Source organism: Stegastes partitus, unplaced genomic scaffold (genome assembly GCF_000690725.1).
Source record: "Stegastes partitus isolate 25-593 unplaced genomic scaffold, Stegastes_partitus-1.0.2 Scaffold41, whole genome shotgun sequence".
Taxonomy (NCBI): Eukaryota; Metazoa; Chordata; class Actinopteri; family Pomacentridae; genus Stegastes; species Stegastes partitus.
This window is the reverse complement of record NW_007577772.1, coordinates 964,305-1,067,108: the sequence shown is the minus strand read 5'-3', so window position 1 is coordinate 1,067,108 and position 102,804 is coordinate 964,305. Positions and strand designations below refer to the sequence as shown.

Below are 102,804 nucleotides of genomic sequence, written 5' to 3'. Positions count from 1 at the left end.
CTCTCTCTCTCTCTCTCTCTCTCTCCGGCCCTCCTCCCTCTGCTGAGCACAGAGGATAATCAGATTTCACATTTACACTCAACAAAATCATCCCCAGCGTAATCACTGCCTGTCACTGATGTTGCATTATGCTAATGCACGCTCTCAGTTCAGGAGCATTAGGGCCAGTTAAAAATATCCCCCACTGCCTGATACGAGCGAAAGGCAGCAGATAAAAAGTTTTTAAAGCGGCCTGCAGGTTGAGTGATGCGCCCGAGAGGCTGTTGACAGCTGCTCCGGCTCAGTGCAGAGGGCTGCAGCTCATGATCCGGCTGTTTGAAGCTCTTACTGTCTGTAGCATCGTAGAAAAAACGCTCAAATGTCTCTCAGGTGATCTCAGAGGAAAGATGAAGTTAAAAAAGCAGCACAGCATCATCTTAGCAGCTTGAGCCTGCAAATGTGTGATCATCTAACATGATTATTGACTCAGGTCTCCTCTCTGAACAACATAAAAACACTTTACTGTGAACCAGAAGAGACTTTAAAGGAGGAAATAAATCAATAAAATCAAAAGAAACATCAGTAACTTACTTAAAAATTACACTAATCGAAGACTCGCTGCATAATGTCTGCTCAAAGCTCAGGTTTAAGGCGACAGATGATGGTTAAAATAGTCTGCTGCAGTAAAACTCTGCCCAGCAAAGGAACAATACTCATGCTTTCATAAAGGAGAGCTTTTCTGGGCGCTAAAAACAACTTTGCAAAGATGCAGATGCAGTGCTTCCTATTGTATTAAATGACACGTCGTGCGTTAAAGCGAAGCCTCTCAGGTACACTGGTTAGTCAGCAGGAAAAAGGCCCTGAAACAAGCGAAAAAGTGACATTTGATCCATCTCAGGCTGCCGCTGGCCTCTTTAGAGACACTGCTCTCCTGTGGCCGCTGCATGCATTTCACTGCAGCAGGAGGAGAGGCTGGACAGTAAAAGCACATTTGGACTCGGGCTGTTTTTGTAAACTGAGATGAGACGACGACGACGTTACATCACAGAGAGACAATGAGACCAAAACTGTACAAAACCCTCCATATCAACTTACTCAGCCCACTCAGAGATCTATTTGGAGGAAGTTAAAGAAGGTTGAAATCAGTGTTCCATCAGGATTTGACCTTTAAGACATGAATGTAAACGGAACGCAATGTGCACACATATTAAGCTGAACCTCATTTATAAAACAGGTGAATAATATATATTGATCTTTAGAATGACTTAAGAAAAGAAAACTACATCCATCCATTATCTATACACCGCTTAATCCTCACTAGGGTCATGGGGGGCTGGAGTCTATCCCAGCTGACTCAGGGTGAAGGCAGGGGACACCCTGGACAGGTCACCAGTCTATCACAGGGCTACACTTAGAGACAGACAACCACGCTGGTTCGCATCCCAGTGAGGACACCCGGGATCTTTCTGCGTGGAGTTTCCATGTTCTCTCCATGCAGCGTGGGTTCTCTCCAGGTTCTCCTGTTTCCTCCCACACAGTCCAAAAACATGTTGAGGTTAATTGGTGATTCTAAATTGTCCTCAGGTGTGAATGTGAGTGTGCTTGGTTGTCTGTCTCTAAGTGTAGCTCTGTGATAGACTGGTGACCTGTCCAGGGTGTCCCCTGCCTTCACCCTGAGTCAGCTGGGATAGACTCCAGCCCCCCACGACCCTAGTGAGGATTAAGGTATATAGATGATGGATGGATGGATGTTTTTGGACTTTGTGGGAGGAAGCCGGAGAACCCAGAGAGAACTCACACTGCACAGAGAGAACATGCAAACTCCACAGAACACAGGAAGATCCTGGGACCCGGTCCTAACCGGGACGCAAACTGGCGATACTTCTAGCTGTGAGGCAACAGTGCTAACCACTGCTCCACCTTGCAGCCCAGAAAACTACATGTAAGAAACTATTTAGAAAACTTTATTGTGATGTGGAAATGATTATTTTTCATCTTTTTAGCAAAGTCTGGAGGTGATTTGTGTTTGTGTTTGGGATGCATCCAACCCTGTGGTGAACTTTGAGAATGATCAGTTCAAGGTGTGAGGAACGAGGTGCCGGATGTTGTGCTGTTTTGTTTTCCTGAATTTTAGATTGTAATATTAAAAACAATACAGGAATCTACAGCAGATGACTTTACTGATTTGTAGGGGAGTAAATCTGGAGCCTTTCTCATCTGGTGTTTCACAGGCAAACACATTCAAACAGTGTTTTGTTTACAGATCTGACTCTGAGCTTTGTGATGCTGATTTAAACGATCCAATTAGTCGTGTTGCCTCTGGACTCTGCAGAGAACCTGCTTTTTATTCAACGTCATATACTTCCATACAACTGATGTTGCTTTTCTTTTTCGCTGTGCACATGTGGAACCTGCACAAACTCTCATAAATAAAGTAAAAGTTCCAAGACGTAAACTATCCAAGAACCCATAAATGTGAGTAACTTAGGTTCTGCTCTCTTGTAGATTAGATCATGGGAAATGAGAACTGTGAGTTTTCTTCTAGAGTCAAGCAGCAAAAACAGTTGCAGCATGATGCGTTTGAGTTCACTGGTGCACAACATTCTGGACAAAATTTCCATCTAGAAAGTCTTAACGACGGGTTTTCTTATTCACCTGGTCTTTCAACACCACTCTGACTGCTTCTTTCTGTCCCACATTGTTGACTGCAGCCTCTCCTGACTTCATCCTCCAAAAGGTTTTCTTTTCTCTTTTGTTCTAAAGTTATTCCACACTGAAGCTTGGGTTGCATTGGCATCATATAAAGGAGAAATCACAGAGCAGGTGTCGTCAATCGAAGCCGATTTGAGATTTATAGATCACAGGTGTGTGGAAGCTACAAACAGGAGCCAGGTAGTGAGCACATAGCTGGAAATCACCTGAGCTCAAGAATAAATCGGAGTTCTTATAAACGACCTGCAAACACCCTCGTCAAGATCAACGTCCACACAAGCCAGTGAGCAGTTCTCGGGACAGATTGTCTCATAAAAAGATTTATTTTTTCCAGCCCAAATTTACAAAGGCAAGTTACAGAGTATTGTATAAAAAAGAACCATGGTAATGTACACTTTACACAAACTCCTGAAGGGAGAGGGAGAAACGAGGAGAGGAGGGAGAAGAGTTCTGAATTTCTCACACAGAAAGAAAAGAAAAAGAAAGAAAGAAACAAAGAAAAAAAAAATAAAATGAAGACATTGTAAACATCCTTTGCGAGCGCCGGTGCTGGCGCTCTGGGAGGGGGAAGGGGGGTGGTGGGGTGGGGGGAGTTTGCGTGACGGTCGGTGGGTCGGGAAAAGGACAAACGAGCAAGTGTCTCTGCGTTTTCACAGAAGAATGTTCAACTAGGCACCAATTGAGACAACTGCTGGCCAATAAATATACTCTTCACCATGAAACAAATACAGTCCTGCAAAATACAAGAGCCAAGCACTTTCCAATATGTTGATAGCAAACATTACTTTTCTGGCTTTTCATACACTTTAGTATATATGATTTTTCACTGGGCTTTGCTTTACTACTGAGATAACATTACTACTCTCAGAGAGAGAACAAATGCACTTGTCACAACCATTGTCTGATAAAACTATATGTACTGTATGCAGTCTGCTGGTACTAAAACCCACTGACTTTAATGACAACATCACAGCTGCCTAGATTACCCTTACAGATTAAGTACAAGTCAAACACCACCACATTCAGTTTATTCATGTCAGCCATTCTTCTTTAAAATGCGCTTAAAAAGTTAAAATATATACCATCTTGCAAACTTCCGCGGGACGAGAAACTGGCAACTGGCTTCCTTGGAATGTCCAAGAACCTCGAAATGAAGAGCTGCAGTTTCGTATTTAGACTTCAGAGGGACATGAGATTAACTGGTGGTGTTTTTTCTTTTCTTTTCTTTTTTTTTTTTTTTAGGGATCGGAGTATCTTAATGAGAGAGAGAGAGACAGAAAGAAAAAAAAAAAGAGACGACTAAAACAATGGGAACATTAAAAGTAAAAAATAGAAATCAATAAAATTAAATTTAATGACAGCATGGTCAATATTCTACTCTCATTATAATGGTTTCAGAGGAACATTAAGACTGGTCACAACCCACGACAGCGTGACATTAAACCTCCTGCAGCAGCACATCCAGCCCAGAGCAGAGAATGTGCTTGTTGTTTCCCCCCCTCTCACACCCAGAAACAGGAACCAAATCAGTGGATAGAGTTTCACCTTTACAACCCCTGAGGTATAAGGGAACTGTAATTTAAAGCCAGGAGGGAGCTCTGGTACGGCGTGTTGACGGTGGCTTTGTGTGTCGATTCAAAAAAAATTCACAGAGAGGGAGGCCGAGAGCGGCGGCGTGGCTTCCAGCTTCGATCAACGTTTCACTTCGCTCGATGTTGCTCCGTTTCTACTGGCTCCGTTCCATTGCGACTGTCAGCATCTGATTGGGAAATCTGTTTTTTTTTTTTGGAGGCGGGGTCGTCTCATGCACTTATACCTAACGTGCCGGTAAGCGGACCTCACTGCACAGGCGAACAAACAAACACTGGCGTCCGAGGTCTCATTGGCCCATTTGTAGGGCCTGATCTAAAGCTAGCCGCTGGTTTGGAAAAAAAACAACTGTCTGAGGTGAACGTGTGTTATGGTGAAGCCACGTTAGCAAGCAAAGCACCAAGAGAAACCTATGCACATCAGCCTAAAGTAAAAAGAAAAAACAACAACAGATGGATTTTTGTTTTGGCTTAACCTGACTAACTGCACACTGCATGTTGGGATGAATGGAACAAAGCTGGTGGTGAAGGAAACAAATCTGCAGCAAGACAAGCGAAACATGTGAGGTGGCGAAGAAGAAGAAGAAGTAGAAGAAGAAGAAGCACACGAGACTCTGCAGCAACAGATCTGAGCACATTATGGTAAAATGCTGTGAAGGCTGAAAGCTATTTAACAGGTTTTTTCTCTTTTTTTTTTTTTCTTCTTTTTTTTTTTTGTTTAAACAGTTGCGTGCTGGGATAAATATAAACATTTATGCACATAAAAAGTAGGATAAAAGTCTATATTACAGCAGAAAAATTACATGAGTGAAATTTCACATTGTTTACAGGAAACAATCAAACTTGACAAGCTGAGAAGAAGCACAATCTTACAGTAAAAAAACACCCGCACAGAGTGGCCCGATGCGGCGATGACAATGCCCCGCGAACTCGCCGCTTGCTAACGTGGCTTCACCGCGTTTGAGTGAGTGTAAAAAGACAGACGTGACCCCTTTCATAGCGAGGAAGGAAAAAAAAAACAGGACCAATACCAGCATCAGACACATTCAAAGATGAACACAATGATATGGAGTAGAGCTAAAGTATTATCGAGAAAAAAAAGAAAACATGAATAGTGTTTATTCTCCGTTGAGGTGTACGCGGTCCCTTCGCAAAAAAAAAAAAAACATGACGACATCATCCCTGAAACGAGAACTGAGGGTTCAAAGAGGATGGGAATAAATGACGATGGAAAATTTGAAAAAAAAAAACAAAACTTCAGTCTCAGGCTCATAAGTCTCTGAAGAAAGCAGCTGTTGCCATATTCCCTCTCCCCCCCTCCCCCCGACGACATATAGCCAAACGTTTGTCAAGTTAAGGATATACTGTTGTTTCATGGCGTACGAGAAGCCAAACGAGTTAAAATCATCTCCGTGTGATTCACTTTGTCGTGTGTCCGTCTTTTAATTTAGTTTGACTCCTCTTTACCCATCAGCCGCCCATCTTCCCGACATCCCCTGCCAATCTCTTTCTTTTCTGCGTGTGACAAAAAAAAAAACTAAAAACAATGCAGTCAGAGAGAAAAAAAAAAAAAAACAAACAACAAGAAAAGCTGTTCTGGCAGTCCAATAGTCTCTTTTTGCATTGTATTTGTTGACAGTGCAAAGACTAGATAATCAGCGGGTCGGTGTTTCCTCTGCGTGACGGGGCAGAGCGATGGCTTTGAACCTGGGTTATTCTCAGTCCTGTTACAGTCCAAGGTTTGGAGGATTCTTTTACGAGGGGAGGGGAAAAAAAAAAACAAAAAAAAAACAACAACAAAAAAAACAACAACACTCTGCCTAGCCTTGGGGCAGAAGAAACTAAAAAATATAGGTAGAAACACCATTCAACTGATGTCTAAAAGGTATCACCCGGGAGATCTTGTTCTCATGTGAGCCGGTCACATGAATCTTTGCAGGGTTGAGGTGTGACGGTCGGGTTTCCCTGCGAAAGACACAAAACAAAGACGTGTTTAATAACGGATCACTTATTCGACTGCATTGAATACAGAAAGAAAACACTTGGAAGTCCTGTCATTGTCAGTGGAGCAAAGGAGGACTGAACTTTATGCATCATGAAGGAGGTTCTTGTGCCAGATCTAAGAGTACAAAGTTGATGCCAAACACCCCACTTGTGGATCTACACCTGTACAAGCCACAAAATCCCCCCAAAAGAGCCTAGAATAAGTCCGCTCAAATAAATTAAACATTTATAAAGGAAAAATATATAGAACAGATACACTTTCTTAAATTTCAAATCAGATAAAACAGCTTTAAATGATCAAAAGTATGACAAAACAAATACAAAAAAACCCCATCACACTGGACTGAGTTGGATAATAGACCCAAAAATGTTAGGAGCAACAAAACTAGTAATTAGTAGGCTAAAGCAGCCTAGATGAAAGAATAAACAAGAATAAACAGCCTTTCATAGGCTTTCATTTGAGTTAAGTCCAACAGGTTGACACTGTGTTGATGATGACAGTCACCGATGGAATGTCGAAAAGTACAACATCCACATATTTACACAGCAAGTGACAACATATTTGGGACGTGGCTATAGAGCTAAATAGTTTGCTGTAAGAATAATTGAAGATTGTTTGCTTTGTCTTATATCAGCTCATTCCCACACACACACTGATAAAGTGTTTCACTGTATAAAGTGTGACCAACACTTCAAAATGCCATGTCTACACGCCCTGAGTATTACAGAAAGAAGCTCGAAAATGTGACTCAGAAAAAATAACGACATGAGAATGAATGCAGAGCCTGATAAAAAAAGCAGTATGATCAGGGAAGTATCAAGTATGATATATTACTAAAAATAAAAATACAAATGCTAAAATAAGACTAGAAGAGTAAACTGAAGTAATATTATTGCATTTCTTTGTGTTGTAACATTTAAGACGACTCATTAATGTCACTAATTTTGGAACCAAATGCATTTTATAGACACGACTCGGTGATAAAACAATAGATATGATAGACTCTTAATCAGAGGCAAGAATCAAATGTTTGAAAGAATTTTTTACCTCAGTGCATCATATGTATCTGTTTACTGTGTATTTCCTTTATCCTTATTTATTTTTGATCAATATCTACATGTATTTATTTGTCTACTTTTAGTATTATCGCACCAATAAAATGATTACTTATGTACCTTAACAAATAGGCTAAAGTGTTTAAATAATTAAATTAAAAATAGGCCTTTTTAAAAAGTAGGTCATTAAACATTATCAATAATTATCTGACTTTTCAGCTCTATTTGTAGATTAAGACATATGAACTCTAGTTAGTCCTGCACTAAATCCTGCCTTCATAACGTTCAGTTTGAGTCTGAACCGTTTCACAGAGGAGTTTGCGCTGCACTGAGTGTAATGAGGTACGATTCAGCAGCCCCACAAACAACATCCGCCGCAACGATCACACAGTTGAATCAGCACCTCTTTAAAGCTGTTAAACACAAATGCAGGATCCACTGCGGGACTGATGAAGGCAGTGTCTGCTCTCACACTGACAACAAAGTGCAGACTTGTTCCTCAAACGGCCTGTAGTTGAGCAGAGCCGCCACCAGATGTCAGTGCAGGCTGCGGTACTTTTGCGTCTTGGCGGGCTCGTTCAACATCTCTATTATCAACACTGTGATCCACTTGTCCTCAGAGGACCTACTTAAGATGGATGAGCTGAGGGGCTAAAAGCTGCACTGCATATTGTACTAGATTGCAGCAGAGAAGTGAGGCCTTTGTTTGGACACGATTTGGTTTCTTCGCAGGTTTTGCAGCCTCCGTGTCGGCAACATAAATGTTGTAAGTAAAGAGCGGGGCGTCGTGTTCTTTTTATTTCACCTCCAATAAATCCAGAACAAAGAAACATGCAGTTATGTTTTTTTTTCTACAGGACACTCTGCGCTCGTATCTCAGTGACTAAATATTTTTAAGCAGAGACATTGAATTATTTATGTGAAGCGCAATGTCAGCCACCTGCATTTGGCTGGTTTGCAAACACTGCTCTCAGTTTGTCAATGTGTCTCAGTAGGCTTGTGTTTTGTTTCCCTGTCAGTCTTTTGCATGTGTCTGCTGGTGGGTGAAGGGAGGGGCTGCTGTTTGTTGGCAGGCAGCAGTAGGGAAGAGGTAAACTGAGCCGGGAAATATATGGCAATCTGTAATGTTTCCTTGTTTAGTTCTTCATTTAGAATACCTGTTGGCCATTAGCGCCCATCATGTTTTTTATATTCTGTTTTGTGATCTATAGTCCAGCGGTGTGACTGACCTGTGGCGTAGGACAGGTCGTATTGCCCTGAGAGCAGGGGGTATCCCAGGTGGTGGTGGGAGGGCATGATGCGCTGGGACGGCGAGGAGCGCGGTCGGTCCACGTCTCGCTCTCGTTCCCGTTCGCGCTCCCGTTCCCGATCTCTGTCTCCGGCGGCCCCTCGGTCCTGCTCCCTCTCCCTGTCGTGGGGCGGCTTGTCGCCTACGGTCGGGGATTTGCTCTTGTACTGGCTGGCGTGCTGATGCAGGATATCCAGAGCTTTGGAGTCCGTCGCTGTTTTGGTGACAGTGGGGCTAGCGCGAGATTTGTCGCTGCCTTCCTCACCTCCGGCTATTTTACTCCCATATGGAGAAAACGGATAACCTCCGGGTAGATAAGAACCTAAGAGCGATGAGGAAACATTTAGGTTTACGTGGAATACAAACGTGACAACCGATGATCAAATATTATTAATTAATCAAACTTAAGACTAAACATCATTGATTTTTGATCACCAACCGGTACATTCTACTCATATTTAAACAGTAGCACCATCATATTTTCTGTACCATTTTAATTGTAAAAATGAAAACACGCTGTAGGAAACTGGCTTACGAACAGCATGTTGTGTGTATGTTAACAATGAGCCGTTTACCACTGCAGGCACATGTGGGCTGTTCTAGGGTGGAATAAACCTTTGTGTGTTCCAGCCCCAAGAATCGGCCCAGTACACGCTCTTTAAGGGCTGTTTTTTGGGGACAACAAGTGGCCCTGAGCTGACTGGGGCTCAAAGTTGATTGGTTAAAATTGGAGAGAACGTAGAGTGCCATTTTTCCGTGAAGTAGTAGTCTAAAATCGCCATCAACTACGTAAAACTCACCATTTGAGCTAACCTAACAACCCTCCATTCTTCTATTTTGTACGCGTTCATAGACCTGCAGTTACGACGATAAACTCCTATTGGTTGTTGATTTGACACACTCAAAGGCAACATCAGGGCCAAAGTTACACGACAGTGGAAACAGAAAACCGTTACTGTAAACATTCATGTGTTCCTGCAGTGGAGAACCACCTTGTAGTACAGCTACTGTGTCCTAAATGTGAATTAGTAGCCACGTTGTTGTAAAAACATTTGTTTACTACTAACTCACTACCCATGTGGACTATATTCCCTTGGTTACATTCATCAGACCTTCCACACATTTGTGGATTAACACAAATTCAGCCACTCCTCAACTCTTCAATTCAGTAAACGCTTTCACTATTACTAGAAAATATAAACAATGGAAAGATGCCTTCAATTTTCCCCAGTAAATGCAATTTTCTGCACATAATCCGACTCTAAACCCTGTTAGGAGCTGAGGTTCCAACAAAATCAATCCTTGATTGACTTGAACTATCCAACTTCCTTGCAAATTACTTCCATGCTGTGATTTGCCCCCAAAACACAGCTCCACCAAAGGACTGCAGTTATTTCATGGAGCTTTTAAACATCACAACACTTCTTAGCAAAACAACACAAAATGTGGTGCAAATTATATCTATTAAGACTATATAATCCGAAGCTGCAGCAATAAATCTTTAGAGCCATTGTGTATGCATGCAAAAACCAAGACAATCCATTCTTTAGGTAATGTGAACTATGTTATTCTTTACATTGCTTGCAACTTAAAATGTAGTTTAGGTCAGCAAACTTATGCACAGCAATACATTAATGATCATGTCAGTTAAGCATGTGTTTAGCTAAAAAAAAAAGAAAGAAATACTGATAACTTGGACTAATGATTAAACGCAACACCAAAATGAAACTGGGTGACTCTACCTTGTCATCAATTAAAAAATGTCATACTGTGCATTATATTTGCTTATATTTGGAGTAAATGTAATGTCGTACCTGGGTAATTCTGCATCATGACTGAAGGCATTCCCCTGTATCCAGGGTGGCTGGGGTCATAGCCTTGTCCATAGGGGTAACCATGCATGTAGGGCATGTAGCCTTGGTGCTGTGCTAGTGGTGATGAGAACTGCATGTGGGGATTAGAACGAGAGTCTTTGCTCAGAGCCCGATGGTCTTCAGAAGTGATTCTGGGATCACTGCCCTCTTTGACGTCCTCCTTGGGCCCAATTTGACTGTCCTTGGGCCGGGGCCTTTCATCCTTTAATTTACGATCTCGTTCCCGCTCTCTGTCCCTTTCATCTTTCCATCGAGGTTGTTGTTGCTGGTGTTCATCTTCTGCTTGGGGCTTCTGGCTCTCGGGGTACTGCTGAGGGTGGAAAAGAAGGCTCAAGTCAGTAGAAATCAGCATTTAAATAATGCAATAAATCATAACTTAAACATTTTTGAACAACAGATAAATTAGCACTGTTAAAGTAGATGGGTATTTACCTGTCTGTACCACATGGCTTGCTCCATCCCTGCCTGGCCTCTGGACTCCAGTGCTTGCTTGGAGTCCTCCTTTCCATGGTGACCCCCTTCAGTCAGCTTCATCTTTAGCCCCTCAGCTTGCTGGGACTTTGGATCCTCCACCTTAATGCTTCCCATGGATTTGGAGGAGGGTTCAGAGGGCGAGTCCCTGGATTTGCTTGGGGGCTGCGGCGCCTTTCCAAGGTCTGACTGACTCGGGGCTTTGGAGAGGCTTGGTGGCATTGGGCTCTTTTGTTTCCACTCCTCCTTCATGGAGGCTTCTCGCTCTTTCATGGCTACGTCTGACTTCTTTTCAGCAGCACGATGCTGTTCGGCCATCTGCCGCTGCCGCTCCTCGTACTGTTGCCGGTAGGTTGCGTTGGTGTTCATCAAGTGGTTATGGTAGGTTTGATCAGGATGGTATGCATATGGAGGGACATAGGCATACTGGTTGTAGTAAAGAGGCTGCATGTACATGTTTGATCTCTGTTGGATGACAGAGGGTTGCTGCTGTTGTTGCTGCTGCTGCTGCTGTTGCTGCTGTTGTTGCTGCTGCTGTTGCTGCTGCTGCTGCTGCTGCTGCTGCTGCTGTTGCTGTTGCTGTTGCTGCTGCTGGCCAGGAGCACTGCTGTCAGGTTTGCGGTCTTCATGAACCTCAACCTTGACTTTTTCCTCACTGTGGTCCTGCTCATCATCCCTTTTGATCTTAACCTGACCTTCAGCCACTGGCGTGCCTGGATTGGGCCCACCGGGACTGGGGTTGACATAATTGGGCGAGTAATATGTCTCATAACCGGCATAGTACGGGGAATCTTTGTTGGGTGTCTGGTTTGGAAAGAGCGCTTTTTTGACACTTTCCCTGATGGCTTGGTCCTCTGTCCTGACTTTGACACCTTCTAGTTTTCCTTCACCATCCTCACCAGCATCTGAAATATCTGAGTAAGCTGGGCTATTGGTTTTGACTGAAGAGTTGTCAGCTCCATTCTGGTTCACTACGTGAAGTGGTGTGAGGGGCTGTGGCATCCCGCTACCATCTATCCGACTGGCTACACCGATGGATGGACTTGGGGCGTTGTCAGAGAAGCTGTAAATCTTGTCAGCCTCAGCCTTGATACTGGCCAAGCGACTCTGATGAGGATCTGAGGAACCATTGAGAAGCCCTTCCCCCTTATTCCCTTGATCACAAGGTTCAGCATATGGAAGCTTTCCTTCTTCCAGTTTCCCTCCTTTCCCTGGAGGCTTGGGACTGTCAGCTTCCTTTCCACCATCCTTTTTCTTTTTGTCCTTCTTCTTCTTGTCTTTGGAGCTACTTGGGGCAGGATCTCCAATGGCAGGGGGTTTCGGCTGTGTGCCTTTCATTTGAGGACTCTTGGGGATTCCTTGTATTATTGGGGTAAGCCCTGGGGAAGAATTTGGGTTTCCAGGTGGAAAAGAGTACATCTGCTGGGATGCTGGAGGGCCAGGACCCATGGGTCGTGGTGACTTCAAGTTTTTCTGGGCCATTTTATCAGCTTTTGTGCCAGCGCTACCCTTTTTAGACTTATCTGATCCTCGTTTGTCATCTATACCATCATTACTGGCTTCATCAGTGAGGCAAGGCCCATCCTCACAACCATCCATCGGTGTACCCCCTGTTTCTGCATCCGTTTCGGCCATTTTCTTTTTACTCTGCTTCGAACCAAACTTGCCAGAAGACGGGGAAGGACTCTGAGCGTCAAAGTTTCTGCCTTTTGGAGTAACTGACCGTGCAGGAGACAAGCATCCTTTCTGAGAGATAGAGGCTCCATTACAGTTCCCTGGATCAGGGTGGAGAGTAGAGTCTTCTCCATATTCACTGTCTCCATCCAGTTCCAACTTTATGTCGTCATCATTGTGGGCACGGGCTTGGTGGTACTTGAGACCATTGATGTGCTTGTACTTCTTGTTGCAGTTGGGGTGTGGGCAGTCAATTAGAACTGGAGAGGGGCAGCTGCGATCAAGGGGAGGTGGAAGTGGCTCAGTCTTAATAGAAGGGATAGGGAGACCTGTTGGTCCCACCCCTCCGCTGTTGGAGTTTGTCCGCATACGTTTGTTGCCTTTGGTGTCCTCTGAGCTGGAATTGGGTTCCATGTCCGAGGCTGGTTTGGTCTTGCGTTTTCCAGCTGAGGAGGGACTGGCCTTGATGTCCTCTGTGTTACTGTTCGGTGGGGTGCGGCGCTCCGATGGCGTCTGGCTGCCCCTCCGGCCTTTGCTGTTAGATGCGGCACGTGTCTTGTTGTTGGTGGTGCCCTTGTTGTCTGATGAGTTGCTGTTCTCGTTGATAGGGGTGTTGCTGTTCGGCCGCATTCGCTTACCTCGGCCGCGACCGTTCCTCATCTCCAGATCGCTTGTAGGGGATTCACAAAACCTGCAGCAGTGTTGAAAATCAGATATGAGGGTTACTCATGTCACAGTATTGATACAAGTGCAATACAGTGCTTTAGTTGCGATTTTGAAATAGTTTAATTGAAATTCATTTCTGTGTAAACTCAATACCAGTATTCCAACAAATCCCTCTTTGGACTTTTTCATTCTTATTATCTTACTGCACTTAATCACCGTGAATATAATCGGCACTTCTGACAGTGATCAACAGTCTGCCATGAAAAATGACAAATCTCATCAGTGGTGCAGTCAGCTGTTTTTGTGAAATGGGGATCACCTGTGTGGAATCAAGATGTGACAAGTGACCTTACAATAAATACACTTGTATCTGGAAGGCAAACCCCTGTTGCCCTCATTAGTCATTACTTAGAAGCCACAGAGGCCCAAAGCCTTTGATTGTCAAGATAAAAGGGGAAAAAAAGGTCAGTTTTTGGCATCTGTAATACTCTCTAGATTGCAGCAAAGCCTTTGGAAAAATGTTTTTTTTTTTTTGCAAGATTTTGGCTTCTTCTGTACTTAGCCATACGCTTTCTTAAGTTTGTCTGAGGGGGAGTTGTTTACATTTTTTACTGTGAATCTCGCATACACTGTTGTTTACCGTGATGGTATGCCAAATAACATGCTACAATTCCACACTGTCTCAAAGGAGATTCAAAGAAATAAATCATAACAGTAATACCAAGGGTGACAATACTGTACATTGTTCACTATGGTGTTGTAAACAATGGCAATTATATCAAAATAGATGCACCATTGTTCTTGCCATGTCTTTTTGCAACATACCAATTTGATACTTGGTGCACTATAAGGGAATAAGCACTTTAAACAAAGCCGCACGACTGTCCAAATGAAAGACAAGCAAACATGATTTGAAAAGACAGCCATGAACCTTCTACCTGCTCTGTAATCAAAACACGCAGTCATTCAAATACTTAAAATAGCGGTTTGGCCTTATCTCTCCATAACAGTAATGTAATTATCTTTCTGCACAGCAGTGAAGGTTAGCAGTCTGTGACAAAGTCAGACACAGGGGCTGGTATGACTCACAGCTTCCTCTACAAGTCTCTCCAAACAATTTCAGCCCCAGCAGGGGATGTGAATACATCCGTAGTCTGACAGTGGTACAGGAATTTAGACTCATTACAAGCCCAAGTTTATATTCAGTCCGTTGAAAGCTTTCTGAATTATTCATGGTGTGTCCCTAATGTAGTCGTGCTGCAAACTGTAAGACTATCTTGGTGCAAATGCAACCCAGCAAACCTCATGTACTTAGCATTATTGTGATATACTGTGATACATTAGTGCGATACAGCATCTCCTTGTTTTCCATTAGCACTACTTTAATCTTGATTTTTTTTTCTATTGCACTTAACCATGCATTTCAAATATAGATTCATATTTACATTTAGATGCAGTGCAGGTGCTCTAAATCAAAGCAAGCGCTTGGCAATGTATTTTACACATCCTGTGTGTTTTGCATAACAAAGGCAAGTATCCAGAAATTACAAAAACACCTTTTGCCGCCCACATAACACTGATCTAAGAAATTGCAGCCTTTGAGATAGAGAATGTTTTACAGTGTTGAGGAAAAGCTATTAGTCCAATAATTGGATTCTGCAATCTGGCTTGTTAGAGTAGCTTTCTATTTCCACTACTGCCTCCTGGGACATCAGCCGTTTGCCAATGAATCCTGTTTCTCCAGGCACAACATAAAGACTAACATGTACTCTGTAGATCCAGTGGCACACTGGCAATTTGGTGCATTAGGCTGTATATCCTTGAGCAGATGCTGCTACAGCAGATTCATATCACACAGAATATGAAAAGGTTAAGAGACCAAGTACCAAGAGCTTGGGTAGAGTGAACGCATCAGTGATTCATGGCAATTGTGAACTCTCTTCTACCTTGACATTTACAACTACCATGCACGACAGTAAATTTAATAGTACACAAATCCTTGCTATTTTTTTCTCCGTTTTGTGCTGACTAATGCTTAGATATTTATGATTATACTTATCTCCTTTTTTTGAGACCAAGCAATCTGTAACCCCATCCCTATATAACTGCATCTAAATGATCACAAGAATAATGTGCAAAACTTGCTTTCTCCACATGAAATAAAGCGAACAGGCTGCTTACCTGGGGGGAGCCCAGTCATGCCGTGTACAGTCCAACAGGGTGCCCACATATGTCTTGTTTCTCCAAGTAACATTGACCACCAGCATGCCTGTAAGACAAGAAATTGAAGATTCACACATTTAGATTGTGTTAACTGTGACAATAAGTCATGTACCAAACACAACGGAGAACATTTCACTGTCAGATTCATGTGTAACTGTCTGCACTATGCGAGCAGTGAGTGCATTGTGGCTGCTCCATCAATGTGTTAATCTTTGCTAAAGGGTGTCATATGCGAGATAGTTACACAAGTCAAAGATCCTTTTTTAATCTCCTTCACTCAGTAAAGCCGTAGGGGCAAGACTGACTGATATCTTCTAAATGACTTGGAACAGACTCAGCTGCAGTCAGTATTGTAAAACCTGTACAAGATACTGGCACAAGGTCTCACGAAGAATGATCACGCTGAGGTTACCGGGGAATACTCACTCAACACTCTTTCCATTTAAATAAGGCATCTCGCAGCACAAGAGATCTCCCTGATGGAGAATTACTTGGAGGCAAATACTTTTCGCAACCCTCTATCTCACTTTTCAGCACAGAAATTTACTACCTTGGGGAAGAGTATGGATTTACTACTACAGCTTCTTAAAAACAACCAACAAGCTCCTGGGTTCAACCAATTCAACGTGAAGGGGTTCAGTTTGACAGACTGTAAATGAGTGTGCAAGAGAAGCTTCTTGACTTCTCTGGTATTGCTGCAATCTGTCACACTTAGAAGCTTCTGTGTTGCCATTTGGCTGGTGTGAATTTGGTAGCACTTGGTGTGAGCTACACAATCCGACCTGTGCCGAGTGTGATACCTGATCTCACATTTTAACATCTAAAATTAGTTCCAGAAGATCACACGACTCTCTATGTATATTTCTCCACTACGAAACGAAATACTCTTCATTTCAACAGCTTGTATATCATCAGAATGTCACAATCCATTATGCAGGTTTGTGCAAAGTTATTTAACCAGCACTTTAGATGTTTAACTGCAGGAAATACAGCACGGAGATGCTGCTTCTGAAGGCATGGTGGAGGCAGATGATGGATCATTTTAGATTTTGGTCATAAATACCAACGTAAATCACCGACTAAACAGCGTCAGAGGTTTAGGAGCAACGGCTGTGCACAAAAACATTCTGAAATCATTGCCCACACCATCCCCCTCACTCCCCGGTGGTGACCTCAGCTTGCCACTTCAGCACTGCAGAGAAACTGGAGGCTGCAGTGAGCTAACTTATCTAATGGCACAGGAATGCTGGCTGGCAGCTTCCATCCCTCCAAGCATTTTATTAGCTTAGGAAACCTCTCTTGCTCACCCCATTTTCCCTCTCTCCTTCACCCTCACCCTCATTTCCTCTTTTCAATGGTATAACCATCCTTGGCTTACAATCTTTCCCCCCCTCCCACACACACAAGTCACAGTTCAGAACTCATTTTTCTCTTGCTGCCACTGGCGTGAAGCAGCCAGTGTACAGGGCGTTTATATATGTTTACAGGAACCTGCTGACACTTGGCCACGAGTCTCTTCCTTCAATCTATGACCTGAAAACATGAGAGCTCGGTCAAGGCTGGATCCAAGTGCAAATGTCGTTTGTGTGCGCGCTGGGTTGTGGAGAGGTCCTCGAGTTCAGATTTCTGTCACATTAAAAGAACCCAGACCTTTTCTAAAACGCCTTCAACAGCCCGCCCCCCTAAGCTCTCCAAACACTCCAACACAAAATGGCTCTGGCAGCTGGTCGTGGCAGGATGTAAATCAAGGCAGGGCAAATGAATGACTAGCCTTTCATGATGTGCAGGATATAGCCTTCCCTGCATTCTCTGGAGAGGGCTTTGGAAATTACACCATGGGTTGTCAAAAGTCTTTAATGATTTTAAATTAGCATACGGTCTTTAGCTGAGACAATGGATAAGCATGAGTGGGATTTTAGTGTTACTGATGGCGGTACTGTTAAAAAATGTATTTAAGTAAAACAGTTTGGGAAATACATTTATGTGCTTTTTTGCCCCAGAGTTTAGTGAGTATCTGGATACAGCTGTGATGTTTTTTTATTTTCAGCAAGAAAGCAGAAAATATAGTTCAAGATTTTACTATTGTGTGCAGAAGTGCAGGTTATGAGGTAAAGCACATACTAAAATCGCTCATATTATAAATTTAAATTGAACAAAGTGAACATAGCATTTTATTCCAAGAGAAAATGCAGCTTTTTATGTATAAATATACTGGAAATGCAGACATCTAAGTTGTTACTGCAACCCAAGCAGACGCTGATAAACCTTTGGGTCATTCTGAATATATAGCTGGCACATCATAAGAGTTTTGGATTTCCTGTAATTCCGCCCACAGATGGACTAAAGCTCAATCAAACTGTATGAGGAGCATCTCAATACCCATCTTCAAGCTCCTGCAAAGACTTTTCAACATCACAGTCTTGTTCTGAAGAAATTCCACGGCGTATTCGAGCGTTTGATAAGGATCAGTGTCCTGCTGGAAGACAAATCTTTGCCACAATCTGACATGGTGAGTGCTTTGCATTGGGTTTTCCTCAGGAATTCCCCTGTATTTCCTTCAGCTACACCTCTCAGGTGTCTGATCGTGAAAAGCCCACAGTGTAGGGTTGCATACGCTTAACTCCATGAAAACAAAGTGGATGACACAGACGTTGAGAAGAGGTGCAGCAATCGATCTTATTGAGCATTTACACTCTAAATAGGTTGCGGATTGATTGGCCAGAAATACTTTATATGCTGTCAGTAGCAAAAGCTGCATAAACACTGCAATCATTAAGCAGCCTATAAAATGTAACTACTGTATTCAGATAAAACATCAGACAGGGTAGCTGTAGGAAATGTCACGCGGCCGTAGCAAATATGTGTTTAAAATAACCACTACTGATGGGTACATACATCCAGTATAACAAGCAAATATGCAACAGAAAACCCTGTAATAGTTTCATACTCATTATAGGTCAACAGCTCAGAATCACTGACAGGCCTGTTTTGTAGCCTCTATGCTCACTGTCATGTGTTTTTTTTTTTTAAATTTCCCCCCGCATGGTTTCCTTCTGGCCATGTTCCCATGCTGAAGCCAAGGAACTCTGTAATCCTGTCAGAGTGGTCCTTGGCTTCTGGGTCACCTCAGATCTCTGCTTCTGACTCCGAATGCTAATAACGTAGCTCCTTGAGGGTTATGTGGGACACCTCAAGGACATTCAAAGAAAATTTGGACCCGTCTTGACAGAAATGGGAATGTTGCTAAAAAAAAAAAAAAGTATAAAAAACAAGGAAAGAAAATGTTACAGCACTTCAAATTTAATTAAGTTGTTTTGAAAAAGCGAGTTAAACTGATGCTGTCTAAAGACTCAGTGTGTATGTGGTGTATAGCTTACACAAAGTGAAAATGACAGGCCAAGTTATTATATCATCCTCCTCATCATGGGCATAAGTGAAAAGAGTTTTCAGTGCTGACACTTAAGAAGTTACATCAGCGCTTGGGAATTCAATTTCTAGGTCACACTCTGTAACTGTGAAAAGTCCAAGGTAACTTCATCCTAAACTAACTGCGATCACGACCAACAGTTAACAATCACTTTACACCGTTGCCATACTGTCATTCTAAGTAAACTCTTCCCTCAAATCATAGCTATTATTTTTTATAGATAGTGTTTTCCCAGCACAGCCAAGCACATCTCTTCTACCCTACTGCATACACAAGTAGGCACAGGTTCTTGTTAAAAATGTACCTTGCGTAGATGACAGTTTCTCTTCATTAAGCAACCATTATTGTGTTGATACCAGCTTAATAAACCATGAGTAGATATGCTGATTGCACACTAATTTGGCTACTAGGGAGGGAGAAAAATAAAAGGAGTGGCAGTTAAAAATGATGACATGCTCTGAGAAGATGAATAACTATGTGAAGCTCTGGTTTGCTGAAAATTTACTCCTTAAATATTTCTGCGCAGAATCCAGTTCTGAAGTGTCGCATTTGATATAATTTGCATCACAGTGTTTTGACTGGACCGCTTAATGAAGTCTTGATAGAAGGGATATTCATTCACAGAATTTCTTGGCAATAGAAAGAAATATGCTCAAGGGTATGCAATGAGATTAAGTTTTAAATGCTGGAAACTGAAAGCCATTTGCATTTATCTGTACGCTTTCATCCTGGGAATAATTTTCAAGCTGTCGGGACAAAGATGTCAATGTCAAGTCTGTCTAAACATGGAAAGTCCTTGACAAAACAACCCAAACAAATTTCCCTGTGGCAGAAAGCAAATTACACAAGAAACTAGGATGACTTTCCATCGCATGACCATTTGTTTACACACGGGGAGTCACATATGAGTGTTTGTGTGGGCCGTGATCCCTCTCTTTACTCACTGGATTTGTTTCAGGGGAAGAAACAGAGTGGAGTTCAAAGATCAAAAAATAAAACTTGCTCTTTGGAGCTGCAGTTCACTTGGGATTTGTTTGCTAGGGGAGGGTCGCTGTGGGGTGAAGGGAAAGGGTCGGAGTGATTTGGAGCGAAACCCGGTTCCCTGCTCCCTCCCCCATCCCCCCGCTTTGTGTCAGCCTTAATAGGGTCACTCAGGACAGCTGAGTGAAGCCCGCATTAATGAGAGGAATTGGCCTGTAATTTTACCACTCATTTCCTTTCAATGCTGTTGAACAACAAATGGCAGGCCTACTTCGGCGCCGAACTCCGCTGCATACTTGTATAAGATTACTTGAACAAGAGGGTAATGAAAGGGGAGAAAAAATTAAGTCAGGAGTAGCTCGTCTGCTGCATGAGTGACGGCCATGTCCTGCCCTAAAACTCCCCTCCTCCCTACTTAACACATTTCATTAGGTTGCAGTGGGGCCAAAATATGAGGTCCTCTGCTGCTGGTGAAATCTGCGAGGGCCATGGGTTCACCGGTTGACCTCTGCTCTGCTCCAACTCAACAGGAATTCAGTGGGGTTAATGGCATTTTCACTGACTGACCTTGTCAAAACGCCTTTGTTATCTTTGAAAATTGGAGATCACTTTTGCGTAATGATTGGCTGTGACATTACATAACTGCTTGTGCAAAATATAAAATCACAGCTTTAAAAGTGCAAAAATGGAATAAAACAAGACTAGCCTTGGAAAAAACTTACTTACAATTACCAACACTTGCAGTTTTCACCTTTTGTACACAGTCAGATACAAATGTAATTATTGACAGACTCTCTGTGTATCCTGTTTAAAAAACAGACATTTCTTCTCCAGTTCCAATTTTCTCTGCAATAAAAGCACCACTCATCAAGGTTGCATGTAGACAAGAAAGTGAGAACAATGAGAAAAATAGTGTCAGTATTCATTAGGGAGAGAAGATAAAAGATAGCCGGGTGCTGCCAGGAGCAATAACTGTAACCTTGACAAATGAAGCGTTTGAGCATTCAAGTGTCTGAGCATGTTTCCAACAGTCCATTTTAACGGTGTTTCTGCACTTGTGGTGCATAAAACGAAGTCGAGCTTGTCCAGCTATGTCAGTGTCAGAATAGAAAGTCCTAAGACTGACCTTTATCTGAAATGCTTTGCAGACAGCAATTTAGGACGAACTGTGTGACTCACTCGCAGAGCTGGAGATGGAGGTTATACAGTGGAATGTAGTACTTGCAGTATTTTAAGTGTTATGTTAACACAACCCCCAAGGGAGCCTTTGCTCCAGTTTGAGAATCCCTGTGCTAGGATTTTGTTTTATCTTGTAAGGTAGTAAAATGAATATTTTAGGGGTTTGGACTGTTGGTTCGACAAAACAGGCAATCAGATGTCTGTATGTGTCCAACCCCTGGTTGTAGTTCGTTATTTGTCTCTAAAACATTTGGTTGCCACATTTAGTAAACACTAGATCTCAACTGTTAGTGGATTTTTGGGGCCAACGCAATACCAGTTTTTATGGAGAAAAAAAAACAAACTGTATTGTCCAGTATTTTTTTTATCTATCAGTTAGATTGAAAAGGAAAAATTGTCAGGTCACTGTTTATTACCTTCCCAGGCCTGTATTTCACAAACTAATTGGCAACACACACCATTTGACTCTGTATCACCATGTGCTCAGCGATGCATTCTCTGCTGCATGTGCTGCCAACAGTGAGTAAACAATGGAGTGAAATGGAATGAAGTTTTCATAACAGTGCACACTGGTTGACATGTAGGCCAATACTAATATCTGTGACTGGCTAACATCAGCTGACCAATATTAGCCAGGCTCTAGAAAATACAAGTAAAAAATGGCTGTCTTGATTGAGTCACACAGTCAACACACATCCATGCTTATCAGGAGGTCACATGCCCTGATGCGATCACACCATCTTGGATAGTGGATGATAAAGTAACAGAAAGTTACCCATCATGTTAGTTAGCTTATAACTAGCAAATCTGTGTTATGGGTAAAACATTTCAAGATGCTAGCTTATCAGTACGACATATCATTTACATTCTACACCAACAACTGATTAACCAACCACTTTTTAATGTGTTGGTTGCAATCAGATTTGTTCAGGTGAAATACTGACAGTCTCAGGCAGCCTCTGTTCCGAAATCATATTGTTATAAACAGACAATAAAAAGACAAATTCCAACACATTATAACCGGTTGTCACGACTGTTATGAAAGTAACATGACCAGCTGTTCCAAGTACAGTGTGGGAGTACAGATCTCACTTTCCTTCAGCTGTGACAGTCCTGACAGCAGCACGCTATACTATAAAACTTGTTAGATAGCTGCTCAAATGCAATGTGTCAATGTGCACAACACATTCACACCTTCATTGTAAACACAAGACAAAAAAATGAAGTTGGAGCACATTCTTGCTGCTGGAACACAGAAAGGTCGATAGCAGAACCAGTTTAACTGATATTCTTACATCCACCCCTTCAGATCTGCGAGCCAGCAAATTCTGTAGATTAAACCGTAGTAAAAAATAATCTTTAGCTGCAGCCCTGTAAAAAAAAAACACGACTGCATAAAAGTAGAATAAAAAATTACTGCTCTCAGTCCAACAGCGGAAAAGTTACAGATGACTAGCAGATGAGACAAGCGTGTGGTTGATGATTTTATTTGGGATTTTGGAGCATTTCAAGTGAGCCCTATCTGAAAAGTTCAGGCTGCAGTCTGGTTCATAAGAGGTAAAAGTGTAAAGTCACTCTCACTGACAAGAATAACAGCCTGTGAGAAGGTCAATTCTCTCATACCACTGAGAGGCAAAGGAAGGGAGCATTAGTATGCTTCCCACATCGGCCGACATTATCAGCCGCATGCAGCAGTTTCTCCCTCCACAGCAAAAGGAAAAAAAAATCTGTACATGTTTACTCTTACAGTGGGAGTAGATCACAAAACAGCAGTCAGCCATGTTTGCGAAAGCCAAAAAAGAAATATTTGACATCTCAACCAACTTAACGTGTACTTATTACTGTAAATAATTTGTACTGAGGCAGGGAACAGTTTCCTTAAATGTCATCTGGGTAAATCTACCATCTTTCGGTTAAAGCAACGCCTCTGGTGTTTTTCCTTAAAGGAGATGGTGCTGAGATTAAGAGACAGGTCTGCCAAAGGCGCATTACTCAAGCTCTCCCTGACGTGTATATAGCAAACATGATATCTTATGACAACCACTGGCAAAGCCTACAATTCCTCCAGGCATATGATTTACGTTTCAAGGCCATTTAAGTGCTTGAAAAAATGCAGTTGTCAGCCAATAAGAATGGGAACCAATGTGTCTCTTAAGAGATTTGGGTTGACTCAGGCGCCATCTTGCTAACAATACACAGGGAGTCGAGCTGTGACAAACAAGACAAGCCTTCTCCTTTAGAAAGCCGTCAGTATCTAAAGTTCTCCGAGTGTTATTTGAACCAGATATTTGGGAAAGCTGGTGAGTGCTCACTTTTTCCCTTGGAAGTCAGCCACTTTCACTTGCATAGTGAACGCTGATGAGGGTAAAGACTGGCTTAGCGAGTTACAAAGTGGCTGAGGAACTGGCAAATCTACTGTGTGCGGGCTGGAGAAAGGAAAGCGAAGCATCCCTTTTGTTCTTTTCTTTTGAATACGACCGTTAACAGAAGTTGTGTCTTCTGTGATTGATTTTTCACTCCATCTCCTTCTTGCTCATTGGCCTGGCAGACAGCTACAGGCCTCCTGACAATGCTCACTCTCATTTCAAGGACAGTTTCTATAGCAAGTTCACAGGGAGCAGCCACCGCTCGCCTTTGTAAAAACATTTCAACGAGGCCACTGACAGGTGGTCTTCAAAGGAGCAAGGAAGCATAGCTGGCAAGTGAGCTACACAGCCAAGTACCCCTTTCATACAATATTCCTCTTCTCAACTCCCTGACAGGGTTGGAGAAATAGAGGTGGAAAAAAAAAAAAAGACATCTCTCGAATGTTTATACAGGAATATCCGTTTCACTCTGACCTCTCTTCTATGCAGATGCCAAACAGCTTTTAACTCCTGTGCTAAAGCCAACGTTCGCAAGGCTCCAATGATGTGTGCTGCATAAATAATCCATGAGACAAACATTTATCACAAACAGCCTGTATTATTTATCTATTAGGGAGCTTAAGAAGCTGTGGGACCTGCTCGGGGAATAGCCTGCTGTGCACTGGAGGGTCGGTGTGTGTGAACGCCACACTGGCACTGGCATGGAGCTGCAGTGTTTGGCCAAAGGGGCCCCCTCTGTGTTCCCTCTGCCCTGGAGCAGGAGCCAAGGCGTTCTGGGCTGCGTTTCAAGAGCAATAAACTTCTCCAGCATTTTAGAGATGGCATTTGGAGGTATCAGCATGCTAAGCCTGGGAGGGGTTGGCCCATCGCTCTGCCGACACGACCCTGGGAGCTGCCACTGCCTCGTCTGTGCTGAGGGGATTTGTGTCAGTGCCGGGCCTTAAAATACCACGACTCCCCCCTCTTCTTCCTCCTGTCTACGCTTCACTCACCCCCAGACTGACAGCAAGACACAGACTCACTTTCTCTCATCATTTTTTTCCCCTCCTACACAAGACTAAACGCATTAAATTGTATGTGTTTTTATAAGTTGTATGGGTTGTTTTGTTCATTCAGGGACCCATTATATGCTCAGACCTCTATCTAAATCTGGTCATTATCCAGATTCGGCTGAAAGTGCTGCAACATCTGAGCTCAAATTACACAGGATGAAAAATTTATTCGGCCTCATCAGCCAAGATTCTTGTCAGCTCTGACCGAAGGTGCAGCTTCTGTGATCGCGTTTTGTTAGGTGTTGCTTGCTTCCTCCTCATCTGTTTCTTTCTCTGGCACTCGGCGAGTCGGGTGAGGCGCAGACAATTACTGGGAGCCTGTTGTTCATTTACTCCCACAAGGCCGAAAGGCGGAGGTGATGAAGCAGCTGTTGGTTGGCATGCTAAATGAAATGCACACACACACACTGTGCATGCCTAAACAGCTCTGTATGAGACTTGTCATGCAGAGAAGTGGAGGACTGCTCAACTTCACTGCTAATCAGGAAGCCTCTGCTACGTCTTTGGGGCCCCTGTTTGTTCCTCTTCCCTGGTACTCTGCCTGGATTTGCTTGATTTCCTCATTTGGTTCTCATTTGTTGAGTTGCCACACAGCGCGACAAGTCTACATTCACGGGTCTCTTAGGGAAACACAGCTGAATGGCAGTGCAGTTTGATGTAAGCAGCATCTGTGTCTTTTTCAGTTTAAAACTAGCCAGTGGGTTGTTCGTGGGCTTGTACCATTAAAATGATGCAGAAAGAATCCTTGTGTTTAAAGCAGTGTGGAAAATGTAATACAATAGAGGGTATTGAGAAATGCCTCATTGCTGAGACTCACCCTTATATCTCCACTACACTGTTGGTTTACTGTTTATATGTCACCTAAAAGTGACACTTAAATACTCAGTAAAGATTTAAAACAGTGCAGAGTTCAGCCTCAGCACTCTCTCTAAAGCACAAAACCATATCTGATTTGCCTGCAGTGAACGGGCTGCCGCTTGAATAAATTCACAACAGACTGAAAGTCATAACACAGAGAAACTTGCAGTAATCAAACCAATCGCTTCATCTTTTATATGACATTTATCTGATTTTCTACCCTGACTCAGTCTACCTGACACAAGCTACTTTTGTGAGAAAAAAAAAACCCTGACTTCAAAGAGAGTGAAGTGGGTTGGAGGATGGAAACCATACTGGTCTCTCCAGCTCTGATGGTCATAACAACCTGTGTGCTACACCTGCAGAGTGTCTCCCTCCTCCTCCCCTCTACCATCTCTCTCCACCATACCACTTTTAAAACCACTCAAAAGCTCCCACCAACCTCCTCCCCACTGAGCCAGATAGAGTAGAATCAGAAGAAAACACAGCTCCATCAGGCCAAACCACTACCTCTTTCAGCCAAAATAGCAGCTTTGAGAGGGTGAGTGCAGGCAAAGGACAGACTTGGTTGGGGAAAGGGAAGGGGGCAGGGCGAGAGGGAGGCTCAATCACTCTGTGGGAGGCAGAGAATGAGGGAGCACAAACATAGTACTGGTGCTGGCTCTGAGCCATGTTTGTGTCACTAACAGAAGTAGCCTTGTCTACCCCCCCCCACCCCTCCGCCCTCCTGCCTCAACCCCTTGCCTTGCACTCGCTCTCTCCCAGTTTGCTTGGAAACAGAGTCAAGGGGTGACTGGCTGGATGCTTGGTAACAGAAAAGAGCTGCAACAGAGAGGAGAACAGGGGTGAATCAGACACAGCCCAGGGCTGGAGCAAAAATCAAAAAAGGGGGAAAAAAGCCACTCAATAGCAGTGACTGTGCTTTGGGAATGTTGATGAGCCGGGGACCTTTTTTCTGTTTGGTTCCTCCAAGTGAACCAACAAGCAGCACTGTGGATGTGTGGGCGATTTGTACTCAGCATGCCCGCAGAGCCGCTGAGCGCGAGCTGCTTTGAAGATTAGGTGTTTGCATTATTTCACATGCACAACAGCAAAAAAAAAAAAAGGGAGGGGGGGCAGTTTTCAGACCCAGCAGAACCTGATACTGCTAGTGATACATCTTTAAATTAAATAAGCTGAATGCGGTTTCGATCAAAGGGAGGAAAACTGAGAGCTTCTAAGATTTCACTCGGACTGCGCTGCAGGAGAGCAGCCAACTCTATTCCCAACTGGCAGGCTTGCAAAAAAAAGTACTTTGTGTTATGAGGCATGATGTTGTTGAGCAGATATCTCTGTGCAACAAACTCCCGTCTGCGCACTACCAAGCGAAAAAAACAAAACAAATCAAGGCCACCTAAGAACTGCCTGCCAACTACTATTCTTCTTGGCAATATTATGCAGCATGTGTGCTGTTAAAGCACGCATTAGTACCACCACCACTTCCTCAGGCAGTCTGGGCATATCCAATTACATTTGAGCAGGCAAAATATGTATGGTAATGACAGCAGAATGATCTTTTTTTTTAACAACAGAAGCTTCACTAAAGCCCAGAGAAAGCGATACCTCCTTGATGTCTTAATGCAACCATACAACCACGCTGGCTATGTGAATAAAATAAAATAAAAAACACAAACTACCCCATATGTTTTTAGCTTGTTTTCTTTTATGCCGCAATCCAGGATGCATTTATTGCGTGTTCAACCACTTCACTTACCATCTTCAGTTTCCTGCCACACAATGCCTTCCAGATTGACACTGGTTCCGGGCTCGCAAGGCCCCAAGCACTCGGGTTCGGTAGCCAGGGCCACATCGGACGTGTTCACCGCCACCGAGCGCGTGCGCACCATTATCTGCTCGCACGGCGAGGCAATCTCACTGTTGCCTACTGCGGCCAGGAGGTGGAGGGGAGGAGGAGCTGGCGTGGAGACAGGAGACTCCATCTGTGAAGAAAGAAGTGGAGGGTTGAGAAAGAAACACACGAGACATTTCTGAACCACTGTATAAACACATACGGAGCAGATGTTGAGATTCAGCCGACGGATGCCACAATGAGAGGAAGTGAACAAAGTGCTGAACGCCTGGAAGACGTTCTGGTATTTCAGTGGGCTTTGGAAGCACTCTTCATCAGAGGAAAGGGGTGATGCGGCAGCGGTTCGTGCTGCAATGTACTACAGTGTCTTTCCTTAGCCTTAGAGGTGATTAGCAGGCAGGGAAGGCAGAGAAGGGAATGTGAACTGCTTTGACTGCCTCTGTGGAAGGACAGAATTAGTTATGCAGGGTCGGCCAAACAATCCCTCCCCCAGCTCTCCTCCCGCGCACACAGCAGAGCGAGATTCATGACACCGAATCATCTCGCGGACTGATCACTCATTAATTCCCTCAATTAAAGAGCTAGTTGTGGTAAGGGAGCGGGCTGCTGAGGGTCAGTAATTGATTCCACCTGTTCTGACACGCTGTGACAGCAACGAAGAGACAGTGGGCCTACGTGGAAAACGAAAATGAAGAGGACAGCAAAGGAGGGGAGCAGCGCCAGAGAGAACCGGAGGCAGAAAAATGTGTAGGTGGAAAAAAGACAGAGAGAGGAAGACTGACGGTGATTTAAGGGCCACAGTGACACCAGGCTTAGTGCTCTTTATTCAAGGCAGTCGACATTAAAGCGCTCCAAATCATTAGCACTGAACTGCATGAGGAATGCCATGCTGCAGCCAACACTGCACATTTATTAATTGGGCATAAACCACTCAGTGCTCTGGAATATGCTGCCAATGCTGGATCCAATTAGACTTAGGAGACAAAACAACAATTGACACATTGGATTATAAGCCTGTACACCCTTTAAATAATTGTTCTAATCTACTTATTGCTCCAAAGTGAGCATAATGGAGAGAACTAACACAACTTAGTACTGCATATATTGAGGTTGTTGCTTAAGATTGATCCATCCGGGAATCGAAAAGTTGCCGTTTTGATTGGTTGGTTAGTGGTCCTCTTGAGTCCAACATTTTAAAAAACAATTTACAATAGAATAAACAAAACTAAAATCTGTTACTTGCAGTCGCCTCACAGTAATAACCTATGAGCTCTGAAAGATAAATGCTGCCGTGTTCTCTTTCAATCAAACATAATGTAGACCATGAATAAACAAAGGCATTTCAGCAAAGTTGGTTGTTGGAGTTTGTTTACTGGAAACTTACATTAGTCCCACATATTAGTAATGGGTCGACCCCTAATCCAGAATGAATTGGGCCTTTTTGCCTTTATTGGATAGGACAGTCGAGAGACAGACAGGAAAGCGGGGGAGAGGAATGGGGGTTGGGAATTGTAGCGAAGGGCTATGAGCAGGATTTGAACTGCCGGCTGCTGCGTCGGGAACTATAGCCCCTGTACATGGGTCGCCAGCTCAACCACTTGAGCTATAGTGGCACCAAGAGCGAAATAATTAAACTGTTGGTACAACTTAACTTAATCCTACCTAATTAATAAATCCTAACAACTCTGTCGACTGCTTGAATGAATGACAACAGCTAATCCTGAGAAATATCTCGGCATCTTCTGAATAGACACATTTGTTGTTTCCACATGCTGAATTTTACGTTTGGTTCTTTAGCTTTTGAGTATCTACAAAACTAATAACTCCTACCATACAGCTATATTTTGGTGCTAATTTGGAAATGTTGAAATGCTATATTGCTAATCTAAGGTGAACATTATAGCTGCAAACCACCAGCATCTTATCACTGACATGGTTAGCATTTAGCTTAAAAGTTAGCATGGCTGTAAATGCGTACTTCTAGGTATTTTTGCCATGATTAGTTCTAGCCAGTAGAACTGACAGGCACTGGAAGTGTTAACTGTAAATATGACCAGAATTCTCTAAATTTAGTGGATTTCCTCCCCCAGAGTGACACAGAGGTATTGCTTCAGTGCGGTTTATTTGTCTGTCAGCAAGATTATGTAAAAACTATCAAGTACAGTTTCATGAAACTAGCAGAAAGGTGGAGCATGGCCAAAGGAAAAACCCATTAATCCGGATCTGTTTATTTAAAGTTATGAGATAAGGCATTGGCCTTGGCGGAGGATTGCACTCTTCTAATGCCCCTCTAGTTCAACCTTTTTTTTTTGTATTTTATATGATCTTAACCTACCACCTAAAAACATAATCTGCCATAAAAAATACTAGCATTTTGTGTTTTATTTTTCCATGCTGTCGAATTTCCATTAAGATGTACTTTGAGACTATTTGCCATGAATTATTCTGTGAGGCACATCAATCAGAAAATAAAAAAATCCAAATCCATGATGAACAAAAGTGCTTTGAAAACCAAACATTAGTCTTTGATGAAATTTAATATTAGCTCAAGACTTGACATCGCACAAGCGTTATATTTCATGGTTTACTGAAATCAGCGTGGATAGTCCATTTCTCCCCATGCTAAGAGGAAGAGCAAATTAATGTGTGCAGAGAGCGACAGAGAGTCGCGGCTAACGACATCGTAATCACTGTGTGTCAGTTTCTGATGCATGATGTGGCCACGCTGCAGGTCGGCTGAGTGAATGAGACAGGACAGGTAATCACCCGAGCTGTCACCACACACTGTTCCTGGGCCTTATGGAGACACAGAGGGCTGCAGACAAGAGCGCACAATAAACCCTCCTTCAGAGTGACAGCTAACGGTGAAAGGTGCAAACAGGTTCATGCAGAGGCTCCTCTAAATTGACTCAACTCCTCAAACTCCAAGTGTTTGTGTCGACATTTTAGGAGCTGACATTTGTGACCAAAGTTAGCTGACATAATGATGACCTGGGGGTAAAAAAAAAAAAACTCCTTTCCAGGAGTAAATTGTTGCACGTATTTTTAGATTCACATTATCAGTCGTTTTTTGGTGGCTAGCTGCCAGTGGCCAGCTTGAATTACCACTGGTGCTACCAGCTAGCCATCCATTTATTTCCTTTAGTTATTCATATTGTTTTTACATGGATCCATACTGACCCTTTATATTAGAGAGCTAATGGAGCCCAGGACACTGTTGTAACCACTGTTGTCTTCCTAATCAATGAATCGGCAGGACATTTTGTCAATTAACGAATGTTAGAAAGTTATCCAAAGCTGCAACCAGACGTTTTTTTTGGTGTATTTGCTTTAAAAAAAAAAAAGAAAAGAAAAAAAGAAAGACTAAAACAATTAATTGATTATAAAAAATAGCTACTGATTAATCTTTAATTCATAATTTTCTACAATTAGATTTTTCAACTAATTGCTTCAGCTCAAGACCAGGAAGTACTGAAAACCCAAATGCCAGTGACTCTTGCACAAAATGCTTTTATGTGATAATCAGGTCATGAGTTATGTACGGCCTGTTCTGACTGCAACACTTCAAAACCGTTCATACTGAAGAAGTTCTGAGAAACACACTTTGATTACTTTTTACACCAAGACATGGAAAGCTCAGCTACAAACATAGTCTATACATATACGCCCCTCACCATTTAGAACAAACTAATGTACAATGCCTTTAACTGGGTTTTATTTGACTCTACAAATATGAATTCTTAGCACACACAACATTTGAATTTACTGAGAAAAATGTACTTAGATCCACATATATTCGGTTACATCTGGAATTTTTTCCCGGTGCTTGAATTTCATGCCATTTCTTTACATAAACAAAGATATTTCCACCATAAATGGATCCACAAAAGGGAGAAACGGGTGCATAAAAATTCACCAGAACGTAGGAAATGAGGACTTTGACACTTGTAGATTCCCCAATATTTAATTGAAACTGATACTCGTGCCACCACCTGCTGGACTGGAGTATGTAGAACAAGATTCAGTAGTTTGTCGGCCATATTGGACGTATGTTTGTTCTCTGATATTGGCTATTTACTGTCTTCAGAGCCCTCAAGGGCCATTTAAGCTCTGTGACACTTCCAAATAGGACAAATCCTAGGTTTTAATGTTAATAGTTGCACGCATCCAATGGGAACAGTACTGGTTAATTTGTCCACAATTATAGGTGGCGGTTGACGCGTGCAGTGGGAACAGGCTTTAATAAACCCCAATTTCAAATGACAGGAGGTTAATGATGGGAGCTAATAATGAATTAAGGAAAATAACAGGTTAAGTGTCAGTGCAGAGTGAAGTTTAAAGATTCCCCTGGTTTCCTGCTCCAGCCTTCCTATCAGCATCCTTTTTAACTCTCTAATTAGCCACATTAGGAGCACTGAATGTTGGCGATTCCCAGAACAATTCCAGTCAATATTCCTGAGCTTAATAATTTCCACTAATGAACTGATGAATTTCACAGTCATCTCTAATATTTTCCGATTAAGTGGAAGCTTGTCTGAATGAGCTTTGACTTTATTATTTCCAGTCAATTTCCAAACAGGGGAAGGAGGAATTATTTCATTTCAGCTGTCAGAGTTCTAAGTGAAAGGCCAGCCTAAAGCCACGACACAATAAAGGAACCATTCACCAAGTAAAATAATTAAAATAGAATCACAACGGATATGGGACCAGTTTACAATGCGCATGAACAATGCCGCTCTATTTCCAAGTTCTGTCAATGGATGAGAGAACAAAAGGACTTTCACTGCGGGGCTGCAGAATGTAAACCCACACAGTGAAATGCCTGACGTCTTGTCCGGGGTTTTCGAAAAACCACATGCAACTGAACTACACAACTTGTCAGATTACAAGGCTCTGCCCGACGCTCAGCCGAAGCCAAATTCCATGATTTCTCCCCTCCTTGCAAGACTTTACAGAAGGATTTTGAAATCTTCCCCCAAAACCACAATGCCTGAGTGTCACGCAAACCTTTTCTTAACTGAAACCCCATGCCAGCTCCTTGAGAAAGCCACACTGGCAAGAATAGTGTTTAACTCGCGGACAAAAATCCTATGAATCTTGGATTGGCGTTGTGCATACCTTAAGAGTGCTGACTGAGGGGGAACTGCGCCTGGATTTCCAGTGATCGCACAATAACACGGCCGTGGCAGATGGATGCATGCTGCACTTTTTACTGGACACATTAACTTCAGCTTTAACTTGTTTATTAGAGTTGGGATTAAGAAACTGAGCGCTGAGCTTGGGCGAGGATCACGAAGAGGATTACAGCGCAGTGTCATACCGAGACACCTGTCTTGGCTGTAGTCATGTGGGCAGCGAGGAGCCATACGGAGTCGACCAAGTCATGTTTTAAATCTTTTTTTATAGTCCACACTTCGCAAGCAATGCAAGTACAACAGCCCTAACCTTGACTGTGGGATCATGAGTGCCTATTAGTGAGTTTGCTACAAGCGCTGGGGAGATGTATTTTTTATTTTCTTACCAGACACAGTGACACACAATTCAAGATGGGGGGAGACTGGGAACTTTCTACTGTAATCACATCACAGCGAATGTGTATTTTTGTTCATTTTGTCAGACAAACTAGTGATTAATGATCTGCAGTGCTGGTCAGGGTGGTATTTATGTGATCAGATTTCATACCACGTCCGACTTCTGACAACAGAAACTGAAAAATATTGAAATGAGAACAACTATACTGGGAATTCTGTGAATTCACTCAGATGTGACGACAGATAATGGAGGGCTGAGCAAAGGTCTGGAGGAGGACGTCCACTTTTCTTTCCCCCCTTACTTTCAGTGTCTCCCTTTCTCCAGTTACAAACAAGAAAAACTAGTTTTGCAATAGATACATAAAGGTAAAGTCAGTGACAAAAAAAAAGATAAATATAGATGTAAGTATATTAGAGCAGTGGAAAATGCCAGGGTCACATGTGGCTCCCGAACATGGCGGACACAGCCACAGGAATGAATGGCAGTGGATCGTGACGGCAGACTGAGCCAGAACGTGATGCAGCTGGATGATATTGGTTACACTGGTGAGCGGAGCAATGCTTTGGTGAGCAGGCACAGGCAGAATGGAGATACAGGGTTATTTTTCTCAGATTGCAGCGCGCACCTGTCAGGACTGACAGATGGAAAAGTGAACCCGAACACGTTGCTTTGAATTAAGGAGTCATTTGTGCTGATTAACAGTGATCACCATCAGCGTCCCATAATACTAGCAGGGGAGTAAACAACTGGCGAACCTCTGTTCAGTTGTCAACAGTCGATCTGATCACCGATTGCGAGCCTTGTAGGTGGAGAAACGTCGTAAAGAAATAGCCATTGAGTGAAAATGGTTGACAAACATCTTGTATATCCATAAAACAAACATAAAAAGGTCTTATAAAGAGATAATAATAAAAAAGAAACTCCCTATCCATTAAAATGGTTATGCCTAACCTGTTAAAAACATCTATGCTCTGGATTTAACATCATGTAATTCCGTGATGTGCAACACAGATCATGTTTCTAAAATAGCTATGGGTGTAAAAATCGGTCTTAACAGTGGACCCAGAACTAACATCACTTTCACACAGAAACCTCACATTTATCACAGGATTATTATAAATGTTCTGGTCATGGTTTACTCATTCATACGAGGCTGCTGTTGCAGGTCACAGAGAATCATGTCCGCAACACTGCTTCAATACGCATCACTGCTAAACCATAGAATTACATTTTTTCTGGAGCTTTTTTCTGCATTAGTGTGTGCAATAAAATACGTACTACAGGCAGTTTTTCCCTTCTCACATGCTCTGCTGATTTTGTGCACCCGCGCTCATGCCTTCTTTATCTTGCTCTATTTTTAAGACCAGTTTGGCGGTTGGTCACAATGTTGTTTGAATGGATGTCAGGTCAGATAACGCATTCCGGTTGATTTAAACTGACTACAGATGTGGGTTATCATCTCTGACTCGGAAATGCAAAATGTCCAACGTGCTCAATTTCAAAATAAAGCATTATGAGTCATTTATAAAAAAAACAAAAACAAAACAGCATGTACTACACAAAAGAATAGCGTTAGCATCTCATATTAGAGGAAACTAACTTTGAAGGGGGGTGATTAGGATTGAACCAACAAGACTGTGAAATGTAAATAATTCACAACAGCAACAGTGTACATATGTCACCTAAAGCTAACACATGTAAGCTAGCTTCAGGGCAACGGAGCATGTGGGTAACTAAACCTGTCTGTTTGCATGCTTCTGCTAATTAATGAAGCAACAATGGGTTGAAAGTCACCTGTGGCACTTGACTGCTTTTTTTTTTTATTTAGCATTGACAGCCAGCATATGAACATTTAACACATATTTAATTTTTTTTAAGGCATAACTTGTCTTTTTTTTTTTTTTACATGATCGATATGAATTATTATGCTACTGTGCAGGCTGTCAAACACCTCGACAAAATCCCCAAAAAGCATTTTGTAATAAAATCATTAGAAACTAAATCCAACTCTAATCAAATGGTGACGTATGTAGAGTTCCCAGCTACCCTGTGTGAAGACTAACAGATCTAAAGTGTTTGTTTAACCACTTAAAGGTACAGATCTTCAAGTCCGATAAAGCATGAGAAATTTAACACCGCTTTCAACATCAAAAGACACAAAACATCTGTCTTTAAAAGAGAAAATGTAATTCTTTCTGACAAGAGGCCATTATTAAGTAAAAAGGAATCTTTGCTGAAGTGCCATTAGTTGGCTAAGTTCAGTGATCCTGCTTCAATTATGTAATTCTTTTTGACTCCAGGGGCGAAACCTGTGAACATCTTTTGTGAGTTACTGAGGTCGAAGGCCAGTGAAGATTACACTTCTTGCTGGCTCTGGTCGGCGCTTCTTTCAACACCACTGACACACGGTTAAGAAACATTAGAAAAAGGGAAGCAGCCCTTTTATTTGGCTGTCATACAAACAATGCGGGGCTCGTAATCTGTACTGCGAATCTGCATAATGAATTTAAGAACAGCAGCATTTAAATTCTAACCAGTTCAGACAACTGCAATGCAGACTCTGATTATCAGCGTACAATCGCCGGGCAGCTTTTAAAGTGAGCCGTATTATTGAAAGCATTGAAGTAACATGGTTGTTAGCATTAAGGCTACAATTGAAAACAAATGCACAAGCCTCATCTAATTTGATTACTAAAACGTTCAAATCAGCCAGGGGACACAAAAAGAGAGACATAAAATGACTGGATTCCCTTTCAAGTCATGAAAGCCTACCCGATTGTTTTCAAACACTGCACACTGGCCTAATTCCTTTTCTAAAACCACACTCTCAGTCTCTTTGAAGCTCGGAGTAATCACAGAAACTGAGAGAGAAAACACAAACAGGAACACCTGACATCTATTGTAGACCACCAGCTGGCAAAAGGCACTCAGTTTCTAGGCAACTCTTCTCAGTTTTAGCTGCTAATTGTGCTTTCAGGAAAGCATAACCACACATAAATAATACGGAGAGGAAACTAAGCCGTGATGAAGTCGGTCACCCATGACCTACAATCTCTTTGGAGCTATAATGACTGAGCCAGGATCTCAATCTAAACAGTTATTGTCTGACAAAGAAGCCATTTGCCATATGACTCCTTAACATTATGACCCTACACCATGCATATAAACGACACATTTTTCATATGGCAGACTTGAGTTTGAATAAAGTTACAAGTCATGTAAAACGCATTTCTATTTCCGCCTTAAAGCCTGAAGAAAACAACCTATGTCAAACATGTAATTTATAAATGTCTCCAGGAAAACCAGACTTGAGGTCTGATCTTAGCGATGAAGCCCACATTTTGACACTTAACATTGCAGCTCGTTCTTTAAGATGCAGCACAACCTCCAGGTTTGGAAATAGAAGAGTGAAAGATGAGACATAAACATGAGGAATGTCTGCAGAAGCAACAGCTTCATATGCAGCACTGAATAAACATTCACCTCACAGCTCTTAGCAACAGCTGTGAATTACAGCTCGACTGTTAGAAAGGCACGTAATGCTTTCACATTTGTGTACATTTCTGTAGTAATCAAATTTAATATCTTTTCAGAGTGACACATTATAGCTGTGTACTGCAAATCAGAGCCACTATTTTGCAGAGGCCTTTGATTATACAGAAGCAAAAAGGTACAGCGAGTTTTGTCAAAGAGAAACCCTCTTACAAGAGCATGAGAGGCTTTACCTGTGGAGACATCTGCACTCGCTGATGAAAGGACAACATACATTAGTCAGGAGACTGCTCCTACCGCTACCAGCTACATGATGGGAAGTAAAAGTGATATAAAAAGACAGAAGGCACAAGGGACCGCAGGGTAGAGGACTGAGCCAAGATAAGTGGAGCTTACCAATTTGCTCACTTATGAAGCAGTGGCCTAATTTGCCCAGTAAAGCAAAGTCACACAGAGGAAAAACTCCTCACTTTTTAATACTATGATAAAACGGCAAAAAGTAAAACTGGACCCATATCCACCGAAAGTGTGGGTTTGATTACAGCCTCTCTGTGAGTCTGAATGCTCGTATTCCTTTTGCTGTTGGCAAAAAACGTTGCGTCACCAATTTCCAACAATTAACTCGGTGAGTAAAATGTAAAAACTGAGAAAATAAAACCCAAGTACTAAAATAAAAACTGAATTAGATTTTAGTACGTTCTTCATGTATTATACATCTATTGTATTATACGGTTTTTAGAGTGTTAAAGAGCGCGCTCAAAGCCAGCTGCCCTTCACACAAGTCAGCATGTTCACACTTACAATGCTAATGTGGCTGCAAAGTGTTTCACGTTCCACATGTCAGAGTGTGGTCAAACTAACATATAATACTTGGCACGAGATAAAAAATACAGCTGAGGCTGATGGGAATGTCATTAGAGTATTTTACAGGTACTTGGTGATACACCACAGCGCTGACTAAATGAAGACTTCAACGTGATGATGGCTCCATACAGTGATCACAGTTTGTCCTGACAACATATAAAACTTCATCCTTTCAATAGCTGTTGAGAAAACACACCTCTTCTACATGGAACAGAGAATAACTGCTACAATGAACCCTATAAATCCTTGTAGTGATTGCGCATATGGGGAATTTACGCTACTCTTTAATGTTACGTGTTATTTTTATTCTTTGTGTAGCCACACTATCATAAAACTAACCAAATTATTAAACATCTGCATGTCTCAACAAGCAGATTTAAAGATGCAAGCAAGCTAGCATCTCCTCCTGCTCTGACTAAACGTTTCCACTTTTCATTATTACCTCAGGCTACGCTCTGAACACCAACTTCAGCCAACGAGCAGATGGAGAAACTATAGTATCGCTATAGTAGATGGCAATCCCGGAAACGAGTAAAGAATGGGAAACTACTTACTAAAAAAAGTTGGCATCATTTGTCCCTGCTTAGCTCAGATATTTGGCAGACAGGCAGGCAGGCTGGATGCCTGGTTGGTCGACCGGCTAACATACAGCAGGTGGTGTGGTACACTTTCCTCTTGTCTTGGTTCAGCTTGACCTTGTCAATCTAATTCCTTCCTCTCTTCTCTGGCTCAGCATGCTGCTTTGAGCCCGGGCCTGGTATTGTTTGTTAGATGACAGGGTGGGGGTTGGGCTGGAAGTGCACTGGGGCGGGCTGTTGGGTATCATGAGGACTGAAAGCTTTCCATATAGAGGCAGGGAAATCTGAACATCCCCTCATGTTTACTGCAGACAAAATGTGTTGAATGCCCATCTGAGGGACTGCCTGAGCATAATTCATCTGTGCTGCATTATAGTACAAAGTAAAAAGCAGGAACCAAACTATTCTCTCTGCTTGGTTGGTTTATAAGATCGTTTGTGGTTTCACAGTGTGTGGTTTGTGGCTGGATGTTCTTAGCAACACATAACAATGCAACTTATCAATGGTCTAAGGACAGAGGGGGGTTGTAGCTGCACAGAGTGCAAAGCTCCTTAAGGCAAATTTGCTATTTGTGATAATGGGCTGCAGCCTAAAAATATATAAAGAACTTGGCTTGACATAGCTGCAGTACAACACTGAATACTAGCAGGAGGGCTGCAACTAACAATTATTTTTATTACTGATTGATCTCCCTGTTATTTATTTTGTCAATATAATGTCAAAAAAAAAATCTCTAAACAGAGCTAACCTCACTTGATTAATTGACTACTGTTGCAGCTCGACGGGCGAGACAATTTTTATTCTAACACTGTGAATATGTTGAAAGATTAAAATTTCATCAGCTGTAACCTATTCTAACTAAATCCAGTCTACCTGCTTACTCTGGGTTCTACTGGTGATCCTCTTCCCTTTTCCCTTTCTCCCATTTCTCATCCTCCCACTCTGACCATAGGTCAGTTGACAACAACAGTATCTATTACAACAATAAGCCACATTCTTGTCAAGGTCACCTACTTGCGTCCGACAGGGAGAGAAGCTGTGCTGGGAGCAGAAATCCAGATAAGCTAAGCTGAGCCTGCGAGGATTTCTCTCTCGCCAGCCCTCTCCATAGTCATAAATCTTATCTCACAGCAAAGGGAAACCTGACAACAAACTGAGAGGCTGTCATCAACAGCTCAGCCACCTAGATTCCCACCCAAATACCAATGATTCAGACTTCTTACAAGTCTGAGGCTATGACCAAACACAAGCTAGGGGGGGAAGAAAAAGAAACTAGAAACCTGTGTAGTGCACTTCATGTTCACAATTCAGTGTAACGTTGACAGCCGTGACCGAAACTGCAGCTTCACGTCCCCACCTTCCTGCATTCGGAAACCCCAGAGCAGCTTGCTTTAAGTTGAGGGGAAATAAAAAAGCACCTAGACGTACTATCCATAAACCTTATCAGCTAAGTAACAAAAGGCATTTTACTAGTCTCACATATTATACAAGAAAAACAAGTTGTTATTCAGGCTGTGAGATTTCCCCAGAGCCCCTAACCTCAAACTATTTATAGATGTTCTGCTAGTCTGTTTCCCTTGTGTTGACACTCTGCTGTGGGTGGTGCCTTCTCCAAACATTAGAAAGACAATCCTAAGCCACACATCAATAAACACACTTTTCTGCAAAAGAAAAAGCGCGAGTTATGCCAAATTACCTTCTATTGTTTCGTGCTCCTTGAACAGCCAACAGTGAATATTATACTTAACACAACACCGACTTGTTACATTCAGTGTGGGTGCCGACTGGTGGGAACGTACAGTGCTGGATGATATATTCACTTGAATTTGGCAATATGTTGAAGTGTAAATAACGGAACATTAACAAAATGGTAAATATAGCCACACAACAGTCGGTAGATTAGCTCCCGGATTCCATTCTGGGCTTGTCGGCTTGCAGGAAATACAGTGGAGTTCTGAGCTGCTCACATAGAAAAGCAGATGATAAAGGTGCAGAGGTTAAGGCCGTCGCTGTAGGAGTAGAAATGTGTGTCTGTACATGTGGAGGAGTGTACTGCACTCTGTTCTGCAAATAGTGCTTGAGCTGCATTCACTGCTCGAGCCCTCATGCTGCTACTTTAACTAGGGCTTGCTACTCTGATTGACCTCTACTGCTGGCTGTCTCATTGAACCGTGTCTATCTTAATGGACGGTGATGTGCACTATTACTGAGTGCCAGTAGTTCCTGCACTACAGCCTCAAAACCCTATAGACTTTTACACCTTTATACACCTTGGGGCAACGGCCGTTGTAGCTCTCACCGCATGGCATTTCAACACTCTCACTGGTGAGAAGGGAAAAACAGTTGAAGAGGCAGCTCGCTAGGAGAGTGTAGCAGGATAAATTACCGCACAGTTTATTTTCTGATCCACACAGCACCTCTATGCCTTGTTTTGATAATTATAGTTTGGGACTGACTTGGGTGTAATCCAGGGAGTTAAGTGAGAAACCTTTTCTGCAGCGAAACGCATGCCAAAACAGGCTGACCTGGAAATAAAATCTACTTTAGCAAGTATTAAATCAATCTAAAAGCAGTTTGGGAGGGTTTAAAGGCTACTCAGTAGACACACTTTGACGCAACAACAAAAGCAAATTGAACCCTCAAATGTTTCTAAGGCACTTAAACGTGTGCCGACGTGTCAGCACAATACACTAAAGACATCACGGTGTAGCCTCAGCGAGTGAATCTCTAAACAAATTATATCTCTGTGCCCTTCAGATCATTAAAAGCACTAATAAAGTCAGGCAGTGGTGATGCCGAGGGAGCAGGAGTAAAGTGAAACCCACTATATCACACCAAATCTCCCCTCTCAGCCAGCCGCTTAGCAGAGGTCTGCTGCTCTCAGCCATCAGAGTTTGATGACCTTGTTAGTTTGAGTGCCTAATCTGCTAATGCCCTGATAAAAATAAACAGTCAGTGCAGTCATTGTAGTCCCCCCCCCCCCCCGCCTCCCTCTTCCCTGTCTGCAGCTGCTGTCCATAAACACAGATGATACCTCCATCTTTATTTATCCTAAGGACTTACTGTCAAACTGACAGTCTTAAGAGCCGGTGGGGGTGGGTGGGCAGGGGGGTCGGCATTATGTCGTGTTAGTTAAAGATAAATGCCTTTTAACATGGTGTGACTTATATATTCCATGTAAGTAGCTTCGTGTTTTGCAGTGTAATTGGAAATGAGTTAGCATATCGTAAAAATCACAAAACTCCACCTTATTTACAATCACAGTTCGCCACAGGACACCAGGCAGAAAGATATTTTCCGTGCAGTATTTGGCTTTTATAAGATTTTTAAGTACCTTTTTAAGTACTTTGCCTCTTTGGCGCTTAATAATTCATGCCAACACTAGATCTGAGATGAGATTGAGATGAATAATTAAACTCACAGTATATATTAGGAATTCTTCAAAAACCTCCGTCGACAAGTCGCTGATGGTTTTTCCATGCTTACTCTGGACTTCTATGAAGAACAACCATGCTGTGCAGCTACAAACCGCACAACTAATACATTGTACTGTGTGTGAACTTAGTCTACAAAATCAAATGAATACACTGAGGTAACCGATGTGGCATTTGTCTTCGCTAGATTGGAACAAAGCCTGTGAATTCTTGCATCGTATTTTTGTCGGTGTATTAAACGTCCCATTATTCAGCGATAACCAAATCCCCAGGACCTCTCGAGCAATATCCTTAGCTATATTATTAACAATAAAAATACCATAATAATTGTGACATATGACTAAAGCGAATAGATTTAACAGCAAAATGTCTCACTCTTCAAGGGATACATAAACCTAATGGATATGATTAAACATAATTTAGTTTTCCAGATGGACAGAGAGGCCCCACTTACGAAACATAATTGAATGTGCGAGCTCAGCTCATCGCCAAGGACTAAACAACTCCCCAGCCTCCACTACAAACAGGAGCTCATTTCCATATTAACTTCACCTTTATTGATCCACTCACACGTCCTCTCCTATTGCCACTACACCAACACACTAAAGCTCTTTTGGGACATTTGGAAAGAGTACAATGTACGAGAAGAAATGCACTAAGGACTATTTAACTACGACAGAGAAGAGCAGTGCGTACTTTGGTAAATGCCCATTCTTTGGGTGGAGAGTAGAAAGTCATCTGAGCGGCAATAATTCAGGAAGATTGCCACCATGTATATCCTGTTAGAGAGGAATGACATCCATTCTTAGCATGCCAGGCCATCAATCTCTAATCACATCTGTGCACCAATTAAGCACTACAAGACTAATGCAGTAACCCAGCTGAACGTCCTTCCACTGGTTTTATTAAAGTAATTTCTCAGATCTACAGGTGCAGATATGGTCCAAAAATAGCTTATGCCTGAGCAAATTTTACACTTAAACCAGCTGTAATTAATATTTTTGATAATGATGTATCAAATTACACTGAAAGTGTGATTGTAAAAAGGGCTACACATCCAGCGGTGATGAATCTACAGACAATTATCACCTAAATCTGCAGCTCTGCTAACTTCACAGCAAGTTTAAACTAAAATATAAATCCCCCGGCCCACATGTTTACAGTTTAGGTTCATTCTCACTTTTCTCGTAGCTTTGTTTTCACCCACAGCAGGCAGTTGTTTTCGGCTCTAAAAAACCTACTGTACAGTACCTGCTCGGCGGCAAACAGCAGGCAGACACAGTTACAGACCAGCTGGTGAACACAGTGGAGCATTTAGCACTTAAAGAGCCAGTTATTTCCCTCAGGAGTCGGTAGAGACCAAAACCAGAGCTAAAAGAAAGAGAATGCTGGAATTGTACTCACTTAGGTGAACGCAAAATCTTGAAATGAATAATAATGTTTCTCTGTAAGTGCTGAGTACATAAACTAGCAGCTGGGTGCTAACCTTAGAAGACTATGATCCGCCAATGTTGTGCTCGTAACTTCTTTCAGCTGCCCAGAGGAAGTCAGTTTTCGAAATAAATGTTATCAGACGCTATAACCTTGGTTTCCTTTCATGTTTTATAGCTGAAGCGTGCTATCCTGTTTGGAACAAAGACAACTTTCACAGACATTACAGTTGAGTCTCTCCAGAACAATGGGTAATAGGGCAGTGCAGAAACTATTATTGTCACCACAAAAGTCTGTAAAGTTGTGTTTTTTCAGGGCTAGTCATGAGGTACAACTCATCACTGTAGCAATGTAGAAAACAACACTAGCTTTGTGTTTAGCATGGGTGTATTTTAACCCAAACCATGATCTTCTTTTAACCGTTAACCAACTATTTCTGTAGTGTACGCAAAAGCAAACAGCCACATAAAAAGACAGAAGGAGCAACAGAAAACATGAACTAAAAAACAGCAACTGAAACGTGTATATTTTAACCCAAACCATAATCTTCTCCTCAATGTTGCAAATTGGCCTTGGTGCTTAAACTTAACCAAGTATTGAAATACATTCCAACTCCACACTTGAACAAGAGCTTCTGATTTCCAAACATACTGCCTTTTCTATTGGCCTTTCACAACTGCACAGTCGAAGCTTGACAAAGGGAGATGTTTTGAGGAAATGCAATATGACTGTATCTTACCACTGCTCAGAGGTTAATAACACCACGAAGCTGTGAGTCCCATGTGACAATCACGTTAACATCCAATTCAGCAAGGGTGTAAACAGAATAATTATGCCTTCATACTGCAAATGAATCCACCATGACTGTGTGCCTACATACTTGATGAACCAACACAAGGAGTGCCAGTGAGTATGTGGCATTGGATTGCTGCAATAAAGTTGAGTCATATTCAACCTTTTACATTTTTGCTGTGTTAACCTTCTGGTAATATTGAATCTAATAACCCTTTAAGCACACAGGGCAGGTACCAGACATAGTTTGCATGTTCTCCTTTTGTTTGAATGGGTTTCTTCCAGGTGTTTCTGGTTTCCTCCCAGTCCAAAGACATTCTTTTTTTTGTGTGCATTGGGGATGATAAAATGCTTTTTGGTATGAATGAGAGGCCTGACCCCAGGAAGAATAACAGTTCCTAAAGGTGTCAGCCAATGGTGATTCTCATAAAAAGTAATATCCACCTGGATTCTTAAATGTTTTCCTTTGCACACTTATGGTTATTTAATGATTTCCAGCAGTACTACCCACATCATAGCCTTACCATAGCTGCAATAAATAATAAAAAAAAAAGCTGACAGGACTGCTGACCAAATGGGTCCTGAACAAGGATGGGACAAAAACACAGCGAGATAGGATGAACAACGTTTTGACAGGGGACTGTTTCTCTGCCTACAGCAGATAATGCAACGCTTCTGTATTCAAGGACACTGATGCAGTCTCTAGTGAGCGTATCAGCATTCATAAGAGGACTCTGCTGTGGCAGGGGTGACTTTGATGCATGTGCTACTCTTGTTTAAGGAAAGGAAACAGCATGAGAAAATCAAACCCTCATACACTGGAGACTATAAAAGTCATTGGCACACGGCCAATTTTTGAAGAGAGGCATAAGCAGAGGACAACCTACATTTATCACTTATGGCATTTAAGGTTTTTAATATAGTAAATCATGCACATACAAATAATTTATAAGACACAGGGTTCAAAAGTCTGGAATGTGTGTCTGCGGTATTGAGAAGACTTGATTTCCTGGAGAAAGAGGTGGAATAAAAAGGGGCAAAGTTGTACAAAATGGCTCAGGTAAAGGGTGTCAAATTCAATATTTTTTAACATTTAGTCCATAAAATGTTTTACAGTCCCCCAACCAATTTACACTGGATGGGGGTCTGCTATTGAGCCAGGCTCTGTCTGTTACGACTCTCGTTTGGCTTTCAGCATTTCCCAAACTGAACGCGCACTTTGAAGTTAATGTTTGGCTGAGTCATCTGCAGTGGGGAGCTGGTTTAATTGGTTGTTCTGCTGACAATAACCTCATCATAACTCTTTATATATTGTTATTTTAATGCTCTCACCCCTTCATAGGCCAAGCCTGGCCCTGGTCAAAGAGCTTCTGCCAGCTACATAAATTTAAAATGTCATGTAAACAGTGACCGAGTCCGTGATGCCAAAGTCAAATAGTTCCATGTCATCAAGTTTGGAAGGACTTGGCAGCAAAGCAACACTTCAGTTAGGGCAGGGGAACAGCACAATCCAACAGTGTTGGTACATTTAATGCATATATCGTATATTTATTTATGCCTTTCTCGTGGGGAGCAGTAGATTGGGGTGAGGATTTAAGGGATTCAGTGGTGATGAAGCGTTAAGTTGTTGGACTGAGGCCCGGGTCAGTGAGCCACAAGATGCTTTACCTCATTCTGAAACGTTCACTTTCCCCAACGTGTTCTACATGAACAGCTTCAGTGTAATACCCTCCTGAGATTCACGCTTTGCCAAATAAGTAAATCCAAGGCAAATACGGCTGAACAAAAGGAATATGCCTTGAACGGAGCGTTTTGACAATATTTTTCCACTCAAATTTAATGAAGAATGTATTATGTCCTGCTGTTAAACCCTGGTGACATCCTAATTTGTGGTTAAATATGGGTAAAAATGGAAAATAATTCCTCTACTCTTTCAAGGTGTCAATAAAAAAGTCACTTTACATGATTTAGTGGTAACAATAATTTCTTTGTTAAAAACTGGAAATTTGCATAATTTGAATATCAGAGCATCCACTAGATTGGGCTGAACAATTATGTGAAATCGCAATATGGCCAAGTGCATTATTCAAATGGAGCAATAAAGATGCCTCAGCCTACAAATCACACGCTCATTTGGTATTGACTGCAGTAAAAATGTATATATTGCTTTTCAGTGGAACAACAATTCTAAAAAATCGTAGCGCATTTGCGATTTCTGTCAAAATCATTGCAATTTCTTTTTGTTATTTTTGTTTTTTTGCATATTGTTCATCCTTTCCACTAATTGAGAAAGACAGTTCTGTAGCAAGAAACTCTACACAGAAAAAATATCTTTAGGATTTTTTAAAAACAGCTTGTAAACATTTACATTTAATGACCTCTTGATAACAAAAATAATAATATAAACATTAAATCTGTAGTTTAAAAGCACTGCAAATTATAAAGCGGTTCAAACTGTTTCAGATTCAGACCTTTATTGTGCACAGTGCAAGCAATCCGTCAACTCATATGTTTGACATTGGTCCCAAAGGACGGACGTGTTCTCCCTTTAATTTCTATCAGCAGTATAATCCCCTTTTGAAACCCTTTTTAGGGTGAATTAGAAAGGCCCAGTATTCAAAGAGATGAGTGGAGAGAAGGGGGCGGGAATAATCACAAGGGCCTAGCTGTCTGTGTGGATTAGAATGGGAAAGAAAATCCTTTCATCTCAGATCTGTACTTCCAAGCTTGGAAGCATGCATGCACACTCACATGCACAGGCACAACGTAGCAGAGCTCTAATGCACAGCCCTCACCAGAGAAATCAGAAGATCTCTGTATTGTTAAGTTATTTTACAATACACAAGAAGCAGTTATTTAAATTTAAACAGATGATATTCAATTATGCTCCAAATGGGCACGACAGTCACGGGATTAGAGAAAAGCTCGTATAAAAGCTTTGCTCTCGAGGCTGACCTCTCAGTTTGGCTCTTAGGCAAGACGCAGCGCAGAGGAGGGCATGCACATGATCTAACTTGCTTCTCCAATTTCTCGTGCTGAAATGTTGACTGCTGCTCTATTTCGGGCCGACAGCCCTTTTGACATCCAGCAAAATGTAACGAGAGGAATAAACCAGGAGAAACTCCTCAGCCAGAAAACAACAAACTAACACCCCCAAACAACACCATCTGACAGATAAGAAAATGGATTAGCCATTATGTGTGTTTGCTCAGTTGTCTACCTCTGTGAGGGTTTAACTGACTGTAAAATGACAAGCCTAGTTGTGTGTAACAGGAGTTGACACTAAAAAAGGCCGGCTGTAAGAACATAAATATCTTACACACCCAGAAGATAAACACTCTTACGGCATACAACTTGTGCCAAAGCAATAAAAAACTTCTGCTTATTTTAATAAAGTTAGGCAATAATAGGGTTTGTAAAACTGTCTTCGAACCTTGCGTCACTAATGCTTTATTCAGGCACGAATGAAACCAGTGGCTACAGTCCAAATCTTCTGGGTTTCACAGAAACAAATAACTTATTTAAAAAAAACACTGAGGATGAATCACCTTCAATAGATTTTTCTTCTGTGCAGAATCCAAGTAGAAATGAACCCACAACTCAAGTGCTTAAAACTGAAACAGTCAAAACATGCCACACACAAATGTGTATACTTGTTTTCCCAAAAGGCTATACAACCAGTCGAGTGGTATTTTTAGGGCAATTATATATAATCACACAGTGGGAGCTGGTGTGCAGAACTGTGTTAAGAATCTGACTAGTCTATACAGCAAGCCTCGACACGCTTATTGAAATGAATTCAAACTGTTTTTTCCATCCAAATGGCTTCTGGTATGCAAAAAATTACATTACTCTCTAGATCGAGTATATCATCCTGTCTGGACTAGATGTTCTGCAGCAGCCGGCTGTTGGCTTAAGCCGGCAGCCTGGTAGAAGTTCTGTCAGAAAGCACTTTATTTAAAGCTAAAAGAATAAAAACAAAAAGGGGGGCTGTGGTAACGGAAAGAAAGAAAATGGGTAAATAAGCAACTGGAGTACATCTTTGTCTTCAGTGCCTTTACATGCTCAATTTCAAACTGTGGGGGATAAATTCTCTGGAAGCGGGTGATATTTCACTGACCAAAAGATGAATAATGCTGGAAACTTAGAGGCCAGCGGACGAGTTCACAGGGTGTCAAGTTTGGGAATTGCAGGACGCTGACCTTTTCACAGCAAACTGTCGATTAGACGTGACAAACGTGTGTTCAGAGGACCTTTGTGGACATCTCCAATTTCACTGGATTCCTCATGAAAAAAACAACACACAGTACTGACTACACTGCACAAAACAAGCAGGTGAATGTTGCGTTTTGTAATCAGAAAAATTACACAGAGACAAGGAACCAAGGAGCGGTGCGGTGAAGTGAAGAATTTCACAGCAGAAACGTGAGCGATTTCCCTGAACTTGTTCCATTCTACCAAACTGGCTGCAAACAATCCCTTTAGAGAAGTATTAAGGGGGGAGGGCAAGAAGCAAGTAATCCTCTCTATAATCACTCTTGCTCAAACACTGCCTTGCTGTTAACTTCCTCTTTGTTAAACTAAAAACCTTCCACAAGCAGCTAAGCTCCTGGGCTACAAATATTTTCTCATCAACGTTTCATGCTAAAACCTGTTTCGGTATTGATAAAATAATTCTTCAACCTGCACCACAAAACATCTACATTTAAGGGTCGAGATGCCTCCAACAAAGAATTAAGAGGAGAAAATTCTTTTCACATGGCCAAAACAAAGGAGGCTGTGCAGAAACAAAGCCTTTCAGAAACAAGTGAGAAATCCCCAAACATAGTCGGCAAACTCTTTTACAACCGTAGCAAGTCAGTACAAACTTTGAGCCACCTCTTTCCTCGCTGGGAGAAAATTCCAGTTGAGGGGGGGAGAAAAAAAAGCCACGTCTGCTCCTCCCCACTGTGTGGGTTTTGTTCTGCTAATCAGACCACATGCCTCAAGGATTCAGGAATCCAAGAGCTCTCAGCCAGCTCCTCTCATTCCACATACAGCCGCAGCAGCCTGTGACAAACTATTCAGTGTGTTGGGGGGTTAAAGACTCTATCCATTCATAACACTGTTCAACCCTCCCCCCTCTCTCCTCTCCTAATCTCAGGCAGTTCTTTACCTCCACCCCGCTCCCCCACCTTACCCCTCATATGCCCTCTCTCTCCCTTCTCACCACAGCAGAGCCCTTTTTTTTTTTTATCTGTCTGCATACTGCACACTGGGTCTGAATAGGTTCATGGTTTATTATTAGACCATGGTCCAACCACACACCCACCACAGTTTTAAATAGAAAAAACACATCTAGGCCTACAGCCGGAGCAATGAAAGTTTTGATATTTGCCTCCCTCTTTCCCCTGCTTGTTTTTTCCGTCTTATTTTGGTTTCCTCTCTCTCTCTCTCTCTCTTCTTGCACTCCCTGGCTCTCTTTGCTACTCACGCATTGAGAGGCGAAATGAGGCACGCTGGAAATTTGCAGGCTGACAATGGAAGACAGCTGCTCTTGCTGCATAAGTCTTTCATGAGCTGAATTAGTTGTACAAGCCTTAGCTCCCTTCCCCCCACACATGCCTCCCTCATAGCAAGCTGATCCAGACACTGCACAACACACCTCCTGGAAAGCTTAGGAGAGAGAAAGACAGGGAGGAAAAGACAAAGCATGACAGGGGCTTTGTTTGACAGATATGTGATTGCTTTTTTCGCAAAAGTAGTCCGGCGTGTTTTGTCTCCCTGCAAGCAAACCTTCACATTAATTGTTAATGAAGTATTTAAGGTTGTATTTCACTGGATGACAGTGTAATATTACCTTGTTTTTGTATAAAACGCAAGGTTAAATCAAGTTTCTGGAATGACACTGATGTTAAAAGAAACTCAAGCTTTTGACAGAATGTACAAATTGGATTCTGAAACTCGTATTCTGTATTCATCTGAAAGGGAAAGAAAGAACACTCCGTACCGTCTAAATGAATAAAATCGAGCCATCAAAAAAATTAGACATCAAAATAAATGAAACCCTGCCTTTCGTCAATGCATTTATGTAGAAAAAAAGATTCAACATTATTATAAAGTACGTAACGGCAGGTTTTAAGGTCACGACTACGAAAACCAAATGAAAATGCTCATGAGTGGGAGTCACAGAGTGCTACAACTCCTTGAATAACTGAGCGATTCTAATAAAATAAGCAACCATGTGGCATTTACAGTCACAGCATGGCATCTGCAAGTTGAGATGCACCTTGATTAGCTTTGGGAATTTTGTCAGTGATGGTTCATAAACACAACCGCTCTGACAAAAACATTTCTTCTTATACAATTTCTTGACACAATCCAAGGATCTACAATAGAGATGTAATACATGACCCCGGATCAATAGAACAATAAAAAAAGCATGTGAGAACATAACCCAAAGAGAAACTGCCTTTCAGTGAGCGTTTTGCTGAAAGAAAATCTGAAAACCATCAAAAGGTTGAGAAAAAGCCAACGAGGTTCTCATTGCAGAATGTGATCCATAAACCACTAAGAACAGTCACACTCATTCCAACCACAACTCTTTGAAACTTTTCATTATTCCAGATTGCACTTGCGGTAAAAGCGAGCTTACTTTATACTCGATATCAAAAGCGACAACAAATCCCAAAAGCCTTCAGGAAGCGGACAGATGGGACGCAAATCAAGCTAAACATTCACTAAGGTCAAGGTGACTACAGGCAGTGTTTATGACTGGAAAGACCTGGTTCCAGGATTAAATATTTCCAAACAAAAAGCCTGCGGTGCCTCTCGACGAGGATTTCCTGTGCAACAAGACTATAAACTCTGTGGGCCACGGCATTCTTCTTCTAATTCAATATGTGAATCTGCGGTTTGGTGTGGGCTGAGGAATCTCGTATAACAGTGGCTTATGCTGTAACAATTCTCTAATATAGTTTTCTAGGATTAAGGCTGGTGAGTCGTCTATACAGGAATGTGAACGGTCTGTAATACTGAAATTGAGTGAAGCATAGAAAATACTGGACTGTGCCTGAGGTAGACACGGGCTGTAGATGCTTATAGTAATGGAAACAGGCTAATGAAATTACTGCGAGGAGGTTTTTCAGATAAAACCTTTTATATTGTGTCATAAAAGTTAATTCATTCGACGCAACAGATTATTTGTACATTTTTACTCTTTTCTCAAGGTGCAGATGTGCAAAACGTAAATGTGCTTCATCCCTTTCATTTTCAAGGACAAAAACAAAAATGTGTAAAACAAGTTGGATGTTAAAAACACTGAAATTTGCTGGAACTTGGCAGAATCCTGGGTTTGTATCAAATGATAAGAGGGAGCCAACTTATCTTGGAAGCTGCGTGGAAGTTTTATGGCAGCTCGAGATGGAAACAATTCAAACTTATTTGCATCTCAGCATCGATCCTCTATTAACTGCTGCTGGTTGTGTTAATGTGACAGGCCTCCACTCGTCTACATCTTTCAGAAAACGGTAAAAATCCAAACAGTACGGTGCTAAATATGGATTTACAGTTTGAAAGTAGCTCGATTTGCGTGAGGTTTTAAGGTTAAAATGTCAAGTATCCCATCTGAAGCACTTCATCACTGCCATTGAATTGTGACATTTGAAAATATCTGTTTTTATTCTTTTCCCATCATGTGACTGCATAAGCCATTTTGATTTACACTGATTGTATAAGCTGTTTTCATTTGCACAGGCATGCCAGCGAGGGGATAGGACACAGTAAACCTTGAAGATGTGCGGTATGCATGGTATGCTTCATAGTCTGCTGCACACACACACACACACACACACAAAAAAGAAGTGTTTCCTCCAGACGTAGACATTTAATGAAAATATAAAAGACGCAACCAATGTGTTAATATTATCACAATCATAGTTTTTATATTCACTCCAACACCTGCTTGCTAATTAAAAAGAACTCAACAGTCAACATGTCCATTATCAACTTCCGCGACTTTGATGCTTTATGTAGTCTGATGTTTTGCCTACAAGCTCAAAGCATTTCATATTATTGTGAAAGCAGCAGCTAATGGCAGACGTGGAAAACAATTAGTGTCAAATGTTTTCTTCCTGTAGTAGTGCGGGACTCCCTGAGGGTGAATGCTTCAAACAGGCAGAGGCAACAACGCAGAAATCACAGCAACAATGAACCAGAGCGGGAGATAATTCAATACCATGCTACACCCAGTGAAACTTTCTGTTGGATTCAAACATTGATCATATGAATGTGTTGTGTTTACAAGTCTGCTGTAAATGCAAGACTACCAGCAGGCTGCCAATAAAACCAAACTGTTCTGTAATCACTATGTCGAATGTAAATTTGATCTTTTTTAAGTATCATTGCATACACTTGCCAAATGAGTTCAATTTGTAAGGCCCAACAATGAAACACAGATAAAATGGCTTCCTTGATATGTGCATGATTTGAGCTGTGCTGAAAAAGAGCTTGTTTGTAAGATTCGCCTTCTGACCACATTGCAAATCAAAGTGTTTACAGCTCCTGGAAGGCATTGGTAGTGCTGCACTCAGTTATGCACATTAAAAATAGCTCGGGAAAAAATAGAAGAAAATAAAAAGAGAGAGAACTACCGAGTTAATTCATGGCTCCTTTCTCACCTCCGCACTGCTCACCAACTAGCGCAAATTGTCAGTTGTGGAAATGGTCAGACGCAGGTTTCCAGTTTTTGATTGACAGCTTTTTACATTACCAACGTCTGCAAAGGGTGCAAATTCAGTTAAGATCTAAATGCTCGAGACACATGCTGGCGCCAGATGTAAACGGCATCTGCCATATTTGACCAATCCTACAAGTGCTTCTTACTACACAAGAACACTTGAAAGAAAATGAAATGTCTTTAATCCTGTTGTTTAATCACTGCTTATCTACGCAGAATTTGCTTTACCAGAACAGAAACAGGTAATCTAACAGTAGCCAGCTTCTTGTTGTAATTTGCACCCCTTCTTAAAATAAGTCACAGTCTCTCTTCTGTTCCACAGCCTTTAAAATCCCTGGCAGTACTTAAAAGGAAAGAGCTGTAACACAATAGCAACAGTCAGTCAGGCACAGGCAAATAGAAAGAACTCAAGCTAGCTCTCATGAGATCCCTCCTCTCCCCGAGCTGGACATCAGCAGCAATGCAGAGCGGTGGCTGTGCTCTTTCATTCAAGTGCAGCCTTTTCCTTTCTCTCCCGGCTTTTCAAAGTAACATTGCCAATGTAATTTTCCATGAGAGCTACTCCATTTATCAAGGCCAGTGGCACATCGAGGAAGCTGACGAATGCCTCACTCCTCTAGATTTGTATAATGAGAGGTGGGAGAGTGAGACACACTCAGAGGTGGTTAGCACTTGTACGAAGGAAGTAGAGATGATTTATTCAGGATCTGAGAGCCAGTGCTTTGGGGAGCTTTAACTTAGGACACAGACAATGTAGCCACGCTATTACACCTCGACGATGGAGAAGGAGATTGCTAGTAAGACACACACTGATTAATGCTTGGATTACACTATGCTAGTTCTTGCAGAGTAATTGGGGTGACAAATTTCCAGATCTGTATCCCAAGAGCAACTGTTTCCTCAGATATTGTTTTGCTGCATCACTTGAAATTCAAATACTCTCAAAGTATACACATTCCACTTTACCTCATATAATCTGTGCACGTCGCTGGAAAAAGGAAAGAAATGAAGGAGGAATGTGAAGAGGGTGTAAGATCTTTTAAGTGAGTAAGTGTGATCCCCTGATCCTGACAGTGAGATGGGAGTGAGATTAGTATTAAAAAAAAAACAATCAGGGAGACAGTGAGTACTACCCGCTTTGTCTACAATGAAGAACTGGCATCCACATAGCTGCCAAACTTAGCTCATTTTCCTGCAGCAGCCTAAGATAATCCACTACAGACACAGCACAGTTTCAGTTTAAAGGGCAAGTGAAGTACAATAAATACTACTACCTAACTCCATCTAATGTCATGTTTGACACTTTAGCTAACAACAGCGGTTCCTTATAGCAAGCAATGCATTACATGGCGTCTTGTAAACCCACTGCAACAGCGCTGAGTTGCCACTTTTGCATAGTGGCCGCAGATGGAACTGCAGGTCGTAGCATTTATCCTAAACAAACATGGCTGCTTGTTGAGATGAAGACTGGTAAAGTGCAGATTTAAAAGAAGAAATCATAATAGTTTGAGGTAAATTAGTCAGGTTAGTCTCCATTAAATACTGCAGGGTTTTACCAACAATATTTACATTAGGCAGGTTCTGCAATTTATGTAGCTATATTATTACATGAGTTAAGCTAATTTCTGTAATTAATAATGGTGCAGGATCTGAGCTTTAACATGTATAATATTTAAGTAAAGTAGTATTTAAATTCATTTCTGTAGGGTTTAATCACTAATATGTAAATTACTTAAGTACAATAACACCTTAAATAACCCTCAGGGTCTTGGCTGCCATATTTAGTCTTGTTAGGTTACTTCTGTAACACTAGTCATAATCCGTTTAACTGGAGGGCACTTTGGCGCAGCGGCTGTTGTTGTCGATGAGTTATATAAAAACGCTGTCTCAACCTAACTTAACGATTTTATCTTGTGCAAGTTGCATGTTTGCAATCTTAGTTTTTAGTTTGATTTTTTAAAATTATTTCTCTACACTGACATTTACTTTATAGCAAAGCACTTTCTAACTCTTCTTTATTTTCGGGTTATTATTGTAGTTATTAAGTACAGCAACCTGAATCTCAACACGACTGCTAGCTGAGATGAAAGCAAGTCACTTGTCAAGTATAGCAACCTTCAGCTTCTGTCAACAAGCAACATAAAGACAGCTAAGCTAGTTAACCGAAGCTGTGCTAAGCCTTGATTATAGCCCCTTGCAGACCCGCAAACAGACAGCTGCAGGCACCACGGACACGTAGTTGTTATTACTATACTATATGCTTTGTTTCATACATGCGCCGTTGGTTGCGCATATAAACACCACTGCTGAACATTCCCATTCTTGCCTTTGAGACATCGTCGCTACACGGACACAAATTTTGCGCTTTAGCTACCAGCAATAGCTTAAATACAAGGCAGATTTGTCTGACACAATGCTTGACTAGTTTCCCTCGAACCTCATTCACTCCGATCTAACGCAGTCAACTCGCTGTCTAATTATCCATCTGCTAACGTCAGATATTTTGTCACACGTGTTGTGCCATTTCTTTGTATCCCCACCACATTTCAACGGATGTCCTCAAAGTAACTGTGGAGGATATTTTGGCAGCCTGTCATTCTGCCTGTCAAAATATACTTCTGGATCTCCTCTAACTTTGCCCAGAGAGCTGATATCTTGTCTGAACTCTGCAAAGGCTTCGGTTTAGTTACGGGGGTGTGCAATTCAAGGAATAAAAATGTTGATTTTTGAAAAAGAGAATCAAATATCTATTAATTTATAAGACTCTACATTTTTTATCTTATATATTCATCTATACTTGTTTCTCCGTACTAAAGAAAAATAAGATCTTATGCACTTACTTAAATATTCAGGATTAATCGATAGGATACTTGATTACTAACATAACCAATAGCTGCAGCCCTATCTGGATCCAGTAAGCAAACTACATGCGGGATGTTCTGTATTTATCACCACTCTTTTTTTTTTGAGGTTTCAATTTCCTAATCTTTCCTTTTACCTCTTCCAAAAAAAACAAGGCTGTGGTTGTTCAAATGTGCATTAGTAGCTATCATAAACCTCAATGGTTTCAACACCAGGTTGATCCATTCTTGCCCCTGCTGCACTTCACCTTGCTCTTTCCCTTTTCATTATGTCATGATATATTGGTTTCTCCATGTTGAAGGAGGCATGACAAACTGGCTTACACAGTACAAATGACAGATTATGTTTATGTGTCATTTATAAATACATGGTATATGCACACCTTGTTTGGTTTTGATGTTATTTTTTTTTCATGGTAAATGCACTTTTGATGTTTTTTTTTTTTTTTACACCTCCATTAACTGGGGTTGCTAACCTAAAAACTGCTTTTCAAGCCAAAATGGATGTACGCGGCAGTGCAATCACATCCTTTTTGTCGCCATCATGTTTTCAAGGATACATTTCACCAGCTAGCTATTTGAAAGCAGTTGTGACCTCGCTCCTTTTATTCAGTGCTGTCAACCAATTCATGTGGTTCTCCCTCAAAAGCCTTTTCATTCTAAATACATTGTGATTACAAAGACTTTCCTGAAATTTCCTTTCATAGCAGTGAGCCCAAGGAGGCTGTACAGCTTGTGTTCATGACTGGGTGTCCTGGATTTAAGGAATCAAACAGGCTTCCTCGCAGCCCATCCCCCACGCCACTTTCAGAGCAGCAGGAAAAACGACGAAGGCGTGCTTTGCACCAGCTCCCTCCCCCACACACTGCTCCACCAGGCATTGCTGGGGCTTGTGGGATTAAGAATGGAACACGATGACAGACAAAAACAGTCCTCAGCACCTCCCTGCTCTGCTGTCTTTTATACCGCAAGAGCATGAAAAGGCTGCTATGAGGCATACAATAGACACAGTGATAGATCAACTCTGTGAGTGAACAAGATAAGTGTGGGTGAATAGCTACACGGATCTTTATATTGTTCTTGTATGACAATGTCAGCAGTGAAATTATTTGAAGGAAAAAAAAAAAGTGGAACACGATGTGACATTTACTTAACTTCGCAGGCGTAATGTGATGTATATGGCTGACAGTGTCTATTATATATCCGAGCCTGCTATTAGTGCTTTACTGACTCATGTGAAATACATAACACCTTCATGGATAATTGCAACTGATGTTGGTTGGCATTAATTTAATTTAAACGGCATAAGAAATTTTAAATATACAAACACAATTATGCATCCTTTAAAAACGGATCAAGCCGCTGCTGTCAAAAAGGGAAAAGAACATCAGCACTGTGTGGGCCATTTCCTGTAGCTGGTCTCGGCATCATATTCGTCAAGGGTGCCCTTATTCATCGTGTGGTAATAAAAGAGAAAACAGCAGTAGGTCTTTTTTTATGCATCACATGTCAGACTGCTTCAGGGAATGCACAGCTTCTCCAAGCCTGCTTGTAACAGCAACAGGCGATCACACGCACGATATTAAGCGGCCTACAGTGTTCGGGCCTATTGTATTACTTCATGCCACGATAATTAAATTGATGAAAGCCAGTATTGTTTCAAAGACGCTTCTTCCAAAAAAGAAACTAACAACTGCGGTGACTATTTTCGTTGCTAACACATTATCACATATTCAGCAACTACGGCTGGTTAAAACACAGCGTTCAGGACACAATTCAACACTAGATCATTTCATACAGAACAATGTATGTGGTGGGTTTGTTGTAAGAGATCATTCACCAAAATAATTTGCTTTTTTGATAAAAATATTAAATCTGTTTAAACCTGTAAATAGTTTTCGTTGACTTTACACATACTACTGATTGGTACAGTAATGGAGCTCCCCAATAAAACCAGGAATTAATAGTTAATTAATTTCCGTGGACAAACACATATATTCCCAGAGTAGTCGGTAAACATGTAACATAACACCCAACACATCCATGCAACATCAAAAGAGAGTGAAATGGAAAACAACGTACCTTTTCATTTTTCACCTTCTTTAACGTCTTGCATTCACTATTACCATTCTCCACGTCCTCCGGTTCAGTTTTTGTGGTCAGTGCTGGTACTATCCCAACAGGTTCAAGTGCAATATTCCCCATTTGATTGGCATCAGCCAAGTCTGTTGATTGTGTGTTCTCAAAGGACGTATTACGACTATTCCCCAAAGCAACTTGGGCTTGAGACACAACATCCTTCTCTGCGACACCTATTGCCACGACTGGGGCGCCATCTGTTTTGTCCTTCTTACTTTTCCCACTCGCCCCTTCTTTCTCTTTTTTACCACCGAGAACACCTCTGGAGGCTTTGCCCCCTTTTTCCATGTTCTTCCCAGAGGTGGAATTGTTGCCAGCAGCTGCCGCACTTGCTGCTGTGCCTGTTGGCTCCCCTTGAGTCCGTCCTGTAGTTTCTTTTTTACCCCCATCTCCAGCTGAAGCTTTGCTACTATTGTCTTTAGAGTTCTTACTGCGCTTGTATTTGGATTTGCTTTCCTTGCCTTGAGAGCCAGACACTGGACTAACAAACCTGATGTTGTCAGGCAATGCTGCCACTGCACTGGGTGGTGCCGCCATGCCGTCCTTGGTGCCAGACATCTCAAGTTTGTCCTTCTCTAAGTCAGCGTCAAGGTCAATAATCAGATTTCCAACACCGATATCCCACTCATCCCCGCTGTCATAAGTGTCCACCGCATTAGAGTCCACACCTTTCCCGCCTGCAGTGCCACCACTTAGGGACATTTTAGTGCCAACGGCCCAGGATTGCCTCAGTGAGGTCCGACACCCTCTTACACGGCTGGGACTCGGGGACAAGGGTTAGAGAATCCTCACCGTCTACTCGTTCCTGTCCCATTTAACCACATTTTGTCCTAGAAAGAAATGAGAAAAGAAGATATATTAATCTTAACAAGTCAGACACAGAAATAACAGTGCTACATCTCTGCCATCACAGAACATAGCATTTCATTGGACACAACACAAAAAAAAATCGTTTGATCACGAGCCAGTAATTCTCTGATGATCACTGTGCAAACCACTATGGTAATACCCACTGGTGTGACAGCACTGCTCTGAAACCCTCTCTTCATAATCACTTCCCACAGTCGTCATGGCAACCATGGGAAATGTAGCCTAAATCCTGCTTTGACAGCCAAGGTGGCCCCACTGTTCTGAATGACTGGCTCTCTTTTCACAAGGAACTGCTGATAGTGTCACTGCTGATAAATAAGGAGTAGCTGGCCTCACACACCCCCGCGTGGTTTATGGAGCCGTGCCTTTTCAACTCAAGAGCACAATGGTAATCTTGCATTAACAGAAGAGCTTAAATACATGAATGAACCAGTGTATGTCTCCTGAGAACACCAGTTTGTTGTGTTTGCTTACACACCATGGCCCAAAGGTCATCGTGTTTCATATCTCTTAGCAAATAAATACAACATTCTTGCGGAGGTCCCAGCTGCATCTAATTTTGGACAAACTGCAGAGCAACATAGACACTGAAGAGCCTTTTATATTTCACATGCAAATTAGTGAATCTTTTCGTGCTAAAATACAACAGTAACTCATTACGAGTTGCAGGAAAATGTGAACATCAATTTGTCGTTTGCGTTTTAGTCGTGGGTGGATGACTGTGAAAAGAGGTCGCGCTAACATCTTTAATTTGCTATATGCTACATAGAAATTATGCAGTGGAACTTTTTTATTTTTTATATTGTTAAGCACACTGAGGTGCCCTTGTGAATAACACATGCTATTTAAATACAATGTGCAGCTGCATTAGTTCCATTATTACTCTTCAGTATTCGTCTCAGCTTACTGTGTACCACACAGCATTAAATAGCTTCATTTTCCTCATATGCCGTACATGCCACTGTTGCTAGTGTGGTGCCAACAGCATTAAAGGTGAAGAACGTCATTTTAATCCAATACACTTCTTGTCATATTCAGTGAATATCTCCTTATGGTCCACTAGCTGTCCATTCTGTATGAAAAAAAAATGTTTGTGTACAGCCTTGGCTCTGTCGATGGTTAAAAAAAAAAAGGCAATCCATAAAACATTATTCCAGTGTGTTCTGTGCATGTTCACGCTTGTGCACAGGACAAAGCAGCGAGATGAACAATAAATCTGGCACATGACAACTGTCTAAATATATCAGCTAGCAAAATATTAAAAAAAAGAAAAATCGTTCTACAGAATCACCACCTTTAAGGATCCATCTGTTCTGCGGGGGGGAAAAAAAAAGGTATCAACTGCACATGATGAATATGTTAATTCCCAAGTAAAGAACTTGCAACCCCACAAAAGCTGTGTAATAAACTGGTATCATAAGCTGGGCAGCAATAAATAGGAGGATGAACCAGTACCAGGAGTTTACTGAAAATCTTGCGCTCACAGTCCCCTCAGAACTCACTGCATGTAGGCAAATAATTAACACTTACATCTGCAGCTCTCATCTCCCCGCGCTATAAAGAATGTGAAGGCTAAGCAAGCCTGAGCACAAAAGACTCTGGAGAGGCGGTAAGGGTGATGAGATCAATACTGTTCCAAACAGGCATGAATTCTGGTGATTCTCTTTGTGCTGCAGAGACTCGACTAACAAAATACAGCCAAAGAATACAGAGCGGAGCCCTCGAGAGATTCTTTTAACAAAATTGTCTGTGGAAATTCTTATTTTTGGATTAGTAGTCACTGCGTGTTTGGTGTGGTTTGTGTTCTGCAGCTCAAGTAATGAATCTCACATTTTCTAGTATCTGTGAGATTCGCAGACACTCCTATCAGTATTCATAGATTATACTATACAAGGCATTTTGTTTAATTGCAACTGTAGCTTTGATTAGAATCCACAGGCAACTCACGACACTGTGGCAGCAAAAACAAAAGAAATGTACCATTAATTAATTGGCAAATTAAACCAATGACATTTAACTTTTAAAATGATTAACTTCCCAGACACCATTAATCAAGACAGTTCTATAAAGGAACCAAACTGACTCAATAAAATCATCTGTAATTTGCATTATTTCGTAAAATGTTAAAAGCCTCACCTTGTTTTTCATATTAAATTCTCCGACTAGCAGAGATGTTAAACCACAAACTAACAGCATTACAAATTCACTTCAAATCTCTGACTTTGTGTAAATATGCTTCATCCTGATGGGCTTATCATGTCAAATCCTAAAGCTTCCCCCAATAACAATGGCAGCATCCAAAGAGCCCGAATGGAGATATCAGTATATTTTCTGCATCATTAGCAGTACAATTAAATTAATCTTTTCATCATGGAAAAGCTCAAAGAAAAAGTCTTTACACCGATTTATCCAGTGATGACACACGCAGCAGACCCTGTTCATTAAACCAGTTTTATCCTCCTCAGGAAATAAAAGTCGAGGAGATGTAAAATAAAACATCTAGCTGTTATTTGTTTTTAAAGCTGCTCCTACCCACTGACAGAAAAGCACTAATTTTATCATGTGCCATTACTTAGCTCTCATTAGAACAACAGTACAGAATTGCAGCTGGATCACATAATGCTTATTCAGTTAAGGGGCCATTCATATCCTCCTTCCACCCCCCAGCAGCAGCAGTGACAGAGGTAAAACTGTTGAACAATCATTTGATCACTGTGCCTGCTTATTCCACACAGATGGCTCCCCAATGGAACAACAGTCGGTGACAGGTTTTGGAGGGCGGAGACATGCAGCTGTCCCTGTATGACTGGGTAAACAGTTGTGAGGTCTAATTTGTCCAACACCTCAACAAAAGAGAGGTTGTAACTCTATCGGCAGTTGACCCACTGTACTGCCCTTAGCTGGAACTGCAGCGCAAGCCCCTTTTAAAAAAGCTCCACTGAGGAAATGTCCCAGCGAGTGCCCCATTGAGCGAAAGGCATGCAGGCTGTGCAACTCCCAGAGTGCTTGTCCTTTTTTTTTTTTTTTTCTCCTTTTTTCACAGATCCAGTTTCATTCGGCGTTCAATCAGAGGCCATGTAAGGGTGATTCTGCCTTGAAAGTGCAGAAAAATACACAAGGGGATCGTGACTTCTGGTTGATTTAGCATAGAACAACACTAAATCAGATGTGGCATAATGTAGTTTGCTTTACATGTGGCAGCTAGAGACACCATCTATGCATAAAATAAAAGATTAGAGACAAGGTTCTGAAACTGAGGGCTCATTTACCATTTCTACCTATTGTCTAAACGTGACAGACTGAGGTTTAGATCCAGAAGAGGTGCAAAAAAAAGCTGGACAATAACACACAAAATGGGAAATACGACAAGTGATCCTACTGTTAACTGGCAGGCAAAACATGGCTGCACTTTTAGGGGCTCGAATGCAGGCAATTGTCTAAAAACAGATTTTTTGTTTTTCTTTTCCACAGCAAAAATAACAGCTTTTGATGGATAACAACATATGTTTCAAATCAGAATGCAGAGCAGGTAATTATCGTTTGATTCGCACAGATAGAAAAATAACTCCTCTGCTAAGACATGAATGAGATATTCCCTCAAATCGGGCATGTGTCGACATGGAAATTTCACAGCAGTGTTTATCTTGGCCGAGGCTATCTTTGTGTGCGCTACTATCACAATAAAAACTAAACTAGCTTCAGTGAGAGAAATCTCAAAAGCGCATTTTTAAGTGCTGCTGTGTTCACAACATATATATATGTATACACAACCAGCATGCCACTAGGCGCAGGCGTTTGTTTGTTGTGTTCTCTGGTATAATTAAAATTGCAAAGCTTACACTATGCTATAATAGTTTTATTTTTTATTGAGGTATACACTCAGTCATAATGATTATTGCCTCATCTCGGCTCCCAGGGCTCCAAATCTTATTAAGAGCTGAAAGATGTTCCTCCAAAGGTAAATAGTCCTGCAGAGATGCAGGAAAAGTCTCGTTTACCACAGCTCACTGAGGACACCTTTAAAATCTCAAAGACAAGCGCTGCAAAGAGGTGACCCTGTGCATCGAACAGGCACAGACTGGTTTACCAGTGAGGGATCTCCTGGAGCACTGGGGCCGGGTCAGCACCTCACACATAACTACAACAACAAACCAAAAGACAGAAGTGAAGGTTTGTGTATTTTCTGTCAATTTCATTTTCTTTAAAAATTGAGAATATGTGTTTATTGGCTTTGGTCAGGCAAAATGAGCACTATTGAGTCACTGTGTTGTTGTGTTTCGAATTCATTTTTTTGCCTACATTACTGATGATTAACAGAAAACCACAGTCTGTAATTAAAATGTGGAGTTTCAGTTGTACAAACTCAGCAGACATCGTGTCGTTCCTCTGAGAAGCAGCATTTTCCAAACAAGATGGACCTTTATGGCGATTACAAGAATGGATTTTTGTTTGTCTTGTTCCAAGTATACTCTAAATGTTCGGCCTCTTTTACTGCCCATAATCAGCTGTTTAGGAACAAGATCTGAATGCACTCACCGAATTAAAACACTCAGTGGTGTGTCTATTTAATTTAAAGTCCTCGGAATACAAATCACTCAGATACAATGCAATGAGCTGTTAAGCAGATTAAAAAACAACTGACAATAATAAAAGGCAGTGGGGGAAAAAAACCCAACAACCTTGGATTGAATGTGCCAAGTGTAGCATCTTTTTTCTCTGCAGGTCATTTGAAGGCAGGTCCCCCATCTGGAGGGCCCCACAGTAACTGCCATGTAATTGGATTGTGTGCTTGAGCTGATTACCAAAATAGAAATGCACCCAGCCAATCCAGGTGATGGGAATCAGGAGTCTGCGGGTCAGCCAGCATCTTTATCAGTAAATATGTCAACGACCGGAAGTCACTATCCTCAGCAAAGATGAGCTCATTGGAGCTCACGTGAGGAGGATGATGTTATGAGTGAGGCCTACATTTCATGAAGACCAAATTCATACATTTTGTTCATCAACTGATACTCCTTTAAACTCTATACTGCCAAAAAATTCTCGACTGCAGTAGCTTTCTGAATCTCTTGGACTGGCAGCAATATGACTCAAACCAACAGTTCCCCGAGAAGTGTGAAATATGCAGATTGCTCTCTGGCTGATTAGGTCTTAATATCCGAGCTCTGGTGTGATGCAGCAAAAGACAAAGCTCTTACACAACGCTGCCTCAAGCTGCTATCATTCTCCATGGTAGTTTTCCAGTAAAGAGGGTTAGGTGAAGAAACACGACTGTCAGCACTTTGCATCGCTGTCACATCAAGTGCTGCACCCACACAAAAAGGTGGACGAATCAGACAACGCAGTTTACGGGTTAAAACAACCAGTGTGGGCACCTGAGGGGTTTTCGAGTCATTGGATTTGATCACAGTTCAGAAATGCCACGTGTCAAACCGGGCTAACAATATTTCCTGTGCTGCTCCACAGACTGGTGCTGCAGTGTCGAGCAATATTAAATAAATACATCTATTACATGAGCAACTATGCTGACATTCAAAATGGTTGTTCACAGAAAGGGCTACAGGCATCAGGAAACTGTCCTCTTGACATTACTCCCTCTCAGCACCTAACCCTGTCAGAGCAGGCATATTACACTGTTTACAGAATGCAAGGGCAGCATTTCCAGATTTATGAACGCTGCAGTGTGTGTTTGAAAAGCTCAGTTGTTGGTGTGAAAAACAAGGGCTCATGGCCTAAAGGGCAAAACAGAGAGGAAGAGATACATTTTCAAATGTTGCTGCATTAGGCCAGGATTACGTTGCCCGCAGAGAGCTGTGGATACAGATACATATCCGTTCTTATTATACCACTTTCAAGTAGGGCTGAACAATTGATCAAAAAATGATAGAAATTGCAATAAGGACACGTGCAATGTTCAAATCGCGGGAGCTGCAATTTTTTGATAATGGTAAAATGTGTCACAACAAACCATTTCAGATGAAGCATTGTGGTGCTCCAGAGATGCTCCAGCCTATAAATCATACTCTCCACACGTAAGGGAATGCTGCTTGTTTGGCACAAACCGTGGCAAATATCATATCATCATTTTAAGACTTTTTTTTTTTTCCAGTGGGAAACAAATGCAGAAATGACCATTCCCAATAAAATCTCTACTGAAATCACAGCAAATTGTTTAAAAAAAAAAAAACAAAAAAAAAAAAGGATTTTTCTGCACATCGTCCACATGGGCTAGGAATGGAATCAAAATGGCGGCATCCAAGCAAGACGATGACGAGCCACTTGGCCTGTTGTACTTTGTGTTAAAGACAAATTGTACAGACATAGGTAGCCACAAACATATTTACATAGCATCCATTTTGGCTTTGAAGAGGACACCTAGTAGCAGCCCACACAGTCTGAGGTTATGCTGACATCTGCACAGGTTCAAGTAGTTCGGTAAAAAAAAAAAAAGTACCTCCTTCAGACACTAACAGATCCTTTGTGGTCTTGCACAAGCAAAAATGTCACATTTATCTCAGGGTAGAGTCTCAACACTATTTCATTTGGCCTTCATCATTATCCTCTATTACACCAGATAAAAGCTCTATTTAAATCAAGCTTGTTTTGTGCCTTTCCCTATATTAACAGCGCAAAAATGTGCGTGTATGTACTACCTATACATCTACTGGATGTTAAACATAATCAGTACATGTGACCTCATTATATCCGTGATTTAATAACAAGTGCTGTCATATTTCTAATATGCTCTACATTCATCAATACCAGTGTGTTTTTATTTAACCACCTAATCTAATGCTAATTAAGGTTTAAAAAAAAAAAAAAAAAAGCAATACATGCCAAGTCCTTAACAATAGCCAGTTTTACAGATACAACCATTCTGATTACAAACTGACTTTATGAAGAACTTTGCTTTGTGTAACCTGTGTGCACATGCTCCAAGTTATCAACCGCCATCTGAAATCAGTGCAAAACATCACATCCTGCCTGTTAGTGGCAAGAATTAGCTTCATGGTTCACTTTCACCACAATTTACATGTAGTTCCAAGGAATTAATTATCGTCCAATCAATGTTTTACAACAGTGCAAACTTTTTAAATGACTGTAATTGTCTATGTAATACCACTAACTAAATGTCTCAACGCGTGATCATTATAAAAACGTATTGTTCTTGCAGTGCAGAAATCCACTTTTTACTGCAGATAGCTGCATTAATGAGGAAAATGTGGGGGATGGAGCTCGATGACATCTTGAAATTGCATGTCTAATAGCGAGGAAATGGTAACTGCCAACAAATTCAGCTGAAGGCTACACAAAGAGCTACTCGTCCAGTGCTAGTGGAAGCGACTGCAATTATGCTGTATACTTAAACAAAGCATTTTTTGAGATGATCACCCAGCACTAGAGAAGCCGCCATTTAAAACCATAAAAACAGCATGACAGATTAGTCTGCAGACTACATTACTTTGTGTGAGTCAAACTCATAAAAAGTTACTCCTCCTTTGATAGTGATATCAATAGATTAAAAGAAAGAATAAAGACTTGCACCCAAGGTTTAAGTAGCTGACAGATGAAGGCAGCTCTGTATGAATTGCAATCAAATTGAGATAAATATTGGAGCTGAACTCTTCGAAGTAAACAAACATTCGCCTCACATGAATCAAAGCTACATCAAGTGCATTTACTGTCATCTGATAATGGAAACGCTTGCCCCAGTAAATGACATTTTTCTGCCTGTCACAAACTACTGGTGAAATACTTTTGGAAAGAACTTCACTTTGTGCACAGTCTCAACATTATTCCCCAATATTTGTAGGGAGGAAAACACAATCAAAACTGTCGAGCCTAAATAGTGGTGACCAATTGGGAATTAGATTCACCCAGGAGTACAAATAAATAATCAAATTGCGGCTTGTCTGCGGCAACGGCAGATGCAGAGGATGAAAAGAACGCTCACACACTGGCCAGAGTGTAAGGAAGACCCAATCTTAAAACACTGACAAGGTGCCAGATTGATTTTTCCTGTGCTCAAAGAGGACTCTAGCAGAAACAAGAGCAGCTCCATTAACATGCGGAGCCATTCCACTCCGCCATGATTTCTGAATTACAAAAGCCAGCCACCAAGATTCTCAAAACACTTCTAATTATCTCTGCTCTCTTCATTCTATAATTGAGGCACTCTGTCTCAATGCAAGCTGATGTAGTAACAGCAGCAGCATCTACTGTGGCACACTTGTTTGCATTTGTGGTCAGTTGTAAAGGAGGCTGACTGAGTGCATGCTCAATCTCTCAGCGGAGGGACATTAAGCTGATATCTGTAATGAATTTTAATTAATACATCATTATTACATCCATCTATATGTTGGAGCGTGGTGAAATACTAATAAGGCACATTTACGCTCATGTTCCTCTGGTTGTTCCTGCTTCGTACCAACAGCTGCACGGTGCGAAGAACTGCAGCGAATGTGTTGCACTGCTGTACCTACCTGACAGCAGCACTCTATTTTCATTAAAAATTTGTGACTACTTACTACTAAAACTCACGCTGAATGAATAAGATGCAAATGAAAAGTCCTGTAAAATGAACTTAGAGATGCACATACTCAACCAAAATGTGTATTACTTTTTGCTATAGTAGATCTTTAATGGAACAACCTTAGAATGTTTGCACAGTTCATGTTACAACTTGAGGTTGTTTATTAGCTGTCTGAGAGCTATAAAGACTACAGAGCCAAGGAGAGAGATAAGAACGAAGGGTAATAATATAATAAAATATAATACTATAACCCTCTGACATGCTGCCTTGTTTAATAGTAGGGCTGGTACGAATAGCAATTTCTGTTCTCCGGATATTCGGCCCCAATTACAGACGAATATCCCGAATATTTTGGGGTGGCGCGTGTTGGTGGCAGGTGGGTATTCGTTCTGATGGGGGTGGGAGGATGCGCGAAGGCTCCAACAGGCTGGAAGTGGGCAGGAGGCACAGGCAGCATTTGGCTACTAAGACCAGTTTAGGTGTTTAGGTTAGCGGTCACTGCACCGTTTCCGTGATGATATTCCCATTCCAGCACAGCGAACAAATAGTCGGCTATTCGGATCCAGCCCTATTTAATAGCAACATTGCTTTAGTAGAAATGATTGAATTCTATTAGTTCTATTCAGCTATAGACAGTTTTGAGCCTTTAAACACTTGCTGAAGCCATTCAAGTACAAGCTGGTGTCATCTGCATAACAATGCAACAACATATATAGCAACAGACTTGTTCTGATAATGAGGACAGAAGGGACGAAGTAATGACCTCAGTGGTAATACGAGAGTTATGGTTGATGAGGAGGTAGTTAAACTGGCCCAGAATGGTCTGCTTTCTATAAGGGGTTTAAGATAATCCAGCAGTGATTATGAAATTCCTGTCCACAGCTCTTGTAGTCTTATCAAGATTAAACTAGTTTGGTTACAGACAGACTGCTGGCAAGTTACAGCAGCTTGATAGTACATAACCAAAACCTGCATAGTAACAATATAAAGGAAGGTAAACCTTACATTGAATATTTGTCCTGTGGCATGGTGTGATTTTTCAACGAGAAAAGTTGCACAAGAACATGTGCTAACAATAGAACAAGCTGCAAATACCAACGTTAAACAGACATAACTGCACCCACGGATGAAAACGGTTGGAAAGTCGGCTGTGAAACTAGAAAACAAAGCAAAGGAACCTCCCCATTAACCATGAAACTAAATTATTCAAAGGCAGGAAAAGTACCAGTGGAGATAAGGGAGCTCTTGAAGTGCTTAGTGTTGACTTTAGTGTTGACAGCTACACCTCCCTCCACCTCCACAGCCAGATATTCGGTGTTAGTATAAATAAAACCTGCATTGCTGTATTCAACTTAATGTCTGGTCTTGGCTGTGTGTCTTACTTTGCTGTCAAAATAGTGTAAATACATGACAAGCGGAGGTTCGCACAATAAAAAACGACTTGCAAACTTCTGGCATCTTGTCACAAAAGACCTCAAAAGATCAACATGACATGACGGTTCAAAAGTTTGGATATCCAAAACAAAGGCAACGAAAATAGCAACGAGACATGAAGTGGCAGCAGCTTCCTGAGTGACTGCCGCTGCTCATGTCCTCTGTGATTGTGATGTAAATACTTTAAATAAAGGTTACTTAGACTCTGATGTGTTTCGTCATTCATTTACTAAACAGCGACTTCTGTGAAATTTTAGAGACGAGCAATTTTCCGAACCACAGGATTGGGGCTGATCAAGGCCTTTTCTTTTCTGTTCTTATAAATATTGCAAACGAGCTCATTTGCAGCTATTTGAAAGAGGTGAGTCTATTTTTAAAGAAGTCTGCAGGAGGTGGTGAACGGCAGATCATGTACCTTATGTTTAACTGTGATGGAAAAAGGTTTTCTATTGTCAAATAAGTAGAACTGGAAGAGTATTAGTTGGGCTTATTACTTATTTGTTACTTAACCACTCAAGAGCTCAGTGCAGAAATGCATGAACTGTGTAGAAAACACTACTGCAGAAATATTACAGTGATTTCTCAACAGGGCTGTTGGGCAAATTGATTAAAAAAAATCCCCACTTGGACACTATAATACTATTTATCAATTGGTGTAGCCCATGTAACTTAATATTATTTCTCGGTAAGCACACAGACACTCGTTCACTCTGACACTTTAGGATATGATCATCTTGCTTTAATGGGCATTTCCTCTTCAGCACCTCATTGGCTTTTTCCTGGGATGGTCCTCAAACGTGAGTCGCTGAGCTGTTTAAAATAAACAACCCAGACTTTGAGTCGGTTTACAAGGATGTTTGATTTTATCAGCTAAAGGAATCAGCAGGGGGTTAGGGGTTGGCGGTGGTCAGTAAACGCGACAGGCTCAAGCTCTTCCTCATTAAAGAATTATCAGCGTGACCGTCACGCCTCACTGCCACCAGTTAACACGACTCAAGTCAGGCTTCAAATCTAGACTGGTAACTAATGTGAAGATACCACCGATGTTTTATGTTCCGATTCCCTCCCAAGCAGAATGTCATATAAAAGGTGCATTTATATTCAAGTTGTCCAAAGAGCCTTAATTTCTTCCTAAAACCCAAAAATCCCATGCGGGTGGGGCAACGACAAAAATAACTTCATTGTATGACACATTGCTACAACAGGCAAGTGGAGTGCTTGGAAGTACAGTGCAGTACTTGGAGGCTATATGCTAACCGCCCACTCCACACAATTTACACATGAATGCCAGCACAGCAGGAGCATTAAAAAGGCAGCTAGAGACATTATAAAATGGTAGTTGTTTGTAACAAGTGTCAGAAATTACATTTGTTTTGGTTCAGGAATGATGTTTCTCTCCCTTCGCATAAATCAAAGCATTTGCTTTCTAGCTGAAACTAAGGGTGGGAACGTTATTTTAAAAAGAGATGAAGACGGTACACAAGAGAGAAAGTGTGCGAACAAGAAGGCAAATCTCAGAAGAAATTAAAACTTTGCTTGACATGTTTTTGTATGTCATTGTGGATTCTTACTAAATTTAGAAAAGCAGCAGATAAATTCAGATGGGGAATGCACATCTTGGTGAGAGACACTGCGAAAAACTGAACTAGCTGCAAATTGTTATAATTTCAAATGGCCGATGTGGAACGCGCCTTCCCCAGCAGTCGATATTGTATTTTAAGTTTTCTTTTCTCAAACCAGAATGTGAAGTCAGAAAGAACTAAATAAATATGGTGGGTAAAAAAGGCTTGTTTTATTAACTTCAATACTGACTGACAAACGAGGGAGAAGGAAGAGTTGTGAAAGGACAAGGCCTGAGGCTAAAGAGCAGACATTCTCTTGACTAACATTGCTCTGAGTGTGTGTGTGTGTGTGTGTGTGTGTACGTGCATAACAGAATGAGATAAAGACACTGCTTTTTTTTCTCCCCTACAGTCTTTTGTGGACTGTTTATTACATGCATTCCTGCACGGGCAGCTTGCCAGGCAGGATTCCAACAAATTCTTACTGAAAACTAAAATACTGTTCTGTACACAGGGCATTCAGTCAAGCTAATGGTATCTACACAGAAATTAAACTAGTTTAATCCATATGGAATTTTCTATTAACCTACTACACTGAAGATAAATGAGCTGCAGAAATCTGTAATAAAGCAACAAAAGTGCCACTGGTGTAACTGCTCCAGTGGAGAGTCACAAGTCTAACTATGAGAAGACAGCAGGCCACTGCTGAGTGACTAATATACTGCACTACTGTTTGTACCATGGACAGTTGTAGTGTTGCCATGTGAATGTCTAACTAGAGAAAGGGCATGGACAACCATTAACCTCAAATAACTGCCTGCCTCTCTTCCAGCAGCTGTGTAACAGAGGCCGAGTCAACAAGCGAGGCTTCAAATGGCATTGTCACTCTGACATGGTGGCTTTCCAGAATCAATGCAGCGGCGATCTGCTCCTGAGAGGCACAAGTGTCACATTCAAACTCTGACAAGTATCATGCGTAAGCATTAATTTAGACCCAATTCCCCATTGATCAGAATACTGTTTTTGACAGTGCAGTATGAAGTAATTGTCTGGTATTTTTTGCACATCAGATTAAATAGGACTCCTTCCTTCCACTTCCGAGCAGCTTTATCTTGCGGCTCATAAAAAAGGGTGGGTAGTAACATCTGACAGTAAGTGCTGACACATGTGCACACACTCAATCGCTGCCGGCATTTGAAACACTGGAAAATGCATGTGAGGTAGGCGAGGAGTGGCATGCTACGTTTCAGTAATGGTAAAATAGCCATATTCAGCCATAATCAGCATGCTGATAAATCTAGATTGTGCATTACACAATAATATTTATCTGACTTGTTGGTGCTCATTGGTGCTGGATGTTTTCCTAACCTTTTCACCAGTGCTCACTCCCACTTTTAAACTCGCATTAACCCTCATACATAATTTTTAGACAGCCCAAACTGCTCCGTGTAGTCTTTTACACCCAGAACTACACTGCTGTTGGAAGCAACCATAGTTTCCATGTTGCAAAATAGCAAAATTGAGGTCAGAAGCAGGGCTGAACAATTAATTGGCTATTACAATGCAAACCACAACTCATCAAGGCTGCAATGTAGGATATAGGCTACGCAGCCTGTCTGACGCAAGGTTGAAAGTGTTGTGTAAACGGTTGTACAAATTCATGCCGTCCTCCTTGTGTGACTGTCACGCTTCTGATAGTATCTCTTGTGGTAACGCTCGCTCACATGTTTTAAAGCGATTACACGGTGAATGCTGAACTGAAGCCTGACTTTAAAACATTATGTCGCAAAATCGAATCACAATGTCTGCCAGAGAAATCACAATTAGACAGTTCCCACAAATTCCTCAGCCCTGGACAGGATGAGTTTTCCTTATGTTTTTTTTTAGAAAGAAAGCATTAGGGCCACCGGCTAATGTTAGTTTAAATACATTTGCCTTGTTTGGACATTTGACAGCCTTGTTTACACATTTTCTGCCAACATGAGCGCTTGGTCATCCATTAAAGGAAATGTGCATCCACTTCCAAAAGTCCTCTACGTGAGACTTCAAATACTCGATCACTCAAAACTAGAAGAGCGCAGGTTTGCTTGCTTTGTCAGTAATGCAAACTCCTCTCTCTCAGGTATCCGTCCAGGCCTCCTATTCAACTCGTCTGTCTGCCTTTCTCCTCAAACATTGTCAATCTTCTCTTATAGTGCCTGCCAAACTAAAATGCAAAGCAAACAGACTGTCACACATCACACTCTCCCTTCTATGTCAACATCTAATCAATTTTTTTTTAAGCAAACTGCAGTACGGGTCAAGTAAAACCTACAACAACCATTCACTCTATATGTATGACAATGCCGCATGTGCTCCTTTTTTTTTTTTTAGCATTAGCATATTTCGTGTGATATATTCACACGTTGGAGCATCCCAATATTTCACTTTACTATTAATAACACTAAAGCTGAATTTATGCTTCTCTGGTGAGTTGTTTCTCTGCTCCCGTTGTAAATGCCTACAGCGTGGGAACTGATTTATAGTTATAGCGTAGGGTTTAACCCGTTGACTGGCAGCGCTACCTCAGTAGATGGATATGTTGTACATTATCAGGCCATGTTGTGCATTTATTATATACCCAAAGTAATTGAGTTTACCTATAGACGGAGATGATTGGGGATTCAAAAAAAATAAATGCTCTTGGTGAAAATGGCTTCCTAAGATCGCTAAAATACACATTTGTCTATGTTGTCTTTATTCTCAAAGAAATACTACCCACAATGGTAAAATGTAGGAGAAACACACACCAGACCAAGCGGTTCAGTCTCAATTCTTTTCGTCTCCATGCAGCCCATACAGCCTCTGTAACCCCGCATGGAAATACCACAACACAAAGGCATAAATCTGCCCTAAGCTGCTAAGTGAAACGTTATACGCCCATATTTTTTCCCCAAACCAGTCAGGACAGTCCAAACCACTCATGTTAATGCCACAAGATTACTTCTCTGGCTGTTTAGACAAATGTCCACACGGCAAATGTTTTTATCATGGGCAGCGAGCATCACGGCACCGAGGCTAGGAGAAAACAATGTACACTGCCTGCAGCTACACAGCGTGATCTGTCCAACATCATTACCGATTTTTACTGAAGTGCTGCTTCATTTGCTCGGATAGGTCCTCGACTCTTGAGATTAACCGGCCTTTAATTTGTAGTTTTGCTATTGATTTTCCTTGATCAGCGGTACAATTGCATTATACTGTTAATCGGGGTATTACATAAATTTTCTGTCCAAATAAGGGAATCTGTTCCACCACCTTGTCAGATTAATGGGAAAATGAACAGGGAGGGATAATAACGTCTTCCTGCAGCCTGATTACATCGACAATTTACTGTTTGTGTTGGAGTTGATCAGGAGAACCAACAAATGAGGTAAATCTGAAAATGTTTTCAGCATTTTTAGATAATAGATAGAATCTAAATAGACTATTTAGATAATAGTCTTTGTTTTTTTTCCAGTGTTTTCCAGGACAACCTCATTTCTTGCCCTAATATGTCAAATCACTAAATATTTTGTAGTGTGTTCGGTGGCTGTTTTTTTAAATTGCTCCTTTTAATTTTAGCACCTTACATAGAGTGTATTTAAATGGTGGGGGGTGTCTACGAGGCCTGCAACTACTGATTATCTTCTTGATATGTTCAGATTTCTTCTTTAAATCTCCCAACAACTCAAACCAAGGAGACATTAATTTTACTATGAAACACATTAAAAAAGCAGGAAACAACCACTGATCATAGAAACAGCTGCTGGTGAACCAACACATCATAACAGCACTAGTTTTTATTCCTCTTTTATTCAGTGCCAGCAACTACCTTCGATGATTTGGTTCATTACTTAACTTTTTATATTTTTATTACAAACTTAACCATATTACATTATTATCAGCAAAATCCTTAAGAGGCACTCTTATTTCTTGAGATGAAAAAAGGATGAGGGACAGTTTGCTGGTTATTAAAAAAAAACGGCAACCACACTACACAAGATGGTTGAAATTGCTCCAAATGTGGTTGCCGAGAGCAACTGGCCAACCAACACTGTCGAACCCTGAGGCCCCAAATAACATTTCCTGTAGCTCGGTGCCAAAACGGACTATTTTGTCGAAGATTGGTGGGTTTAACGGAGATTTCTTGTAACTGATATCACGAGGGTGAACCAGTTTTGAGATCACCATAAAGCAGAAAGAAGAAAGCCCTGGTACCGATGGCTTCAGTAATGTTTTCATTATTGAACAGCTGAAAATACATATTGGCTTAGAAAGCAGCCCCATGATTTACAGAGTCCTGGAGAATCAAACAAGGACAGCCTTTAATCTCGGCTCGTCCTTTATCCATGCACGGTAAAAAAGAAACTGGAAATGCTCACAGTGAGACTGGTCTTTAAACTGGAGCCGCTTTGATGGAAGTGTGTTTCAACTAAACCGATGTCAAAACTCTATACATCTGTTTCCATGTGTGCCCAAGCAGTGAGATGAAACGAGATAGTAGGATCCTGTTAACACCAACGCAGCGCCGGACAGAAGAAGAAATACTACTCTTTTTCAAAGTAGCTGCACTTCCAATTGATCATCCGTTTCTACTTTAGACTGCAGCAATTGTGTCATTTGCGGATGTTGTCTCATTTGCTCGTCGATATCACAAGTGAGGCTGGTGTCATCCGAGAGACAACGGCTTCTCTTTGATTCTGCAGATGACAGTGGATTCTGCAGTATGATTAGGTCAACAGGGACACAGCCTCCCACTCACCGCCGCCACACTCCAGTATTGATGTGCTCGGAGGAATTCCCGCTCATCACATCTTCAAAGACCTTTCTCGCTCTACAATAAGCTCGACTCGAAAAAAAAATGAATCTTTACAAAAGACGATGACAATTGCAACAGCTAAAAAAAAAAAAAAAAATCAAGCTTGAAGCATCTGGGAGGACGTTGTATTTGCCTTCCTGTCAGCAAACTGCTATATTTACTGTAATGCAACTTGAAGAAGAAACAACACGCCATTTTCCTTACACTGGCATATTAATCAGCCATTTGTAGATTGTCATGTGTAAGCTGTGGTGAAAAGATCACCAGTGTCAGGAACAAGTGAAGCGCGATTGATTAACGAGGTCATGTTGCTTATGAGTGGATGAATGAAGACAGTACTGAAAGCAATAGTGTGTTAAACATACTAATGCAATTTGACAATCTGGCTTCGTGATTACACCGACAACACACAAGAAAAGAAAAAAAATAATCAGCTTGAATTGAACCATAATTGCTGTGGCTTTTCTTTCTAAGAACACATAGGACGATACTTCAAACCAAAAGCAAATGAGACAGCATTTCTGCAGCACTCAAGACTGTGCTGCACCACAAAAGCTGACAATATCTTTATAGCTTGTGTGGGGGAGAGCTGAGTGTAACCTGGGCTCGCATCCCAGGAAAAGATGGATCACCAGTTTCTGGCAAAGCAGCAACTGTGCAACAAGCATTCAAAGTGTGCTTTTTTTTTCTCTCTCTCTCTCCTGCTGTAATTGGCAATTCAGGAGTGAGAAATCCAATCAGTGCTGTAAAAACTAAAGCAGAGTTGCATATTCTCTGACCCATGATATGAATTTACACTTCACATGATAACTGTCACATCGAGTCAAATGTTTTAACAAAATGGTTGCACCAGGAAGTAAAGCGAGGAGATAATGTCCTCACATAACAGTGCTCGTATATAAAATCTATTTTGGTCGCCAGCCCAGATACATTCACCCCCACTAGAGGCGTCTATAGCTGCTGCGTGTGGTTGGGTGGTGGGTCCTGACTAAAAAAATAAACGTCTATTATTCAACCCCTCGCATTCTAAGTAAACTACAAACTGCACTATTTTAAATCATTACATTTACAGGAGACTGGAGTAAAATTGACTATGCTACTACTTTGCCTTTTAAGCACTGCTGTTGGCTATAAGCTGCATTTGGATCTCAGCATTTTGTTCGACCTAAATTCTGCCAAACCATCCTCTCACCACAGAAACAATATAGGGCAGTAAACAAAGCATGGTATCCATTAAAGGAAACATTAAATGGAGGTTTAGTTTCCCCTAAAGCAGACCATTATATATCTTATAATTAACACGAAGCCACGTGTGCAACATACAGCAGCAGGAGTTTGGAAAATAAGAAAACTGCACCAGACGCCGCATTTGGCCAGCAACTAATGAGCATCATCGCAATCAATAGCTTTCCTGATTAAATGTTTGGCCTGCAAAACACCACTAAACTATAAAAATTGCCATCAGAGTGTCCTAAGGCTAAGGAGAGGGTATCAAGTGACGCACAATTCAAAACACAAATATATTTCTCATGTCGTTAAGACACAAAAAGCGTCACATTTGAGAAGCTTCAGTGACAAAATGTTGGGATTCTTTTGAAAAAAACTGTCAGCATATAAGAGATTTGAAAATAGCAGGTAGTAAATCTCCTTTTTATGGACCCAACAGCCAATCATCAATGCTCTACGCTGCACTGGCAGAAATCTAAAGGGCTAAAAACGAAAACAGACAAAAACCTTGACTGTGAAATCTATAAAGTCAATCCAATGATTTTCTTTTTTTTTTAACATGTTTTATTTATTATTTCTTTCTTTTATATATCTTCTGCTAACTGGGTAGATTAGTAAGTTAAAAACCCTGCTTTGTGCAACTGAATTGCTCTGAATCTATTATTACTGACTACTCTCTGGAAGTCAGGTCATGTATGCAATGCAGCCGCTCAAGTGTTGGGTGTTGGTGCTTCCCACCGCAGCAGCTCAAACAAGCCCAACCCCCCATCTCTCTCTCAGAGAGGATCACTTCAAATAAATCTCAACCGTGGGGAAACACTGGATGGGGTTTTAAAGTACAAAGATGTTCCATCTCATCTCAACTCAACCTGTCTACTGACACTAACTGTACTATAAGCTTAACATGGGCTCACCACGGCACAAAGGGAATTAAGGAACGCATATGCTTCACATTTCTTTGCCAAAGTAAAAAAAAAAACAAGAATATAATTTCACATGTGGGTTTACAAGCACCAAAAATGAAAGGCTTCACTCGGGTAATTCTAAAATACCTGAAAGCCTTCAAATGACCACCTATCTTTGAGGATATAGGCCAAATCCAGTCTTAGTTTGCTATCAGCTGGTGTGTGGCCACAAGATGACGGCAGCCTTACAAAGCCAACATAATCCCCCTGTCCTGGACTAATCTAATGCTCTGGACGTCTAAACAAATACAGTTAAATTCTCCACAGTCCTTCTTTAATATCCACCCCAGTGCAGAACAGATTTTATTAGGTCAAAGGGTGGTCAACTTCAACACAAAACATAACTTTGACTGGCTTTTGTGCCTCGCTGAGTCTTAATCCTTCCAGTCAAATACTGAAAAATGGTTATGTAGTGAATAATCTGCACATTGAAGTGAAAGTCACAAAGCCGTCACATACATTAGTCACTTTAACAATCCCCTGCTTCCATTTAAAGAACATTACATGTCAGCAGCTCTGTTATCACAGACATCAAGCTGTTGAATAAGGAAATGTGAATTTCCTCAAGTGGTTTTCCTCTTGTGTTCACCATAGAGTCTTAAATTTCACTCCACAAGTGATGGCTCTGTCAGATTGTATAAAATGAGTCTGGCACGCTACAACAAGGCTCCTAACACCCTTACAATGATTAGAACAAATTACTACTAAAAAAAGGTAATCAGATGGAGAGGAACTGCCTTTGAAAAGGTAGTCAGCTGGAAAAGAAGCTGTACCAGCTCTCTGCCTGGCAGAGAAAATGCTAAATTCTTCTCACAAGAAAAGACAGAAGAGAACATGTTTGCTCTGAAGCAGCATTGCCATTATTAACAGGAACGCCAGTCATTCTGCATGCATGAATTCAATCTTTGGCAAATCTGCTGGGCTTGATATTGTTATATTACCATCTTTTTATTGATTCCACTATGACACGTACATGAGAGGAATAAATAAATTGTTTCAGAATAAAACATTCTTAAAACGTATAAAAATCAATACGAAACAAGTCAGAAATTAATCGATACGGATCAAACACTCTTAAAACCTACATGAAACGTTTGGATCATGTATGGATACCGCTGCCAAACGACAGTCACTCTAGTAAAGTACATCTTTTATTGCTCCATGTACTAAAGTAGTATATTTGGCTAGCTGAATAGAGTACTCCAATAGATATGAGCCATTTTATTGGAGACAGACCTCGGATACGCCAACTACGGATCAATGTAATGCTGACATAAGTGTGCGTGTGGTATTTGTCTACTGAGCTGACATGCCTTCCTGTACGTCACTTGAAATCATTCATCTTTAACCGCCCAGTCACACTACGATAGCTGCATACCAAACGTTCACTTTGAGCAACCCGACTGCAGACCTCTTTAACAGAGCAGTAGTTACGACAAAACCGCAGGTCTGATGCTGAGTAGACGTATACAAGGAACTTCCAACATGTTTGTTTACTGTCCTATTCTGTCTCGCCGTTACCCTCACCCCATCAGGTGGAGGCAGATGGCCGCCCTCCTTGAGCCTGGTTCTGTCGGAGGTTTCTTTCTGGTAAATGTTGTTTTTGTTTTTTTTCAGAATTGCTAGAAGTAAATCAGATTTGTTGAGTGTCTCTCTATAAAATGACATTACAAGGTCCTTGCCTTAGTGCACAAACACCCTTATAATGGTTTAAGTGGTGAATTGTAACTATACAAAGTGATAGTTTTTTTAAAACTTTGATTCCTTGAACAGTTTACAGTTACTTTAACAGCCTGTCATAAGTCTGTTTTTTGTTTGTTTTTGCCAGCCATACAATCTAACCAAACTGATACCATTAGCCAGGAAGGTTTAGGCTCTGAAGGAACAAGTGAAATGTTTCACTGTCCAATACTCAAAGTTCTTTTTGCTCTTGGTTAATGGTACAGTTATGTAAACAAAGAGCACTGGCAGAAGGTGATAAAGACTTGAATTAACCAACTTTAGCTGACAAAGAAACCACTCATTCCAATTGAATTGCTTGCATTGGTCCCACCTCCATTTATGGCTTGGGTGGATACCGGATTCCTTAGCTGGTGCTGATAATGATATTTGGGGGATTTTTTTTTTCTTTTCATACACAAATAACAGATATTGATGCCTGACATTGGTTTTGAATGTGTCAAAGATGCTTACTGTGACTGTTTCAGTGGAAATCTAAAGTTTCCATAGTTTTGTGCCCTCAAACTACTTAGAGTGACTTTCCTACGCTGCAATCTTGTGTCATTTAACAGCTGGCATATAAACAAAAGGTACACATTTATAATCAGTTAATAATGACCGATGCCTGGCCAGTTTATCGGTGTACCTCTTACACACTAAGCACAACTAAATTCCATGTTCTCTCAAACGTCCCTGTGAGATAATGCTGTCACGCCAGTTGCACTGTAAGCATTCAGCAGTTGCAAAAACAGAAACATGCAACACAAACGACATAAAACAATTATATTTGCTTTACTGGGGCAATGAGGACAATGAGGAACGTTGTACAAAGTCAAGTCTATGCAACGTTAAAACCAAAACCATTAAATGTGATCTTTCCTCCCCAGCCAGCGTGTCATTTTTGCGAACGCAAACATGGCAAATTCAAATTTATATGAATATTGCTCTATTTAAAAGGCATCATACAGTGGCTGGATAGTTTGCAACCGTTATTAACTGTTATAACCGATTACTTGGCTGGTATTTAATGTGCTATTATCAGACTATGTAGGGTTAGCCCATGGTGGTCTAGGTAATAAAATGTTGCACTAGCCTGGCTAACAGTAAATGGCTAAGGAGTCGTGTTATAACAATAGAGCTGCAACAATTAATCGACTGGTAATTAGCCATGCCAACTATTTCAATGGCCAAATAATATTTTGAATATTTTTTTAAAGGAAAACGAAAGCAAAATTCTCTGATTCTAGCTTCTTACATGTTTTTTTCTGCTTTCTTTTGTCTTTTATGACCGCAAACAGAATATCTCTGGGATTTTGAACAAAACAACACCTTAGGAGGAGATCGTCTTGGGTTTTGGGAAACAATGATTCACATTTTTCACCATTTTCAGACAATGAATGGCGGAAAGGATCGACCATGAAAATAACTGTTAGTCGCAGCCACGATTAACAAGAAAAAATGTGCACTTAAACACTAAGACAGATAATTTTTTGAAAGTTGGGACTTTTAATAAAACACAGAAGTGTAGTCTGAGATCTAGCCTAATTGACACATTGAATACTTTAACCTGCAGCTGAGTACTGAGCTGCACACGACTTTAATGCGTCTTTAATGTGGTATTGTCATACTTGATGGAGCAGGACAAACTACGGGGTAGAGCACAGGGTTAGCCCATAGTGGTCTTGTAAAAAATACATGTTGTGCTTTAATTGAATGACTCACTTCACTGAGGTGGGACAACCCCAACAACACGGTCCAAGGGAAGGAGCCAGATCCCAATTATTTCCATGTCACAAAGCCCTAACTAGACGTTTATTTGACCTTCAGCCACCATTTTGTAAGATTTTAAGTTCCATTAAGGAAGATAACAGGAGTGTAACACTATTTACACTGTCCTCACAGGAGTGGAAGTGAGGCTCACACTGATTTTCTCACACTCTGCTCAAATCTCAAGAGTGACACGTTTGAGAAAAACGTTTCATTTTCAGTTTTTTTTCCTTCAGATTGCTCCCCCTCCAAAAAAAAAAAAAAAACACTCACGGGCCCCCTGGGGTCCCCGGCACCCAGTTTGGGAAACACTGTGGGCACTTCACAAGCAGGAATTTACAGTTTTAACCACTTAAAACATGTTTTTATTTGTTTCCAAACGCTTAAAAAAGTAAAATTATGAGTGAAGGCAAAGCGAGTGTTTTCTACAACTGCTACCCTCGAGGTGGTGGCTAACTGTCACTAGCCGCAAGTTAAACGATATTAGTTAGCGGTTGCTTTTTAACGTTACTCGGCTTAAGTTAGCAGTTTTACACGACCGCTGGGAGTTCGGGGAGCTAACGGGGGCTAACTTAGCTCCGTGTAAAGAGCTAATGGGACTGTAACGTTAGCAAGCTAGCAGAGTGAAACAATGAGCTCGGAGTGCAGTCAGGCTTGACTAGCTTGCTGCTGCTGCATGCTGCGTTAGCTACACGGCGTTCAGCTAGCACCGCTCCGCTTTGCACGCAAGGCTAACGTTAAATGGCTAACGAGTCGTAGCGCTATCAACAATGAGAGCGAAATGTACCAACTTACCGACTTAGCTAGACACTCCTATTCCAAACCGTAGTCTGTCCATGGTGGCGTGCGCCCAGTAAACGGAATAAATCAGAGTAACGGTGTGTGAATTGGAATAAAAAAGGCTCTTAGAAAATCCGAAGCACCAGAAAGCAGTGGCAGCGCACTCCCCAAGACATCCAACACAAGAGAGGAGGGGAGGCCAGCGATTCACTGGACTTCTGCCATCACACTTCGAGATACCGTCCACAGCGAGAGCAGCCGAGTCCCGAGCGCATGTTTATCGGCGCCGTTTCACGCCCGACACAAGTCCGCTCCGTCTCCCGCGACCTTTTACTGGCGATTAATCCCACAGCGAGTAGCTTTCCATCCAGGTTAATTCCTCCGTATTCACCGTTTCTGGATGAGCGCCGTGCTGGTTCTTCGTGTGGGAACTGATACAATGTAGCCAACCAGCAGCAGCGGGAGCAGCCGGCAAAACCAGGACCGGAAGAGCTGCTCCCGGATCGGACTGACACGCTCCTCCGCGACGCCCGGCCACAAGACCCGGAGCTGGATCCAGCGAGCCCACTGGACTGTGATTCAACGAGGATTATCCCCAACAGCTATCGCGCAAACTGCTGTAAAATGTGTCGAACTGCCGATGATTGTGTAGCTATTGGGCAGGGGGCGGAAATAAGGAGGTCAAGGGTTCGATTCCCCTCAACCCCCAAACTGTGTTTCACAACTCTGAGCACATGGTCAGAAATAAAAATGTAATATATTAAAAATAACCGTATTTATTTGCACGTTTAAAAACAAAGGTGAAAATTAAAAATTTTGACAAAATTAAATAAAGTTAAAACAAGAAGACAAAATGTTATATGTTCAAATTAATGAGCACAAATATATAAATATAAAATAAATATTGATAAGTAATAAAAAAGGTTATTAAGCAAAAAAAAAAACATGTATGTAACTAACTGTCACTAGCCACAAGTTAAACAATATTAGTTAGCGATACTGTCTGAAAAATTTACTGTTATTTTTTTTCACTAATTTTTACTGTTTAGTTAAATCACAGATAAAAACTAGTGAATCGCAGAAAAAAGTATTCATTTACATGCTAACCCAAAAAACTGGCCAACACTGTAAATACTGTCCAACACATCTGTATTTTTATATACATCATATACATTTTACTGTATTTAAATTGAAAAAAAAAAACACACAACAAGTTAGATATTTGGCACTACTGGAAAGTTCAATTATGTATAGTCAAGAATGAACAAAGGGCACATAATTTTTGTTAACTGGTATTTTACAGGCTTTTGCTTCTTTTGCTATATTAGAAATAATATCGAGTATAATCACCAGAAAAAAAAAGGAGTATTTTATATGTTGATTGTAAAAAATAAATAAATAAACTGTCCACATCAAAAAATACTAAATTAGTTGTTTTACAACATGTGACCATATAATCACAGTTTTACTGTATTAAATCACCATCAGCACAACGTACACGTTATTTTTCTTATTTGTCTCGTATGTAGCACGAGTCAAATCCAATCCAATTTTATTTATAAAGCACTTTAAAACTCCAGGGGATGAATCTATCTGTCTATCTATCTATCTATCTATCTATCTATCTATCTATCTATCTATCTATCTATCTATCTATCTGTCTATCTATCTATCTATCTATCTATCTATCTATCTATCTATCTATCTATCTATCTATCTATCTATCTATCTAGCTATCATTATTTTACAGATATCTGGAAGTCATTTTCACAATTTTTACAGTTTCTGAATGTTTGAACGTTGGCTTATTGGGTCACCTTATAGGAAAGTATAAAAGTGAGTCGTCTGCATAGCAACAAAAGATAGCTACTTAGTGACTTTGTTGAAGCATCTATATAAAAATAAAATTGGACTTGTGGTATACTGGTATACACTATTGGGAAACATTACTAAATAGTTGAGTCTACATTGTTATGCAAATTTCCTGGCTTTGATAGAGGGTTTATAAGTTGTAACTAGGGGCTTTGCTACTGGTTATTGTGAATTTTTAGGGGGTTTTTGTTGTTGTTTAGATCAGTTTTAAGTCTGATTCAGATACATTTTGGGTTTTTTGTGAGTAAAAACTTCTTCAGTTTGTGTTTGTTTGGTAATAATACAGTTATCAATCATTTCTCACCTTATAATAAGCATCAGATTTGCAGATACAAACACCGATGAACATTTTTTTATAACAATCCAAGTCTGCAGTTGCGTACTTTGATGCATTTTAATAAGTGGATTTTGGTCATGTTTTTCCTGCAGATCTTTTCCAGATGAAAAGCGGTTGAATGGTCCATTGGAGCGATCTACCTGATGAACTGAAGAGTGAAAATGATAAGGCAAGTGTCAAGCTGGAGGAGGGCAAACATCAGCCAGAGGGATTTGTCACAACCTGGCAACCCAACCGTTGTTTGTATTAGTGGCTTATGAATGATCAAACAGGCCTCACTAGATGATTTATTTTGCATTAATAAAGCTGCTGGTTACAACTTAGAAACCCCATATAAAGGGCGGGTTATTAGAAAGTGGAAACATCAAAGCAGTCCATTATAAACACTTCACCATGCATGTAATCGCATTTGGTTTAGAGAAAAAGGAACCAAATGTGCATCAGATGTGCAGTTTGTTGGATGTCAACACTTTCAAATCTGTGAATACTCTGATTGCACACAAAAAAAATCAATGCTGAGGTCAAAACATCTTCACGCTGAAGGCGAATTGGACACGATACCTTTGCAGCTGCTCTGATTTTATAGAAGTGAAATCTGTTAACAAACAAAACAAGCAAAAGGGGAATTTCTCAGAAAACATTGAGTCGCAGAAGAAGAAGAAGAAAAAAAAAATGTTTCCAGCAGTAAGACCCTTTCAGATATGTCACGTTTCCAACTCTCATAGCTCCACGGATAACCTTTCATGTTTACCAGCTTCAAACACCATGAAGGCTTTAAGTCGTTGTCTCGCTCGGCGCTGGTTTCCCAGGCAACAAGAATATGATAATGTTGCCTTTGACATGACAGAAGGAATCATCTCGCTAACAAACAGAGACAACAGGCACAGGGAGGGCTCAGGGAGAGGCAGGGGAGGGGGCTGAATTAATGGACTCATTTTCACACAGAGGGAAACGCAGCAGCAGCAGCTACTCACCATCCTCCATCTTCCTCTATTGCCTCCGATGCATTCCTGCTGGCAGGCACACTCTCTGCCCTCCCCAGGGGAACAGCCAGCCTCCATTGGAAAGCTAAATAACAGTCAGTGACCAGTGGGGACTGCAGGGGACAGATTTGTGATGATGGCTGCCCTTCAAGGCTGCGGCTCCAAAAAACCAAGTGCTCCTCGCCGCTGAGCGTCACACCAACTCAAACCTGAAATGAACAAGCTGTGTGGACGCCATGTGTTTTCCATCAGTGAAAAAAAAGAAAAGGGGGGGCTAATCAGCCAGCCATGTGGAATCACAGAGGGGCTGGCTTGATTCATGTGATCATCTTTCCATTACCCTATAAAAAAAAAAAACTGTAAAGCCTTGAAGCCCATCAAAAAGAGACTTGTTCTTTAACACGTGTTTGAAGAAGTGTGTCAGCGAACAGCCCTGTAGCACCTTTTAATGGCAGAGAAACTGATGCAGCAGAATCCATAACAACGACATTCTCTATATTGATAAGGTACACAGACTAGTGAATAAGTGAACAAGGTAAGGGCTGCGTGACATTGGGGAAGAAAAGCTCTTGCAATATTTATTTGTCTTCCTGATATACATATAAAAAAAAAAAAAACATGAGAATTGTCACCAGATGGCTTGAATGACTCAATTTGCAAAGACTTAATCCTTCTACAGCGACTGAGGTGATTTGTAGGGGAGAGTATCTGCACAGAAGATAAAAAACAAACTATTTTAAAAAAGCTGAAAAGGGGCCATTTGGAACGTTTCCTTATGTGGTGTAACACTGGCAAAGGCATCCAAACTAGTTTTTTTTTTTGCTTTGGATGGCATTCAGATCAGGCTTTGCACTTGTCATACCGAGCTTTGTGGTGCTGATTTAAAAGGCCAAACAAATAACTGTGTAGCCTCGTGTGTAGGCAACTATTGTAAGACGCTGCTGACAGAGGACCTGTTTTTAGTCGATGTCCTGCTTTCTGTGGTGAAAATATTTCCATACAACTGTTTTGGCAACCGGAGCCTCCTTGTCAGTGTTGCGTCACACACCTGGAGACTCAACAAACTCTGTCTTTAAATAAAATTATTTAAAAACTCAGTTTATCCTAGAACGCTTAGATCAGAGTATATTACACTGGTCTACTCCCATTTTGTTGTCAAAGCTTTTTGAGCTGATTTTGGACAATTGCAATGTGCTGAATCCAAATATGACATTGGTTTTTGCTCTATTTCTCTATTTCCTGACATGAACAAATTCTGAAACCTTTACAAGTTGATGCTATAAATATTTGCAGGTGAATTAAGTTTAGATAGAAAGTTTACCCCCTGGTTTATGAACAACACATTAGTGATTTTATCAAGGTGAACATCTGAATGAACACCACCGGATGGTGTGATCATAACATTAGTTGTAGTTTATGACAGTTTTCTCTGCTTCAATATTGTTAGATATTTAGTGTTCTTTGCCTCAAAACATGCATTGAAAACAAATGGCTTCAGCCAGAAGGACTTGTAGAAATAAGCCTGGTGTCTTCTGCTACATCTGTGGCAAATACACTTTTGTTCCAAACAGATACTCGGTCACCAACTTCATAAAATGTGCTTCTCATGCTTATTTTGGCCTTAAGCTTGGTGATCAGGATAAAGCGTGTAATCGATTTAGTGGCAAAATCGATTTTTTTAAAAATCGAGTTGGCATAAAAACCTGACCTGATACAGAAAAGCAGATGTCATTTTTGGATTCAGCGTTGCAAAAGTGTCCTAAATCCTAAAAAAAAATCCTAGACACCCTCAAAAAATATTGTTTTGTAACCCAGTGTTATCTTCTGTCAGACAGGCTTCTCTTGTATATGATGAAAATGAAAGAAAAAAGTTGCAGCCTGATGTTTTTGAGTTAATTTACTCGCCTTCACATTGCACCTCTTGCAATGTGACCACAGCGCATCCACACATCACAACGTCAAACGCTAACATATGTTGCAGTCCTAATGGAGTTATGAGTTGGATTTTTGTCTTGTTATAATCAAGTTTTTACATTTTATGTAGATACCATTTTGGTGGAGGCTGAAATGTCCCACCTATTTATGATCCCTGACTGAAACAACGACTGAAATATTCCATCAACGGTTGGATGGATTTCCATTGATTTCAGACGTTCATGCGATCCAGTTAAAAACAAGTTTTTTTTTACCTTGTTGGCATGTCCACATGGTGGTTTTTTATATGTTAGATCTCACACCGTGGGTGAAATAAGCAGTCATGGCTGAACATTTCAACCTTGAACCTTGTCGGTCTCTAAAGCAAGAATTCAGATCAGATATTCAAAGTTTCAAATATAAATTCTAAGGAACTAATCCTTGCAGGATGGATCTTATTCTTCTTCAGAACCAGTTTCCAGATTATATGTGGCTGAATTGATCCAATACTACAACTTACTATTGTGTAGCGCAGACTACAGTGTTTGAGCAGGTGAGCTGGTGTGCTCGAGCAGCGGACAAGTGGGAAGAGAAAGAGGCAATATCATTATATGTCACTTTCATACACAGAAACAAGCTCATAGTGGTTTAACCAGTGACCAGAGAGGGACTTTGACATTTCAAGCAGCAATTATCAGTTTAAAAATATATATCTGTGCTTTAGTTTACAAATAAACACGTGAAAAACGAATGAAATTCCCTTAACCTCAAGTTGTGCTCTGAGTTTGACACAGCTCAGCAATTTATAGCACCAAAGTCAGATGGTGAACATAACAAACAGCAGCATGTGAGAATGTCAGTGGCCTCACGCAGGCCTCAGTCCATCCTGACGATACGCCGCATTATGTTTATCCTCTTCCATTTTCATTGAATGAAGTCAAAGAGCAGTTCTGCTAACAATCCCTCAATGCAGTTCTTTGTGTTTAGCTGACGCCAAATTACATCTGAGCAACCCCACAGCGAGAGAACGAAATCAAAATTTACGGCTCACTACTGAGGAAACTATCGAGCGCTTGTTTTAAAGCAGGCACTGAATGAGGCAGTCTCTTTACAGAATATTGCGATGGGCAGAGAGATGAGTTGTACGATTGTTTCTGCTTCTATTTTTTTTTTAGCCTGTGGTTGCGTTGTCTGGTCATATCCACGCAAACACAAGCTGAGGTCATCTGCCATTAGTGCTTAATGGATGGGAGTCATGCAAACAACAACATACATTAAGCCGAGGAGAAGAGCCAAGAATTAATCAGCACCGTAACGAACGGTGGCGTCAGTAAAGCAATATGGGATTCTGTTTCAAGAGGAGATCCAGTTCCTCGACTAAAAGGCAAAATGTGAAGAAAAAACAAAACTGGGGATTCACAGCTTGTTAAAGATGTATTCATGTGTCTTTTAACACATGATCGGTGCCACCAAAAACCAGATCGAGCATGAAAGTAATGACATCTTTCAGAGCATGTTCTAAATTTGCACGAAACATCTTATTTGGGACAAACTTGGGTTTTGACCCAATTAGTCAAACAGAAATCACACCACCACCACCACCACTAGTGCTGCCATCATGAGGCTTTTTTTTTGTTGTTGTTGCAAAAGCTTTCTTTGAATGTAAGTGATCCAGAACAAACGCTGTTTTCAGATTTTTTTTTCTATTTGTGACAGTTTTCTCTTGTTGCATCCCCGACATTTCAACAGTTTTGTCATGTGTCTGCAACTCTCCTCATTACATTTTTAACAGAATAAGGACACGTTTGTAAGCCTGTGGCAAAAGAAACGGGTTTGCATTTGTTGTCGATCATATAGCAATATGCAAATAGTTAATCCGGGGTAATCATGTTATGTATCTGTTACAGTGCCTGCTCCTGAGAAAACAGAAGCCTGGAAGGGACTATTTTACATATTCAAGAGACTAAAGCTTTGACAAAACACTATGTTCAGAGCTTCAGCCCTCCTGACAGAAGAGGCCTTGAAGACAGACAATCAACACAAGTGTCTACAGTGTGGCATCATGTGAGCTAAGAGGCTGTGGAGACGTCCTGGTGGGGGGTTTTCTATGGACAGCCATTTTACTCTAATGTGAAGACCCAGGAGTCTCTTTAGCTTGGAGTTTGAGTAATTTCGCCGGGTTGTTTCTGTTGTATTCTCTTCGGAAAATTGATGCGGCCATAATTTTAAACATCCCCTCCTGCATTTGTGTTGTTACAGACACCGTCTCATTCAAGGAGGTCAAAAGGTCTCGGGCTAAATTGATCGCTTATCAGTGGATCTTTAGAAATGGCAGCGAGTGAAAGCAATTTGTGATGGAAAATCCATTTTTAATTGAATTTATGCATCTGCTCTCCTCTCACCCCCAAATCCTAGAAGTCAGCAGTCTTTGGAGAAGTCTCTTCCTCCTTGCGGATTTCGTGCATTTGTGGGAAGGATAATTTACAGATCTGATATTAACATTTACTGTCGCCCGTTCCTCGAGGGCAAACAGGTTACGGCCCCTCGTGAACAGACATCTCAGATCTCTGTGTTTTTCTGGCCGCCCTTGAGGGAATATAAGCTTTCAAAAGTTCATGTGCTTCCCCTCCTCTGATGGGGCCCACCTTGGACCTGGAGACTAACCAAAGTCGACGAGCCATGACATACAACGGAGATGGCAGGAATTCTGCTCTATTAAGCCCTATATCAAGGTCGGACAATTGTAGAATTGCTCAGGAAATGTGTTTTATGCAAGAAACCGCCTGTTGGACTGTGGGGAACTACCTTTATTTTATTTTCTGCCAAGAGTTAGATGAGAAGATCGACACCACTTTCATATCTGTACAGTAAATATGAAGCTAAACTTGAGTTCTAAACACTGAAAACTACCTTTATTTGGTTTCCTGCCAAAAGTTAGATGAGAAGATTCAGTATGAAGCTAAACTCGAGTTTACAGGATCTAAAACTACCTTTTTTTTGGTTTCCTGCCAAGAGTTAGATGAGAAGATTGACACCAAGCTCAAGTCTGGATAGTAAATCTGAAGCTAAACTCAGGTTGTAAAGATGTAAAACTAGCTTTATTTGCTTTTTTGCCAAGAGTTAGACTAAAAGATCGACAACATGCTCATGTCTGTGTGATAAATATGAAGCTTAACATGTGCTCTAAAGATCTAAAACTTTATTTAGTTTCCCACCAAGAATTAGAATACAAAGACTGAATATGAAACTAAACTCGAGCTCTAAAGATCTAAAACTGGCTTTATTTGCTTTTTTGGAAAGACTTAGATGAGAAAATTGACACCAATCTTGTGTTTGTACAGTAAAAATGAAGCTAAACTCAAGCTCTAAAGATCTAAAACTAACTTTATTTGGTTTCCCGCCAAGATACAGATGAGAAGATTGAATATGAAGCTAAACTCGAGCTCTAAATATCTAAAACTAGCTTTATTTGCTTTTTGTCAACAGTTTGATAAAGGATCGACACCAATTTCATTTCTGTGCAGTAAATACAAACTAAATTTAAGCTCTAAAAATTGAAAACTCCCTTTATTTCCCACCAAGAGTTATATAAAAGGATTGAATTTGAAACTAAACTTGAAACTCATTAGTCAAAAAAATAGCTAATTACTGTTTAAAACTACAGAGCCAGGCTAGCAGTTTCCCTGTTTCCACTCTCTGTGCTAAGCTAAGCTAAGCTAAGCTAAAGCTAACTATCAGCCGCCTCATCTAAGTCTCCGCCAGAAAGCGAGCAGCCACGTTTTCCTGTAATTAATCCACAGTTAAACAAAGTGCCGAGATAAGTGAGTGGCGGCTCGGTGGAAACGTCGAGGCGTTACACGTGTGAAGTTGTCGCGTTAATGAGGAGGAAGCTGCCGTGATCTCAATCCATCCAACTACTGCCGTCAAATTGTCTTAAATGAGCAAATATTGACAGTATCCCTTCCTAAATATTTCCTTTGTGCGGCCGCGGCGGCTCGACAGGCAGCGTTCTGTGACGGATTATGGGATGGATGAGCCGTAAGCTGCTCCCAGGTTGTATTGTTCCCCCGGCCTGCCACCACCTCTTCTAAAGTGCTCCAAAGCCTAATTCCTCTTCCCGGCCTGCGGGGATGGGGGGATGGGACCCGGCTGCCCTCAGACCAATCAGTCTCTCAGCAAGCACACAAAGGTCCTGCTGCTTCTACAACTGGAAACTTGGCTTGACGGCGAGGAGGGCATACTGTTGGACTGGAGTCAATTACATTTCATTTCAATCAGGAAATTCAGCTGGGCATCTTTTTCAGCCCAAATGATGAATAAATACATTACCGCCCCCCTCCCCCACTCTTTTTTTTTTAATGTCTAATTTAATTTGAGACCTTGGCTAACTGGACGAAAGTTGGACGGTGACAGGGTTTTTTTCGGTTTGGAGTTCCTGCTCCTGAAACAGGTGGTGCTCAAAATTGGACGATGCCGTGCTTGTTATATTGCTTCATCTACTCTGATTAGTTCCTCTCCCTTGTTCAGCGGCATCATTAACAGCAGGGCGACTGCTGTGTGATGTAGCAGAAGAAGCCTGAGGCGCACTGATCAAGCACAGAGACGCCACTTACAGTGAGAGTTAAAGTCAAGATTGACATTTTGGGAAGCACAATTAATAATTTCCTTCTTTGATAAAAAAGGACCAGTATCACCCTTGTATTTGTTATATATGTAGTAGGGATCGACCGGTATCCATCCATCCATTATCTATACACTTCTTAATCCTCACTAGGGTCATGGGGGGCTGGAGTCTATCCCAGCTGACTCAGGGTGAAGGCAGGGGACACCCTGGACAGGTCGCCAGTCGATCACAGGGCTACACTTAGAGACAGACAACCAAGCACACTCACATTCACACCTATGGACAATTTAGAATCACCAATTAACCTCAACATGTTTTTGGACTGTGTGGGAGAGAACCCACGCTGCATGGGGAGAACATGGAGACTCCACACAGAAAGATCCCGAGTGTCCTCATCGGGACACAAACCAGCGACCTTCTAGCTGAGAGACAACAGTGCTAACCACTGCTCCATCTTACAGCCCCTATTTGGAACCAATATGCATTAAATGTAATGTTTTAACAGCATGTGATAGAACCTGTCATTCATAATGAAGCTTCTTCATTAATGAGGGTGACTATAACTGAATATGTAAAATTGAAATAGGCGAAATTAAATCAGGACGCTCTTCTCTGATTATTTGGGATCGATTGTTTCCTGCAGTTCTCGTCTATTTTCTTAATCTTTCACTGATCTATCACTTTTATTTCCCACTAAGGTCCAGACCCTAACGCATGACTAATTATTGCTGTTTCAGGTTAATCTGTGGCTGCCTTTCACTGTGCAATAAAACATTATAACAAAAAAATGCAATATATTGTCAGCATTCTATTTTATATAGGTTTTATTCAGAGTTTCTTTCATTTAGATTTTCTTCTGTTCACACCGTTTTTTTTTAACCTATTTATTATTTTTACATATATATTCCCTATTTCATCTGTTTTTCTTTTTTTTTTTAGCCTTCTGCAACATAATTTCATTCTAATACGCGCTGTACCGTGTAAATCCGCAATGAAAAATAAAAAAAAGTCCTAACTTAGCTGCTAGCCGTTAGCATCGCATTAGCCACCGTGAGAGAAGCTAACTTCCTGGGTTGTGGCAACAGCTTGTGTTAGTCTCTGCTTGAGATACATTTCTGAGACCGTAGAGGGAAGACAATGGAAGAGAGGTTTCTAAATCAGACCTGAAGTCGTGCATTTAATTCATCAATAATCAGTCAATATAGGTACAAATACCAATCATTGGGAAACACCAGTTGTTGGCCCAATATGAAGCCAGAACCGTGTTAGCTTAGCCTGCACACTGGAAACAGGATGGTTTAGCTCGACTGGCATTGCCGTAAAAGATACATAAAAAAATATGCCTACCAGCACCTCTAAAACTCTCTAATTAACACATTATAGTTTGTTTAATCAGTGCAAAAACCTAAACGCACCAGACGTTCTTGGCTCTGAGCAGTTGCCAGGCAGCCAGCAGAGACTCTGGAAGTTAGCGCTCCCGGCCAAGAAGCAGCTCGCCACATAAACCTCCACAGAACCGAGGATTGCCATTACACCTCTCATCGAACTTCACTCCAGAAAGCCAACAAGAACATTAAAAAAAAACAAAACAAAAACAGGCTGATCTGCTGCTAGCACTTTATCTGCCGCAGCTTGCAGACAGCGTTTTTACTATTTAAACGGATCACCTCGAGCGTTTCCTCCGCACATCGCATCATCTTTTGTGCATGAAAAACCAACAGCATATGATCTCATGGTGTTTATCTAAAGAGGCTTAGTAAAAACTGCATGCGCTTAATTGTTCGCCGTAACAGCGCCGAGCCCTTGTTTATGTGAACTTGCATGTCGGTTCTCATCCGGAGAAATGCCCCTGATGTGGAAGACAGAAGAAAAGGCCACCCACAGGGCAAGTAGCTGTCATCGTCGATTCACTGGGGGCTGAATTTAGTCAATTCTGAAAAAAAAAAAAAAAAAAACCCACACCTTCTATTGAGAAACTCCACAAAAGAGACCTCTTACATTCTCTGGCTGGGAGATTACTGGGAGGGCTGCTGCAATTATGCGTTCTCATGCTGAATGGAGTGGAGCGGAGAGTTGTAGCTAATCTGCAACTCAAACAAGAGTAAATCTAAGCTAATCAACGGCAAATTACAATGCTAGGCACAGGCAAAAACATAACAACTCGGGATGGGTGTGTGTGTGTGTGTGTGTACTGGTGATTCATGCTATGCTTTTCAAACCGTGGTGAAATACACCCTCAGGCAAGAAACAGCTTAGTCAAAGAGCCACTCAAACACACCGAGAAGGAAATAAACACACAGCACTGCAAGAGCACGCAAAAATGTTGAAACACTAAATTACACTGCACATGAAAACTATCAATCAGAGCCTGTCACAACAGCACTTAATAATAAAGATGTCAAAGAGCTGGTGTGTGCGGGAATATAAGCGCAGAGGAGCCTCGAGACGTCCAAATAAATGATTTCATGGCTGGTAGTCGGTGCACGGAAGGTCCCGAAGTCTTACCCAAGACTTGGCATCTTTGTATACGAGTGAACAAGCGAAGATGCAGATATGATGCATTTTTAACTACCAACAACCAAAAGTGTTGCTAAATCGACTGAAATCTTGAAACCTAAGCAGTCTCTGAGTGCTTTTCTTTTGCTTTTGTCACGTTTTTACTCACTTTGGGCTCATTTTTTGAGGTGATGCACAAACGGCACAACCATGACTAGAGGTAGAGAACCTCTGTGCATCATGACAAAGTTATAATAGCATAAATTCTAGGAATTAAAAAAATGTTTTGATTATTTATTTGTACAATAACTAGAAAAAAATAGAATATTCAACAATTTTCCAAATACCCACAAATGCTACCAAAACTGGGGAACAAATGGTGGCTCTGCACACTATAAATATTTCACTACCGTAATTTTTAGACTATGAGCGCACCTGAATATCAGCAGCACCCGCTAACTTTAAAAAGAAAAAAAAAATTGTACATATATTGGCCGGACTTGTCTATAAGCTGCAGGTGTCCACGTTGTAACATGAGATATTTACACCGAAAGATTTTTTTAAAACTTTTAATTAAAGACGTTCCAGTAACATACACAAATACGAACCGTAAATGCTTTTTTCCAAACAGTACCTGTAACAAGGCTGGTTGAAAAAGTAAAAAATACAGTCACCTACCAGGAAAAGTCATTGATCGCTATCTTCATCTTCCTACTAAAAACACTAAAGTCGTCTTCTTCAGTGTCGGAAATGAGCAGCCTCAGAATTCCTTCGTCACACACTTCCTCAGTCTTTCTTTCGTTGTCGCTCTCAATGTCACTTTAGTGTCGAGGCAAATTCGTAAAAATCGTAAAAATCCATAAACTAGCCAATCATTGTTTGAGCCGCAGTGTTCAAAGCGTGTAAAAAAAGTAGCAGCTTATAGTCTGGACATTACGGTATGTCACTCAAGAGTTTATGGCTGCATTGGTGAAGGCAGATTTTGTTGTTGTTGTTGTTGTTTTTTCTTTTTACAGAATCTGGTTAAAACAAAGCATTTATTTTTTTGATGAATTTTTAAATGAGACATGTAGAATAAAGTGCTTTTGACTAAACATGACCATTTCAAGCTTAGATCTGCGTTTTTCCACCAGAGCTGGAGTTGAATCTGAATCTGTCTTTACAGTTTCTGGCTCTGATAAATGGTGTCATTTTATTGATTTTTTAAAAAGATAACACGTCTCTCAAACCCGCTAACGTGCGGTAGGGTTCAGGGGGTTCAGAAAGCACCTTTAAAAACGTTTACAGTTGAAAACTGGTTTACAGTGGTATGGTGGTGAGCAGGGAGATACAGGCCAGATAACCCACGCTGTTTAGACTGAAAATAACCCTGCATCCGAGGGCTTTCCTCAGCGTGGGCATGTCGCTGCAGGTACAGGAGAGGAGATGAAATACCATCCAGGAAGTCCGGGTTGAATAATAAGTCTGAGGTGCTTATCAGACGGCGGTTTAGGCTCGAAGAAACAAAGTGGCGGCGATAATTTTACTCCTTGTGCTCAATGAATGTGAGTCAAACAAAAATAATTAGCACAATGCTCAAGTTTACACACAACAAGTATATAATATGCATGTACTTGATTAGTTGAAACGGTGTGTTGCCGGGTGATGCTGGGTGATTGCTGGAGTGCTCTGCGTCATGCCCCCGCTGCTGCAATGAAATGGGTCTTATTGAAATTAATGGGAGGGCTGTGTGTGTGTGTGTGTGTGTGTGTGTGTTTTAACACAGCGCCATTGTTGGTCTAAATGTGGCCTTAGGTGTGAGAAGGGTAATGACGGGGCTGCTTCTTCTGAATAGAAGAGACGCAAACAGCAATTTCTCTGGTGGTTATGAAGCTTTTGACTAAAAAAAAAAAAAAGAAACTGTACTAATATTTGCTGTGTGATCTCATAAATAGTTTTCACAGATTTCTAGTTAGAGTAGCACAATCAAAACATCGATAAAAGACAGCAGCCTTGTTGTCCGTTTTGACAAATCAAATTTTAATCGTTTTTTTTTATTGTAGAAATTTGTCACAATGATTCCACAAGTTTGTGATTTGAAGCGATTTTCCTGGCTGGTGCTGGTCATATGTCAGCAACGGTAACTCCTGATAAAATGTTGGGACAACCCAGTGGAAAAGAGTTTTTTTTTTTTTAAGAAAGCATAATTTGCCATGTTCCCGTGAGATCAGACGGTTTGTCTTCCTCCAGCGTCACTCTGCAGCTGACGGGACCAGCCCCTTCTTGGCACCCTGGTGGTACTGACTCTCCAGCTTCCCTGTGAGAGGAAAGAGGGAGGAGGAGGAGGGGGGAGAAAGGGGAAGAGTGGGAGGGGGAGAGAGAGAGAAGAGGAAGGGATGAATCAAAACACCATCAAAGGGACAGAATGACCTTTCTGAGAGCTCAAGGCCTGCTGATTACAGGCGGCCTCGGGTAGATGCACAGAGACAGGCCGTGAGAGAGCGAGTGTGAGACAGCGAGATGATGAAGTAAAAGACCTACGAGACCTTTTATTCCAGGGCAGAGAGAGATCGGCAACAAAACAGGGTGTCTTTTAATTCAGTTACACACCGAGGATGCATATTCAAAACAATCCGATGGCAGCAAAGACCACACACACACACACACACAAAGGATGATGATGTAACACTGAGCTACAAGTAAATACACCTTGTCATTTTTTATTTTTTTTGCTGCCTTGAACAAATTAGATACATGCAGCGTTACATTAAGACAATGCAGTCATACACAGCCGTCATCACAGTCACACAAGGACTAATTAAAACCATCTCACTGAGCAACAACTGAATCACGCTGTGGTAAATGACATCCTTTACTTCAAGGTTAGTGGCGACAGCTTACATGATCACTATAATCAGGTGTAGATAGCAGAACGGGTTGTGTAAAGGTTTGAAAGGCCACAAGGAAAAATTTCGATTTTTCTCCAAAGGTTGGCCTCCATCATGGTCCTGTATGGATTATAGTCAGAACATCAAAGCTCTGTGCTCTTGTGAAATACAGGCGTGACTCGATAATCCGACCCTTAACAATCCAAAACTTTGCTATCTGACAGGTTTTTAGGAAAAACAAACGGAACCCATTAAAAATAGCCTTAACATACCGACAGCCTTGGATTCCGACTCCGACATGACATTTTATGTCACAAATTAGGATAACGGCGTATTATCTGACTGAACAATCCGACAGATTGGCTATGTTCAGACTGCAGGACTTAATGCTCAATTCGGATTTTTTTTGTGAAATCTGTTTTTTTTGCGAGTTCGTTCACATTTACAATTAAATGCGACTTGTATGTGATCTGCTGTGTGAACTTCATACGACACAGAAGTGTCCCACATGGACAGAAGAGAACATGACGACGTCACACGCAGTGAGCGTGCTCAGTGTTTGCGGAAGTAAACACGGATGGTAACGGTGGAGCGTAACTGCCACTCCCTCGCCGCTGCCACCGATGGTGGAAACAGAAGTGTGACCGCTAACTAAACTGGCATCAGTAGCCAAGTACTGCCTGTGCGTTCCGGCCACTTCCACCCTGTCGGAGTGCTCCCCCGGGGTGGAAGTGTCCCCACAACCGCACAGAATATTCATCATTAATTGGGCTGAAATATCCAGAGTCCAGAAAGTGGTATTCGGACCAGCCCTACTAGTTATTATAACAACTATAAGCAATGAATATTTACAACAAATGACCGTTCAAGCATCAAGCCCTCCTTGTATCTCGACCTCCGTCTTGACAATCCGACAGCCTTGCTATCTGACATAAAAGAAGGTTTTATATTTAGTGTCGGATTATCGAGTCACGACTGCAAATGGTTTTGTTTTGTTTTTTGTTGAAGTTTCGCATTATTAAATGATCTTGATGCTGCTGATATCACATTGTAATCTGAAGAGTTCCAGAAGAATCTACAGTAAACAAGATAGTATCATCAGTATAAAGTGAGTAAAAGAAATAGCAGGAGGGCAAATACTGATTCTTGCACGAACATTTTCATCAGTCAACTTCATTTGAAGCCATCGGCAAATGTCAATTTGTACCAAAAAGATACATTGTGTATAATCAAATAATAAATTCTTAAAAGAAATTTGCAGTAAATGTGTAAAAGTATGAAAAATATAGAATTTTGAGACTAAAATCTGGACGTGCAGAAGAATCGGTGGCAAACAAGATGGACCTGTCAGCATAAAGGCAGATCAAACAAAACTGCACTGAGGTGGTCAACATGGGTTTTTGTGGGACAATTTGCTACCTAGCCAAATTTTAAATACTTGTTTTATTGTACAGTTTTTATATATTTATTCTTGTGGTGTCAAATTAATAAAAGAGACTAAAACCTGGATTTATGGAAAAGTCAGTGACATACAAGACTGCATCGTCAGCACAGAAAAGAACACTGTAATGTTCAGTTGGAAAACAAATATTATTTATGTGCAGAAAACATACTTGGGGGGCTGATAGTGAGTCTTGTGTGAAACTTTAATTGACCAACTTGACTTCTCAGCTCTTTCACAGAGATGTGATTTGTAACAGGTCTACACAGAAATCCAGAGGAAAGCAGGAAATATTCTAGGAGTAACTAATAAACACTAGTCAGTATTTGTCGGTACTCTCCACTAATGTCTCAAGGGGAAGATGATGTCTGTGCTTGTGTTTTTGTCTGCCATCAGTCGAGGACTCCTTCATTAATCCTTTAGGATTTTGTAGCTGGACGAGCTAACAGCACCTGCACAAACCTGATGATTAGCAGACTACCGTCGTCATAAAACAGTAGTTCCATTGTTGTGATCATTTCCATGGTTATAATCTGCTGCATATAAATTCAAGTGAGCCTCAGATGAGAATGTTTACAAAGATGAAACAGCTGAGAATCTTAAAGAGGGATTTTATCAAGGTGCTATTTATACGAATGCTTGTAGCTTGTAGCTATGGTGTGTAAACAAAAACCCCTGCAGCCACTGACCGGAGCTGACCTCCTAATCTACCGTAACTGAAACCCTCCTCTGTCAATACAGCGTCCCCAATATTGATCACGTTTCAGATTTGTCTTTTAGAGCTCATCCTCACCAACCACGCTGCGCTGCTTTGTCCTTTTTCTGCAACAGGGCAACCTCTGCCGGGCTTCGATAACCCGCGTTGACCTCATCCTTGACTTCAAAGCGAATAATAACCCTGTTTCTCAGTGTGTGCGCCTCACACAAGCCTCCTGTTTGTCAAACCGCGGCATTAGCTGGCTGTTTTCCCCGTGGCTGAGGCAGGGAGGAAAAAATGATCCAAGTGTGACAGGCAGGGGTGGTGGTTGTCACTTGTGCTTTCTTTTCATGTTGTCACGTTATGGCTGAACTCTGTGGGTAGTAGCAGCATAAACAAGGTGTTTAGGAGAAGTGCTGTTTGCTCACCATTTCCAAGCCTGACTGAATGGCTGTCAGTGTCTGTCTGTTCTGCCAGCAGCAAGCGCTGCTTAGGCGTGGAAACACCTCTGGAATTTTTTTTTTTGGGGGGGAGAATGCTGCCAAAAGGGTTATCCAAGATTACTTTAATGATACATTCACCATACCAGAAATACATCATAACTTAAAAAGGCTTTTTTTTTTTAACATTCAGCACACAAGGTCTAAGAGCAGTCCCACTGTAGCCTGTATTTTAGAGGAAAATAAATATTAGATGCTAAGAGCCCAATAACTATATCATAAAATAGCGAGATGGCAGCTGAACTCCAGGGAGCAGGAGTCAGAGTGGTGTTGTGCCAGCATAAGCAGACTTTCTTTTTGGGAAAGTGTACTAATGCTCCAACTCCTCTAACTCATTCAGCCCTTTCCTTTGCTTCCTTTTGGGTGTTGTGCGAGTGGAAGCTGGAATCAATATTGTGGAAAATGGGCTCTGGCAGTTTTCCTTGTCATGACACAGTGACATTTCTATGAAATGTCGTGCATCAGCGTATATGAGAAGGAACTGATTGGAACAATCAAAACAAGCACTCAAGGAACGAGCATTTATCATTTAGAACTGAGTAAGTTTCTTATTTATTCAGTGTCTGCGCAGTTATCCCCATATGGTTTCTTATCTTAGCGGAAAATCATTTAACTTCAAAGGCAGCTGAGGGTGCACTGTCTCCAGAGCTGACATGGTCGTGGATGGGTAGAAGAGCTGCGGTATCATATAACAATATCAGTCGTGTTCAGGATGGAATGTCACATCAAAAGGTGCCACTGAATTCAGAAAATGCAGGCAGTACTTACCTTACATTTTCTACTGATGGGTGTGAAAATAACGCAGTTTTTGTCTAAAAATGGCTGCTTCCTCCACAATGTGCACCAACACACAGTCATGTTAGGTATGTTAAAAAGCTCGATTTTAACCAGAGGGCGACGTTAAATGTTTGAAATACCTCCTTAGGCGAAACATGGGTAAATAACCAGCTTTTATGCACCTAGCCACTGACAACCAAGGACAACAACAGATTTAGGGCCTCGTAACAAATCACACTCATTATCTTCGCTGGGCAAAGTCAAAGCAGCAACGTTACATATTCCACGTGTGAAGGCGACTTTTGTTAATGGCTCCGGAGCTGCTGAGCTGTCGCATTTCAAAATAGGTGCTGCGGAGTCGGGAGAGCTGGAAGGGAATGCAAGCAAAGATGAGGAAGGAGGGAGGGGGGAGGAGAGGGTAGCAGTGAAGGAGTGGGTGGAAAAAACAGAGAGACAGCAAAAATGAGACAGAAGGGATGAGGAGGAGAAGAAGTGGAGGGAGAGGGGGATGGGGAGGTAAAGGGGAGAAAGGGATACAGACAGGAGGACAGCAGCAGAGGTAGAAACAGAAAGGCTGGCCCATCGATTGGCTGAGATAATTTCCCATTGATTGCTGCACTGTTTGGAGATTGCTGGAGAAAGGTTTATTGCCCACACGCTGCAGCTGGGGAGGAGGCCATAAAATAAGCACAGGTTGTCTGCTGAGGGCTAGCTCCATCATCAAGACCGTAAAACACACTCGCCGAGCCACATGCGCTGCACTTGGATACTCTCCTTACATATTAACAAATATGACTGCATGCATGCTATTCCCATTACGCATAATGGGAGAATGCAGCTCATTGCTAATGGAAAACGCTCTCACATAATCCCTTGAAAATCCAGGGGCAGCAGTGCAAAGAGTATTTATTAGACTGAAATAGAGGTCCATTGACATCCTCGCTGACATCAATAACATGCAGGCCCATCAGCTTCCTTGCAATAATAATCACAAGAATAATTGGCTGGCTGCTGTGTCTCTTTCTGAGAGAGTCGCTGCCTACGCACCGAAGAATGAGAAAAGGGCCGAATTTTGTATTCTTATTGTATCTTTTTTATTACACGCCGATCCCAGTGCACCTGAATAATAAACCGAGAACAGCTATGCATACACACTTCAACCACATGTTGACACACCTTCTGAAGACACACTTTGACATGAGGAAATTACTTCCTGCCTACAGATGATGACACAGAAAGGCAAAGTTAAAAGTGGAGCACCACCAGCTCTGTGAATAAATGTAAAACCTTCAATGGTATCTGTTACAGCGATCCCCACTGGGCTCCCACAATAACCAATTGAGAGTCTATCACAAGTATACTGCCTGGAGAGTAAAAAAGAGGCTCACAGTGAAAAGGCTTTAAAAAGCCTAACCTAAATGGCAGGATTTAATGGTTCCAATTCAAACACGGTGTCAAGGAATAGATGGGAAGGCATATTCCACCGCTGCTGCATTTTATACGAGAGCTCATATTAAATGATGAATCCTCGCTTAACGTACTCGTTTTGAAGATGTGGCAGGTGTTACTGTGAATTTTCTCGACTGTCAACAAATCTCATTAATCAACCAAAAGCAGCAGGGTGTTAGCCCAACCTCCAACACTGTCGGTGACAATCAGCCCAGAGCCTGTTCCCTCGTAACAAAGGCATAAATCTTTAAAGTCCCTCTCTGGTTGTTGATTTAACCTCTAAAAACTCATTTCTGGGAACCAAAGTTTCATATTTAGAGACATTTTTTTACATGGCTTTTGAATGGCTGAGATCTAAGTCTGCACCGTTGCTTCCTTTTGAATGCCAGCTCCTGGCAGCTCAAGCACACCAACTCACCTACAACTCTGTTGTAACCCTGTAAAACTACTACATTAATTTGCAGTATTGGAGTAGTTTAGTGGAAGTCCTCAGCCAAGGCATTGACTGTTTGTTTTGCCTATTATCTTCCAGCATAAAAAAAACAAACAAAAACAAACTGCTGTGCTGCAAACTGCAGTTCCTCCAACGGCCACTTGAGGCTGCTCCATAAGTCAGTAGACCTCCATGTTGAAAGGACCGACTTTACAGCTCAAATAAACATGTTTGCAGCCTGATACAAAGAACTGTTTCAGTCTTGTTTTTTACTTGAGGGGATCTTTTAAAACTATTTACTAACTTTTTAATAAAAAATTAGGCTAAAGGCCAATCCATGTGTTATTATTGTCCACAGCTTTATCTCTACCTGTAAACTGTATATGTTTACATTTTTGTACACAAGTCTCTTTTGAAAAAGAAAACTTAATGACACAACCTGTTTAAATGAAAGATTTAATATCAATAATAAATATGCAATTACATAGTTATAACTATTTATGCAGCCTACAATCATATGTCATAATCATGACAATCATTTCCATTCACCCGTGTAAAAAGAGCTGGAATAAACTGGCCAAAACTCACTACTTCCAAGTTGTTTTTCACCGTTTGCGCCCCCTTCCCCTGCTATGGTTTAATGGAAGCACATGCTTATCTTGAGATGCCTATTTTCTAATATTTGATTATTTTCAATTGACTTAAATTTGATAAGCATCTATTGAAGTTAACCTTGTGGATTTAGCTGCAAAGCCAAAAACCAAAGCGCAGCTGCAGCTTTGGTTTCAAGCCAAACTAAAAAAGGAGATTCTAGCAGCAAAAAGGTTGCATCGAAAGGTGCCACTTGTCTAAAATTTATAGTGGCATCAAAAGAAAGAAAAAGACAACTGATCAAATATCGAACATCTCGTTGAACGGATATGCCTCTATTTAACCAAATCTTTTAATCCACATCCAGTCCAGGACGTGCGTCATGCCTGCATGTTTTTCTACCGCTCTGAGTGAAGCATCATGTCAACAGACAGCTGCTTCAAATCACATAATCTCACACTGTTTATATGTTAAGAAATTTCTTTCTCGCTCACTTTATAACAAAACCATATACTGCATGTCATTGACTGAAAAGCTGAAAAAGTTGATTTCCTCCTGCTGAGCGGACGATGAGATTATTTTTCTGCCGTCAGTCAGCCGGCCACTACACTTTTAGCTCCCTTCGAGCTGCCGCTGAGAAATAACTAGCCCTGAAAACAAACAAAGGTCGAGCTCAGCGTGTGTTGAATGAACCAAATGCTTCAAAAGCGCTCTGATCTCTAGTAACTGTCTACAGGCACAATGACAATGCTAACATGCTGATGTTTAGCTTTAACGTTCACCACGTCCAACATCTTAGATCAGCCTGCAAACACATGCCGATTAGTAGAAGTGCAGTTGTTGGGAAATCTGATGGGAATGTGTTCTACATAAAGTCTGTAGGATACCCAGTATCCCAACATTTTATAGCCATCCATCAAACGGTTGAAGGGAAATTTCACTGAAAGTCAACAAATTAGATATATTTCAGTCTGGACAATGTCAACTGTTGATCTCCACCCAAACAGCAACATCTGGGGTGAAAAATAAAGCAAATGTC

At 41.3% G+C, this 102,804-nt stretch overlaps 2 protein-coding genes across 3 annotated transcripts in view; both read right to left on the bottom strand.

The window, feature by feature from the left end:
* Positions 1-4,026: 4,026 nt before the first annotated feature.
* Positions 4,027-81,307, bottom strand: znf609b (zinc finger protein 609b). Of its 2 annotated transcripts, none has more exons than XM_008304675.1 (8): positions 80,800-81,307; positions 57,031-57,917; positions 27,153-27,378; positions 15,495-15,582; positions 10,935-13,338; positions 10,443-10,812; positions 8,570-8,950; positions 4,027-6,245 (listed from the first exon to the last, which is right to left on the bottom strand). In XM_008304675.1, exons 2-8 carry the CDS (start codon positions 57,787-57,789, stop codon positions 6,202-6,204), a joined length of 4,272 nt encoding a protein of 1,423 aa, XP_008302897.1. In that variant the 5' UTR covers positions 57,790-57,917; positions 80,800-81,307; the 3' UTR covers positions 4,027-6,201. The 2 variants fall into 2 exon arrangements, with proteins under 2 accessions (XP_008302897.1, XP_008302905.1); XM_008304683.1 differs by having other exon boundaries at positions 10,443-10,809.
* A 13,698-nt stretch (positions 81,308-95,005) lies between these two features.
* The window catches only part of trip4 (thyroid hormone receptor interactor 4), a 94,044-nt gene continuing 86,245 nt past the window's right edge, over positions 95,006-102,804 (bottom strand). Inside the window, exon 13 of the mRNA XM_008304665.1 lies at positions 95,006-95,306. Coding sequence (XP_008302887.1) covers positions 95,242-95,306 — 65 coding nt within the window. The 3' untranslated portion in view covers positions 95,006-95,241. The remainder of the gene's footprint in view (positions 95,307-102,804) is intronic.

Coding starts and splice junctions, on each gene's coding strand:
- znf609b (XM_008304675.1), bottom strand. CDS start 57,789: ATGTCCCTAAGTGGTGGCACTGCAGGCGGGAAAGGTGTGGACTCTAAT. Junction 10,813..10,934: donor AAGCCATGTGGTACAGACAG/GTAAATACCCAT, acceptor TTCCACCCTCAG/CAGTACCCCGAGAGCCAGAA. Junction 6,246..8,569: donor CGACCTGTCCTACGCCACAG/GTCAGTCACACC, acceptor TGTCTTTCGCAG/GGAAACCCGACCGTCACACC.